Source organism: Leptopilina boulardi, unplaced genomic scaffold, assembly GCF_019393585.1.
Source record: "Leptopilina boulardi isolate dan_hultmark-lab unplaced genomic scaffold, ZJU_Lbou_2.1 LbouV2_213, whole genome shotgun sequence".
Taxonomy (NCBI): domain Eukaryota; kingdom Metazoa; phylum Arthropoda; class Insecta; order Hymenoptera; family Figitidae; genus Leptopilina; species Leptopilina boulardi.
This window is the reverse complement of record NW_026137767.1, coordinates 4,492,726-4,636,904: the sequence shown is the minus strand read 5'-3', so window position 1 is coordinate 4,636,904 and position 144,179 is coordinate 4,492,726. Positions and strand designations below refer to the sequence as shown.

The 144,179-nt window shown below is 28.7% G+C and overlaps 2 protein-coding genes across 3 annotated transcripts; both read left to right on the top strand.

Annotated features, from left to right (window-relative positions):
• Window positions 1-27,604: 27,604 nt before the first annotated feature.
• On the top strand, window positions 27,605-138,839 carry LOC127278908 (guanylate cyclase 32E-like). Its single transcript, XM_051300850.1, has 23 exons — window positions 27,605-27,807; window positions 85,057-85,266; window positions 88,543-88,740; window positions 88,873-88,995; window positions 89,940-90,135; window positions 95,162-95,239; window positions 105,352-105,596; window positions 107,714-107,859; window positions 109,671-109,809; window positions 112,085-112,175; window positions 114,223-114,425; window positions 114,708-114,884; window positions 116,360-116,464; window positions 118,830-118,901; window positions 119,282-119,447; window positions 120,500-120,707; window positions 120,977-121,111; window positions 121,350-121,462; window positions 121,718-121,869; window positions 122,236-122,334; window positions 131,791-131,935; window positions 132,651-132,749; window positions 133,023-138,839. Exons 2-23 carry the CDS (start codon window positions 85,072-85,074, stop codon window positions 133,802-133,804), a joined length of 3,867 nt encoding a protein of 1,288 aa, XP_051156807.1. The 5' UTR covers window positions 27,605-27,807; window positions 85,057-85,071; the 3' UTR covers window positions 133,805-138,839.
• LOC127278917 (putative uncharacterized protein DDB_G0286901) lies at window positions 49,640-57,660 on the top strand. Of its 2 annotated transcripts, none has more exons than XM_051300869.1 (5): window positions 49,640-50,068; window positions 51,096-51,326; window positions 51,484-52,055; window positions 52,839-53,112; window positions 57,300-57,660. In XM_051300869.1, the coding sequence occupies exons 1-5, from the start codon at window positions 49,930-49,932 to the stop codon at window positions 57,308-57,310; spliced, it is 1,227 nt and encodes a 408-aa protein (XP_051156826.1). In that variant the 5' UTR covers window positions 49,640-49,929; the 3' UTR covers window positions 57,311-57,660. The 2 variants fall into 2 exon arrangements, with proteins under 2 accessions (XP_051156826.1, XP_051156825.1); XM_051300868.1 differs by lacking the exon at window positions 57,300-57,660 and adding an exon at window positions 53,225-53,669.
• Window positions 138,840-144,179: the final 5,340 nt, after the last annotated feature.

Sequence of the window (144,179 nt, the reverse complement as noted above, 5' to 3'; positions counted from 1 at the left end):
AGATTTAAAAAATTTAAGGCATAAAAACATTTTAATTTAAAAAAATAGAAAGAGAAATAAAATATCTATGTAACAAGGCATATTTTTATTATTGAATTTTGACATTTTTTAAAAATAATTACTATTAAAATTATTGTTTATTGTTTTCTAAGTGAAAAACTCCACGAAAACAGTAATTTTTATTGTTTTTTAATATCATAGGATAGAATTTATAGGTTAGGTTTTCTAAATTACACATTTTTTTCAATATCAATTGAGAATAAACTTTCTTAATAAAAAAATATATGATATATAAATGGAACAATAAATAAAATGCCAATAATGATAATAGAATAATTTAATTTATAAAAAAGAAAAACGTACTAAATTACCATAAAACTTCAAATACTAATATATTCAGAAAACATGTGAATATAGATTTTATTTATTTATTATATTAAAATAATAAATTATGTTAATTTATATTTACCTGAATTAATTACAATTTTATTATTTAAGAAAATAATGAAATAATATAATAGTTACATGAACACAGATTTCTAGCACTTTTTTGTCTAGTTATTAGACATGTACTGCAGCGCTGCTGCCACGAAAGAAGACGAAAGTATAATTTCTGGAGACACTAGACAGTGCCATTCAAGCCACTGGACAAAAGTTGAATCTAGCCAATTTCAAGTTCAACTTGAAGGTTTTCTAAGACTGTTGGTCAAGTAACTTTACAGTAATTGTCTAGTTTGTCTAGAATCAGCGTCCACGAGAAAAACTGGCCAGTTACTAGAGTATTTTTAGTGCTTCCATGAAAAATTTCTACTAGGGTGGTTATAAAAATTACTTGCTGAAAAAAATCGATTGTCAGGAGCCTTATTTTAATTTCTACAAACAGAATTGGTTTTTCAGAGCAGTACTAAAAATTATTCAACAAAATATACAAAAACTAAACAAATCTTCAAAGTCAAGCCACGGAAAATCAATGGTCAGGGAGCTTTCTAACAATTTCTAATGCCATGTGCATTGCATATATGACAATTTATTTGAAAGATTAAACTACAGAGATGACCCTAACAAACCTAAAAAGATTTAATTAGTTCAGGTTATAATTAATTAATTTAAATAATTTAAATTTAAAGTTTAATGAAAATTTTTTAAATTTATTATTAAATTATGATAAATCATTGAAGTTTATTTTCTCTATATGTATAAGAATAGAAAAGTTAAAATAGAGTTAGGAAAAACTAACCCTTAAATTTTGGTAAGGTAAAATAAAATTTTGTAATATGTATTTATTGAAAATAATTTATTTTTAATCATTTTAGATTCAAAGTCCAAGTTAATTTTCCAGTATAATTGATAGTTTCGCAAGTGAAAATATCACAAAGTTAAGGTGTAATGTATTTTTATTTATTTATTTATTATTATAAACTCAGCTAGGAGTAAATTTCATTCTATTTATTTTAAAAACTAAAAAATATAATTCTTTTATTTCTTATTATTTTTTTAGCATCAAATTCTTGGAAACAATAAACAATCAATTTTTTTAAATAAGTAAAAGAATTTTGAAAAGTTAATAGCAAAAAAACTAAATAATTATTGGAAAGATTCCTCTAATTTAGTTTGAAAAGCGACAAATACTTTAAAAATAAGAATCGATGTGTCATAAGAATTTAATAAAGTAAAAGTATAGAAATATTATAATATAAGAGAAATCCCCGGACTAAGAGCTTCTCTATTGTAAATTCCTGTATGAGATCCCGTATAACATCACTTATGGTTTCTCACATGAGATACTACATGAGATCTTACGAGAATCCTATATGGAAACTCATGAGACAAATCTCATGAGTGTCTATATAGAATTCTATATGAGATCTCACATAGGATTCCACATGGGAATATGTAGTAGTAATTTAAAAAAAGAATATGAGACATATTTTAGGTTTTAAATACAAAATATTTTTCCTTTATATAAAATAAACTCAAAATTTTGTCCGATTTTACGTGTATCTCTTACCATTTTTGAGATATTCACAAATCTTATTTTTCAAATTTCGACCCCATATGGGATCCTATATGGAATCCTGTATGGACACTGATGAGATTCTTCTTACGAGATGTCTTTATAAGATTTCGTATAGAATATTATATAAGAAACCATAAGCGATCTTATAAAGGATCTCATATGAGAATTAACAGTAGGGTTATGAATGCTTCAATATCTAACTAACATTCATAAAAATTTGTTCATAAATTGAATTTGTTTTTATTTAAAATACTGTCCAACAGTTTTTAAATTTAAACCCTCATGGTTCAAATTGTATATTAAAATATAACAAAACACTCATTGTTCAAATCGCATCATAATATATAGTAGGGGAGACCGAGGAGGAAAGTAACAGAGGAGGAAAGTAACAAAGCTTATAACTTTTAAACAAATTATCGGATAGACATGGTTCAAACATATTTTTAGTCGGCACTGTTCCCCCTTCCTCCTCCATAGTGTGTCCGAGCCTGACAGGAAAGGTTAGGTCTGATTCCGGTGTGACGTGCAGAAAAAACGTCAAAAGTAAGTTTTCGTTCAAATTTTCAAATTCTCGTATTTCTTTAATTTTATTGTTTTTCAAAATGTGCCTTTCGTTATTTTGTAGCCTTATTATCTGTCTTTAAGTTGTGCTTAAACAAACAATTTAACAGTTGTGTAGTTTTAACTTTTTTGTTGACATACAAGAAAAAATCGACCGAGGAGGAAAGTAACACGCTACTTTTCTCCTGTTGTCGATATTGTCCATGTTTTAATTAATGATTGAAGCAAATCGTATTTAATTTTACGAATAACAGAGATTTATTTAAGAAAAACCTGTGATCTAGGTAATCATAAAATATCTTTAAGAAAAAAAATGAGCTAAATTCATAAAATGTTCGATATATGTGCTAAATATGTCCCATATATGTGCCAAATAAGTATAAAGTGTACTTAAACTTTTATGTGTTCCTAATAAAAATATTTCTAATTAATAATAGTCATTAGTCTAAAGAATTTTACATAATTTTATATTGTTACTTTCCTCCTAGGAGCTTGTTACTTTCCTCCTCGGGGGTGAGGAGGAAAGTAACAGATGAAGAGCTTGCGTAAAAGTTATACTGTGAACTGTCAATTTATTATAAATGTTTAATTCAAATTTTATTTAAAAGGTGAATGTCCAAGCTTTCATTTAATATATTGGACAAATTTATCCGACAAATATTTTTAATGCTAGCATAAAAAAACTGATTTTTGTTACTTTCCTCCTCGGTCTCCCCTATATATAGTAGGGTATATATAAAATGTCCTTTGAAAGTTTACCTGATTGAATAGGATTTTATCAGCTGCCTTTTCAATTTTCATGTCAATCTTTTCATTAAGGGAAATACAATTTTCTTTTTTAATTTTCCAAAAATAAGACTTTCCATTAATTGAAAATTTATATAAATGTTCAGTACTGCCGTGTTAAACAAAAACTTACGTAAGTGACATTGTCGCTTAGGCTGATTTTGGTGCATTTTACTACTGAAATACCGACCAAAACAACAATGTCACTTACGTAAGTGTTTGTTTAACACGGTAGAGTAGTTGTCTAGAAATATAAAAAAAAATTCAATGTAAACCAAAGTCCTACTATTGCACACTGAGAAAACTGTTTGGTATCATGTATCAAAGTTTGGTTGTCCCTACCAAATTTTTTATTTGATATATGTGCAACTAACCCGATTGGTTGGGAGTACTAAATTTTTTTGTCCAACCGTTAAATTTCGCTCAATTGAATTATTTAGTAGGTGTAACCAAATAATTTAGTCTACGTAATAAATACATTTATTAGAATGAAAAAAAATGTTCTGTTGACGTAAATAAAATTTAGTTATTTCAACTTACTGTTTTCGTTGATTAAAAAAAATTTTTTTGTAGAAATAACTAAATAATTTATTTTATATAAAATAGTTTATTTGGTCATTTTTACGATTTTGTATAAAAAATAAGGTATTTTAATTCAAGAGAGATGAGATTAATAATATAACTTTATTAAATTCATTATGCTTAGACATTACAAAAATAATTTATCTTCCCGTAAGTACACACTACGCGCGTTTCATGAAATATCTCAAAATGATATCGCATAAAATTGAGGAGCAAGTTTTCAAAAGTTGATACAGAATGCCACGAGGCATTCTAACCCCCATTCTCTTAGCAAACATTTGTCACTTCGTCAGCCATTCTTTCGAAATAAAAGAAACACTTTCAGTACACTTTTAAAAAATAAATATTTATAAAACTTTAATGACACTGCTACGATAATAGACCAGCCGAACAATAAAAACACATGACATAAATGATCGGATAAGCATAACGCGGAAGAGGTCCACGACTGACTAGGCCCTACGACCGACGCCACATTTTCGAGAACAGCGCGTGCGCAATTCTGCGTGCCAGCGATTTAGTACGGAGAACCAAACTGTTTAGTTCGTAGACATGAAACCTTCAAAAATATTTTTTGGTATAGAGCAAACTAAATTTTTCGATTGATTGCCACTTTCTTTTCTGTTGTGCCAACCATACATTAGTAAGGCCAACTAAAAATGCTTAACTAAATTATTTTCTTATTATTACGATATTATTTTTCTCAGTGCAAACATTCAACATTTTTTTTTTTAAATTGTTTTCTGAAAATTTATTTTATCTTTTCTTTTAAGTATAATAAATAAGAAAAGTAAAGTGTGTAATTAAAAAATTAAAAACTTCCACCTCCTCTCATTCCGCTAATTTTTCATATATAAAATTAAAAAATATTTGGCTGATAAATTACTAACGTATAAAGCATAAACAAAATTGAAAATGAATTGGACCAAATTTGTTTGTTTGTTGGACAATTGAAGTGAAATTCAATATATATACATAAAACATTGAAATTAAATTAAAAATCCTAAGTTGGTTTAATAAATGTGTTTTACCGCTATTTTTATCAATTGCTTCATTAAATAAATCAAATTAAAATTTTCAGTTAAATATAAAATATTTAAATTATTATCAAGAAAACAATTTTAAGAAATAAAAAAATTTTGAAGAGAGAAAAATCAAATTAAAATTGAATCTTTTTTATTCGTCATGTTTTCTTAATAAAATGTCGCATTCAGAGATAAATTTACTTCTCCCCCCCCCTCTCTCTCTTCATAAAATGAAAGCACGTAAACACGTAAAGCAATTAAATGGTATCCACGGTTCTTGTGTGTAAATATGCGTTTTGTGTATAATATACGTATTTCAATAAAAACAGTAAAACATGATTCTTTGGTTTGGTGGCAATTAACGAGGTTTTCAAAATTCAATTCCAGTCGTGTAGAATATCATCATTATTAGTATATGTTACGTACTTCAATATATTTATGGGACGTTCCACGTCAAACGAAACAGAGCTCTAGCCAAAAATTGGCTTGATAAAAAAAATCGTTTAAGGGCTGAAAAAACTTGTACACTCTTATACTTTCGAAAGCAGATGGGCGATTTCAGAAATTCAATATGGCGGCGCCTGTAGATGTGATATAAGTCATCAATGTCACGATTAGACAAATACAAACATGAATAAAATTTCCCAAATTAATTAAATTGAATCAAAAAATACACTTTCAAGCATTTTTGGGGTCGCTGAATACGAATCTGAAGTCAGATTTTAAAAATTCAACATGGCGGATCCAAAATGGTGGTCGATTTTTAAAAATTTAATATTTTTCCTCGAAATTTGCTACTTGGGGGTTTTCGGGGTCGTAGAATACGAATCTGAAGTCAGATTTTAAAAATTCAAAATGGCGGATCCCAAATGGTGGTCCATTTTTGTTAAAACTCAATTTTTTTCTCAAAACTGGTTACTCGGGGGTTTTTTGGGTCGTAGAATACGAATCTGAAGTCAGATTTAAAAAATTTAAAATGGAGGATCCAAAATGGTGGTAGTAACCAGTTTTGAAAAAAACGGAGTTTTAACAAAAATGGACCACCATTTGGGATCCGCCATTTTGAATTTTTTAAATCTGACTTCAGATTCGTATTCTACGACCCAAAAAACCCCCAAGTAGCAAGTTTTGAGAAAAAAAATTGAATTTTAACAAAAATCGACCACCATTTTGGATCCGCCATTTTGAATTTTTAAAATCTGACTTCAGATTCGTATTCTACGACCCCGAAAACCCCCAAGTAGCAAGTTTCGAGGAAAAATATTAAATTTTTAAAAATCGACCACCATTTTGGATCCGCCATTTTGAATTTTTAAAATCTGACTTCAGATTCGTGTTCAGCGACCCCAAAAATGCTTAAAAGTGTATTTTTTGATTCAATTTAATTAATTTTGGAAATTTCATTCATGTTTGTATTTGTCGAATCGTGACATTGATGACTTATATCACATCTACAGGCGCCGCCATATTGAATTTCTAAAATCGCCCAACTGCTTTCGAAAGTACAAGAGTGTACAAGTTTTTTCAGCCCTTAAACAATTTTTTTTATCAAGCCAATTTTTGGCTAGAGCTCTGTTCCGTTTGACGTGGAACGTCCCTTATATACAATAGTTAAAGTGTTTTATTTAAAAAACAAACATTTATAACAGCAAAAAAAATTATTTTTTATTTTTTAAATTTAAAAATACGGTAATTTGTTAATTAAATAAATCCAAATAATGTAAAAACGAAATGCGTAATAACGTGTAATGTTAAATAACGTGTCTAATGTTTACATTTATTCGCCATTTATAATCAGCAGTTCCTAGTTTAAAGAAGTTAGTTTTATGGAAATTGATATTGGCATCAATAAAGCATTCAATAATTTTATAATACACTTATTAAAATAACAATTATAATATAATAAATAATAATATAGTAATAACAATTACTAATCTTGGTACACATTTTTATACGTATGTAATATGAAACACTTTGTTTCTTTAATACTGCATAAGAGGCATTTTACGTGTAATGTCCTAAGTTAAAAAAATTGATTTCTCGAAAAAAAGTGAAACTTGGGGAAATTGTTGTCCTACCTGATAGTAAAATATCCCTAAAAAAAATTAGAGTCATAAGTATAAATAATAGGTATTCCATTGTACAGTTTTTCGACCAGTAAATTTCCCCTCGGGTATATGTAATAAGTTGTTTTTTGTATAATAATTCATAAAAATTGTATTCACTGTAAACTGATTTTATACTCATTTCAATTATCTCTAATAACTATAAATTTAAATGATAATTATTAATTATTTACTATTCGGCGTTATTTATTATTTTGTTATTTACATTATTTCATTATAGCATTAATTTTATTGCAATAATATTATGAAACCCCTTTTTTAAAATTTTGAACATTAAACGAAAAATTTTACATATTCTAAATATTCTACTGGATGAATATTTTATTTCAACTGAATTTAATTTTTGTCAATTTAATTAATCGGTAATATGACACAAAGTTCAAAATGAAATTTTTTCATTTTACTACATTATCGACGAAAAGTTGAGTCTGGTGCCATCTTACAGATTCTTTTATATTCTCTTGAATACTTTTCATTCTATATTCTTTCAAACGAAATATTTTTATCATAATCAGGAAATAGAAGAAAAGAAATATTCATTTTTCTTTTTTAAAATAAAAGTATACTTTTTGCTTTGTTATATTTAAATTTCATTAAGTAATAACTTAATTATTTTATGTACTTATTAAAAAGAAAATTTGCTTTCTTAATTATTAATAAAATAGTTTTACTATTTTTAAGAGATGTGTGGCATTCGTACAGAATTATTGCGGTTAAAATGTGAACTATAAGTTTTTTAAAGATAATCAATATATTGATTTAAAATTTTTTAAAGAAATATTAACTAACATAATTATTATAACTTATCCAAACTTTTAGAAAACTTTCTACAAAAAGTAGTTATAAAAAACAAGTTTAGTATTAAAGAAATTAAATGTCTTTAAAAAAAGACTTAAAATTAAATTTAACTCAATAAAAAAACCGAATAAAATTCACTCTCGAAGAAACAATAAATAATAAAATTAATTTCCTTGTTTTATCTCTATAGAAAAAAATAAAATAATAACAAATTAGTTTAAAAACCAATATTTGTTTATTGAATTTTGCGAATAATTACAAAACACTCAATTTGGAACTTTGTAACTACATGTAGGCAATCAAATCTTATATAAAGTATTTTAAATATATTTTTTATATGTATACATATATAAAGACATTATTTAAAATAAGACCTTAATGAAGAAAACTGGTTAATCTTTGTTAAAATTATAGGGTTTTTTGTATATTGAGCTCAATTAGAAATCGGTTTTGAACTTTTTGATATTTCAGGTAATATTTCCAAAACCTTTATATTTCTTTTAAATATATTTGTTATATTTTAATACTTTTTGTACAAAAAATTAATTTACATGATTCAGAAAGAACGAAACAATAAAATTTTTTATTACAACTGGTACAAAATAATATTCGGAAAATAAGAAGTTGAATAATTTTCAAACTAAGCAATCCCTAATAACACAAGATATCTTGGGATATATTGATAATATCCCGCAGATATCCTAGGGATGTCCTATGGATATCAAAAGGATCTCTTAAGGATATCCAAAAAATCGGCGGTTTGGATATCCTTTGAATATCCCATGGATATCTGAGGATATCCACAGGATATCTTCTGGATATCTCTATAGACTTTCATAAATGTCCTCCAGATATCCCATAGATATCGTCAGGATATCCCACAGATTTCATCAGGATATCCCATAGATATCGTCAGGATATCCCACACATATTTTCAGGATATTTTCAGTATCCTGACATCTTCTGGATGTCAAGAAGATATTCTCAGGATACTGTTTTTAAAGTCATTATGAGACTACGAGTGAGAATATTCTGTGAATTAAATTTTATATAAAATGCAACTTGTTTTTCGAGAAATTTGTTTAATTTGAAACATTATTAACTAATTTTTTTCTCATTCGTGATTCATTTCTTTATTCATATGCTTAATATTGTCAGAAAATAAATTGGCTTTAAACAATATAAATTCTTCCCCGCAAATAACGAATAACTATTAATATTAATTATACATTAAGTGCATGAGTTTATTTAAAAACTTTTAAAAAATGCGTTTCAAATCTTCATTTAAAATAAATTAGAAGCTCATAAGATTTTTGTTTTTATTATATTATTATTCATTATATTAGTTTAACAATTTTAACCTTTAAAAATATATGTTGAGATATTAAATATCCCGTGAATATCCTAAGAATATCCCACGGACATCCTGAGGATATCCCATAGACATCCTGCGATATAATATCCAATAGATATTTTGTGGATGTCTTAGGGATATCCTGTGGATATCCTATGGATGTCCTGTTGATGTCCCACAGACCGGCAGTTTGGATATCCTAGGGATATCCCAAGATATCCTGGGGACCATTCTGGGATATCGACCATTGATATGGATATCCTAGGGATATCCTTTTGTTATGAGGGTTGATTTTCCGTGGCTTGACTTTGAAGATTTGTTTAGTTTTTGTATATTTTGTTGAATAATTTTTATTACTGCTCTGAAAAACCAATTCTGTTTGTAGAAATCAAAATAAGGCTCCTGACAATCGATTTTTTTCAGCAAGTAATGTTTATTACCAATTTTGAAAAACCAATTGTGTTGGTATAGGAATTATCAGGAAACTCCTGGCTTTTACAAAATAAAGTAATTCTTAAATTATTTTTTTACGATTCAATCTTTTTTATCTTTTTTGCCAGAAAAAACTGATCGTGTTGGAAGAAATAGTTAGAAAGTTCCTGACAATTAGTAATTCCAAGTTCGAAAGACTTGACTTTGTAGAGTTTCATTATACTGAAAATTTCTTTATATTTACACGGAGAGAAATTTCTTCCTAATTTCGTATGAAAACTGCTTACTTATTTAGTAAAACAACTATTGCGACTTTAATAGCACAAAATTTATACCAATATCACTCTTGGACATACTAAAATAGTTTGGGTAAGAAACTTTAAATTAATTGAGCGAGGATCCGCGATTTTCCCTCACTACTTTTCGCGGGGCGATTATTCCATGTATTTCTTACCTCCAATTTCTTTCTCTAGTTAGGGCGCACTCTCATCTATTGGTGAGAAAAAAAACATGACAACATAATTGAGATTAATCGGATTTTTCAATTTTCTTTTTCATTTAATTTAAGCTTACATTTTATTTACTTTTTTAAAAAAGAAAATTTTTATTAAACAATTCAATTACAATATTATTAAAAATAATTCTTCTAACTTATTTTATAGAGAAAACTAAAATTATTCAATAGAAAATGCTGGTCATCTGTCTGACCGCTTCTAGCGTTACACTTTTGGCCAGCCGCTGGCTAAACTTTCTGGGCAGCTGCTAGTCTGGAAACTAGGCGGTCTGGCTAAAATCAGGCCAGCCCCAAAAGATTGTAAGATTGTACACAGAAAAAACCTGAATTCAAATTGAGTATAGATTCTATACTCAATTTGATTCGCAACAAAAATGAAACTGGTTGTTTCATTTCGAGTTCTAAGGTAAAAGTATCAAAATGAAACAGGCAAGTTTCATTTTGAGAAAAAGAAAAATGGAAAAATATTGTGAAATAACGAATAATTTTGCACAAAAACATGAAATATAATAATTACAAAGAAGTAAATAACACGCTAGACTTAATATATTTGATTAAAAATTGCTTGTAATCGCGTAATAAAATAATAAAGGAAATATGTTTTTAGGTTAGAAAAATGAAAACATGTGTTTTGACAACAGGAACGGTACTGCCAACTTAAATAATAGCGGTAAATTTAAAAACTTATGAAATTAATTACACTGTAAAAAGACTTAATGGAATTTTACCACTTTGAAAGTGGGAAAGATTATTACCCACTATCAGAACGGCACTTTTACTGTCGATGGGAATAAAATTTTTAGGTTATGTAATTTTCCAGACGAGATGGGAAAATTGCCACGAACTGTACAGTTACACTTTCTGGTATTTTAAACGCAGGAGAAAGTAAATATACAGACATCAGTAATGTTACCGACTGAAATAAAATTGCTTTGAAAAAAGAGTACTTTTCCGAAATTTTATAAAATATTAAATTTTTATGTTTATAAAAATATAGGAATAATTTATACTTTTTATGCGATTACGATGAAGGTATTTACTTTTAAGTTATTAATATTCGCTAAAGTATTTTATAAAATAAAAAGAAAAAATAATTATAAACACAATTAGACTCTATATTTTATTCCTATATTTTTGCACAAGAAACATTAACATTTTTATTTTTCATATTCAAGTTTAATTTAAATTATGAACAAAAACTTTTATGAATTGTCCTATGTAAGGATAAAATAACTCGTGTCGTAAAATTTTACCATTTTTACAATCAAAAAGACAATTGTCGATGAATGCCGACTGCTGCCGGGCATTAATGATTGCACACGACGCATAAATCGTAAATGTATGCGTATATTATGAATTTCAATATTTGGGAATTTTCCAAAAATTGTTAATATTACTTTTAAAAAATGGTAATTTTACACGCTAATGTATTTTTCTAAAGAAACGGGAATATTACCAACACTTGTGATTATACTACATTAAAAACAGGAAAAATACTACAGTGTGGAATTGTCATTTTTGCTTTAGTAAGGTTACGTTCGCCAATGGTAATTTTCCCATCTAGTGCAGTTTCACAGCCTTCAGTCATTTCGTCCTTTTGAAAGTGGGTAACATTATTACCCACTTTAAAAGTAGGAATTTCGCCGAGGAATGGAAAATCCCAATATTCGAAATAGTAAAATTACCAAATATTGTATTTTCCATTTTGGACCCTGTATTATTTCTGCATTTAATATAGTATTTGTGCCATGGATTCTTAAAAGTAAAATTCCTATCTTTGGGAAAATTCTGTTTGGACTTTTTACAGTGTATTATCTACGTAAATAATAATAAATAATTTTTATTTAAAAACTTCTAAATATTCGTACTGGTCAAAATAATCTTTCTGGTGTTGTTGAAATATTAGAAACAATAATTGAAATACAAAATTACTCTGCTTATGATACCAACTTAGAAATCTGAAATTCCAGCCAATATCATTTTGAATAACATGAAGTTTGTCCCATACTCATTTCGATACCCAAAAGAAAATGAGTTGCAACAAAAATGAGTCCAAGTTTTTTCTGTGTAATTGTAAAATTTAATTGTCGGGTTATTTAAATATTTTTTTTTGGATTTAGTTATTTTAGATAAAATAACTTGGCGTCTTGGCAAAATTAATAATTAAAAAGTGTAGATAACGTAGTTTGTCTTGAAAAAATAATAATAAATAATTCAAATTTAAAATAAAATCAATAATAAATTATAATTTACGTTATAATGTATATACATATAAAAAAAATATATTTAAAATACTTTTTGTATAAGATTTGTTTGCCTATACAAAGTTCCAAACTGAGTGTTTTTTAAATATTCGCAAAATTCAATAAACGAAAATACCTATATCTCGAAAAAGGAGCAGCTAGCATTTTGATCTCAACGGATTTTTACTTCTGATATGATGCAGAATTATCCCAAACAACCCGATTTTGGATCCATTTTAGTCAAATTTTTTTTATTCAGGCACATTGTGCGCGAGGGCATAGTTAAACTAGAACTGCATAGAAATCAAAATTTCATTAATTTTGAATATAAAAAGATGTACAAATTCTTGTAATTTTTTTTAAATAAAAATGTTATGTACGTCAATTATATTGAGGTGTAGCAATAACAATAGTTAACAAAATTTCAATTAACATGATTGAAAGTGTCTATAATATATTTATAGAACTTATTATTGTTGAACTCTCATTAGTGAGTGAATTTGTTATTCTTGAAATGAGTTAAATTACTGAGATCATGAATTGACAGAGCCCCTAAAGCAATAATATCCTTTGAATAGGAGTATATAAAGGCTTCCAGCTCGAGGACATTGACATACATATATCGAGAACCAAACTGTCGAATGAACTATACACTATATAACGTTTGTCACGTAAATGCAACTAGTATTCACAGTACATTTACTGTATACGTGAACAATATGTTTTATATATACCTAGTTCATGTTCAGTATTCACAGAAACTTATTCGCAATTTAATGTTTGTGCACAGCTATATATATATATATATTCTGAATTTCATTCACCAAGAAACCTCAATAAAATTAATTGTTCTTCTTAAAAGCACTTCACAAGTTAATCAAGAATTGTTTAAATAATAATTGATAGTCAATCACTTTAACACTATTTAAGTAAAAGAATTAATCGAGATTCTTTAGCATACCTAGAATCGAGAAAAACTTGACCCAAAATCGTAGCTGTTTATTTGTGAGAGAATCGACCCTTTTAGGGTTCCGTACTCGTTTCGGAACCCTATTAATATTGGTTTTTTTGAAATCGTGTCAAGGAAAAACCATGAATTTTTACGAAAAATGACTATGTACCCCCCCCCCCCCTAGTGGCCACATTTTTTACATAAAGAGCTCAAATTTGGCACACTTACGTATTTTTACATGAAAATTAGAGAAAAAATATAGCGAACTTGATTCGAATCAATTTACATAGCGTTGGCAAGGAAAAATAAAAAATTTCAAAAAAATGGTTTAATCTTCCTAGCATACACAATACTCAACCCAGACTGTTCATATTTGCTGTATAAATGTATTTTTGTGTGAAAATTACAGGGAAAAAATGTAAGCACGATTGAAGTTGATGATCAATTTTTATCAAATTTTTAAAGAAAAATGATAATTTTAAGGAAAAAATGAAAAAAGTTTATCTAAAGTGATTCAAATTTATACATTTTAACGTATTTTTACGTGTATATTATAAAAAAATATATCAAGGATGGAGTTGATTTTTCTGGTGCTATCAAGAAAAAACTGATACTTTTAGAAAAAATCATGAATTAAAATTTTATCTAAAGGGCTTCAATTTTATTATTTTTATTATTTTCGCTCATTCAAAATGGTGGATCGAATATGGCGGACGAATTTTTAAAAATCGTTTTGATTCGTCTGAAATTTTTTACTCTGGGTTTTTTGGGGTCGCTGATTACGTATCCGATGTTAGCTTTCAAAAATTCAAAATGGCAGATCCAACAAGGCGGATAAGTTTTTTTAAAAACCATTAATTTTCGCTTGAAAAGATAGTTGTGATTTATTATTATTATTAACTTTTTCATGAATATTATGGTGGTGGTGGTGGTGTGGAAGACTGTAACAAATTTCAGATGTATCAGAACGATTTTAAAAAATTCGTCCACCATATTGGATCCATCTTTGAATTTTTAGAAATTTTAAAAATCTGACTTCAGATTCGTAATTAGTAACCCCCAAAAACCCTCGAGAAGCGAGTTTGAAACGAATTGGGTCAATTTTTTAAATTTTATCCGCCATGTTGAATCCGCCATTTTAAATTAAGAAAATTTTAAAAATCTGACTTCAGATTCGTAATCAGCGACCCCAAAAACCCCTGAGTAACAAGTTTTAAGCGAATTGCATTAGATTTTCAGAACGTCGTCCGCCATATTGAATCCACCAATTTGAATTTTTGAAAACTCACACCGGATTCGTAATCAGCGACCCCAAAAACCCCCGAGTAACGAGTTTCAAGCGAATTGCATTAGATTTTCTAAAAGTCGTCCGCCATATTGGATCCGCCATTTTGAATTTTCAAAAACTAACATCGGATTCGTAATCAGCGACCCCAAAAACACCCGAGTAAATAATTTCAAGCAAATTTGAGCCTTTTTTAAAAAGTCGTCCGCCATATTGGATCCGCCATTTTGAATTTTGAAAAACTAACATCGGATTCGTAATCAGCCACCCCAAAAACCGCCCGAATAACAAATTTCAAGCACATTTGAGCATTTTTTAAAATTTCGTCCACTAGGTTATGATTTTGTAAAAAATTTTGAATTTGGACGCCATTTTTGGTACGCCATCTTGAATTTAAAAAAAACCTTTTGCACCATTTTCATGTCTGAACATTTAGGACACGATATTTTAGGGTTTTATGCATCTCCTAAGGCGAATAGCTTCGAAAAATAATTTACAATAAAAAATTTTCAAAAAACCGTGTTTTTTTTCAAAAACATGGCCGTAACTTTTTGAATTTTGATTTTTTCAAAATTTTGAATATGGATTCTGAAAGAGCGATATCAAATACATAAGACACACTTCCTCTCAAATTTTTAAAACTCTTAGTCGCAGAGAAATATGTCATTGAAAATTGCTCTAAAAAAGTGTCCTTCCCGTCCTTAAAGGGTTAAACAATTATTAATTTAACTAGCAACTTTGTCGTCCGCAAGCGGCCGAGTACGTTGCTAGTGTGCATTAACCATATTTCCGCGCCGCAATAGAAAATTAAGGTATTAGTTTTAATTTCTCATATTTGTTCAAATAATCTATTTTTATAGAGTTAAACATTCTTTATAACATCTAAATAACATAACCTTTTATTTTATTAAGTCTTAAGTTGACTTTATACAATAGAAATGTCGAATTTTCTATTTTAAAGGTGTTTTGACTTGAATCGCGCCGCAATTAGTGCATTTACCCTATATGTTCAAGAATAAAATATATTTAACATAATAAAATACTTAATGAACAATGTTATTACCATTGGCAGTCATGATCACATAATTTTTTAAATGTGCTTAGACGATAAGTCCACTACAGTTTGTTCCTTCAATTTTACAGGATAATTGAGATCTAGAATATTATTTAAATTTCTCCGGTTCCAAAACTTTAAAAACTTGCGATGTATTGATTCTCCAGTTTGTTCCGACCAAATGCCTAATCCTTCCTCTCGTTCTAAAAACTCTAAACATTCCTTAAGATGGTTTAGGCAAACGTGAATCTTTAATGTTTCACTTACATTTGTGGCCGCGAGAGATTTTTTGAAGTTAGTTAATTAAATACTCAAATTATCCTTAAGCCTCTTATTTGAGAAACAATCATGTACTATTTTATCGAGTGTTTTAAAAGCTGACACATATATGGAACCAAGGCTATAGTGGACTACTAGGAACATGACTGCCTATTTTATGATTCATTAAAAAAACTAGTGGTGCATAACGATACGAGATGATCGTATGTTTTATAAGATTTTGTTCGTAATTGCGAGAAGTTAACAATACGAGATTTTTGCGAATTCTTTTGTTTTCTGTATTTTTCGTGCTGCAAAATAGCGATCAACTTCTCGTTATAAATTTTTTTCAATGTCATTGTTCTGTCAAATTTATAAATTTAATTGTTAACCTGGAATGGAAAATGGAAAGTTCAAGGAAAAGACCTTTGGAAGACGAGCCGAACAATATTAATGAGAATACTGAGTATATTGAATATTATGAATTTAAATAAAAATGAATTCAATTATTTAGAAAATTATTAAAACAAATTTTTCACATATCCAGTGGTAATTCACAAAAGCCAATCAAAAATGGGGGAAAATGTAAGATTTGCCTGCGTGAAAATCCTGAAAACATCAAAACGATTAAAATGACGGGAAATAATACGACAGGCCTCAAACGGCATCTGAAAAAGTTTCATCCGAAAGATTTTAAGGAAACATATCCTTTTGACAATGAAATGGTATTTGGGGCCATTCATTAATTACGTAAGGACGATTTTGGCTAATTTTGACCCCCCCTACCCCCATGTAAGGATACATAAGATTTTTCGGACCCCCCCTCCCACTTCTTACGTAAATTTTTTAACAATATTAATGTAATTAAAAAATTAATTACATCATAATACAAATGGAAAATACTTGGCAAAATCTTACGTAAGATTAGCTTCTACCCCCCACCCCCCCCCCCCACATAAGACCATGTAGAGATTTTATAAACCCCCCCTCCCCCTAAGGACCCTTACGTAATTAATGAATGGCCCCTTTTTATATATTTTATTAATTTACCATAATAATCATCTTACATTAAAATTATTTATTAAAATTATTTTAATAAATATTTTTTTTTCAACAAAATTTATGAATCCTATTTGTACAATTTTTTAATTTTTTTATTCCTTATCAATTTTTGTTTTATCAATAAAAATATTGCCTGAATGTAAATTTTTATTTGGTATAAGAAATGGTGAACATACCGCACGGTGGGTTTTAAGCGATTATTATGAAAAGTCAAAATAACCAAGATTTTTCTTTTGGGATGTTTTCTACAACAAAAAAGAAGATGTTTGCAACAAAAATGAAAATCATCTATCGGTCCCTTTTTGAGAAAATTGATTTTTTCTACAAAATCGCATGATTCCTCGCTTTTGAATAGTTTCATGCAAATAATGTTTAAAATTGCATATAATATATAATATTAATAATATATAATATTAATAATATATATAATATATAATATATATACACTGTTCCAGGAGAGATCGATATTTTTTTGCGCTTCTTGTTGTAAAAGGGTGTATTTTTAAATGAAAAAGGCGTTTTCTAGATTTTTTTTTGAAAAACATAGCCAATGATATGAAAAGGATTGCAACATGTGTTGCTTTTCCTAAAACTAAAATCAAGCAAACATATTTAAAATTTTTGTGACCTGCGAGCGTTTTCTCCAAAAGGCAGTCGGAAGGATCTTTTATGGTTTTATGGCTTTTCATTGCAAAATTAAAAAATGTTGGAATTTAAAAAAATAATTATATAAATATTATATTTGCAATGTACAGGTTAAAACAATTACAACGGTATAAATTTTTTTGCAAATACTATAAGATTAGAGTTTGTACATATGTAAATCATGAAATTGTATAACTTTTCCAAAAGCAAATTTTAATATTTAGACGTAAAAATTTATATCGTTGGAATCGTCAAAATCTGCAAATGGTAAATTTAATATTTAAAAAATTATTTCTTTGGATTTAAATATTTTTTATTTTGCACCAAAATGCCATAAAATCTAAACGACCCTAAAATGGATAAAAAAAATTTAGTTGTCAATAAACATGTTTCTTGAAATTTAAAAGAAATTGAAAGAAAAAGCTTATTTTCTGAAACGGAAAATAATATACGCATCCTTTTATAGTTTTCTGCGCGTAAAGGGCCCAAATTCGTCCTGAAAAATATCGATCTCTCCTGGAACAGAGTATATATATATGCAATTTTAAACATTATTTGCATGAAACTATTCAAAAGCGAGGAATCATGCGATTTTGTAGAAAAAATCAATTTTCTCAAAAAGGGACCGATGGATGATTTTCATTTTTGTTGCAAACATCTTCTTTTTTGTTGTAGACAACATCCCAAAAGAAAAATCTTGGTTATTTTGACTTTTCATAATAATCGCTTAAAACCCACCGTGACCGGTGAAAATATTGCCAATTTCTTCTTCAAAGCGATTGATAATTACAAAATAACAGGAAAAATGCTTGGAATAACTGTCGATAATGCGGCTGCCAATACAACATTCATGATAAAATTATCTCGACTAACAATTTTTGATTACAAATGTCAACACTTCCGTTGTTATGCTCACATCCTCAACATTGCAGTTCAATCAATGTTACAAGTATTAGGACTTGACACTATCTCAAATGAAAGTGAAGAAAATGATTTTGAACAGGATGTAGAAAACGATGAATACGATCACGAAAGCAACGAAGAAGATGATCTTGATGAAACTTTGAACGATAAAGATTCTAATCAATCTCCATTGGCAAAACTTCGAAAGATTTTTATAATTGTGAGGAGATCAGAGCAATGGACCAATAAATTGAAGAATTGTTGCGAAGTCTGCGGTATCAAAATGATGTCCCCGAAAATAGATGTGTCTACAAGGTGGAACTCTACCTGCGACATGATAGAACGTGGAATCGAATTGGAAAAAGCGATTGATTTGTTGTGTAAAAGTAATGAGGTTTTAAGTAGCCTGGTAATTTCTAGCCACGAATGGGTTCTCTTGAAAGGAATCTATCAACATTTGCGTCACTTCAAAACATTATCGGCTATCTTCTGTGGAGAGAAGTATCCAACACTGAATTTGGTTATTGTAGGTTTTAATATGATCTTGGATAAAATGGAACAGTCCATCAAAATGTTACAGAAAGAAGTGAGAAATCCTGTAGAAGATAACATTTTGATAGCTTTGCAAACTGGACTAGCGAAACTTGATAAACATTACAGTAAAAGTAATTGGATTTATTGCGCAGTTTTATTATTAGATCCTCGATTTAAATTAGAGACATTCGACATGACGAAATGGGGATTAGAAATGAAAAATACGTCTCTAAAAACTTTCAAATCTATTTTCAAGTCTCAATATTTCACGCCTCGAGAAAAGGTAAAAACTTAAATAACATTAGTAAACAATAAAATTGTATTTATAAAATAAAAGTGAACCAAATTTTAAAGGTTAATATTGAATTAAATTAATAAATAAATAAAATACAAAAACAAATAAATTATAAATTAAAATATTAATATTAAAATCAAAAAGAAAATAAAATTAAAACAAAATTTTAATAATGTATTAAGTTTCGAGTCTTATCACAATTTTTATGTAATTTTCTATTTTTCAAATTAAATTCGGTTTTAATAAAGGAAATCAGAGACGATGAAACTAGCCAAGACCAAGATTCTTTGATGAGCTTAGATGCAGATTTAGACATCTTTTCACTCTACAGAAAGGACAAGTCGGAAAGGACTGCTTCTTCTGCTGCTTCTTCAGCACCTGATTGGGAAGACGAATTAAATGCCTATCTTAATGAAGAAAGAGCATTAGCAACAGTGAATGTCCTACAATGGTGGAAAGATCACCAAAAACAGTTCCCAAATCTTGCGAAAATGGCGAGAGATTATCTTGCAATACCAGCAACATCTGTTTCCGTAGAGAGACTGTTTTCCAGAAGCTCCTTGATCGTTCGAAAGCACCGGAATAAATTAAACAATCAATCTATAAGGTGCTTAATGGCCCTGAATTCTTGGGTGTCTTGTTCACTAACGAGCAAAATAAAGGAGCAAATGGAAAAATGAATTATGTTTATCTTTAGCGCTTAAAATGTAAATCATTTTATAAATTATATTGTTACAAATATTGAAATAAATAGTTGAAATTAGTTTCTTATAATAATTGAATCTCTTAATTTTTAAAATATATCATTTGAAATAATATTTAAAAATTTATATTTTTTCCATATTTAGATTCAACTTTATACATAGTAATTAACTAATAAAAATTTAAAAAAAATTTTAATGAAAATATCAATTTAAAATAATAAAATTTTTTTTGAAAATATTAAAATTTTATATTTATAAAAATTAATAATAATAAAAATACAAAATAAAATTTATAAAATGTGCCTAGGAGGATCAAAATACCATATAACCATCAACAACCTTACATCTTTAATATATAAAATATATAAAATACTATATATTTTGTTTAATTGTTAATACTAGAAGTTAAGCACAATTTGCTCGATCAATTTTCGAAAATAACAGACTCTCGTTAAAACGATATAAAACAATACGAGCATTCGTATAACAAAAAACGAGCGCCTTTCCTGTCAAAGTAAATTTCTCGTAATTTTGATCGTAATGCATCACTAAAAAAAACGATGAATATTGACTTCTGATGTACCCATTAATTGGATAATTAAGAGATGCCAAGTATTTTTACGTTTTATGCAAATATCACCCTGATAATATCATTGACTTCGTTTCCTGGCAAAACACTCAAAATTATTATGATTTTTGAAAGGCTTCTCTCTAAATTTGAATTAGCTAAAATTTCACTGTTTGAATCAGCGAATAAAGTTTTCACTGCAAATCAGCGGATACAGCTAATAAAATATCAAAACACGAATCGGCGAACGTCGGTCATTTTCGTCGGAAGATAAATTTATTTTTAAAATGGAGTATTCCGTTGATTGAAATAGTTGTTAGTCGCTGATTCGCAGCTGCATACTTATAGCTTTTTCAATCAGCGACTATTCGCTGCCAATCAGCGGATTTTAGCTAATTCAAATTTAGAGAGTTCTTTATATTTTTAAATTACTATTTAAAACTTCTATTGCTGCGGGTAGCCAAAGCCCATATGATATATTTGATGTTTTGGATTTATGTCAATTTGAAGTTTGAAGATTTTTACTTGAGTGTGGCATTATCTTTGTAAATTTCAATATTAATTCCGAATTCATTAATATTCATATTGGAGAAGAATTTAGAATTTATCATCTTGCGTCGGTTTAACGTATTAAAATCGTTAATCAAGAAGAAGTAATATTATTTTATTCAAGAAAACAAAATTAATTTTATGAAGATTCGTTTTTATCAAATTTGAATTTTTGCACCTTTTTAATGTGGACCAATCGGCATCAAGTATCACGAGAAAATCTTTTTACCGATCGTCGAATTAATTTTTTTTGTTTCGATCTTTTTATATTTTTAAGATATTCATTTTTTTGGTTGTCAACGAAAAATTTCCTAGAAGAAAACAAACGTCTTTTTTTTATCATTCATTAATGTGATTTCGTGTAAGCTAGACGCTTTTTATTTGTTTCATTTAATTTTATTTAATTTTGGAATCTAAATATAATAATTAGAGAAAATATATAATAAATCTTTTAAAAAGGAAATATAATATAATAAATAAAGAAGGAAATTAATTTAATAAAAACAAGGAATTGTTTGGAAATCTCTATTGGAAATTCGTTGCCAACGGACATTTTGATTCTATTAATTTTGAAATTCTCTGGTAAAATTTTATTTATCGTTTATGAATGATATCTCAAAATTATTTATTTGTTTAAATTTTTCCAATAATGAATTTTCGTTAGATCTGAATTTAATTTAATTTAGAATACGCAAAAAAAAAAATTTTATCGTCTTTTTTGGCTATAAAATTTTGTGATTTTTTAAATTGAAGTTTATATATGAAATAATTGTATTCCTTACGTCAAGACAAATCGATCCATATACTGAAAATATCCTGAAAATATTTGTGGGATATCCTGACGATATCTATGGGATATCTGGAGGACATTTATGAAAGTCTATAGAGATATCCAAAAGATATCTTGTGGATATCCTCAGATATCCATGGGATATCCAAAGGATATCCAAACCGCCGATTTTTTGGATATCCTTAAGAGATCCTTTTGATATCCATAGGACATCCCTAGGATATCTGCGGGATATTATCAATATATCCCAAGATATTTTGTGTTATTAGGGATAAGTAATTATTTTTCTTGAATTATATCGAGTCTGAACTCAAATTTTTATAATGTTTGAAGTTTAAATAAAGAAATTTGTTAACCGTTTGTCTATAAAATATCATGTTTTATTTAATTTAAAAATAAAATCTTTTCGAATATGGCTTTTGAGAACCGCCCTCTCTACTGTTAACCAAGAATTGGGACTGCGGCAGACCGAGTAAAAGGAAGACTATTTTAATTTAATGTGAATTTTGAATCATTTCTTTGCTTTGAGTTTCCCTTGATTATTGAATTTGACAGTCTTTGAGTAAAAGCCTGATGGCCGTGTGTACTCTTCACTCTCTAAATTTGAATTAGCTAAAATTTCACTGTTTGAATCAGCGAATAAAGTTTTCACTGCAAATCAGCGGATACAGCTAATAAAATAGCGAAACACGAATCGGCGAACATCGGTCATTTTCGTCTGAAGATAAATTTATTTTTAAAATGGAGTATTCCGCTGATTGAAATAGTTGTTAGTCGCTGATTCACAGCTGCATACTTATAGCTTTTTCAAACAGCGACTATTCGCTGCCAATCAGCGGATTTTAGCTGATTCAAATTTAGAATGCAGACTAATTTGACAATCAAGAATAATTTTGATTTAATTGTCCCAAGAAAGGACTGGCGCCCAACAAACAATTTATTCGAGTCTTCCCTTTGTAACTTTGTTTTAATTAATTGATTTTGTTTCAACATTCAGCATCATTAAAAATCATTGGTTACAAAGTTTAATTTTTTATTTTGTAATTCACTAACATTAACATAAAAAACTTAAATAATTATTAACGAGCATGCAAACAGAAAACTTAATTCTTTTAATTTCAGACTTAAGATTAGAACAAACTAAATTTAATTTTTTAACTATTTGTATGCAATATTGAATCAGTTATTTTGTATATTTAAAAACTGACCTAAGATTTGTAATCAGTGGCACCAAAAACCCTGATTTATATATTATGTCAAAAAATGTAATGGTCTAAGTTCTTGAGATTAAAAAATTAATTTTTCCATTGTTTCCAGGATTTTAACAATGGTCCAAAATCAGTAAAATTAAAAAATTAATTTTCCCGTGGTTTACAAGATTGGAATGGTCAAAAATAAAATTTTTTTTTTAAATGTCCCATGGTTTTCAATATTTTAGCAATGGTCTATAAGTACGAATAATGGTAATTGTACCATGGAGAACGGACATAAGTAATGGTTCTTGAGATTTATCCCATAGTTTAAACCATAAGTCGAAGCGTTCTTAGCTTAGCAATCAATTTCGCCCATGGTTTTCATAATATTTTACCCATAGTTCGATTATCACGCGGGTATTGTTTTGCTCGTTATAAAATTTAATTTATAAAATTCAGCTAAATAATAATTCTATAATTTTTAATTTGATACTACAAAAATCCCGACAGGTCTAATGAAGGGAATATAAATGCGTTTCAAATATGTCAAGTCTTATTAATAAGAATAAATTTTTAAAAAATAGATATTTCTCTACTTCTTTCTATAAAATAAATAAAATATAAACAATAATGGAATTTAATACTGAAAATGTAGCAAACATTTTACGGATATTTATTCTCCTAATGTTGACTGTAATTACTATAATTCTCCTGATAATTACAGTTAAGGAAGCAACAATTAAAAAGTAAGAATGAAGTACTAAAGGTTGAACATAAAAATTCGTTAAAAAAAATTAAAATGTAAAAGTTAAAAAAATACATAATACCTAAATGAATCAAAATTTTTTTTTTTTAGATTTTTTTACATTAAGGAAGAATAAATGTGAAGCTGAAGCGTGATCAATATAAGTAGTAAAAAATCAATTGTATTTACATTATCACTTCGAATAGATCACATGTACAAGCAAAAAATGTTTGGTTAGTTTATTTGGAAGTACGATTTATTCAAACAAACTATCTTGCTAAAATAGATTTCCGTTTCTGGTAACCAAATAAGTTTGGTTGCTGTGTACAAATAAGAAATGAATTAAATTATTTGATTATAAAAGTAAAAATATTAAAGTAAAGGATATGCCATAACGAGAATCAAGCCTTCAGTAGTGGGATTACGAATAACGCTAGTCGCTATATAGCGCTTTTCGCTATTTAGAGTTAAAAAAATTACATATTTTTAGTGAAATTTGTTCTAAATGATGTCAAAAATAAGACCTTTGACATATAGAATTCATGTCAATTTCCTAAAATATTTTATCTACGTAGCAAACCAATATTACACGAAGGTGGAAACAATTCTCTAACTTCATGTTTGCCAACTATTACTTTACAATAAAATAATTTTAAAAAAATTATTTGATTAAACATTTTGATTATTCGAATAAATTTAACCTGAATCCATAATTTTTAACTTTATACTTTCCGCTTCAAAAAGTATTCGCAATGTTATTTCTATCTTTGAATTTTACCAGCGAAACAGTTGTGCTAACCTAAATCTGTGAAAGTGATACAATTTTTTTGAGTCACCCAGTAACTAAAATTTTTTTTTAAGTGAATGTAGCTTTAAATCGCTACGTAGCGAAATCTTCGTAGCGCTGTTGCTATTCGTAATCCCACTCCAGCTTATCCAATTCTTTTTATTTGATTTTATTTAATTTTTTTATAAACTTGCGGTCAAAACCACTAATTTGTCAGATCATCGACAACAAATTCATTTGATTTATAAGTTCTATAACTATACTGTTACCGACAATCAAATAATTTATTCATGTAATTTTAATGAAATTATTGATTTTAATTGATATGAGACTCACCGTAAAGAGAGGTAGCTGATAAGCGATTACGATTCCAAAAATTTGACACGAGTTATAATAAATTAATTAAATGAATAAAATTTTAAACTGATTTTAGTGATTTTCCTGACCCTCACCTCTCCGCTTTTTTCTTACTAAATTGAGCTAGCATAAAATTTTGGAGTCACATATGGTCACATATTATGACTTCATGTTGTTGTTAAACGACAACATGGCGCCCAGCAAAAATATTAAATTTGTTTAGAAGTGATTTTTAATTTAATTAAAATTATAATCTAAATTTCCTATTAATGAATCATTCAAAATAAAAGTTGATGTAGGTTATTCCATATAAAGTGAAAACAGACTAAAAACTAATTTTTCCATAAAGTCAAAATCGGAATAGAGAATAAAATTTAATTCCAGTTTTAACATTTTTTATTTCTAACGGACTGCGGATTCGAATTCAGCGTCAAAATTTATTTCAGAAACACATTTTCGTTGAATAGGTCCGAAATTGTGTATTTCTAATATGATATTGGTTGTGATATAAAATTTCTTCCTTCTATCATGTAAAGAATTATAGTATTAATAAGAGTAAACGTAAACATTTTCTTAATATTTATATATTATATAAAAAGATAAATAATGAATATTTTTATAATTTTTGTCTTGATCTTGGTAATATCAAATGGTGTTTCGGCACTCGTAACATTTCTATTATATAATAGAATAATAACTTTCTCTCAAAATTATCTTCCTTCTTTTCTACTTAAAATTATGGGAATAGAAACGAAAGAGGAAAAAGAACAAAGAATTAAAAAGGAAAAGGAAGATGCAGAAAAGGCAGCGAGAGAGAGGATTGAGGCTGAAAAGCCGAAAACTATTGCTGGTAAGAAATAAAGGTTGAAAAAGGAATCATTTCAAAGTTTACAAATAAATAAAAAAAAACAAATTTTTTTTGCCCTGATTATAGTGGTCTACAAAAAACTTATTTTGTATAACATCTGGAAGCAAAACGATTCTTTACTTTAATATGAGTGCAGCACAAAGTGACTGATTTCTGCTTAGTATAACCAAGCAGCCTATTGCACATGCGCATCTACTTTTCTGTACACTTTTTATTACTTTGCTGCACACTATACAGAAAAGACACAATCTTCACTGCAAAAAGAAGTATCTTATTTTAAGATGTTTTGGTCGCCTTTTTAAGATGTTTTTTATAACTTAAAATGCATTAGTTTCTTAAGATATTAGATGGATAGGAAGATACTTTTGGTAACTTGCTTCCAATGTATATCTTATAATAAGATACTTCTTTTTGCAGTGTTGGAAGGATTAAACTTTATTGTTTTTTTTTCATAAAAAGAATTGACCTTCAGCAAATTGTTATTGTGAGGGAAGTGGTGAAAAAAAAATACAGCACTAACTTTGAAGATTATAATTTAATTTTTGTTAAATTGTAAAAAAATGAATAACAGCAATAACTAAAATGTATGCTACGCAGAAAATCATCCATTTACGAAAGAAATTTTTAAAAATTCAATTTCTATTTGTGTATACGATATGTATAGAATGACAAATCTGTAATCTTTTTTGACTATTCCTTTCTTTTCCATTTATCTCTTTTCGCATCGTATGTTCCTTTCTCCAAAGCCAGTCACGTGCGATTATGCAGACTTACGCAATATTCAATCGTCTCATTGGCGAAAAGAAATGTGTACTACATATATATATATATATATATATAAAGCATAAATGCGGGAGACATAATACATAGGTTATCGCCTTCTAAATATTTCATCAATAAGATTTTAATCTAGACAAATTACCTACTTTTTCTTGCATACTAAATAAAATTTTAATTTCCTCTACTTTCTTTTAATAATTTTTTTTTAATTAAAAAAAGAATAATTATTTTAGAACTTTTATAAAGTATCGTTCTTTATTTAAAAAAAAAGTACTCTTAATTTGAGAGGATTCATTTCATTTTAATTCCATACTTTTTCTTTACAATATATTTTATTATTAAAAGGTATAAAGCGCACAATCAATTTTAGAGAACTTTCTTCTTTAAAAAATTATTTCTCTCAAATGAAGAGTATTTTTTACTTCTATTGTGTAACGTCTATAAAGAATAATTTTTTACGGTTTTCTCGTCACGTTGTGTGAAAATTTATATATTCAGACGAAACTGTTGAATTATCGTCGACATAATTTCACGAGGCATTTGGGTGAGAATTTAAGGAATGTTTTGGGATATAAATCAGTACGAGTGTATATATATATATAAGTACACACAGCAGCACAATATTTTCGGAGTTAAAAACTATTATTTCAGAAAGCGCGGAAATTGATAGTTATGGTATTTTGGAATATAAAATACCTTTAGTTGACAATAAAATTGAGGTCAAAGAACTTCAAAAAATAAATAAACAAAAATGACAAAAAACCGATCATGCGCCTTTGCTATGATTATATATCCAGAAGCGGTTCACGTTCTCCGTTTGAGAATCAAAATGAAAGCGTTGTCAGTCTGGCCGCGCACGCCTTCGATCTCTGTTGTAGAATTTCCAAGTTACTCGCGCGGATATTAGACGTTAATTTTATTGAAGCGCACGCGACAAATAATTTTTTTGACAAGTGACATTTGAAATAAAAAAAGAAAAAATTGAATTTCTCATAAACAGGACCAATTAATTCAATTCTTTATCAAAAGTCTTCCGCGAGGTATGAACATTTTTATTCACTATTATCGATTATTAATCTTTATAATTATACATGTACTTTTTTTGTTTAATTTTTTTTTTTAATTCTTTTAATACTACAATAAAAATTTTTTTTATGCCTCTCCACATAAAAACAGAAAAGTTTCAAATGAAATTTTTCATTTTACAAAATAAATAAAAAATAATAAAATCTTTATTTTATAAAAAAATAGCTCTTGTGACAAAATATATTTATTTTTATTTAATTCAAAAAAACTTTATATATATTTCACTCTCGCAAGAACAAGCCAATGTTCCCGATGACATCTTTTCTGCTTTGCATGCAATTGATAATTTTATAAACAGAGAATCATTGAAAAGAAAAAAATCAAATAACTTTGACTGTTTATTTCTCTAAAAATGTTTAATAATGAAAATTTATTTTAACACTTAAATTTAAAATGTTGTTTATAACGCATTTTAGAGTTACTTTTTTTTATACTATAGTATAAAATCATCAATATTTGATAACTCAAAGTTTTCTTTGATCTCCCTTCGACTATGACTTATCGAGAGTTGACTGTACAAAGTAAAGCTTATTCTTAAAATTAAAAATACATACTTCAGATATAAAAAATGCTTAATTATTTAAGCAAATATTTATTTATTTTTTTAATGAAAAATTAAAATTATTTTTTAATATCATAATTATTTTTCATATTATTATTATAAATTATTAATAAATTCTATTTATTTAATAAAAAATTTCTCAGAATATTAGATCACAAAAATGAAAAGAAATTTTTTAATAAAATAGAGCAGTGATGAAAATGGAAAATTTCAAAAGAGGAATGATAATAATAGAGAGCGAAAAAGACTTAAAATATTTTTTTTTTTTAAATTTAATCTTTGCCTTTATTATCGTCACTTTTCATTAATAATAATAAATCAAAAATATCAAATGAACCATTGAAAAGTAACTTTATCTCAATCGAAAGTCCAAAGCAGGAAAATTATATTTTTCTTCTACTTTACATATATTCATGATTGCTCTCATCATATTATCTTTATTGTAATTTTTCTTAATATTTACTAATTTAATTTTATTACTTTTATTTTCATCGTTACAATGATAATAAATTTGTGAAAATAAAATTAAAATTTTTTTTTAAGTAATTGTTCAAATAATAACATAAATAAAATAATAACAAATATTTACAAACAATAACATAAAAAAATGTTCTTACATGGAAATGAAACCATGTTTACTAGATATGTTTTTGGAATCGCTAAAATCAAATTCCAGATTCATTTCACCCCATTATAAGCTTTTTGAGGTACACTAAAAAAATCGTAATAAACATAGTCTGACTCTTAGGTGGTAATTTTTTTTTAGCTGTGAAATTTTTTTGAGGTTATGTCAAAAATTTGACACAATGGAGTAATGCCAATGCTAAACGACATAGACAGTGGCGCCGCCAACCTGGTTTATTTTTGTTGCATATCAAAATGAGTCGCCTACACGGCTCATTCTTAGTTCAGTTTTTTTGTGTGTATGCGGTCACGGCATTAGATGAACTGTTATTAAAAAACTATGAAGAGAGCACTACTTTTTATCATCAACTTATCAGGAAATTAAAGAAAACCGGATGCCATAGCACACGTGACAATTTTAGTATTTTAACATACGAGCAGCTGTCTAAAATCCATAAAAACTTAAAGATAAGCAGGACAAAACTTACTGACAAGTATTTTTTTTTATTTCTAACTTACGTAGCAAGAGATTTTGTAAAATTTTCGTATGTCATAACCTAGAGACACTTGCTTTTCACCGAACGGTCAATACGTAGAACTGACAAAATGTCGGAAAGCCAATACATCGAACAGACAAAATGTCGAAAAGCCATAACCTCGAAAAGCCAATACGTCGAACAGTCAATACATCGAACGGAAAAAATATCGATAAGCCAAAATATCGAAAAGCCAAAACATCGAACAGCCAATAAGTCGAACGGACAAAATGTCGAAAAATTCTATTGACTTAACTATAATTATACTTGAGTCAATAAAATTTTTCGACATTTTGTCCGTTAGACGTATTGGCTGTTCGATGTTTTGGCTTTTCGATATTTTAGCTTATCGATATTTTTTCCGTTCGATGTATTGACTGTTCGACGTATTGGCTTTTCGAGGTTATGGCTTTTCGAGGTTATGGCTGTTCGACGTCTTGGCTTTTCGAGGTTATAGCTTTTCGACATTTTGTCTGTTCGATGTATTGGCCTTTCGGCATTTTGTCAGTTCGACGTATTGGCTTTTCGACATTTTGTCTGTTCGACGTATTCACCGTTCAGTGAAAAGCAAGCGTCTCCATAACCTATAATTGCCACCAGCAGACATTTTACAAAGCAGGTGCGAAGCAAAAAAATAGTGTGTGTCTTTCGTGCCTTTAAATTTCTTTAAAATAAATAATAAACGTGATATTTTTTACACTTTATGTAATTATTTATATATAATTCAAAAATACGATAAAAATAATGCAAATAATGTAAAATATAATACATATTAGAAGGAGATACATAATTATTTTAGTACCCTGTGGATATATGCCTCTGAATATCTAATTGAGGTTAGTTTCCCGTTTTACTTTGCCGGCTGAAAATACTTTATCAGTAAAAGTTTTCCTATAAAATAATTTTTTTGGCATGATCACTTAAAGTATTTATTTGAAGCCAATTAAGAGCATTTGAACCTTCGTGACGTCACAAATCATGGCGCATGACACGCAAACTTCTCAGGTATGTGAAAAGCACAATTTTGAATATTTTTTAAAAAAACCTTTTGGAAAATGTTCAGAATAACATAGACTCTGTCTGTTATGTGCGGAAAATTCAAAATTTTGCGTTTAAAACTTTTTTTAAACAATGTTAAGGTCACAAATCATGGCGCATGACACGCAAACTTCTCAGGTATGTGAAAAACACAATTTTGAATATTTTTTAAAAAAACCTTTTGGAAAATGTTCAGAGAAACATAGACTATGTCTGTTATGTGCGAAAAATTCAAAATTTTGCGTTTAAAACGTTTTTTAAACAATGTTTAAGTTGGTTGTCACAAGTAAGGAAAAATACACGAATTGCTTATATGTAGGCCATTTTTGGAAAGACCAGGATAAAAATTAGAAAATTCTTATGTAATTTATCAAATATTTAAATGAATTTTATTATAAATAATAATTAAAATTGTTTATTACTAATTAAACAATAAATTGTTGTTGTTTATTTACTTTTTTCAAAAAAAAACATACAAAAAAGCATTTTTTTGACAGCTTTCTAAATTATTCATCTCAATTTTGTAAAAAATAAAGGCCAAAAAACCAATTTATTTTTCAATTTTTCAACTAAATAATTATTGTTTTTTATTTAAAAAATTGAAAAATGATTGAATTTTCAACCATTTTTACAACATTGAGATGAGTAATTTTAAAAATTCTAAAAAACATGCTATTTTATATGTCCTCCTTTGAAAAAAAGATAAAAAACAATAATTCATTATTTGAAAAATTGAAATACAATTTAAAATTTAATCTCTTTTTTTTACAATATTGAGAATAGCAATTTAAAAAATTGTCAAAAAATTGCTTTTTTATATGTACTTTTTGAAAAAATTATATGAAGAACAATAATTATTTATTTAAAAAATTGAAGAATAATCTGCTTTTTAGCCATTATTTTTTACAACATTGAGATAAGTGATTTGAAAAATTCTCCAAAAACTGCTTTTTTAAAAGTGCTTTATGAAAAATGCAATTTATATGTGTTTTTTTAATAAAAAAGAATAATTATTGCGATTTAAAAAATTGAAAACTAATTCAATTTTTAAATATTACGTTTCACAATTTTTAAATTGGTAAATTTCAAAGTTAAGAAAAAACTGTTTTTTGCAGGGTTTTTTTTGAAAAAAACATAAGAAGTATTAAATAATTATTTATTTAAAAAATTGAAGAATAATTCAATTTTTAAACAAGTATTTTTCACAACTTTGAAATTTGCAAATAGCGAAATTATGAAAAAACTGCATTTTTGTATGTTTTTTTTTTTGAAAAAAGTAAATAAACAACAACAATTTATTGTTTAATTAGTAATAAACAATTTTAATTATTATTTATAATAAAATTAATTTAAATATTTGATAAATTACATAAGAATTTTCCAATTTTTATCCTGGTCTTTCCAAAAATGGCCTACATATAAGCAATTCGTGTATTTTTCCTTACTTGTGACAACCAACTTAAACATTGTTTAAAAAACGTTTTATACGCAAAATTTTGAATTTTTCGCACATAACAGACATAGTCTATGTTTCTCTGAACATTTTCCAAAAGGTTTTTTTAAAAAATATTCAAAATTGTGTTTTTCACATACCTGAGAAGTTTGCGTGTCATGCGCCATGATTTGTGACCTTAACCTTGTTTAAAAAACGTTTTAAACGCAAAATTTTGAATTTTCCGCACATAACAGACAGAGTCTATGTTATTCTGAACATTTTCCAAAAGGTTTTTTTAAAAAATATTCAAAATTGTGCTTGTCACATACCTGAGAAGTTTGCGTGTCATGCGCCATGATTTGTGACGTCACGAAGGTTCAAATGCTCTTAATAGAAATTGATAAAAGAAATCAAATTTCTAATTACAAAAAAAAATTTCTCTAAAATGACCACTTTCTGGTATATCATCCATATGATAAACATAGTCTGACACGTAGGCTAGAAAAAAAATATTTTTTTTTGTGACTATGTAATTAAATACACATTTTGGAAACAATCCAAGAAAACCGAGGTAACCGTAGAATTATTAAAATAAAAATGTAGAATAATAAAAATAAAATTTTCTTCTATTTTATGCTTTACAAAAAAAGAATCAGAATGTTAACCAAAACAAAAAAAAATTTTTACTTTTTCGAACAATATTTCAAAATTGTAGTTAAGAATAAAATAAATATAAAATTCAATTGAATTGTCAATTGGAAAAAAAAATTATATTACAATTTTGATAATTTTGTAAATTAGATTTTTTTTAAATTCAATTTTGTATAGAAAAAAAAAATCTGTTCATGTCTTTATTTTTATATGGACACGTCGCTCGAGTAACTTTTAAATTAAGAAAAATTGGATTTCAAAAGAAGAATCGTCGCCAAATAAAAGTTTCTTGAAGCACTATAAAGAAACTTTTTTTTGCAATAGCCGCCTTATGTTGGGGGTTTTCGCGATGAACGGGAATCTCGTGGATAGAATTGCCAATGTGCGCTTTGAAATTCGCAAAGTAAAACGTGCACATTCCTTTGCAACTGGGCGATATGTTGAGCGTAAGGAGCGATTTAATTAGAGTAAAGCGACGAGTCTTTTATAAACGTATAATATATATATAGTGCATTTTTAAATAAAGCCAAATGACTCTCACAATTACTTAAACTTGCTGTTCAATTATTATTATTATTATTATTATTATATGCTCTACATAATTGTAATATTTAGAAGAATCATACAAATATAAAATGATTAATTTCTTATTTAGACTGATAACATAATTAAAGACTAACAATTAATAATTCTATCAAGTTTTATTATTTGATAAATAATATTTTTAATATTAATAATTTTTAATATTTAATAATTATTTTAGATTTAGAATACTGCCGTCCTGATATAAAAAGGCACTATCTACATTTATGGAAAATAAGTTTTTTATACCGTGGGATTCGTAAAAAAAGATGCATTTTTCTGTGCTAATTAGAATTATTAATCTTCATTAATTTTTGAGTTAATTAGGCGCTAATTTTAATAAAAAGGACTAACTACATCAATTCCCGACAAATCCTGAATCCACAAGTGAGAGATTCTTTTTCAATCGCCCCAGCCCAAAAAGTCAATGTTCTGGGATTGGCTTCATACTTTGGTAAATTGTTGTCCTATATGATAGTAATAAATCCCTAAAATATAAACTCATTAAAAAAATATTTGTAGAAAGTAGAGGGGGTTGAAGTTTTGACGTTAAGGCCAGGTCCAAGTGAGGCAGCTCCATCTACATTGAAACTAATATTTTGGAAAATTTTCAACAGCCTTTTCTTGAAAACAAGAAGGCTTTTTCCTTTATGGATAATTGATTATTGGCAAGATATACACCAGCTAAAACTTTTTTTGAGTTAAAATAATAAAAAAAATTTCATGTCAATAAATTAAATATGAGCACTTTTTTCAGAAAAACTGTAACAGTACTTTCTCAGAAATTACAATCAAAAATGCAATTTCCATTTGGAAAATTAATAAACGCTAAAAGATACACGATCTAAGATTTACCAATCACGAAAATAACAAAAAAAAAGTATTTTAACATAACATATTTTACTCATTATGACAGCCGTTTGGCAGGTTATATATGTCACCAGACGTTTCGCAGTTTTGCCGAAAGGAGGAGATTGGCGCTGTTGCTAACCACCTGAAATACATAATCTACCAAAGGGCTTTTTTTTTTTTTTTTACGAGGGAAGTGGAAAATCTTTTTTTTTGTTATTTTCGTGATTGGTAAATCTTAGGTCGTGTATTTTTTAGCGTTTATTAATTTTCCAAATGGAAATTGCATTTTTGATTGTAATTTCTGAGAAAGTACTGTTACAGTTTTTCTGAAAAAAGTGCTCATATTTAATTTATTGACATGAAATTTTTTTTATTATTTTAACTCAAAAAAAGTTTTAGCTGGTGTATATCTTGCCAATAATCAATTACCCATAAAGGAAAAAGCATTTTACCATCTTGTTTTCAAGAAAAGGCTGTTGAAAATTTTCCAAAATTTTAGTATCAATATAGATGGTGCTGCCTCACATGGACCTGGCCTTAAGGGTAACATTGTCATTTTCAAATCCGTTTAACTATGACAAAAGTTAATGGATTTTAATTTATCTATAATGAATTTTATTGCATTTTTCACGTACTTTTCAAAAATGTATACGAAATTTAAAAAAAAAATTTTTTAACCCCTTTTTTTTCAAAAACAACCCTTATTTTTCGATTTTCACCCCTTCGGGTATTTTTTTTTTTTTTTTTTTTTATTTTCATTGGAAAGCTGAGGTTTTTTCCGATGAGCTATGTAAATATGAAAATGGGACAACAATAATTTTGTGAGTAACAGAATATTAAAGTAGGCGGTGCCGATAAGGGGTGTACCTGGAGATCATCTTTGAGGATTTAGATAGGCACCGCCTAATTTAAAATTATGTTTCTCACAAAATTATTGTTGTCCCATTTTCATATTTACATAGCTCATGGGAAAAAACCTCATCTTTCCAATGAAAATAAAAAAAAAACAAAAAAAAATTCCCGAAGGGGTGAAAATCGAAAAATAAGGGTTGATTTTGAAAAAAAAGGGGTCAAAAATTTTTTTTTAAAATTTTGTATACATTTTTGAAAAGTACGTGAAAAATGCAATAAAATTCATTATAGATAAATTAAAATCCATTAACTTTTGTCATAGTTATACGGATTTGAAAATGACAATGTTACCCTTAACGTCAAAACTTCAACCCCCTCTACTTTCTACAAATATTTTTTTAATGAGTTTATATTTTAGGGATTTATTACTATCATATAGGACAACAATTTACCAAAGTATGAAGCCAATCCCAGAACATTGACTTTTTGGGCTGGGGCGATTGAAAAAGAATCTCTCAAGTACATAGTGTCTTTTGGTATCAAGATTTTGACCGAACTCAACCTGACTTTCCTTAAAAAAATAAAAAACATATCTACATTTACTTTATTGAAGCATGAATTTTTTCAAATTTAATATATTTTTTCTTTATTAATAAAAATAATTATGTTTTTTATCAATAAGAAACAAGAAAAAAAGAACCGTTTCTTGAAGCATTGTTGTAATAATTTCAATAAACCTATTTTTGACGATAAAAGTAGCAAATAAAAATACTCGAAATCCTATTCCCTTTAATTCCAACTACTCAATATTTAAGCATAATTCTTTTTTATATTGTTTAAATAATTTATATTTTATACTTTAATATTATACATATTTTTTATGATCTAAATATGTATTTTTTATAAACTTTGCTTCTGAAATAAAAAATTAGGACTTTTTTACAAAACAATTATTTTTTTTTAAATTGTAATTTTTTAATGATATTTTTTAAAAATTAATTATTTTATACTATAAAAATTTTTATCAAAATTATGTTTAGAGGTGAATTAAAAATGTCAAATTTGCTGTAGAAGCTAGTTTTGACAGATTTTACGGAAAACATTTGTTACCTTTTGTAGGCTTTTTTGTTAGACATTAAAAAGCGCATTTTAATGACTTTTAATCAAAAATGTATACTGTAATGCAATTTTTTTTAAAAATTGAAGAAGTAAACTTATTAGAGTGTCCGTAGATAGTGTTTCTTGCATCAGGAAAGTCGACCGTTCTTCCATTCGCCAAAACAGTGCAGAAAAAAGCTAAAACACAAGATATAATTACAAAACCTTAGTATTAAGATGAATGAATTTACAAAAATTTTCGAATTATAAAATTTGCTACTTACTGACGATTATTATTAATTTTGTCACTTTTTGAATTTAATCTCACTTATTCCTTTACTTTTTGAACTTCGCCGATATTTATTTAGGAAGATTGCTTTGTTTACTTTTCGTCGTAAATACTCGTATCACACGAAATGTCCTAATGTTGTCAAGTACTGCTGGAGTCATGAAGCGACTATTGAAGTAGATTCCACAACAACTTGCTTTTGCTTTGCATTTGACTTGCTTTGTTAAGTGAAAACAGCGCGCGCGCAACAGTTTCTAGTTGCCGAAAATAAATAAACTGCTAATTAATTAAAGACTATTAAATTTGGTTTTATTAATTAAATTTAATTAATTAGTAATTCTACAACTGCATAAAGGTTTAGTAAAAAAATGATATTTTCTTTTCTAAAGAAAATAGCATAGCTGTGAAAACAAAGAATTGTATTTTAATTTCCTTGAATCGAAATCATTGTTATAGTATCAAAATATTAAATAGTACAAATTTTAAAAAGAATTCTTAATTATTTTAAGATGAATAGAAACAAATCTGTTAAGAATTTTTTCCCGACTTGAAATTAGAGGAAATACTCTAATAAAAGGAGTTATGTATATATAAAAAATAGAGTATACTCTTGCCTTTTTGTAGCGTGCATTACGTGACCAACTTTTGCTTGGCAGGAAGGACCTCAGCGTTTGTATTTTATCGCGATAACGACGAAAGGAAGGAAAAAGCTTAAAACTGAGGAAATGAGATAATCTTAACTTTAAGCTTGACAAAATATTTGATTAAAAGTTGCATAAATGCATAAGCAGGTTATTTCTTACAAATCACCACCAACCAACTAATCAATCTTCTGTTTAAATATTTTATTATTTTTTCTTTATTATTATTTTAATCATTATTATTATTATTACCGTAAAATGGGGTAAAGTCGGCGTTTGCGGGTAAAGTCGGCGGGCGCTTTAAACACTTAAATAATGTATTTCATTTATTAATTTACATTAATTCTAACTACATTTTTAATAAAACTCGGATTTCTTCTGGAAAAAAGTAATAGTTAAACTTTAAAATGATTTAAAGCGCCGGCCGACTTTACCCCATTTTACGGTACCAAAAGTTATTATTATTATTCTTATTTAATTTAAGAGATTAGGTCTTCAAATTTATGCTAAAAAAATTAATTGAAATCAAATTTTTAAAAACATATTAAAATTTAGAAAATTAGTATTTTCAAGTGTGCGAAGAACATGAATTAAATTGAAAACGCAAACCCTTGAGGGAAATTGTTTAACAAGGTGTCGTAATTCATAAAAAACCGTCACGTAAATAATCAAGAAGATCGCGAGTTCGTATCATATGACGTCACATGTATCTTATATATATACATATATATTAACTCTACTTAATTTTTAAAGATACTTTTAAAAAAATGTACGATAACATCATTTTTAAACAATTTAACAGACATTTTGCAATAAAATGAGTAAGAGATATACAAACGAAAATAGATTATAAAATATTTTATAGTGTTTCATTATATTTATATATATTGTATAACACGTCATTTTGTCGCGTACAAATGATTTAAAAATAATAAATTAAAATAAATTTTGTAAATAAACGACATCAGGGTGGAAATTTCATCCATAATGGCTGTAAAATGTTATAAATTATAAAAATTGTTTTCTTATGATAGTCACTTTATTTTCTTTAAATAATCAAATTCACGTATTAACAAACCAACTTGACAAAGTCGTCATATTAATAGTCGACCTATAATAAATAAATTCGATTCTGATTTGTCCTTTCGTTCTGTTATGAAAACTCTCGCGATGTATTGAGAATTCTCACCGGGTCACAAAGATGTTAAAGACATCACTATCTATTATTGAAATTAGAAGTCATCAAGGGAAGAGTTTCCTGGTGTACATACATATTTGGATGAAAGTCCCAAATATTCAAGAACACCAGGAAGATGAAATTGTTGTTTTGTTAACGATCTGTCAAATTATTATTGGCGGTCAATTTCCTATGGACTTCTCGCATCAATTGATTTAACATTGAATAGTGCATGGATCTGCGTTACCGACAACTGCGTATCGATTATCGGTAGCGGGTATTATATTATTGAATATTAATTGATCTCAATGACACTGAGATGAGAGGCCGCTGTTTAGTGACGCTTTTGAGTTTGACTTGTCAGCCATTTTACTCTCATTCTCATTCTGGTATCAGTACAGTATAGATTGTGTTTTCCTCTATTCTTTTCATGTGAAACTAAATTAAAAATGTAAGTAAATTCTAATTGTGAGACGAGGCGTCATCGTCGTCGTCAAATGGGCGGTGAGTCCCCAATGATATATTATGAGTCATTTTCCTTCTGAATCGATTTCATTATTATTTAAAAATAAATAAATTAATCAATAAATTTTTGCTGTAAAGTAACAATGGAATTCCTGAGCTGGTTTTAGTTTTTCCTAAGTAGAATTATCAAATTTCACTTGTCGGGTTATTTAACTAATTGTTCTTAGTTTAGTTATTTTCCATAAAATAACTTAGCGTCTTGGCAAATAAATAATTAAAAGTGTAGATAACGTGGATTATCTTTAAAAAAATAATAAATAATTTAAATTTAAAATAAATTCCATAATAAATTAAAATCTGCGTTATAATATATATATGAGAGATTCTTTTTCAATCGCCCCAGCCCAAAAAGTCAATGTTCTGGGATTGGCTTCATACTTTGGTAAATTGTTGTCCTATATGATAGTAATAAATCCCTAAAATATAAACTCATTAAAAACATATTTGTAGAAAGTAGAGGGGGTTGAAGTTTTGACGTTAAGGGTAACATTGTCATTTTCAAATCCGTTTAACTATGACAAAAGTTAATGGATTTTAATTTATCTATAATGAATTTTATTGCATTTTTCACGTACTTTTCAAAAATGTATACGAAATTTAAAAAAAAAAATTTTTAACCCCTTTTTTTTCAAAATCAACCCTTATTTTTCGATTTTCACCCCTTCGGGTATTTTTTTTTTTTTTTTTTTTATTTTCATTGGAAAGCTGAGGTTTTTTCCGATGATCTATGTAAATATGAAAATGGGACAACAATAATTTTGTGAGAAACAGAATATTAAAGTAGGCGGTGCCGATAAGGGTGCCGTTAAGGGTAACATTGTCATTTTCAAATCTGTATAACTATGACAAAAGTTAATGGATTTTAATTTATCTATAATGAATTTTATTGCATTTTTCACGTACTTTTCAAAAATGTATACAAAATTTAAAAAAAAAATTTTTTGACCCCTTTTTTTTCAAAATCAACCCTTATTTTTCGATTTTCACCCCTTCGGGAATTTTTTTTTGTTTTTTTTTTATTTTCATTGGAAAGCTGAGGTTTTTTCCCATGAGTTATGTAAATATGAAAATGGGACAACAATAATTTTGTGAGAAACATAATATTAAATTAGGCGGTGCCTATCTAAATCCTCAAAGATGATCTCCAGGTACACCCCTTATCGGCACCGCCTACTTTAATATTCTGTTACTCACAAAATTATTGTTGTCCCATTTTTATATTTACATAGCTCATGGGAAAAAACCTCAGCTTTCCAATGAAAATAAAAAAAAAAAAAAAAAAAATACCCGAAGGGGTGAAAATCGAAAAATAAGGGTTGATTTTGAAAAAAAAGGGGTTAAAATTTTTTTTTTTTAAATTTCGTATACATTTTTGAAAAGTACGTGAAAAATGCAATAAAATTCATTATAGATAAATTAAAATCCATTAACTTTTGTCATAGTTAAACGGATTTGAAAATGACAATGTTACCCTTAACGTCAAAACTTCAACCCCCTCTACTTTCTACAAATATTTTTTTAATTAGTTTATATTTTAGGGATTTATTACTATCATATAGGAGAACAATTTACCAAAGTATGAAGCCAATCCCAGAACATTGACTTTTTGGGCTGGGGCGATTGAAAAAGAATCTCTCATATATATAGCATAAGTCGAAAAAAAAGATTCCAAAAGTGAATTTCGTGTTATTTTTGTTATCAATTACATTTTATGACTTTTGCAAAGTTTCTTTTTTAAAAAAAAGAACAAGGCACCATTGGGAAACAATTCATTTATCAATATATGTGTGGAACTTTATGTAATAATTTTTGTTTAAGTTTTATTTATATTTTTTTCAATATATTTCAATGTTGTTATTTGTTAATTCTCAATTGAATACGTAAAATTTTCTTTTTATCGAATATTTTTCTTCAGTGTCACTAATTGAATTTCTAATTTTTTTTTTGCAGTATTCTGTTATCTTCACAGTAAATATTCAGATTTATTTCTTAATTTAAATAATCATACACAGACGAACTGATTTATATTTATTTTAAATGATTGATTTATTATTTTTACCATATTACTAGTTTTAGACGAGAAACATAACCTCTAAATATATAAATTTGATGAAGCTAATAGCGAACACAAAAAAATTTTTGGAACTGAATAATATTGTTACATAATAATGTAAATACAATTGTTTTTTTACTATACATATTAATCACGCGTCAGCTTCACACCACATTTCTTCCTTAATGGACAAGTGATATAGATGAAATGAGGTCGCGCGCGAAATGAAACATATATTTATAATTTATACTACATCGAAGTGGGGATGACTATAGGTAATAAACGCTAATAGAGTGGGGTAAATGTGATTGAGAGAAAACAACTAAAATTTATCCCTCACAATAATGCATACAAATTATAAATTTTTAATAATTTTAAATTAAATTCACTTACGAAAAAAAAATTTTTTAATTTGTTTATTCTGTATTTTTTTAACTTTAACATTTTATCTTTATTTAATTGACTTTTTATGTTCAACCTTTAATATTTCATTCTTTCTGCAAAGAAGAAGTACTACATATCTGCTCTTTGAGCTGTAATTATCAGGTTCATTATAGTAATTATAGTCAATAGAAACATGATAAATATATTAAAAAAGCTGATTATACTTTCAAAATAAATATGCATTATTGTTTATATTTTATGTATTTTTTAGAAAGATATAGAGCGATATTTATTTTTCTATACTTTATTCTTATTAATGAGTTAAACCACTCTAGAACGTCAAAAAAAGGCCTAATTTTAATCATTTTTTTCAAGAAAAGTTTAAATGAAATATATTTATATATCTTTATTGGGTACACTTTAAATAGAAAAAAATACTTTATAAATTTCATTTTTTTTAAATATCAGGTTTACAGGCACATGTCATTTTGTGTGAATCTGAATTTTATTGTTCTTTTGTTAATTAATAATGGAAAATAATGAGAGGAAAAAAAAGCAATCGCGAATGCTTAGCAAACAATATCGTGAGGTGAAATCCGTACGCGCTGAATTAAATAGAATGCAATATGTTCAAGAGCAAATTATGGATATTGACAATTTAGATGACTCAAATCTATCAGAAGGTAAATATTAACATAATACTATCAATTTAAGAATATTTAATATTAAGGCAACAAACATGAAATATGTACTTAGAATATTAAAAGTAAAAAATATATTGATTGGTTTTCTAACCTCAAATTTTGTTTTTATGTTAATATCATTATTGCAAATTTTTAATTTTGATTATTCCAATTTCTTCAGGTAATATTATGATTTCTAACTTTTTTATTTATAATTCTGGTTAAAATTTGTGTTAGTACTGTTTGGAGGTTAGGAAGTTCAATTAAACTTCACGGCTATAATAAATAGCATAACGGGCGTTTTTAACTCTACAATTTCAAAAACACACACGGAAGAAAGGACGTTGGATCTTTATATAAATATGTTTTTTGGATTTATTAAATATTTATTAATTTTTATTTAATAATAATCGATTAAAGGAAGCTAATAGGGTTCTAGCGAGAACCCTTTACTTCTGGTAGGGAAATCTCAGGGATATCCCTGCTAGATCCCTACCAACATTCCTCGCTGGCGTCGATCGTGACGAAAAATGCCGGGTCCCGCCTAGAGTTTCCCCTCCGGAACCCATCTAGCAAAAGGGACGCACAGCTAACTCAAATTTCTGCACGAAGACGTAGGGGATTTTTTATGGATTTTTGAGAAAATGGTGAACATTTTAAGAAAAAACTAGAGTTTTTTCCTAAAAAAACACAGGCACTAAATTGTTTATAACTTAAAAAATATCCGTACGTCTTTCTTTAAATAATGTTATTAAGAAGCTATAAATAAATTTTTAGGCAAATCGGTTGAGATTTGTGAAAGTTGTGTTTCTGGTAATTTCAAAAAAAATAGTTTTGAGAAAAACGCATTTAAAGTTTTACTTATATGTTGTACCTTTCCGTTATTAATTATCTATAATTATCAATTTACCAATGAAAAATCAATTATTGCAACAATAATCACAGCCAACGTTGAACCAGTACTACATCAGTACTGGCAGGCAGTAATTTGCCTGTTTCATTTACTATTATCATATTGTACAACAATTTATCAAAATATCAAGCAGTTTCAAGAACTTTTAATTTCTGACTAGAACGTTATTAAAGAATTATTCCCCACATGACTACAAAAAAATCTTATATTCACTAGTGATTTCAACATTAATTTAAGATCAATATTTAAAAAAAAATTCTTTTGTTTTATTTACATATTTTTTATTTTTGAACTTTAAGATTTCTCTTATTTCGTAAACGCTATTGAGTAATCAAATTAAAGTTTGTGATGTATACATAGATTATAGCATATAGTTGTTGATGCGTTTTGTAAATTTCCATTTGCGATTCTTGCCATGGGTCAGCGTGGTTAAAATTATTTGTACTTATAGATAATTTTAATTATTCAAAAAAGATTTCTTTAAGTTTAAGAAACTTTTTTTTCGCTGTAAACATTCTAAAGATATAAAAAATTTCCGTGCGTTTGAAATATTTCATAAGATATCCATTGAATTTGTCTGTGATGTCCAAGATATTTCTAATGGATCTTAAAAAGATTTAATCGTTTTTATAATCTTGATTTGAAATCAATAAAAAAAATATTTTTTTTTGTTTTATTTACATATTGTGTATTGTTGAACTTTCAGATTTGTTTGTCTTCAGTGTTGGATGTTGGTGCAGTTGGTTCGTTCGTTTGTTCGTCATCTTCATCGGACGAAATCGATGTTTTTATTTTGTCATAAAAAATAACTAGTAGAGCAATTACAGTACCAACAACCACTATTATAATAACTAAAATAATAAAGTACCAGAAATTTTCTCCTAATTCCATTATTTATTGTAATATTGCTGTACGTATTTGACAAAAAACGATAGAGGAATTTTTATGTTTCTACTTTTTCCCTTATTAACAAGCCTTGAAAAATCGTAATACACTGTAAAAAAATAAAAAAAAATTACATTTTGAAATAGTAAAATTACATTTTAGAATTTATGTAATTTTACTATTTTCAGTGAGATATTTATACACTTTTTAAATTTAGAAATACAATCGAACTTGTAACTTTACAATTTTCGTAGTAGTAAAAGAAAAAAACGTAATAGTACAAGATTCAATTGCTGTTGTATGAGTTTCCAACTAGGTAAGAAAATGGACCCTTTTTGAAAGCGACAACAGTACTCTATAATGTTCAAGTACACAAAATTGTGATGTTATATTTTTTTGTGCAAATTTACCTTTTTTTTAAATTAAATAAACGCACTCATAATAGTAAATTTAAAAAACACAGTAATTTTTCAACTTTGATAATGAAACAAATACAATTTTTCTTACTTTTGCATATAAAATTAAATAGACCTTATTTGTCACTTTAAAAGTAATAGTTATGATAATACTTAGGTGTTGTGAATAACTTTTCGATTTTTAATAATATTATAAATATAATGTATCACTCGATATGAAACGCAATGTAACCTAAAATTTTTTGCTCAATATATTCCTTTTTATTCATATCTCGTCACACTCATATTAAATTATTTTTATATATTTGTAACTCAAATAATAATAATTTGTTTCAAATAAATGTTTATATAAATTAGATTATTTGTATCACATATTTTCCATTGCAACGAAGAAAAGTAATAATTTTAAAATATAAAAATAAATTTCAATTAAAATATTTTTAATACGATTGAACACAAAAAATAGCATTGTTAAAAATGACTGAAAATGTGTAGTTAAAAGTACCATATTCAGAACCATTTAAACTAAACTCAGACAGTTGGTGGTACTAAATTTTGGTAGTCAATTTCACCTAGTTAAAATTACTAATATTTTTTATTGAAATAACTCATTGCACTCCCCTCCGTGACGTCAGAAGGGGAAATCATTAGGTAGATGGCGCAGTGGGGTTACGCGGCTCGCAACAACTCTGCGATTTCGTATACATGTGGAACCGCTGTTATATGGTACGTTAAGTTGTCGGCTTGCAAATGTTAGGGTCGTGCATTCAATCCTCAGCGTTTAGCGATTTTTTTCTGTTAGGTATATAATAATTAAATATTATAAGGTATATATAAACGAAAGTAGTATGAGAGAGGATGAAAAAATGGATCTCAATACTAATATTAATAATAATAATTTTATTACTTTTAATAGTTCTTTTTTACTAAATTTGAAAGTTGATTTAACCGTTTTTACATAGTTGTCTCAACTACTTTTTGTTAATAGGCGCCTCCTGGAACTAGGAGAAATAGTTGAAATTTATAGTTAAATTTACCATGAATTTTTTGAGTGTATAATCTTTGAAATTATGTAGGAAATTATATGGGAAATTCCAATATAGATATAGATCATCATAGTTCCACTCTTACGCCTACAGATGGTGATATTTTTTTTTCTCACAGTTGAGATCAGTCTTAAATGCTATAAAAGCTGAGACTCTTAACTGAGAAGGTGTATTGCAAAGCACAAGTTTTTTTCTTTTCAGATGAACTGCAGTAATATTATTTGATTTTTAATTTAAAAAAACTGAAAATTCCTAGATGAAAACCTATATTGTTTCCTTTATATAATTCTATGTGAAATCTTAGATAGATATTTCAGAATCTACATGAAATCCTATATGATTTCTTATGTTCAAATCAATCATATATATATGATCCCACGTGATGATTTTTAATATGATTTCATGTCAGATTTTCTGTAATAAGTTTTTATTCAAGAATTAAAAAAAGATTTGATGTCTGATTTAATATAGTTTCTTACATGACACATAGGATTTTATGTGGATTTTAATATATGAATTTATATGAGATCCTATATAAGATCCTACATGAGAATTTTCAGTAGGACAAAACAGATTTCTTTAAAGTTAAGAAACTATTTTTTTGGTATAAACATTCTAAGGATGAAAAAAATTTCCATGTTTGAAATCTAAATTAATAACATCAAACTTCTGTTTGTACATTGCCCCAAACTTGGAAATTTTCGTATAGTTATGAAAGTATTTTTTATAATTCTAATTTAAATTTTTTTTCAAAAATAGTGAAATTACGATCTTTTAATCTAAATTAATAAATTAAAATTTTTTAATTTATATTAATAAAATCATACTTTTGTCTGTACATTGCTCAGAATCCAAAATTTTTGACATAGTTTGTCGTTATGAACAACAAGGAGTCCAAAAATGTCCATAAAAAATTTGTGTCTGTATGTATATATGTGTGTATGTATTTATGTCCGCAATATTTTGTTCCAGCATCACGTAAGAACGGTTTGACCGATTGAAATAAAACTTGGCAGTCGCTTAAGTATTAGCCTAACTTAAAGTCTTTGCCATACGCGATTAAAAAATATTAATTTATATGGAAGATATGCTACTTTTTTAAAAATTCGAAAATTCAAAAATTTTCAAATTATTTATTTCACAGAAAATTATAAAATATTAAAATAAGCTGCAATGCTTATTATTTTAATCAAATGTTGCTTATTTTAATACCAAAATGGATTAAAATAAGCAAAATTGGATTAAAATAATAAGCGTTGCAGCTTATTTTAATGCCTTTTAATTTTCTGTGTTCTTAATAGATTGTTTCTAAACTTTCTATACTTGGGTATTAAATGTTATTTACTCACATTTTAGCAAAATTTTATAAAAATTACAAGGTAAAATTGAACTATATATAAAAATGTTTTTGGGGTTAAAAAATCGAAACAACTATTATTGTAACCAATTGCTTTCAAACTTAATTCAGGGGTATTTTTAGGATCTCTGATTAATATTTTCACGTCAAGATAATAAAAATGCAAATTTAAAGTATCTGGTTCAAAAATTTGAGAATCAAAAAATCGAATAATAAATAATTGTAATAATTAAATTTATGCGTCCCTAATTATTTTGTTTAAACAAATCTGTAATTATAAATTACAGATTTGTAATCACACACTAGCAAAAATTCGACGAATATATTATAGAAGAGCCATAGAAAATTTAATATATTATCGATTATAATCATAGTATTCTTTTGAGTAGATGTAATTTTGTGATGGAATATTCGATAAGTTTTTGGTGCTGTGTGGGTGAGATGTATGACTGGTTACCTCTGCGTAGTGTGTATTTTGGAAACAATATCATTGAAATGTTTAAATTTAATAAAAAAAAGTTTAATTAGGTAAAATTAAGTTCAAATCATAATTTAAGTTTAAGGAAGATATAAGTTTTCATTGACATTGGTTAAATAACAATAAAATATTTACATAATTTTTAAGCAACGAAAATAAATTCTGAGCAATTTACAGACGATCCTGATGAAAATACTAAGTAAATACTAATACTTTTTGTACGAAAATACTGTCTGTCACGCACCAGTAGATGTTAAAACCCGCCGAAGGCGGGGTCGTCAGCTAGTATTTTATTGAATTTGTTTGTGATGTCCAAGATATTTCTAATGGATCTTAAAAAGATTTAATGATTTTATAATCTTGATTTGAAATCAATAAAAAAAAATATTTTTTTTTTGTTTTATTTACATATTGTGTATTGTTGAACTTTCAGATTTGTTTGTCTTCAGTTTTGGATGTTGGTGCAGTTGGTTCGTTCGTTTGTTCGTCATCTTTTTTGGACGAAATCCATGTTTTTAGTTTGTCATAAAAAATAACTAGTATAGTAATTACAGTACCAACAACCACTACCGCAATAATAAAAATAATCAAGTACAATGTATTTCCTTCTAATTCCATTATTTATCTTAATAGTGCTGTATGTATTTGACAAAAAACGTTAGAGGAATTTTTATGTTTCTACGTTTTCCCTTATTATGAAGACATGAAGAATCGTAATAGTTGATATAACTTTAGTATACATTAAACTTCAAATTATAAAATATCAATAATTATAAAATTTTTATTAAATAAAAATTTTGTTAAAAACAATTTTTGTTAAATGTAAATTTAATTAATGAAAATAATGTTAAGTAAATATTCGGATAAATAAAAATTCGATAAAAAAAAATCCTTAAATATTACGATAAGCGTTTTCTTATGACAGTTTTCAATACCCGTTCGCGAGGTAAGTGTAAATTTTTACGTTTAATATAAAATTGAAAAAATAATTGTAATGAGAATTAAATGTATGTGGGCAAAGAACGTTTCTTTGTAGTTTAAAACTTTCTCTAAAATAAAAAAATGATATTGTTGTTCTACTCATTTACTATAACTTAACACAAAAATAATAAAAATAAAACAATAAATAGTAAAATAATGTATTTTATCATAGTTTCTTCAGTGACCACTATCTCGAATTGGCGCTGCCACCTGAAGTACTGCGATGCACTCCCTAGTGGGCAAAAAACCATGTTCCTTTTAAAAACGTTTTAAGAACGTTTTTAGAACGTTTCATGTCTGCCAAATAATGTTCTGAAACATTTTAACAACATGGATGTTCAAATAATGTTCTACAACAATATTTGGCAAACGTGAAACGTTCCAAAAATGTTCTTAGAAACGTTTTTAAAACCAACATGGTTTTTTGTCCATTGGGTAATAAATAGTTCGCCTTTATGATCTGTCATAAGTTGAACGTTTTCCCAAGTGTTCAATTAATTTTTTTTTTTTTTTTTTTTTTTATTATTATTATTAAATAAATGACAGATTATAATAGATTGTTTAGAATTAAACAAAGCTTAATTTATTTTATATATATGTTTCCCATTGAATATGTGATTCATTTGATCGTCATTAAAAAACTCTTTAGATAATTTATAACTATAGTCTATAGAGTCTAATTTACATGACTTTAATTATATTTTCTATATTGTTTCTTCATTGAAAAAGTATTTATCATTTTATTGCGAATCAATTATAAAATTAAAGATGGCTCAAGGTAGTATCATTTTCATGTATCAGATTATTGTATTTCTTTAAATCAAGTTGGTTGCTTAATTTCATCGTCGAATCAGTCAACTGTTGCAGTTGTTCCAATTGTTTTTTACAATGAAACCAATTGTTATATAAGTGACGAGAGTATTCGCTCATTTGTTTATATTTCTCCAAAAGAAGAATGTAATCGTCGAGTAAATGAAGAAAATTAGAATCATCTAACATGATTCACTTTTTTCTTATTATTTATCAGTTTAGTCGCAAGTTGAAAATAGTAAAAATGTAGTTTGAGAAAAAAATTAGACTTTAAGGTAGAATAGAGATAATTTCACTTTTGTTAATATCAGAAATGTTTAAATTACTTTCTATTTTGCAAAATTTAACTTTTTTTATTGCTTATTGTTAATGCTTCCATATAGTTTTTCTGTAGCTGCGGGTTCATAATTTTTTTCGTTTCATTATAACTGAAACTTTATTATGTCTACAATTATTTTGACATCAGAGCACAGTGGCCTAGAGAGTATTTAAAAAAATTACTAGAAAAAAACGGAATCAATATTTGGAAAGCTTAGAATCTCACAAGCTTGTATACTTCAGGCCGTTTCTCCAAAAAAATTTTTCTTTCTGACAGACGCAAAAATAGATCAAAATGCACCCTATATTTTGTTACTTTAGAAATTACCTGACTTTGCATGACACTTATATATGAAAATCTTCATTGAAAAAATTTAAAAAAAGTATCATTTATTCATTAAATCCTTCGGAATAAAGCAATTTTTGAATTTTTAACAAATATTAATTATTATTGTTTTTATTGTAAAAAAAATGTTGGATTTGTATCCTTCGCGGTATATGCTCTATTGACTCTAGCGGTTACGAGTCTACGTCATGTCCGTATGCGCACGCACTCCCTCATACTCTTGCTTAGTAGCTTCGATCGTGTGTTCTTTCATCGATAGTCTCTCTTAATAAACGACCGTTTCTGTGAATTATATCTGTGCTTCTTTTACTGAAACCTATCCCAAAATAAGCGCATGCCGATAGGTTATGGGCCCGGCAACAATTCTGCTGCGCTGGGATTAGTAAAAGAAACTTTTTTCGAGAATTAATCATCGTCGCGTTCGGCGTGCTCGCGGCGTGTACAGACTTGCCTCGCGCGTCCATTGTGATCAAGTGCCCAGGATTGTAACGAGTGAACTACGAGTTTTTACGAACAGTTAAAAGGATTTAAACGACCGTTTGCAATGACTGCGACAATTAAAAAGGTGATAGATAGATGCAGAAAGGCCCTGGAATTAGAAAGTGAAATTATAGAAGTCCGGATAGGGATAGACGATTCCTTTTTCAAGGCAACTTTTGCTGAAGGAGAAACGATCAGTTTGAGTAAGTAGAGTGATTTACTAAACAACGACCAGTACTTGATTTTTCTCTTAAATCAATTAATAAAAGAAATATTAACGAGTGTGTAATAATTTATATATTGCAATATAATAATTAAACGATTTGTGAACGAAACAGCAATTATAAGAAACGACAGTCGGTCAATACTTTTCCTACCTTATCTGTTATGGATAAGTAAATAAATTGACCGATAGATGACACTTGACTACTATTTACAAATAGAGTCTGTGCTTTTCACAGCTGAAACAAAATTAAAAACAAGTTCGAACTAAATAAAATTACGAGTGTTTAACGAATTTTTAATAATTATTTATATCTAAATAATTTATTTTAACGAGTGTTTTATTTAACGATTAGAATCAGTGCACTTAATCTATTTCATGAATTATTTACAGCAAAATATCATTTGATATAAAACATATAAATTCTCAGTATATACTTGAGTTTATATTAATTTTCGACGTCGTTAAAATAAAATGCATTTTACTAAAATGAAGGACCAAGTATTTCCACGAAAAGTTTTATTTTACGAAAAGTGTTATAGAGTGAGAATTTTTTTTGAAAAATTTTTAATGACAGTTGCCTATATAACGAAAGTTTCTTTTTTTTTTTTTTACTGAATATATTAGTAACGACAAGGGCATTTATGTGCAAGAATAAAATAATTAATTTTATTTCTAAATCTAATTATTGACGATAGTTTTAATTAATTGACTAGTAATTTATAATTTTTCAAATCTCACTTCTTTTAATCAAAAGACACATGAAACCGTTCTTCTGGTTTGTTTTTATTTCTGAGGGAATTGTGTTCATTCCTGAAGACTGATAACAACTAAATCTGTTTATGTTGCGTTTGTTGGTAACAAGCGTAACTTGACTGATTCTTTCTGATTCATTCTGACATGTGTTCTGTTTTTATGTTTCAAGAAAAGACTTTTAGTTTCTCGAGATTTTCGATTTAATTAACGACTGTGTATTTTGACAATTTATTTCAAAATTTTATTTTAAGGCAAGAATTCACTGAAAAACGATTGGGACAATTTGGTGAAAGAAATCCGAGAACTTGAGAGGTTAGCTCCACCAAACGGCGACGTCAAATGCATAAGAGATGCTAGTCCAAGTGATTTGAAGGCCAAAGATCCAAGTGACACTTCTCTAACAAGACCGGACCAAATGTTGACAGATAAAGAAGTCATGAAAGACATCAATGATTTTATTAATGGCATTGAACAAAATTCAGGTGATTATTTGAAAACGAATGGTTTACGACTGTTTACGATTATATTTCTGTATATTTTTAACGAATTGTTTAACGATATGTAATGACAGTACGATGGTGTTGTCGACAACAAATTTAAATTAATGACAGTTTTATAAACTAAAATTTTATCTGGCAGGTGTGTCGCCAGGAACTACAACGAGCGGTCCTGGAAACGACGAAATTGATCCAGTTAATCTCGATATGGAGAATAACATTCCTCCAATTGGTCCAAATCATCCTGACATGACTTCCGACAACAAAAATCAAAACGATGACAGTAAAGACGGTAGTAAAGACGATAGTAAAGACGGTACTGACAATTTGTTAACAAATGACAGTAATAAAAACCACAGTTCTGACAATGAAATTAATTCAATAAATAAAAACGAAGTGACTTCTGAAAACGACAGTACTCAAAAGGACAGTAATAAGAAAGACAGTAAAATAAATAACAACGACAGTATTGATAATAAAAATTTAACGAATAATAATGATAAAGGGGCAGTTGGCCCTATTCAAAGCACAAAACGACAGTTCAATAGTGACGAAAATTCCGATCCAAGCAACGGCAAAATGGAGAGACGAATAAATGTTTTGGATTCGAGAATGGGTCAACTAGAACACATGATGGATTTAACCCTTAATATGACAACGAAAATGCATGAAACCATGCAAACATGGCTTGACCGTTGTAAACCGGAAAATAAGGTAAAAAAACCTAGAATTATTGAAAATACAATAATGCCTCAAAATTTCAAAATGACGACAGTTACCAATGAAAATTCTAGTTTTTCCAGTCCGAATTTACAATTTATTAATAAAAATAATCCGACAGTCACACAAAGTACCGCGACAGTTAATAATACGAATAATTCAAATACGATCGCGAATCAATTAAAGGAGACAATTAAAATTGAATTAATTGGTAAAGACAGTGGAATTAAACATGATTACAAATTAAATTCTCAAACAAAATTTGAACATTTTTACGAGTTTTTAACATCCGAATTACGTACGATTGATTTGCTTTATATTATAGATACGACAGTTGCTCCACCGGAAGGACTAAACGAAAAATTAAAAGAAAAACATAAATTCAAAGTTCGGGATATTCTTATAAATCGAGTCGATAAAATTTATCATACACGTGTTTTGCACATTAAAGATCCAATTGAAATTATTAATAAATTACGAGAGTTTAAACGATGTGAAATAAATTTAACGAGTGTTACCTTACGAAAACAACTTTATTCAATTCAATATGATATAAAACGAGAATCGGCCGCAAAATTTTTAGAACGTTTTGAAGAAATTATCTTAAATTACGAAAATATCCCGGGTTCAACTGTATTATCGGACGAAGAGAAACGCGATGCACTTTTCAGTTCAATTTCAACTCAACTACCCGAAGTTCAATCCGTTGAATTTATGACTAAAAATCAGACCGGTAAAAGTCTAAAATATGAAGCCCTCAAATTATTTATTATACAGGCGGAAGCAAATCAAGCACAAGCAGCAACCAAGAACCATCCTGGTTCAAAAACGACTGCTATGGCCTCCGTACAATTCGCAAATTCGGGTCAACGACAGTGGGTAAACGAACGATGTTACGAGTGTGACGATTATGGCCATATGAAGAACGAATGTCCCTTGAAAGGTCAAGGTTTACGAAAATGCTACGAGTGTCAAAAATTCACAACTCATAAAGCTTATGAGTGTGAAAAACGACTGGCTAGAAACAGAGGCAGAGGCAGAGGAATCGCATGTAAGTTTTCCAATAATAATTTAAATAATAGATCAAATTTTCCTCACGCTAATTCAAAACGACAGTTTAAATCACATTCAAATCGAGGCAAAAAATATTTTAAATCATTCAGGTCTAATTACGATAAAAATAAATATACTTACAAAAAGAACAATGATAAAAATAAAAAACGATCAGTTGACAATAAAACAAATTCACAATCACAACAAAGACAGCCACGAACGGGTACGAGTGAAACGCCAAAGGTTGGTTTCATGGAAATCAAGAAAAATAATACAGGTATGTTAAATAAAATTACAACACAAAATACATCATTGTCAATGTCTAGCACTGTTTCCGCCTTAAAAACAGAAACGATTTCGCCCGTTTACTTATATAGTCTTTCAAAGGCAAATAAATTTGAAAATAAAAGTCACAAATATATTTCATTTATTGTAGACACAGGTGCGACAGAACATATTACGAATTCGAAAAATATTTTTGATAGGCTGAATAAAGTCGATTCTAATATTATTAAATGCGCGAATAAAGACAGTAATGCTGATCTGTTAGCCGAAGGTAAAGGAAATGTTAATTTAATCTCTAATTGCAACAAATCCTTGAAATTAACGAACGTGATTTATACCGATTCGGTTTCGGAAAATTTGCTTTCACTTAGACGACTGACAGAAGCAGGTTTTTCCACTCATTTAGACGATAAGCGCGTTAATATTTTTCATTCCGACTCAAAAAATCTACTCGCGACGGGGGTATATGAGAAACCATATTGGTTTCTTGAATTTAAAATTGATAGGAAGAGTTTAAATGAAAATTCAATGACAACTATTTTTGACACGACTGTATTTGACGAAAGTACTAAACAACATAATGAATTGACTGATAAAAATATCAAAACTAACAATGAAACGAATGATTTAATTAATACGACTAAAAATGAAGTGACGAATGAAATCGAAGTTTTAAATAAAATCTCTGAAAAAGAATTTAACGATAAAGTTCAAGAAAATACCGAAACGATTAATAATAAAGTAATATCCGATTTTGACAACTCCATAATAAAAAGAAAAATAACTAATGTTGACGAGTTGCCCGAAGTTGATGTTTTAGACGAATTTACCCCATTTAACAACAATAGATATAACGAGTTTTTGAAAAAGAACAAAGCCATGCTCTGGCATGTACGAATGGGCCATGCGTCATGTGGTTATTTAAGAAAATTACAATCATTGTGGAAAGATAATAAAGACCTTCAGTCTGTAGTTTTTGACGACAGTATTCTCGATTGTGAAATATGCGCTCTTACGAAACTTAATAAATTACCCTTTCATAATAAAAGAAATCGAGCTTCACGACCGTTACAAATCATTCACTCCGATGTAATGGGTAAAATATCTCCGCCCACACATCCACATAGTTATCAATATATCGTTGTTTTTATTGATGATTTTTCGCGACTGGCTTTATCTTACCCTATGAAAACGAAAGATGAGACGGGTCTATGTTTAGAAAAATTCATTAAAAGTACTCGAAATTTGCTAGGAACTAACGAAAAGGTTTGCTATTTGCGTTCAGACCAAGGAACCGAATTTATGGGAGGTTATACAAACGAAGTTTTATTACGTGAAGGTATAGAACGACAGTGTGCGAATCCAGACACTCCTCAACACAACGGAGTTTCTGAACGATTTAATCAAACGATCCAAAAGAAAATTCGATCGATCATGTTTGATTCGAAACTTCCACCAAACATGTGGGATTTGGCATTGGGAACGGCGGTTTATGTTTATAATAGAACTCCACACAAATCAATTGACTTTGAAACTCCTTTGAATAAATTTGCGCCTAATTTTCACTTCGACTTGAATCAAATAAAACGATTTGGTTGTTTAGCCTACTGGTCCGTTACGAGAAAACCAGATTCTAAATTTTCGGCACGAGCGGTACGAGGTATACTTGTAGGGTACACGACATCCGGTTACGTTTTTCTCAATCCTGAATCCGGAAAATTCTTTGAATCTCGAAATGTTCGTTTCAACGAGAAACTTGTTTTCGGTGACAAATATAATAAAGACTCGATACAAAATTGGCCTCTTCCAGAAACGACTTTCTCCATAAACGACTGGTTTATTAAATTTGAAGACAGTAACGAAAAAGATGTACAAAATCAAAACGCGTTGTCAGAAACGGAGGGAGCTCAAACGAAGAAACGCGGCAGACCACGAAAAAGACTGTTAGAAACGGAGGGAGAGAATTCGAATGAAATTTCAGTAAAAACCAAAAGGATTAAAGTCACAAGAGAACCTTACGAGACGCGTAGTCGGAAAATAGCTGATATAAGTTTTGCCGAAATTTCCAAAAGTACGAATGTTTCAAATAGTTATACTTTTCCGAGTATTGAAGACGAGTTTAAACTAACAGAAAATAAAACAGACGACGAAATTTTATTTTGTTTTCACTCTGAAATCAATAACGATCCGTCAACTTTCAAACAAGCGATAGAATCTAAAGACAAAAACGAGTGGTTAAAAGCGATCGACGACGAATTAAAATCATTAAACAAAAACCAAGTATGGACAATAGTAGATCGACCGAAAATTGGCAAAGACGGTAAAAAGCCCAACATTATCGATTCGAGATGGGTTTTTAAACGAAAGTACGACAGTCTCAGTAAAATAAAATTTAAAGCTAGATTAGTAATTCGAGGATTTAAAGACACAAACTCATACGACTTGAAAGAAACTTATGCTCCGGTTTCCAGACTTACTCTAGTACGAACAGTTCTCGCGATAATTAACTATTACGACTTGGACGCGTGTCAATTAGACGTTAAATCTGCCTTTTTAAACGGAATTTTAGAAGACGAGATTTACATGGAAATTCCAGACGGTGTAGAAATTCCTCAAAATTCACGACAGAACAAAGTTTGCAAGCTTCACAAAGCAATTTATGGTTTACGAGTCAGTCCAAAACAGTGGAACAAAAAGTTCTCTGAAGTTGCACTTTCATTAGGTTTGATTAACGACGATTACGAGCCTTGTTTATTCACTTGGCATTCTGGCAATTCGATAGTTATATTACTAATTTATGTTGATGATATTTTATTAGCTAGTAACGACAGTAAGAAAATGTTAGAAATCAAAAACGAACTAATGACTTCTTTCGAAATGACAGATTTAGGCGAACCTAAACATTACCTAGGTATGGACATTCGAAGACAAAGAAACTTAAAAACGACGACAGTCACTCAAGAAAATTACATTGAGAAAATCTTAACGAAATTTGGTTTTGAAAATGAATTCCCCAAAAATACACCAATGACGACACGACAGGTTGCTAATCGCGAACGTAGGGAACGAGAAGAAAATGACAGTTACGAAATTTGCGAAAAACCCCTTGACATTCCGTACCGTGAAACGATTGGTAGTCTTTTGTACTTATCTGGAGCTACTCGCCCAGATATAGCCTACTCTGTAAATGTCTTGAGTAGACATCAAATTGATCCGACCGAAAACGAGTGGAAAATGGTCAAAAGAGTTTTTCAGTATCTGAAGGGGACGAAAAGTTTAGGCCTTAAATTTTTAGGTAGACGAGACGATTTGTTAGCTTATTCGGATGCGAGTTTTGCGGACTGTAAAGATTCTATTTCGACATGTGGTTTTCTGATACGACTGTTTGGAGACACTATTGCTTGGCGAGCAAATAAACAAACTTATGTTGCGTTATCAACTTGCGAAGCTGAATTTGTCGCTATGAGTCAAGCTTGTCAAGAAATAATTGCATCTAATAAATCTCTAATGAGAATTTTTAAAGACAGTTTTCTTCCCGCGACTTTAAAATGTGATAACAAAGCTTCAACAATTTGTGCAAAGACTAACGGTGGAAATAGGCTAAGACATATGACAGATGTTCATCAAGATTACGTTAAAGAGTGCGTTAAATACGATCGTGTTAATATTGAATGGGTTTCGACTAAGAAACAATTGGCTGATATAATGACGAAGCCTCTTAGTTTTGAAGTACATACCAATCTACGAGATAAAATTCTTAATAACGACTGTTCTTAATTCAATAAAAATTTTATCGTATATGACAGTATTTTAAAACAAAAAAAAAGGGACAATAAAAAAAATTCTTTTACGACTGGTTTATGATAATATATGTATGTTTCTGTATTATATTTGCTTCAGATAGCGATTAGCCATGAGCTTTTTGACTGACAATGGAAGACTGGATTCTAATTGATCTCAATGACGGTGCCATAAAAGATGATTCCAAAGACTGTTTTGATGGAAAATAATCAGTATTTAACCAGAAAAAGTGATTTTACGAAATACTTCGTTTCTAATTATAGTATTTTTGTATTGTTCGATTTATATTTTTATATCAAGTTAACTTTAATAATTTTAAGTACTTTAATAATATTTTATAATACGACGAGTCAATCTCGGGAGGGAGTGTTGGATTTGTATCCTTCGCGGTATATGCTCTATTGACTCTAGCGGTTACGAGTCTACGTCATGTCCGTATGCGCACGCACTCCCTCACACTCTTGCTTAGTAGCTTCGATCGTGTGTTCTTTCATCGATAGTCTCTCTTAATAAACGACCGTTTCTGTGAATTATATCTGTGCTTCTTTTACTGAAACCTATCCCAAAATAAGCGCATGCCGATAAAAAAGAAGACAGTGTTATCTGTCGATCTACTGGGCCGATTTTAATGAATCAAATTTCTGTGCATAAATATTAAACCCAACAATTAATTCAATTTGTTGGAAAAAGTGTAATTATCGTTCTTTTCGCGATTTTGGTCATTTCTGTAGACAGTTTTTTTTCTAGGAACAGGTGAAAAAGGGTAGCGGTAGGCAAAATTTTCTTGAATAGAACTACATATTAAGCCTGCCATAAAAAAGATCCCGTCCAACTCCTTTGCCTGGACTCAGAATTTTTTTCACGAAATATTATCAGTGCTGTATATATGTTGTGACTAAGGGCCCAAAAATTGGTAGTCTAATAAACTTAAAGTATTAATTGTTATAAAAAAATTTATTGACAATAATTATTGTTTGTATTTATTATAATAATTATTATTAAGAAATAAATGTCATTTATAATTTTTTTAAGCGAAGACTGTTTTGAATTTTCTTTATTCTTTTTTACTTAACTTTTGGACATTTTTAAATACTCTCTAGGCCACTGTGCTCTGATGACAAAATAATTGTAGACATAATAAAGTTTCAGTTATAATGAAACGAAAAAAATTACGAACTCGCAGCTACAGAAAAACTGTATGGAAGCATTAACAATAAGCAATAAAAAAAGTTAAATTTTGCAAAATAGAAAGTAATTTAAACATTTCTGATATTAACAAAAGTGAAATTATCTCCATTCTACCTTAAGACAACTAAGTAAAAAGTCTAATTTTTTTCTCAAACTACATTTTTACTACTTTCAACTTGCGACTAAACTGATAAATAAAAAGAAAAAAGTGAATCATGTCAGATGATTCTAATTTTCTTCATTTACTCGACGATTACATTCTTCTTTTGGAGAAATATAAACAAATGAGCGAATATTCTCGCCACTTATATAACAATTGGTTTCATTGTAAAAAACAATTGGAACAACTGCAACAGTTGATTGATTCGACGATGAAATTAAGCAACCAAATTGATTTAAAGAAATACAATAATCTGATACATGAAAATAATACTACCTTGAGCCATCTTTAATTTTTATAATTGATTCGCAATAAAATGATAAATACTTTTTCAATGAAGAAACAATATAGAAAATATAATTAAAGTCATGTAAATTAGACTCAAAAGTAGTTATAAATTATCTAAAGAGTTTTTTAATGACGATCAAATGAATCACATATTAAATGGGAAACATATATATAAAATAAATTAAGCTTTGTTTAATTCTAAACAATCTATTATAATCTGTCATTTATTTAATAAAAAAAAAAAAAATTAATTGAACACTTGGGAAAACGTTCAACTTATGACAGATCATAAAGGCGAACTATTTATTACCCAATGGACAAAAAACCATGTTGGTTTTAAAAACGTTTCTAAGAACATTTTTGGAACGTTTCACGTTTGCCAAATATTGTTGTAGAACATTATTTGAACATCCATGTTGTTAAAATGTTTCAGAACATTATTTGGCAGACATGAAACGTTCTAAAAACGTTCTTAAAACGTTTTTAAAAGGAACATGGTTTTTTGCCCACTAGGGAGTGCATCGCAGTACTTCAGGTGGCAGCGCCAATTCGAGATAGTGGTCACTGAAGAAACTATGATAAAATACATTATTTTACTATTTATTGTTTTATTTTTATTATTTTTGTGTTAAGTTATAGTAAATGAGTAGAACAACAATATCATTTTTTTATTTTAGAGAAAGTTTTAAACTACAAAGAAACGTTCTTTGCCCACATACATTTAATTCTCATTACAATTATTTTTTCAATTTTATATTAAACGTAAAAATTTACACTTACCTCGCGAACGGGTATTGAAAACTGTCATAAGAAAACGCTTATCGTAATATTTAAGGATTTTTTTTTATCGAATTTTTATTTATCCGAATATTTACTTAACATTATTTTCATTAATTAAATTTACATTTAACAAAAATTGTTTTTAACAAAATTTTTATTTAATAAAAATTTTATAATTATTGATATTTTATAATTTGAAGTTTAATGTATACTAAAGTTATATCAACTATTACGATTCTTCATGTCTTCATAATAAGGGAAAACGTAGAAACATAAAAATTCCTCTAACGTTTTTTGTCAAATACATACAGCACTATTAAGATAAATAATGGAATTAGAAGGAAATACATTGTACTTGATTATTTTTATTATTGCGGTAGTGGTTGTTGGTACTGTAATTACTATACTAGTTATTTTTTATGACAAACTAAAAACATGGATTTCGTCCAAAAAAGATGACGAACAAACGAACGAACCAACTGCACCAACATCCAAAACTGAAGACAAACAAATCTGAAAGTTCAACAATACACAATATGTAAATAAAACAAAAAAAAAATATTTTTTTTTATTGATTTCAAATCAAGATTATAAAATCATTAGATCTTTTTAAGATCCATTTGAAATATCTTGGACATCACAAACAAATTCAATAAAATACTAGCTGACGACCCCGCCTTCGGCGGGTTTTAACATCTACTGGTGCGTGACAGACAGTATTTTCGTACAAAAAGTATTAGTATTTACTTAGTATTTTCATCAGGATCGTCTGTAAATTGCTCAGAATTTATTTTCGTTGCTTAAAAATTATGTAAATATTTTATTGTTATTTAACCAATGTCAATGAAAACTTATATCTTCCTTAAACTTAAATTATGATTTGAACTTAATTTTACCTAATTAAACTTTTTTTTATTAAATTTAAACATTTCAATGATATTGTTTCCAAAATACACACTGCACAGAGGTAACCAGTCATACATCTCACCCACACAGCACCAAAAACTTATCGAATACATATTCCATCACAAAATTACATCTACTTAAAAGAATACTATGATTATAAACGATAATATATTAAATTTTCTATGGCTCTTCTATAATATATTCGTCGAATTTTTGCTAGTGTGTGGTTACAAATCTGTAATTTATAATTACAGATTTGTTTAAACAAAATAATTAGGGACGCATAAATTTAATTATTACAATTATTTATTATTCGATTTTTTGATTCTCAAATTTTTTAACCAGATACTTTAAATTTGCATTTTTATTATTTTGTCGTGAAAATATTAATCAGAGATCCTAAAAATACCCCTGAATTAAGTTTGAAAGCAATTGGTTACAATAATAGTTGTTTCGATTTTTTAACCCCAAAAACATTTTTATATATAGTTCAATTTTACCTTGTAATTTTTATAAAATTTTGCTAAAATGTGAGTAAATAACATTTAATACCCAAGTATAGAAACATGGTACCCTGGAACCAATCTCAACCCTCAACATTCTCCCTTTCAAAAATTCCTGTTGCAACTTATTCGGGGTACCTCACTGAATATTTTCCAACAAGAAAAATCAAAATCCGTCGGGCGCTTTTTTTTTAATTTCAATTTTTGTGATTTTAGCGCCAAATTAAAAAAAAACTGGTTTTTATAATTATTTAAAGTAAAATTCAACTTCACATGGTCAAATTTTGTTCAAGAAATTATACAAAATCATAATTACGGTAAAAAATTTTCTGTAGAATCGAAATCTGACATTGGCTTTCGAATTTAAAGCAGAGGAATCCCAGAAAATCCGGAAAACTGTAAATATTCTAAAAACAATCTCATCGTAGCGTCGTTTTTTCCAAATTGTCTGTCAAATTTTATAAAAATTTTCAAATTTACAAAACAAAATATTATCGAATGAACATTTTTTTGTCAGTGATTAAAATTTTAAATTTAAAAGTTAACAAAATCTAGGGTATGTGTTTAATACAGAAAAAAAATTTAGACACAGAAAACTTGAAAAAAACGACAGTGAAATTGCGTTTAGAATATTTACAGTTTTCCGGATTTTTTGGGATTCCTCTGCTTTAAATTCGAAAGCCAATGTCAGATTTCGATTCTACAGAAAAATTTCTACCGGAATTATGATTTTGTATAATTTCTTGAACAAAATTTGACCATGTGAAGTTGAATTTTACTTTAAATAATTATAAAAAACAGTTTTTTTTAATTTGGCGCTAAAATAACAAAAATTGAAATTAAAAAAAAAGCGCCCGACGGATTTTGATTTTTCTTGTTGGAAAATATTCAGTGAGGTACCCCGAACAAGTTGCAACAGGAATTTTTGAAAGGGAGAATGTTGAGGGTTGAGATTGGTTCCAGGGTACCGTGGAAAGTTTAGAAACAATCTATTAAGAACACAGAAAATTAAAAGGCATTAAAATAAGCTGCAACGCTTATTATTTTAATCCAATTTTGCTTATTTTAATCCATTTTGGTATTAAAATAAGCAACATCTGATTAAAATAATAAGCATTGCAACTTGTTTTAATACTTTATAATTTTCTGTGAAATAAATAATTTGAAAAATTTTGATTTTTCGAATTTTTAAAAAAGTAGCATATCTTCCATATAAATTAATATTCTTTAATCGCGTATGGCAAAGACTTTAAGTTAGGCTAATACTTAAGAGACTGCCAAGTTTCATTTCAATCGGTCCATCCGTTCTTACGTGATGCTGGAACAAAATATTGCGGACATAAATACATACACACATATATACATACAGACACAAATTTTTTATGGACATTTTTGGACTCCTTGTTGTTCATAACGACAAACTATGTCAAAAATTTTGGATTCTGAGCAATGTACAGACAAAAGTATGATTTTATTAATATAAATTAAAAAATTTTAATTTATTAATTTAGATTAAAAGATCGTAATTTCACTATTTTTGCAAAAAAATTTAAATTAGAATTATAAAAAATACTTTCATATACGTTTTGAATGCAACAAAGTACGAAAATACTATATTTTCCATTTTCTGAAATCAACTTTTAAAATTTGTCATTTTGTGATTTTTCAATTTATAATTTCACTTCTCTGATGACAAATTGTAAGTAAGAGAACCTGAAAATATTTCTGCACCAAGTTTAGGAGCAATTGATTGCAATTATTGATTTTTCGATTTTTTAACCTCCAGAAAAACGCATTTTCAGCTATATCTTTGATTCAACTAAATATTTTTAAATTCTGTGAATTGATGATTTTAAGTTAGCTGTTTCTCTAATGAAAAAACCTAACTGAAAATTCTCATGTAAGATCTTATATAGGATCTCACATAAATTCATATATTAAAATCCACATAAAATCCTATGTGTCATGTAAGAAACTTTATAGGATCTTATGAAAAATCATATAGGAAATTGAGACATGATTTGAAGTAGGATTCGATGTAAATTCTTATAAACGTATTCTTAGGTAATAAAATATATAAATTCCTATGTGAAATCCTACAATTTTTTCTGGTCACTTTTTTTCCTTCAATTTCTTATGTCAATTTCCTTCCTGTTTTCTTATTAAAAAACATACCAAAATTCACTGCTCAATCCTTAACCAGAAATTTTTCCTATATCAAATCAGACATCAAATCTTTTTTTAATTCTTGAATAAAAACTTATTACAGAAAATTTGACATGAAATCATATTAAAAATCATCACGTGGGATCATATATATATGATTGATTTGAACATAAGAAATCATATAGGATTTCATGTAGATTCTGAAATATCTATCTAAGATTTCACCTAGAATTATATAAAGGAAACAATATAGGATTTCATATAGGAATTTTCAGTTGGCAGATGGCAGTTTATAAAAAATAAAAATTATTTAATTAAAAATCAAATAATATTACTGCAATTCATCTGAAAAGAAAAAAACTTGTGCTTTGCAATACACCTTCTCAGTTAAGAGTCTCAGCTTTTATAGCATTTAAGACTGATCTCAACTGTGAGAAAAAAAGTTATCACCATCTGTAGACGTAAGAGTGGAACTATGATGATCTACATCTATATTGGAATTTCCCATATAATTTCCTACATAATTTCTCATATAATTTCCGACATGGTATCTTAGATGGACAATTAAAACAGTGAAATCCACACATGACATCCCACTTAAATTCCTATATGATGAATTCTTACATGAGATCCTATATAGGAAACAATATAGGATTTTATGTAGGATCCTATATAAGATCCTACATAAGATTTTACATGGATTTTTATATAGGATCTTATGTAAGAATTCATCATACAGGAATATATATATATATATATATATATAAATCCATGTAGAATCTTATGTAGGATCTTATAAAGGATCCTACATAAAATCCTATATTTTTTCCTATATAGGATCTCATGTAAGAATTAATCATATAGGAATTTATGTGGGATGTCATGTGTGGATTTCACTGTATCATAGTTCCACTCTTACGCCGCCAGATGGTGATAATTTTTTTTCTCACAGTTGAGATCAGTCTTGAATACTATAAAAGCTGAGACTCTTAATTGAGAAAGTGTATTGCAAAGCACAAATTTCTTACATGACACATAGGATTTTATGTGGATTTTAATATATGAATTTATGTTAGATCCTATATGAGATCCTACATGAAAATTTTTAGTAGGGTGAGTAACTAAAATTATTTATAAGTATTAAATTCAAATTTTTTGAAAAAGATTGTTATTGGTGCTTATTAATATGTAAATTTCATATATAATTCAACTTCATTTAATCATTTTATTAATATTTAATATTAATATTTAATGAAATTTTCAGATAACCGCGCCACCTAACTCCGAAAATACTTTTGATTTATTTACTTATTTTCGTATAAAAATTATTAATATATATCAAAAATTTTTTTTTCATAATAACAAATGTATAAAGCTTAAAACTTGATATTTGATTTCTTCTAAAAATAATTTTTCAAAGAGATTTCACAAAAAAATGAAGATGTTAAAAAATTTCTTTGGAGTACCAATATCAGTTATTTTAATCTATACTCCACAATAATTAATGAATATTAATGAAATTTTGTTCAAAGTTACAGTTCATCAAGTACTTTAACTTGAATGAAGAGAAAAATTAATAATTTAACTAATCACTTTTCAATAAACTCAAGTGCGCCAAGGAACCCCTGCGCCAAGCAGCCTCGGTCTCCCCTACTCATAGATGTTAATCTTTGGTAAAAATATTTTTTCATTTAGTCCAATATTTTCCGAGGGGGAGGGGGTGAAATATTTTTTAGTTTTACAGTACATCGGATGTTTTAATAATTTTTTTTTCTCTTTTTATGTCGCAATAAATGGAAATTAGCTTAAATTCATACAGAAACAACAGTCAGTCTCTGGATGATATTCTTCTTAAATTTTTCTTGTCGACAATAATATCTTAGTTATTATTACTTTCATTTGCAATGCGGAAAAAAAATGGTTTACCAACGTCACAACAATGTTCACCGACTGTTAACATTCCACTAAATGTGTATATGTCTTGTTTTATAAATCTCAAAATTATAATAAGTAAAATATAAAAATAAAGACATCATTAAAAATAAAATTTACGTAAATATATATATATATATATATATATATATATATATAAATGTTTTGCATACATTGCAAAGCTTCTACCTTCCTTTCGCTGCTTTCGAAACGTGAAACTTTTTAATATATCTCGCGATGACAGAATGACAGTTATTCGCTCTCCAAAAAGCAAAATCTGACGCACGTCTTCTATAGTTTTATAATATTAGTTTCGCCAACATACCAGTTCATGGTGAAACTTTTGCTTATTCTCATCACCCGACACAAAAAATTATTGAGGGACAAAGTATTGTCAAGAAAGAAGAAAATAGGCATTTCACAGCGTCGTATTATTAATTTAATGTTGCTTAAGGTATTTCTCCGGCAAATCGATTTTCGCTAGAATTATTTTAAACTCTGAGAAAATGTTTCTTTTTATGTACTTTATAAGTGGTGAAAAACCCAGTACTCCTTGCCATGCTAAAAACTGAGAAATTTGGGTTCAAAGTTGCACCAGTTAACATAGGATTCCTATCTGAACATGCAAAACTTAAATATATTTTATTGAATTATTTAAAAAGTTATCGATATATTTTTTTTAAAAACGAGTATATTGTAGAATGGAATTAATAGAATAATATAAAAAAAAATTTTAGTGGGGGTATCCATGCTAATTTTTGAATTACAACGTTTTGAAGTACAAAAGTTAGGTTATTTATTGATTTTTCAAGAGAATCAAGTATATTACTCGCTTGAGAAAGAGCGAGAAATCACGACAGTGAAGTGTGTCGCAAGGAACTGAGCACCACTGGAGCCGGAGATATACCTTAACAATATATTGACGCACATGAAAGTAATTTTTTTTGAAACAACAAGGGGCCGTCCATATACGACGTGGACAATTTTTTACAGATTTTTGACCCCCCCCCCACGCCCCCCATTGTGGACACATAAATGCATTGTATCGTGGACATTTTCAAACTTTTTTAAACCCCCCCCTCCCCCCTAAAGTGTCCACGTAGTATATGGATGGCCCCCGATTATATTGACTCAAGTAAAATACACTAGGAAACTATTTTTTCTGAATTATTCACACAAGAAATAAAAGTATCAAAATATATTTTAAAAAAATTAATTTTATAGAAATCTTTTACTTCATTCACTCAAGACAAGAATACAATAATATAATACTTTACGGAAAAAATTATTTCAGTACATTTTACAGAACTAGTTCCGCAATAGCGGATATGGATAAGACTTTAGTAGAAATTAAAGTACTATCGTTCTCAATAAATAAAGAATGTTTTTACAAAAATATAAAGAAAACTTCTGTAAAATTCAAAAATATTGTCAATCTAAATTTTGCTATTAACAGTCGTATGTTTTCTAACAGGAGTTTCTGTAAAACGTTACTCAAAACGACCTGCGCAATTAAATTTACTCTGGCTTTACCTAGGACTCCATCTCTGCTGAAAAAAGAGAACTACTAATTTAGGGAATTTTTATCATTATAGATGTAGCCACTAAACCGTGTTTTTTGTAAAAAAAAATTTAATTCTAATCACAATATTGTACAACTTCTGTTATTATTTCTGTTACTTCTTAAACTTAAAGTCACTGTTTCCTAATTCTTCACACTTAATTATACATTTTTGTACACCTGGAACGCATTTAAAATTATTGACACTGTGGGGATTCGAACTTGACTATCATTTTTACACGAACTATCTAACCGTACTTCTAACTCTCACGACTACATAAGGTTATATTGCCCTTCACAAAAATGTCAGTCAACCAGAACATCACCATAATGGATGCGCAAAATTATAAATTCAAATTATTACATGTTTTTTTTTTTTAAATGACATAAATTTTTAATTAGAGATATGTCAAAAAATTTTGAAAATTTTGAAAAATTGTTTGTGGGCTTTCATTCTGTACAAATAAAGGAACATATTCACAAGGTTTCAATAAAATTCCTCCAATCATCAAAAATTCTTGTGATCACATCCCATGGAATTGCTCATATATATATACATATATATTTGTGTGTAATCAGAACGCGTTACATGTATACCTGTGCAATATGGAGTACGTCAAAAGATCGCACATGCGCGATTATTTAAAAAATACGCAACTTTTTTACAACAGTGTCCATTATAAAAATTACAGTACCCACTGTTTACAGTTACTCCTGAAATTTTGTGCTTTATATACTGAAAGTTTCTAAGATTTTAAAAAACTTTGTTAAGGAATCGTGTGTATCCGCTACTTCTTCTGAAAAATATATTATTTAAGATGGCAGAACCGTTCCTGCAGCCCGCAAAGTATGTTTTCATTTTTCTAACCTAAAAACTATTTCATTTTATTACGCGATTACAAGCTGTTTTCAATCAAATACATTAAGTCTAACATGCTTTATTCACCCTTTTTCTTATTCTTAAAATGAATCTTACCTGTTATATTATATTAATAAAATTTAATTTAATTCGACAATATAAAATTTAATTAAAACGAACAATTCCAAAATTTTAGAGTACAATTTTTTCATCTCGAATTTAAAATGGCTCAACTTTGTTTCTTTTTCTCACTTTGCGTAGACCGACATAAATGAACAAAAATTGTAAATTCTAAAGAAACCGACAAATTACGTAGACTTCTCTTAGTCCTCAAAATATTTAATTGAAAGCAGTAAACAAAATTAAAGTGGCCGCCCCAATAAAAATAAATTACATCCAATAAATCTTATACTAGACGTTAATTAAAATAGCGAAGAAGCTTCATGTTGCTTTCACAAGCTTAAATCTAAGGAGAGAGAGAGAGAGAGGATAATTAATCTTCCAAGATTGACTGAAAAATTTTTTTAATACATAATCGATTGATTAAAATATGCAAATTATCACTTACAATATTATTCTGCAGTTAGTTAGTAATTACTTATAGTTAAAGTTAAAGTGATCACACAAAGTTATTTAAAAAAAAAAAAAACATTTACTGATAAAGTACTTATAGTCATATCGACTGTCAAAATAAAAGGGGAAACTAACATCAATTGGTAATTCAGACACGAAACATCAAAGGGGTTGAAGGTAATTTTATTTAAATTCTTACAAGTTAAAAAAAAAATTTTTAAAAGGAAGAAAGTATGACTGCTCACGGTGCGCCAGAAGGAGGTTTAAATAAAAATGAATTGGCACTTAAAAATTCTTTTTGATTATGGTTCTAAGATGAATAAAAAACTTCTCTCAATAGGTTTTAAAATCAGCTTACGTGCCCAATTTAAAACAAATTGAGTTTTAAATATTTAAAAATAGTGTTTTATGAGAAACCAGAATTTATTTAATGTATACTTATATGCGTTTAGATAATAGATGTTTTAGATTTGGGTTCATATAAATTTATTAACAATGAAGTTATTTTCTTCTTTCGTTTTTATATTTATGCATTAAGATTGTCGAACGGAATCTGAAATTCTTTGGCAAGAAGAGAGCTTTAATTATCGCTCTGAACGTGAAATAGTATTGATTTTAAAATCCTTTTTTCTCGAAACACGAACACTTTTAACAAAATCAGCCAAAATCCTCATCTTATAAATTCCCTAAATCCAAAAGACTGTACGAATCCATAGAAAAACATGGTTGCAAAACAAAAAGTAGAAAAGTAATCTAATAACAGCTGCGACTTTGTGCGCCCTGCATGCTGCTGCCATCTGACGGCGGCAGGAGGTAATGTACCTGTCATTATATTACTTTTCGTTTTGCAATCGTGTTTTTGTATAGATTCGTATAATCTTTAGGATTTAGGAAATTTATATAAGATAAGGATCTCTAGCTGCTTTTGTAAAAAGTGTTCGTCTTTCGAGAAGAAAGTGTTTTAAAATCAATGTTTATCATTTTCACGTTTAGTGCCGTTTTTATAGAGCGATAATTAAAGGTCTCTTCTTGCCAAAAAATTTCAGAGATCATTCGACTCTCTTAAATAAATTTTGTCACTCTTAAAATCGTTCTTTTAACATTATAATTTAATTTTTTAAAATTGGACACAAACACTACAGCAATATAATTATTTATATGTAAAATTGAAAATAAGTAATTATTTTATCATTTATTACAGTATTTATTAGATTAAATAAATTCTGATTCCCCATAAAACACTGTTTTTATATAAAAACTCAATTTTATTTAAATCGGGCACGTAAACTGATTTTAAAAACTATTGATAAATGTTTGTTATTCATCTAAGAATCATAATCAAAAAGAATTTTTAAGTGCCAATTTATTTTTATATAAACCACCTTCTGGCGCACCGTGTGCTACCCTGTTGAAAATTCCTATGTGAGAACACATATGGGATCCCATCCAGGATCTCTTGTGAGTTCTTATGTGGGTTCCCATACAGGTTCACACATAAGATCCTGTATGAAAAGGTTCCTGGGATGAACTTGCGTGAGATCAAGCGCACGATCTTATGTCTCTGTAAAAGCAATAACACAGGATCCCATGAGGTTTCCTGTGTAGGTTCCTATATGAACAACACGATAAATAGGAACACACATGGGATTTATGTAAAGAAAATGACATATTTACTTTTCCAAAAGATGAGAAGCGTCGAATTTTGTAGGAAAATGCAATACGTGTAAATTTTTGATCGACAAAATTTTTTAGGTTATGTACAAGTCATTTCGAAGAGAATGAAATAATTAAAAACAATGAAAGTAATTATACACAGGTATAATTACATTTTTACAGTAATTTTAATTATGTCCAACATTAGAAGTCACGAATTAAATTTGTTTATTATAAATCTAAAGAATTATCCACATGATGAAATTTATTTCACTATATTTGCACATGTTATTTGTTGGATTAGTATAAATGTAATGTTAACACTGAAAAAAAAATTTATTTCATTCAAATACTCGATTATTTGAGTATTATCAAATAAATATTTATTTGAACCAAATAATTTTTATTTGAATTAAATAAATTGTATTTGATTCAATAATTTCTGTACTTGAAACAAATACCATTTAATTGACTCAAATAATAATTATTTAATACAAATAAATATTTATTTGATAATAGTCAAGTAATCGAGTATTTGAATCAAATAAATTTTTTTTAGTGTATGTAATAATAAAATAAATATAGGTACTGTTTTTTCTATTTCCTATTGTGGATTCGAGAAGTAAAATATTTCTTCTTTAATTTACTAATAAGTTGCAGAAATTCCGTTAAATGTAAATTTTGTTTAAAAGAAATTCGTTAAATATAAATTAAATAAATTTTTATTAGCGAAAAAAGATTTTTTAATTAAATCTGATTTTTTTATCCATCTTTTAGAAAGAAACAGAAAGGCAAACAAAAATTGTACTAATTAAGAATAATATATCCTAATTTCGTAAGACTATATAAGATATAGCATATAAGAGTAAAATAAATCGAATGAGGATTTTTTAATTGATGCAATCAGTATTCTTGAAAAAAAATTTTTTTTTTTTCTCTTACAAGAAACATAAAGGTATTACGTATGTATATACATATCTATAACGCTGAGAACCTGCTGTCTTCCTTGACCGGTCTTTTATTCTTCTGAACAGAAGCCATTCGAGATTTATCGAGGCCTACTTGAAAATTTATCGATGCTGTACACGAACTTCAAGATTCTCACGTTCATCGTTATATTCTCCAGAGAAAAAAGCCCTTTATTATACGTGGTATGTCTCACGTAAGAGAAAAATAAGGAGAAAGGTGACGAATTTGCGTGTCCAACTATATGTTAACAACTAAATTGGAGACAATTTAATCATTGAAATCTCTGCGATTTCAATCATTATTTATACATAAACTTTCTAAAAATTTTAGTTAAAAATAACTAAATATAGCTAAAGATATTCCAATAATATTATTTCATCTAAATAAAATTGTTTTTCGGTTGTAATTAACGAAAAAAAATGTTGCAAAAAAAACTATCATTTTATCTAATTTAATATGATTAATATAAACCAAGAGAGGTTGGAATAAAAGAGAGAAAAGTATATTACAAGCCTCTCAACAGGAGATAGATTATGTTTATTGATGTCCCACGGTGTTTACCGGTTTTCTTCATTACATTTAAGTTGTCTATAGAATAAAACAACTTTAGGCTTTCCGGAAAAATCTGTTGTGAAAAAAGATTGCCTTTTATGACTCACTGCAATAATTACTTATTCTGAGTGATTTAACGACACACTCTAGATGGTAACGCTCTAATTCCACTTTATCTTTTTTTGGATTTCATTCTCATTTTCTCAAGTAAATTACTAAAACTATATATATATATATAATATACTCTCCCATAATTCTTTCTTAACAAATTTTGCTGATTTGGTGGAAAAATATTTATTATTTCAAATTAATATAAAATAATTATAATTTTACACATTTAGAAAATTTTTTTTTGGAATCAAATATAAATATATACTTTGAATTAAATAAAAATATAAAATATTTTGTCTTAGTACTAAATAAATATGATTTGATCCAAATAAATATTTATTTAGAAAACTAATTTTAGTTATATGGCTAATTTGACAACATTTGAATTTAAAATATTAAAATTTTATACTTTATTCTCAGTTGGAACAATGTTTTGAATTGAAATTTATTGTCACGTGAATGGACAACATACCAAAAGCCATTACCTATTGCTTTGAAAATGGATATTACGTCAAAGCCAACTGCACTTAAACATTATCGATGTAACAAGGCTCGAATATACCAAACACGTCTCTAAAATTTAACAAACCATTTTGCGTGACTAGAACAACTTTTTACTTTTCAAAACTAATAATCAAAGAACTTTTACCATACTTCCATGTATAAAATTAAAACACGGTATTATGTCATTTTTATGAAAAGTGTTCTAAATTTTCAAAAATCGCGAAATCACCTACGTTGTAGCTACTTTGACTCTACATTGAAACTACTTTAACACTACATTGGACATTTGCGACAATACATTGACTTTTCTAACAAATTCTTTATTTTCAAAAAATACTAAATGAGGTGGAAAACATTTATGACCTCATAAATCATCCTTGTTTTCTCTCACGCCATTCTAATGAGGTAATATATTTATATCGGCCCTATGATTTTCTTTGAATTCAGATAATAAAAACTATAAGATCGGTTTTGTATAAATAGACTACATTGTTCTATCGAGAGAGTTTACCTTTGAACTTCTCTTATCATCACGATTTCTTGTCACTTCGAAAGGGAAATCACCCTAATTTATGACGTTCAGGTGGTCACTCTTTTTTGAGAGGGTGGAAAAGGTGCAACTCACATCTGAGAATCTTTCTTCCTCTTTTGTCAAAATCCTGTATAAAAAGGACCATATACATATGCCAAGAGAAGTCAGTTCAGAATTTGGTACCAGTGAATCCTAATCACATACGAATTTTCTAAGTTTCCAAGTACTGTTACTCTGCCCAAATTGATATTCGTTTGGACTCAGAAGAATATCTATTACGACGTAAAAGAAGAAGTTCTCCATCAACAGTTTGGAATAAAACCATTTAATCGAATATTCAAAATCAATTTACACAAGTACTTGACTATTTTCGAGTACTTGATTATTTCAAGTACTCGTATTCACTCGAGTACTCAAAATTTTCAAGTACTCGAAATCACTCGAGTGATCGAAGTTACTCGAGTACTCGAAATAATCGGGTACTCGAAAATTTTCGAATTTTTTATACAGCTTGGCTCGACTCGAGCTCGAATTAACAATACTCGGCTCGACTCGAAAAATCTCGATCGAGCTTTTTCGACACCACTAATTTGTAACCATGTTCTAAATCTGTTACAGAATCTTACATACCCGCTGAGTACGACATTTTGCATAACCAGTGACTCACAGGTTCTTAACCAGTTACAGAACATGTTCTCAAAAAATTTACAACAGTTCTATAACTGACCTGTAACAGTGTTTGCTGGGAAACTCCATTAAACCTACACTAAACTTATTTTAAAATTATATTTGTCTTACATTAAATGTACATTAAACCTACATTAAACTTAAATTTATCTTACTTTGAACAATATTTTTTAACAAACAAAGATTTAAAATTTCAAGTTTACTCTATGTGTTATATTACAAAATAAAAAATCATGGGAAAATTAATTGAGAGTGATTTTTACTCTTTAAATTGAAGTGTTTTAAGGCTCTCGATCATTTTCAGTTGAACGAACTAACAAGATAAAACACGTTTAAAGCGCCTGTCTATCGAGAAATTATGTACACTCTATAAATCATAGAATCGAGAAGGGTGTTGGAGTATATAGGTTGATGCGTTGACGGTGTGTCAAACGCGTCGGTGGCAAACGTGGTTTCATCCATCAAACACGTATCTATATATATATATATATATATATATATAGAGAGAGAGAGAGAGAGAGAGAGAGTCGCTTAACATCCAAGGCTTTCGCTTCATCTCAAATACATTCAGAATCGTTGTCCCGTGACAGCATGCTGTCCACCAAATCACATGTACCTTTTTTGTGGTACACATGTCTCACGTATATTTGTATAAAATTTCCCCTAAAAACATTTGCATGAATAATCTTTCAATCTCCAAAAGATTGCTTGTCCTTAAATACGGTTGATTCTACTATATATTATAACATTGATTTTTGGTGCTTAATAATACTTATATTTTAATTATTTTATTATTATATTTTCCCTTTAAACTACGTTATCTACACTTTTTTAATTATTTATTTGCAAAGACGCCAAGTTATTTTATGGAAAATAACTAAACCAAAAAATAGATAAATAACCCGACAAAGTAAAGTTCATAATTTTACCTATGAAAAATCAACTCAGGAGTTTTATTGTTAACTTACAGCAACAATAGACTGCGGAGAGAGGTGGATAAGGATAAACATCATTAATTAGACAACATTTATAACAATTACACTGGTCACAAATCTTGACTAAAATTAAAAATCAAAATTTTTACCTTTAAAATAGGCAAATACGCTTTGCATGACGAAGAGAAAACTAAAAAAAAATTTTTTTTGAAAATTTGGGACTATTTTTTTGAAAAAAAAACCACTTTTTATAAACAATGTTCAAAAACAATTGTTAAATTTTTTTTTTAAAAAAGGAGCTCGTCATGCAATAGCCAGTAAGATAAAGAAGATTTGTGATAAGATTGATTAAAATCGGTTAAAAATTGGCTAAGTTACATTGCACGGCGCGCGAAAAAACACGTTTCGAGAAAAACGCGTATTAAGTTTTCGATACATAAAAGTAATGTTTTAACTATTGCCTTGAAGACGTTATGTATTCGAAAATAACTATTGCACTAAAACAATGATTTACTATCACTTGCTTATGGTGCTTGCTAATGACAATTAATAAAATTATATTGACAAGAAACTAAAACAATAGAGGCATCTCGTGCTCATAGTTAACTGCATTTGGTTGCATCTGAAGTGCTAAACTTATGATTGCCATAGACATTCATACATCTAATTATAAATAAGTAATGTAGGATCATATTCTACAGATAGTAAACTAATTTTTAAAGCAAAAAAAAAATGTAAAAAAATTTTGTTTTACACAAGTTTCCCCTCTTAAGAAATTGTCAAAAGGACAATTAACAAGATTCAAATTTTATTTATTTAATATTATTTTTAAATAATAGGTAATGAGATTGATTCAGAAGGAGAACGACCCTTAAATTAAAGTGATTGGGACTCACCGCTCAGTTGACGACGACGCCTCGTCCTACAATTATTATTTTTTTTAATTTTAATTAATTCAAAAAAGAATAGAGAATGACACCAACTACTTTCTACGAACACAAGGATGAGAGTGAGTTTAAAAATGTCCGATACACGGCCGTCGGTAACGCAGATTCCTGAACTATCCGATGTTGAATTGATTGATGTGAGAAGTCCATAGGAAAATGGCTGCCAGTAGTATTTTGACAAATCGTCAACAAAACAGCATTTTCGTCTTCCTGGTGTTCTTGAATATTCAAGACTTATATCCGAATATACATATACAGGGTGTTCCAAAAGTATGGAAACTTGCAAATATCTCGAAAAGTACGAATTTTCGTGAAAAATGTTCAATACAAAAGTTGTTCCAAACAAAAAGATCTACATTGTTGAAACCAAAAAATTGGGCCCCGGGCCCAATGTTGGGCCCTACAATGAAAAAAGTAGTTTTCTTAAATGAGACCACTAATTTTGAATATCAAATTCGTAATCCCCATGAAATTCTGCGTTCAGACATGTGGTATAAGTGCCCAAAATATTGGGCCCAATCCAAGATATGGGGCCCAACATTTTTCAACAAAAAAAAAAAATTTTTTTAAATCGTATCTTTGGGGGTTTTTGGGGTCACAGGATTACAAAATTCAAAGCTACTTTTCAAATTGGGCACAGGGCCCAATGTAGGATTCCGCGGCCCAATGTAAGGCCCACATTAAAAAAATTAGTTGTCTAAAATAAAACCCACCAATTTTTAGTATCCATTTCGTAATCGTCATGAAATTCTGGATTTAGTTTTGTAGTACAAATGCCAAAAATATTGGGCCCAATGTCTGGGATTGGGCCCAAAATTTGTTGACAAAGAAATAAATTAAAAAAATTGTATCTTTTGGGGGTTTTTGGGGTCACAGGATTACAAAATTCAAAGTTACTTTTCAAATTGGGCACAGAGCCCAATGTAGGATTCCGCGGCCCAATGTAAGGCCCACAGTAAAAAAATTAGTTGTCTAAAATAAAACCCACTAATTTCTAGTATCCATTTCGTAATCGTCATGAAATGGATACTAAAAATTAGTGGTCTCATTTAAGAAAACTACTTTTTTCATTGTAGGGCCCAACATTGGGCCGCGGAATTCTACATTGGGCTCTGTGCCCAATTTGAAAAGTAGCTTTGAATTTTGTAATCCTGTGACCCCAAAAACCCCCAAAGATACGATTTAAAAAATTTTTTTTGTTTGTCGAAAAATGTTGGGCCCGATATCTTGGATTGGGCCCAATATTTTGGGCACTTATACCACATGTCTGAACGCAGAATTTCATGGGGATTACGAATTTGATATTCAAAATTAGTGGTCTCATTTAAGAAAACTACTTTTTTCATTGTAGGGCTCAACATTGGGCCCGGGGCCCAATTTTTTGGTTTCAACAATGTAGATCTTTTTGTTTGGAACAACTTTTGTATTGAACATTTTTCACGAAAATTCGTACTTTTCGAGATATTTGCAAGTTTCCATACTTTTGGAACACCCTGTACATCAGGAAGCTCTTCCCTTGATGACTATTCCAATCTCAATGTTCAATAGTGGCGTCCTTAATGTTTTTGTAATCCAACGATAATCCTCAATGCCTCGCAAGAGTTTTTCATAACAAAACAAAAGGTCAAATCATAACACTGAGAAAACATTTTGTTAACGTAAACTTAATTTGACAATGAATCTACATTAAACTACATCTACTCTTTTTACACTTATGAACGTGAAGCATGAGAGAAAAAAGGACACAAATATATATATATATATATATCTTTTTCTCTTTTTTGCTTTGCGTATTCATAAACAAGTGTCGTAGAGATTAATTCAAATAAGAATTAGCTGTTATACTTATGTCCTAAATGATGTAATAAATTTATAATGATATTTGAAATTTACCTATTCTATGAAATTATAATATTCTCTAATCTAATCTTTGATTTAACTTAGTTAATTAAAAGTATATGTGTCTCAAATAATCCTTCAATGTAATTAGTTTTCAAATTTACCTTGGAAAATCTTCTCTATTGCCTTTTTAAAATCCTTAACTTATATCCCTTGGGTATCCTTTTGACTTTTCTCCAGTGAGGAATTTTATTGTTGCATCCAAATTCTTTACTATGGTGGAACAGATGTCTATTGTATTCGATGCACTTTACTGCGTTGTATATGTTAGGCTCAAAAGCCGAAAACGGCCAATAGTCGAAAAAAACAGCCAAACCTAGTTTTGGTCGGTGCATTTTTGCCAAAACTATGTTGTGGCAGATTTACTTCGACAATTGGCCGTTTAAAATTGGCAAAACTAGTTTTGGCAAACCGTTATTTGCCAAAAGCAGTTTTGGCATCGTTAAAAATGACAAAAGCCGTTGAATAAAAAAAAGTGTTAAAAAATTAATTTTTTGCAGACAGTAATTAATTGATTCATTAACAACGAGTATTTTTATTTTCTAAAATCATTGAAATAATTGAAATCAGAAAATGTGTTTACATACATTATGCATGTCATCTCTCTTTTCTTTGTCTTCCAGTATTAAAATTATGATTTATTATCAACAATTATTTTTATTTTATAAAAAAAATCTAAGATCTAAAGTTATTTTTACAAGCACTGTTTTAATGACATTTGGAATTACAATCCACATTTTTTGCCCGACACTTGCATTTGTTTGTTTTGCAATATTGCGCGCAGTTGCAGAAAACAAATCCTTGCGTTGCACCAGAGTTGAGAGCCGAAGCTTTTCGTAAAGTTAAGGTTGTGGGTGGTACATCCTGTGCGGTTATAAATCTTGAATCAGCAGGGGTAAATTCATTCCGCGCGTACTGCCTATCCAGTGTACCATCTTTGGTTCCTAAACGATGAAGACCATCAGGTGTGACTGCTTCAACAACTAAATACTAAGCAATATTGAGTTTTCGATTTTATACACAAAGGCTATCAATCGTTCAATTAAATACTGAGAGAGAAAGAAAAGAGAGAGATGACGCATGCACAATATGTAAACACATATTCTGATTTAACGGAATTTGTCACTTTCAATTATTTCAATGATTTTAGAAAATAAAAATACTCGTTGTTAATAAATCAATTAATTACTGTCTGCAAAAAATTAATTTTTTAACACTTTTTTTTATTCAACGGCTTTTGTCATTTTTAACAATGCCAAAACTGCTTTTGGCAAATAACGGTTTGCCAAAACTAGTTTTGCCAATTTTAAACGGCCAATTGTCGAAGTAAATCTGCCACAACTAGTTTTGGCAAAAGTGCACCGACCAAAACTAGGTTTGGCTGTTTTTTTCGACCATTGGCCGTTTTCGGCTTTTGAGCCTAACGTATACACTCTGTGTATGTGTCCCTCTGTGTTATCACTATTCGCGTTCCGTTATATACTCTTGATAGTGTTAAACTAGTATAAGAACTAGTCCATATAAAAATTAAGGGAAACCGTATATTAGGACGCTGATTTTCTTAATTTTTTTGGAAAGGGATAAAATTATTCAAATGAAATGCATTTTTATTAAAAATATTTAAAGTTAGCAGCTATTGATCCTGGAGCTCCGCCGTCTGAGTTTATAATTCCTGTGCAGTGTGGTAACCAAAAATTTTAAATGACAATTTAAAAAAATTGCCAAAAGTTTGAAATGAATGTTAATGTTGTTACATAACTCAGAGGTTATGTGGGAATAACCATTCTTGTTCTAGTCCTTGCCGTTTCTGATCTTTCTTGCCTATTTATTCTTCGTAAATGCGAGAGTCTTCTTGAAATCCTCAAGGGCCGTCCTGAAGACTCCGCATCCTCCGCTGCCTGCGATATGGCTAATGTTCACATTATCGCCATATTTTTTTCTACATAAGAAGCAGCTTGAGCTTCTACTGCAGTTTGCCAATCTTTATGCGTACCACTTTCTGCAGCCTGTCCGCCTCCTCTGGGTCAGTGATTACAACCGCGAGCTTCATTCCTCGTACGTTGGGTCATAGTACCGTCACTTTCTTGCTTCCTGTCATCTGGAGTACTTCTGCCAACGCCTGTTAGACCTCTTCTTCCTGGGTAAGCCAATCCAGGTCGTGGATCTCTAGGGTGACCTGTTGGTCCACCGTCTGCACCTTCCCCATGCTACCAACCTCTTTGGTGACCTTAGCGGTGAATGTCTCCTTATTGGATTCTCCTCTCATTTTAATCAGGAGATCTCCCTGTCTAATAGGCCTTGCGCCCACAACCTGTGTGTGGTTGACGTCTAGATTTACTTCCCTTCAAAGTTCGCTCAATACGTCGGCATAAATTGTTCCTAATCCGACTCGGATCACCACTGTAGACCCACTCGTCGCTTTCTTCTTACTGGTTTGCTTAGGATTCGGTGTTACCGTCACCTTCGCAATCTTTTTGACTAGAGGCGCCTCCTCTTGCTTTTTCTTCTTCGCCTTGGCGTCAGTCCTCTCCGGACTGCCAGAGCGTTTTTTCGTTTCTGCAGCTCTATATCTGCGCTGAAGCCGCTTCTCATGGATACGCTCTCTTTTCCTGTTTCGCTCTTCTTGGTTCACCTCAGCATTGCCTACAGCCCCACCAAGGTTTCTATTTCCAATATCTGATAGTCCGTGCTTTGTCTTCACTTCACTGAGAAGATACTGAAGAGTCTTAAGTCCGTCATTAATAGTCATGTTTACATTCTTCTGGACTTCGCAAGAGTTTACCATCTTGGCGATCTCCTCTTTGATCCTCTGAAGACATTCTGCTTTCTCCTGTTTAAACTTTAAACCCTTTTTGCGCCCCCATAGTCCATCTTTCTTATGGCATTGAATGCTGCAGTACTCAAAGTGTCCAATACTGCAGCACTATTGTGCTGGATTTCAACGCTGAGAAGCCAACTTGCTCGCTTTCAGCAGCGCCGGCACTGGGTTTCCTTCCAGTGCACCGTAAACGTCTTTATTTAATCCTTTGCTTTCCATCTTGGTCTTAGAATGTCCTTTGGGGAGAAGCTCCATCACCACAAGGAGGTTTACCAAGAATTTACATGACTCTTGGTAGCGGACAACCATCGGCTGGGTTATTTATCATATTACATAATGTATAATTAATGACTTATTAACATTTTTTAAATGTGAAGACTGTTATATGAGCAAACAGTCTTCCGCAATTGCACCCTATATAGTTTGGGTGATTGAATTTAATAGTGTATTTACTGTCCCAAGTTTTTGTTTACCCCTTCGCAGTCCAGTTAAAAATCGCTGGTGGGCCTAAAACGGTCCGAAAAAAAAGTTTCCAAAAAAATATGACTTCATCATATTTAAGGTTTTTGTGGTCGCTGAATTCGAATTTGAGGTCAGTTTTCCAAAATTCAAAATGGCGGATCCAATATGGCGGACAAATTTTTAAAAAATCAATCCAATTTGCCTGAAATTTGTTACTCGGGGGTTTTTGGGGTCGCTAAATTCAAATTTGAAGTCAGTTTTTCAAAATTCAAAATGGCGGATCCAATATGGCGGACAAATTTTTAAAAAATCAAACCGATTTGCCTGAAATTTGTTACTCAGGGATTTTTGTGGTCGCTGAATTCGAATTTGAGGTCAGTTTTTTAAAATTCAAAATGGCGGATCCAATATGGCGGACAAATTTTTAAAAAATCAAACCGATTTGCCTGAAATTTGTTACTCAGGGGTTTTTGTGGTCGCTGAATTCGAATTTGGAGTTAGTAAATTTAATCATTTTTAAAAATAAGTTTTAGGAAAGTCCGCCATATTGAATCCGCCATTTTGAATTTAAAAAAACCGACCTCAAATTCGAATTCAGCGATCCCAAAAACCCCCGAGTAACAAATTTCAGACAAATCGGATTGATTTTTTAAAATTTTGTCCGCCATATTGGATCCGCCATTTTGAATTTTGAAAAACTGACCTCAAATTCGAATTCAGCGACTACGAAAACCCCCGAGTAACAATTTGTGGTCAAAACGCATTAATTTTTAAATTATCCGCCATATTGGGTTGCCATATTGGATCCGCCATTTTGAATTTTGAAAAACCGACCTCAGATTCGTAATCAGAGACCCCGAAAACCCCTGAGCAACGAGTTTCATGTAAATCTGATAAATTTTAAGTTTTCATGGTCGCCATTTTGGGTCCGCCATTTTGTTTTTTTGAAATCTGACTTCAAATTTGGATTCAGCGACCCCAAAAACCCCCGAGTAACAAATTTCAGGCGAATCAAATTAAATTTAGTATTATTTTTTTGCGATGGCCATATATGGCCACTTGCACAAAGGTGGCACGACTTTTTCTGGCCACATATGGGCCCTGGACTGTCAAGGGGTTAAAATCATAGTGGACTGCTTCCATTGCTAGTTATGAGTAGTAGCCTTAACCCACTTCTTGCCTTAAACAAAAATCTTCGATATAAAAAAACAGCGTGGACTTTCTCAGTTTTTTCACTGTATTTTTTTTAAATCGAAAATTTTGTATTCATGGCAAGAAGTGGGTTAAGGCTTCTACTCATAACAAGCAATAGAAACAGTCCACTATGATTTAAAAAAAACTTGGGACAATAAATACACTATTAAATCCAATCACCCAAACTATATATGGTGCAATGGCGGAAGACTATTTGCCGATATAACATTCTTCACATTTTAAAAAAAATGTTAAGTCATTAATTATATAATATGATATATAAATTAATAAAAGTTTAAACAAAAATTTTAATCTTTTGCTTCCTCGTGGAGGAAGCTTTGTAGTCCTTTTGTTTATAAAACTTTTTAAAGTGGCGGAAACAAATTTTTTTCTTTATAGAAACATGTTATATGAGATCCTGATCAATTGTCCGGATGTATGTATGTGTGTGTGTATGTGTGGATCCCTTTTTTGTTTAGAAGATAATTTTAACAAGTTTTAATGGATTTAGATAAAATTTGGTAGGCTCATTTATCATATTAATATCTCAAATCTGACCAAAGGATTTTAATAAATACCCCAAAAAAAATTTTTATCGTCTTTTTTCCAAAAATTTTTTTTTAATCGAAAAAATTTTTAAATAGAAAAATTTAAGGTTATATATAATAAAATCGCATTCCTTACGTCAAGACGAATCGATCGATATATATAAAGTATTCATTTGAGGTAAATTTAAAGAATTAATGAAAGTTAAAAAATCAAAAATTCACATTTTGTCAATAAAATGTTGCTTTCTCCACGAGGAAGCAAATTTTTTTGCTGATCGTAAAGAGGAAGCAAAATGTTCATGTAATGAACATCTGAATTTACAACTTGTTTTGATGCTTCTCATGAAGTGTAAAATTAAAAAAAATTATTTATTTTTGTATTATTTATAGTCCGGATCTAGTTTATTTTCATTAGTATAAATGGTGCAATGAGCAAAATTAATCAAATGGAGGAAAGGTGAGAATTAAAAACCGCATATTAACATTGGTAAACTCAGAAACATGAAACTATCAGCTTAAATAGAGAGGGTTAATATTATTACCTCTTTAATTGAAACTCTGTTAGCAGCACAATTTTCGTAAGCTGCTTACTTTGCAAACCAATGCATATATATAATACCTATACAAACACTTAGTTCATATACACAACATCTATGGAGTTTAGATTGCATACATAATGACGTGTATTTTACATAACTAAAACTTATTCATTACGCGCATTGAATTTAAAAACAATAAATGCGGCATTATTATAAAGACTTATAAATATTTATATATATTTAGAAAATTGGTACTTATTGTTAGAAAGAATTCTTCTCTTACCGAATTTGCATTGGTTCGAATTTAGAAAATTGTTGAAACGTTGAATTTTCATTTTACAGAACTTTCATTTGTTCGCATAAATATCTATCAGAAAAATTTAATAGAGATATGTTATTTATATATATATATATATATATATATATATTTATAGATTATGTTATTTATTAATGTATCATTTGCGGTTTAAATTAGAGTTGTCAAGTCAATTCAGACGAATCGAAACTGTTACCAATTTTTTTTTATTTTTCTTATTTCTTTCAATCGGTTTTCCCCAGGTAGAAAAATTAACGTTACTGACGTTACTAATATTACTAACGTTAGTACCTATAAAAATATTAAGAAAGTGTTTCTAAATTATATTTTTGAAGAAACTTGTCGAAAATCGACCACCAGGAACTATTTAATGTTCTTACCCGAACTTTTTATAATTTTCATTCCCATTTTTACTTCCACTTTTTTATTTTCATTACCGTTTCTACTTCCACTTTTTCTAATTCTCATTCCCATTTTCACGTCCACCTTTTTATTTACATTACTACTTCCACTTCCACTTTTTCTAATTCTCAATTCCACTTTCACTTCTACATTCACTTTTTCTAATTTTCATTCCCATTTTCACTTTTTTATTTTCATTACCACTTCCACTTTTTCTAATTTTCATTCCCACTTCTACTCCCATTTTTTTCCACTTCTAATTTTTATTAGCTGTTGCCATTTCGACTAAAACTCTTTCTAATTTCCATTTACACAACCATTTCCACTTTTTTTAATTACAATGGATGGAAATTAGAAAAAGTGAAAGTGGTAATGGAAATTTAAAAAATAGGAGTGGAAGTGAAAATATAAAAAAGTTGTAATGAAAATAAAAAAGTGGAAGTGAAAGTGGGAATGAGAATTAGAAAAAGTTGTAGTGGCAATGAATATAAAAAAACTGGAAGTGGAAATAGGAATGGGAATGAAAATTAAAAAAAGTGGAAATGGGAATGAAAATTAGAAAAAGTGGAAATGGGAATGAAAATTAGAAAAAGTGAAGTGAGAATTAGAAAGAGTGGAAGTGAGAATGGAAGTGCGAATGAGAATTAGAAAAAGTAGAAGTGGAAATGGGGATGATGTGTTACAAATATATAAATACTTATAAAAATATTCAATTATTTGGAAGTGCGAGAGGCGAGCTAATCTCGCGCGTCAGCGAGTCAACAAGTTCGCCGCTGCCTGCGCGGCGTCAGAAAAATATTCATAACTTTTTAAATTTTGGAGGTTACTCATTTTTCTTTTTTTTAATTTACTCGTTAGAGTTTTGCGCATCAAATCAGCCTAGTCTTATTTTTGTCTGACATTGAGAACACATTCTAAATTGCAATTGTTTAAAAAAATTGTTAATAACAATTGAAAATTTTAATTTTACAACAAGCGCTTTGATTAGACATGAAAATATAGACTTTAAGCTTTAATTTAAAACAAATTTCACTCAATTATCTTTTATCGTTTCCGAGTAATAGCAAAAAGAAAATTTCATTACCCAAAACATTCACACCCCCCCCCCTCATTTCCAAAATAAATAATATTTTTGAAAAATATTTTAGGGGGTAAAAGTATATGCATATACCTATTAAAAAATGTGAATAACTTAAAAATCGGAGACAAAAATTTTGCAATTGGCTGTTTTCACTTATTTTCGCTCTATAATATGAAGTTAATAGCGATATTAAAAAACTATTAAAATTATTTTTAATATTTCAATTTATATTTTTTATTTTGTGATATCATCAATTAATTAATTTTAACACATTAATAAATTCTCCAATTTAAACGAACGCACACTTGTCACATACAAAAAAATATTATATTAATATTAATATATTTATAAATTAATATATTATTTTAATTATAGTGTAAGAATTTTCTCTTCCGGAATGTTTAATAAAAAGTTAAGAAAAATTCGATACTTGGAAGGAATAAAATAACATAAAAAATGTATGTTATTAATGTTGTTTATTGTCACAAAACAAAAAACGACGTTTCGATGACTTGGTTCGTCATCATCTTCAAGTTAAATCTAATGAAAATATTTATTTTGTTTTGTGGCAATAAACAACATTAATAAAATACATTTTTTATGTTATTTTATTCCTTCCAAGAATCGAATTTTTCTCAACTTTTTATTATATTTTAATTGTTAAAAAAAATGCGGTTACATTACTTTTTAATTGATTTTAAACATAAAAAGTTTTGTAATTTAAATTATTAGATGAGAAAAGAATACTGGACAATTGTGTGAGAAAATTTATGATTATGTTTGTGTTGTAGGTTTTATAGTTGGGCATGCCACTGGTACACTTGGAATGGTCTAGTCTCTTCGTGACGACGTTGTTAGCTGTTACATTACTACAGGTGGGTGTAAAGGGTGAAACTTTCACCTTGGGATACATTACAGGCTCAAAGAGACGACCAAACGACTTTGAGTATCAACGTCCTGGCTTTCGGATTTCCGGCGCAATCACCTTGGCAGTAGAGGAGGTATATATATATAGATGTACATAAATGCGATTAGTATTATACTCATGCACCCACATTACTGTTTACCTGCTCCTAAACCACATAATCTTCACTATGTTCCTCGCAAATCTCCTCAGGCTTTAGCTTTAAACCAAATCGTTCTAATCTTAAGGGAATAATACACAAACGTATATGTATACTGCATTTATTAATTTGCAATATTACACAAATAGAGTGAAACAAAAAATTTATATATATATATGGGTGATTTTCTCAAAAAGGACAAATTACACTTTTAAGATATTTTGTTAAAAAATATGAAAATTAATTGAAATTATTTAAAATTCTGTCAGCCATACGTTAGGATTTAACAATTTTCAATCGGACCACTAAAGAAAATTTTAAAAAAAGGTAAAATAACTGAAATATTGAATAAAAACTGATGTTACGGAATGGAGTTTTAACACTAGTTTTCATTCAATAATTCAGTTGTTTGCCATTTTTTTGAAATTTTCTTTAGTGATCCCATAAAAATTTGTTGAATTTTATCGTATGGCTGGGAGAATGTTTATTAATTGAAATTAATGTTATTACTTTTTAACAAAAACCTCGTCCAAAATTGTGCACAAATAATTTGTTCTTTTTGAGAGAATCACCCATATATCACGGTGCTCTTGAACGAAATCAAATAAAAAATTCCAATATCTGGAACTTTTTTCCAGATTCTTTCAATATATTGCTACTAGATCATATAAAACAAAAAATTAAAATTTTCTATCCAGGGATTTTTAAGAAAAATGATTTTTTAAACTGTAGTACTAAAATCATTTATTTATTTTTTGAATAAAATATAATTTTACTAAACAGGCATTATTGTAATATGTATTTTATATTCATAGCAATTCCCTAACAGGGGGTCGATTACGTAACTTTCCCACTTCCCACATCCCACATCTCACTTCCCACATTTTACATCCCACATATCACTTCCTACATTTTACATCCCACTTCTCACTTCCCACATTTTACATACCACTTCCCACATCCAACATCTCACTTCCTACATCTCACTTCCCACATTTTACATCCCACTTCTCACTGCCCACATTTTACATCCAACATCTCACATTGCACTTCCTACATCTCACTTCCCACATTTCACATCCCACATCTCACTTCCCATATTTCACATCCCACTTCCCATATCCCACTTGCCATAAATCACATGCCACTTTCCACATTTTACATCCCACTTCTCACATCTCACTACGCATCTTTCACATACCACAAATGTGGGAAGTGAGATGTGGAATGTGAAATATGGGAAGTGGGATGTGGTATGTGAAATATGGGAAGTGGGATGTGGTATGTGAAAGATGGGAAGTAGGATGTGGGAAGTGGGATATGAAAAATGGGAAGTGAGAAGTGAGATGTGAAATATGGAAAGTGGGATATGAAATATGGGAAGTGAGATGTAAAATATGGGATGTGGGATGTGAAATATGGGATGTGGGATGTGGGAACTGGGGTGTGAAATATGGGAAGTGGGATGTGGGAAGTCGGAAGTAGGGTGTGAAATATGGGAAGTGGGATGTGAAAGATGGGATGTGGGATGTGGGAAAGTTACGTAATCGACCCCCAGAGCGGGTTGTTTATAGACATGAGTGTTCTTTAATGGAAGCTTGTAGGTCAAAATCAGGCATTTCATAATTTGCAGTTAGTTGTTCATGTTGTTTTTGAAGGAGCAATGATGTAGCTTGTTATGTCTTTCCTTTTGCGTGATCTCTAACGTCTTTCATAGTATAAAATACCACACAATGTGTGTTTTTTGTGTTTTCGAAAACAAAAGGTAATGATTACACATGTTTATAGTGAAATTGTCACTCGAACAAAACATTTTTTTTTTCGATTAATATGTGTTTTTTGAGTAAGAAAATCATATTTTAAATTTTTTTCCCTCGTGCAATTTTTTTGTAACAGCAAATTATGCATTTTCGAGGTGTGACGTCACATAAAGTCACCGGTAGAGAAAGCAGTTAATCCAAATGTAAAAAATAAATCACCATTTGAAAGATAATTTAATTACCTTTCAAACCATTGGGCAACCAATTACGAATTCAAGGTCAGTTTTTCAAAATTCAAAATGGCGGATCCAATATGGCGGACAAAATTTTAATAATTAGAAATGAATTTTGAAAAACTGCACTCAGATTCGTAATTAGCGACCAGGAAAACCCCCAAGTACTCATTTTGGTGTACTTAGCTCCAATTACTAAAATTTTGTCCGCCATATTGGATCCGCCATTTTGAATTTTGAAAAACTGACCTCGAATTCGTAATCAGCGACCCCGAAAACCTCTCGAGTACTCATTTTGGTGAGCTTCGCTTAACTTAGTTTTATACAAAACTGATATAGATCGAAATCACTTGAAAATATACTAAAAGTGAAAAGTACTTTGTTCAATAAATCTAGTGTAGAATTGTCATTTTTTATCCGATCGAGGTCTATAAAGGCTTAAAAGTTTCGTAATTAAATATATTGTTATTAAAAAAATTAAAATTTACCTTTTTTTGATTGTTTGACTTTGAAAAAATTAGCGAAAGTTAGACGAATGTCTAAAAATCATTAAAATTTGCTTGAAATTTAAACTTTGATCGACTGTAACTCTGACAATTTTGAATGGATTTTATTGGTTGACCAATGGTTTGAAAGGTAATTAAATTATCTTTCAAATGGTGATTTATTTTTTACATTTGGATTAACTGCTTTCTCTACCGGTGACTTTATGTGACGTCACACCTCGAAAATGCATAATTTGCTGTTACAAAAAAATTGCACGAGGGAAAAAAATTTAAAATATGATTTGCTTACTCAAAAAACACATATTAATCGAAAAAAGTAATATGACTAGTGTTATTATGTACTAGTTACGTCGACGGAGATAATTTTTTCTAATTTTATCCACTTTTTTATTTTCTGAAATTTGGTATACATCTTTTAATCCTGTTCCTTCTTCTCGAAATCCATAAAATTCAACATGCAAAATAAGCTTGCATTAATACGTATACACAAATAATATTTTCAGTCTTAATCATAAATATTAATAAGAAACTTGTAGCGAAATTTAAACAAGCAATTAGATTTTAAGTTTAAAAATAAATTAATAATAAGATTAAAATTTAATTTGCTCGGCTTCAAAAGCTTTTCCTAAAAAATTATCTTCTACGGCATTAGGTTCTTTTCAGTATGAAGCGCGTGCCATATATATTGATTTTTCAATTTTGAAAAATTGACAGGTAAATGCAGGCGAGTTAGGGAGACGTGGTCATAAACTGGAATTTTTGATAGCTGAGACATACGGAGAGGAAGAGACAAGCATTTTGATGACAGCCGATCTTTGGACGAAAAACGTTAGTGCTTATATTGGCCCACAAGAAACTTGTGTTCACGAGGGACGAATGGCAGCTGCCTTTAATAAACCAATGATATCATATGTAAGGATCTTTTTTTTATTCAAATAAAATTCAATTCAACAAAAAAAAAGTTCATTTTACTTGTTATGTCTAAATTGTTTAAAATTATATAATATATAAATAAATGAGTATATCAATATTTACATTTTTCAGTTTTGTACACATCATGAAACATCTGATAAATTAGAATTTCCAACATTCGCTAGAACACGACCTCCTGATACACAAATATCAAAGTCTATTGTTTCGGTACTTACTGCATTTAATTGGACAAAAGTATGTTTATATCATTTTTTAAGATTTTATAATACCCTCAAATACCAGTGAGTGATTCTATGTTGAGAATTACCAATAATACCGTCCGACACAATTTTTAAGCCACCAAAAAAAATTTAACATTTTCAGAAACTCGGACCCAAAAAAAAATACCCGTATCTGGCCGTTTTGCTAGATCAAGTCGTTTGTGGTTTTTAGGGGTGAAAACAACCCCTAAATGAAAAGTGACAAGATATCTTTTAAAAATTATTAATATTTTATAAAACTTGGTATCTTTGGGTTTTCGGGGTCGCTGATTATTAATCTGATGTCAGATTTTCAAAATTCAAAATGGCGGATCCAATATGGCGATCAAATTTTTAAAAAGTTATTAATTTTTTATTTTATATCCGCCATTTTGAATTTTGACAATTTAACATCAGATTCGTCATCAGCGACCCAAAAAAAACCCTAGATATCAAGGTTTAAAAAAAATTTAATAACTTTTTAAAATTTTGACCGCCTTATTGAATCCGCCATTTTGAATTTTGAAAATCTGACATCAGATTAATAATCAGCGACCCCGAAAACCCCCAGATACCAAGTTTTATAAAATATTAATAATTTTTAAAAGATATCTTGTCACTTTTTATTTAGGGGCTGTTTTCACCCCTAAAAACCACAAATGACTTGATCTAGCAAAACGGTCAGACACGGGTATTTTTTTTTGGGTCCTAGTTTCCAAAAATGTTGGATTTTTTTGTGGGTCAAAAATTGTGTCGAACGGTGTAATATTATCTGTCTGTAGTTTAATAATTTATGTTATATTTTACTGAAATTCCGGGTAGTTTGAAAGTTAACTTTTACAAATCTATAAAATATATTTATTAATTTTGGTACCTCTTAACAAAGATTCATCATAATATCTAATAAAGAATTTTAATTCTCAATAACTAACATTATAGGTATCGTTTATGTATATGAATTCAAGTTTATTTGAGTTCAATAAAATGTCAACTGTCGCGAGCACAATTTTGTCATCATTTGCAGTCGCTGGAATTACTGTCAACTATTTGAAATGTTGGGAGGAACCCTATCACGTGACACACATGAAAAATCCATTCCACAAGCTTGTCAGTGAAACGTACAGTGAAACGCGAAGTAAGTACCAGCTCCATATACAGGGTGTTCCAAAAGTATGGAAACTTGCAAATATCTCGAAAAGTACGAATTTTCGTGAAAAATGTTCAATACAAAAGTTGTTCCAAACAAAAAGATCTACATTGTTGAAACCAAAAAATTGGGCCCCGGGCCCAATGTTGGGCCCTACAATGAAAAAAGTAGTTTTCTTAAATGAGACCACTAATTTTGAATATCAAATTCGTAATCCCCATGAAATTCTGCGTTCAGACATGTGGTATAAGTGCCCAAAATATTGGGCCCAATCCAAGATATGGGGCCCAACATTTTTCAACAAAAAAAAAAAATTTTTTTAAATCGTATCTTTGGGGGTTTTTGGGGTCACAGGATTACAAAATTCAAAGCTACTTTTCAAATTGGGCACAGGGCCCAATGTAGGATTCCGCGGCCCAATGTAAGGCCCACATTAAAAAAATTAGTTGTCTAAAATAAAACCCACCAATTTTTAGTATCCATTTCGTAATCGTCATGAAATTCTGGATTTAGTTTTGTAGTACAAATGCCAAAAATATTGGGCCCAATGTCTGGGATTGGGCCCAAAATTTGTTGACAAAGAAATAAATTAAAAAAATTGTATCTTTTGGGGGTTTTTGGGGTCACAGGATTACAAAATTCAAAGTTACTTTTCAAATTGGGCACAGAGCCCAATGTAGGATTCCGCGGCCCAATGTAAGGCCCACAGTAAAAAAATTAGTTGTCTAAAATAAAACCCACTAATTTCTAGTATCCATTTCGTAATCGTCATGAAATGGATACTAAAAATTAGTGGTCTCATTTAAGAAAACTACTTTTTTCATTGTAGGGCCCAACATTGGGCCGCGGAATTCTACATTGGGCTCTGTGCCCAATTTGAAAAGTAGCTTTGAATTTTGTAATCCTGTGACCCCAAAAACCCCCAAAGATACGATTTAAAAAATTTTTTTTGTTTGTCGAAAAATGTTGGGCCCGATATCTTGGATTGGGCCCAATATTTTGGGCACTTATACCACATGTCTGAACGCAGAATTTCATGGGGATTACGAATTTGATATTCAAAATTAGTGGTCTCATTTAAGAAAACTACTTTTTTCATTGTAGGGCTCAACATTGGGCCCGGGGCCCAATTTTTTGGTTTCAACAATGTAGATCTTTTTGTTTGGAACAACTTTTGTATTGAACATTTTTCACGAAAATTCGTACTTTTCGAGATATTTGCAAGTTTCCATACTTTTGGAACACCCTGTATATACATATATACAGAGAGTACAAAGCTCCATAACCAAAACTAAAGTTTCTGTTGAACTTGTGCGTATATACATACACGGTATATATGAACGTTAGAATATGGTGTGTTAAACGTGAAGTCCAGATTGGAGGACAGAGTTTAGAGTTTGGGAGTTTACACAGAAAAAACCTGAATTCAAATTGAGTATAGATTCTATACTCAATTTGATTCGCAACAAAAATGAAACTGGTTGTCTCATTTCGAGTTCTAAGGTAAAAGTATCAAAATGAAACAGGCAAGTTTCACTTTGAGAAAAAGAAAAATGGAAAAATATTGTGAAATAACGAATAATTTTGCACAAAAACATGAAATATAATAATTACAAAGAAGTAAATAACACGCTAGACTTAATATATTTGATTAAAAATTGCTTGTAATCGCGTAATAAAATAATAAAGGAAATATGTTTTTAGGTTAGAAAAATGAAAACATGTGTTTTGACAACAGGAACGGTACTGCCAACTTAAATAATAGCGGTAAATTTAAAAACTTATGAAATTAATTATTATCTACGTAAATAATAATAAATAATTTTTATTTAAAAACTTCTAAATATTCGTACTGGTCAAAATAATCTTTCTGGTGTTGTTGAAATATTAGAAACAATAATTGAAATACAAAATTACTCTGCTTATGATGCCAACTTAGAAATCTGAAATTCCAGCCAATATCATTTTGAATAACATGAAGTTTGTCCCATATTCATTTCGATACCCAAAAGAAAATGAGTTGCAACAAAAATGAGTCCAAGTTTTTTCTGTGTAGTTTACTATGCAACTAGGTACTATAAACATATCTTATTTGTAATACATGTACATTTTGTGTTAAAATAAATATAAACAATGAGGAGAATTATAATAAATTAAAATACATATAATAATACATAAAAATAAAAAAAAAATTATCAAGATTATATCATTGTTTAGGATAATGATAAAATTGTTAATGTTTTCTTATTTATAGTAACCCGCATTTAGTATGCGTGATTTAAAATTACATTTTGTTTTATTTCGCATGAAAAATCACCCGCATCATGTATTTTTAAAAGTCCATATTAGACACACGTAGCAAATCATGGCAGTTAACGTGCCTTTGAGTGTTGCGTACCTAATTAGTTTGGTTAGAATATTGTTTTTTTTATAGACAAAAAAATAATAAGTTTAATATTTTGTAAAAAATTCATTCTTTTTCGGAAACAGATAAGAAGTATACAAATTTAAAAAAATATAATATGTGATCTGGCCATTTATTTTTATATATTTTTTTCAGTCATTGACAATTAAATATTTATATGACGTATTTTTTTTAAGATTAAAAATCAGCTAAACTAAATGGGATTTAGGTAAAATATTCCTATATAAAAATTGTTGGAAATGGATATGAAAGAGAAAAATTTTTCAAAATTAATAACAAATAAAACCAATAATTTAGCTGCTTTTTATCTTGAAAAAAGTGTCATCAATATTCTATTGTTAATAACATGAAAATTATTAAACTTTTTGAAAAATTTTTTTACCACCACAATCGAATCACCAAAATACTACATTTTTACCCATTGTAAATACAATGTAAACGAAATAAATACACACAAATGTTGTTATAAATATTTTCGTTTAAATAATATGTTAGTTCGTTACTATTGGAATGAATTAAGGTTTATATTTTATTATTTCTTAATCATAATATATAACTTTTTAGAAAAATTATGTTTATTTTTAAACCTAATTTTTACTTGAAACAAAATAAAAATATAACAGTTTAGAATTAGAAATATTTATAGATATTGACGCCCACGTGAATGGGTTCCCGGGAAATTTTGCGGAATGACTTCAGGAGTAGTTCCCGGAACTTTCCTGGAAAAATCCTGTAATAATTCCCAGAAAAACAAATTTATTTATTTCAAAGTTTATACGGGTTTATTAAGAAAACCCTTTTGTACATAGGTAATAAATACAAGTGGCTAAATGCCAAAATAAACTTATGTAGACTGTATAAAGATGACAAATTTACAATTTGTTTATTAGTATATTCCCAAGTGTCAAAATATATTTAAGGTTATCCCAGGTGGAAAAGTTCCCGGCAGTGACTACAGGTAGTAACTACCGGTACCGCCACCTGTACAGACACTACCGGTAGTTATTACCGGTAATTTTTTCCGAGAATCGCAACCAAAATTTGTTGTAATTCTCGGAAGAATTCCCGGTAGCGGTAGCAGACAGCACGGAAACTTGCAGCAAGCTTGCGGCAAGCTTACCATGCGAGCTTGCTGCAAGCTTGTCTCAGCTAGCGAAATGTCCCATCCAGGGCTAGCTTTCCGTGAAAGCTTGCTGTAACCATTCCAGGAAAGGTTGCTACAATCTTGCCATGAAAGATTGCTACAAGATTGCTGCAAGCATACTAAAAATGATTGCTGCAAGCTTGCCGTGAAAGATTGCTGTAAGCTTGCTACGTAAGGTTGCAGGAGAATTTCAACAAGTTTCTGGAAAGGTTGCTGCAAGCATGGTGCAATTTTTAAAAAATACATTTTAAATTAAAAAAAAATTTATTTGTTTTTTAAATTTGAAAATCCTTGTGACGTTTATTATTATTAATTATGTCCTATTTATTTTCATTTGGAAACTTAACGAGAAAATTTTCGAAACAATTTTGAGAGGACTGGGAATTGAACCCGGGTTCGACAGACACTAACCAAAGACCCTAACCGAAAACCTACTCGACCAACTATCAGAGAATAAAAAAATCTTGCTCTTAACCCTCGACTGTTTTTATAAGTTGAAAAACAGTTGAAAAACGGCGAGCTTTTTCAAAAGGCTTTTAAATAGAAATTTTGTGTTTTCTATTTTATTTGTTAATCAATCAATGTTATTATTGTTATATTTTATGAAATTTATTTAAAATATGAAAATACTTATTGAAAAGATGAATAAAATTTTTTAAATGTATTTAAACATTTGTTAATTTAATAATAATATTTATATATCTTATTATATACTTGCTTTATTTATTATTTTAATTTATAGTATTAATTGCCGTTATTTTTTCAATATACCATAATTTTTAACTAATTAAATTAATTTTTTATATTTTTTTAAATATTTTTAATTTTTTTTTGTAATTAATTTTTAAATTTTATTTTTTTGGTTTTTTTATTTTATTTATTATTAGGTTTTAATGAGGATATTAATTAAATATTACAAGTTTCATATACCATAACACGCTTAATAGATTTTATATTAAAAATTTTTAAAAACCCTTAATAATTACTTTCCTTTCTAGCATATTAGGATAAAACATAATCTATCATGTTATTAAAATTTTTTGCGGAGAGAATAAAAAGCATATTTATGCTGTGAAAATTTAAAATGGATTGAAAATCACAAGATTTGAAAAGAAATGGAAAATTCAATTTGTTGGAGCGTCATTTGCGTTTTATTGACAAAGTCGTAAACAGCTGTAGGTATAGACATAAAGACATACACAGTATATATGTATATATATATATTCATACTGATGTCAATAAGAAAATCAAATTTAATCTGAAAAGAAGTTATGATTCTATATAAAAGCGTTTTCAATTTTATATTTTAGTGTCTAGAAGTACAGCATCTCTATATTTTTATATTAAAGTTCGTGAAAGCCACGCATAAAAAGGCACCAATATTTTCCTGCTCTCTGTGAACAATCATCATATATATAATTTAAATTTGTTTTGATTTTTTGCAGTATACGTCATACTTGGAAATTATTACGAGCACATGGGATTATTAATGGCTCTAGACGAGAGAAAACTCCTGGAAAAAGGTATAATCTGCTGTAAGACGTTCAGGTACATATTAGAACGCAACAATGCTTCTTTTTTATAATCGTAATGTTAATGATGATGATGATGATGATGATGATGATAATTGAAAGAGGCTCGGCAAGCCCCATGCAAAAAGTGCCCCTTTTTCGTACCTCGAATTTTGAAACTTTTTTTTATGCCAAATGGTTACATGTGATGACCCAATAATCCCTGCAAAATTTCAAGATGAGCATGTGCCCCCTTTCCGAAATACAGGGGGTCAAAGGGGGCCATGTCCAAAATTAGAATATGCAATATAATCGAATAATAATGTTAAAAAAATCAGACCAAATGGTTCCCTTAAGATTTTCGTCTGCTGATTACGAATCTAAAGTTCGTTTTTAAAAATTCAAAATGGCGGATCTAATATGGCGGACGACATTTTTAAAAATCGATCCAATTGACGTGAAAATCGTTACTCGGGGGTTTTTGGGATCGCTGATTACGAATATGATGTCCGTTTTTAAAAATTCAAAATGGCGGATCCAATATGGCGGACGACATTTTTGAAAATCGATCCAATTGACTTAAAACTTGTTACTCGGGGGTTTTTGGGGTCGCTGATTACGAATATGATGTCCGTTTTTAAAAATTCAAAATGTCGGATCTAATATAACGAATAAAGGCAAGATTTAAGGCTAAATTCAGCTTGCAAAGGCCAGATGTAATAATTACAAAACCATCTAAAGTAAGATGTAATATTCCAATCAACAAAGATAAGAAGTAGTATCCCAACCAATGAAGGCAAGATGTAATCGACAACCCGATCAGCAAAGATAAGAGATAATAATCCAACCAACAAAGGTAAGATGAATGTCGTCCGCCATATTAGATCCGATATTTTGAATTTGTGAAAACGGACATCATATTCGTAATCAGCGACCTCAAAAACCCCCGAGTAACAAGTTTTAAGTCAATTGGATCGATTTTCAAAAATGTCGTCCGCCATATTGGATCCGCCATTTTGAATTTTTAAAAACGGACATCATATTCGTAATCAGAGACCCCAAAAACCCCCGAGTAACGATTTTCACGTCAATTGAATCGATTTTTAAAAATGTCGTCCGCCATATTGGATCCGCCATTTTGAATTTTTAAAAACGAACTTTAGATTCGTAATCAGCAGACGAAAATCTTAAGGGAACCATTTGGTCTGATTTTTTTTAACATTATTATTCGATTATATTGCATATTCTAATTTTGGACATGGCCCCTTTTAACCCCCTGTATTTCGGAAAGGGGGCACATGCTCATCTTGAAATTTTGCAGGGATTATTGGGTCATCATATGTAACCATTTGGCATAAAAAAAAGTTTCAAAATTCGAGGTACGAAAAAGGGGCACTTTTTGCCGAGGCTCTTTGAATTTATATTTATAAAAATACTTCTTTTTAAAAAATAAAGACAGTTCCTATAAACACTGAAAAAACCTGGGTTCAATTTAAATAGTTGACGGTACTCAATTTAAAATGCATAAAAAATTAACCTTTTAGATGGACCCATATTCTATAACTTTCATTCTAAGTTGATAAATTTTTCTGAATGGTTAAAAATTTAATGAATTAAAGTCTCAATCAATTGTCAATTTATTATCGCGATTATTATGCGAAATTAAGATTTGTGCGATTATCGATAAAATAAAATTGACATATGACATGATGATTTATAAACAAACGTGTACATATTGCATAAACACTTTAAAAACGCATGTTTCCCCATGTTCAACATGATTGTCTTTGTACGGTATGTCGTATGAATTATAACGTAGATTTTAATTTATTATTGAATTTATTTTAAATTTAAATTATTTATTATTATTTTTTTAAGACAATCTACGTTATCTACACTTTTTAATCATTAATTTTGCCAAGACACCAAGTTATTTTATGGAACAATTAAATTTTATAATTCTACTTAGGAAAAACTAGAACCATGCAGCTCAGGAATTCCATTGTTACTTTACAGCAACAATAGATCGCGGAGAGAGGGGGATAAGGAAAAACACAAATAATTAAACAAAATTTATAACAGTTATACTATTTATTAATAATCACTTTAATTTTGACATTTAAAAAAGGTGCAGAAAACCGACTAACAAGATTCAATTTGATTTTAATCATTATCCCAGACAGCACAAAAACTTGCAACAACCTTGCAGCATTATAAAAATTCCAGGTTCCCAAGCTTACGCAGCAAGATTGCCTCAAGTAACAAAATGTCCCATATTAGTAAGCTTTCAAAAAAATGTTGCCGCAATTTTGCAATGACAGATTGTTGCAACCTTGCAGTGAAAGCTTAAAGTAAGCTTGCAATAAAAGGTTCATATGTGCTTAACACAAGCTTACAATATGTTTGCTGCAATCTTACAAAAGACTTGTGCTTGAAATCACAAAAGAAAAAAATTTAAGTTTTTTATTTATTAATTTTTTTTCTTTGCATTATATTATTTTATGTTAACTTAATATTACACGAAAAAATCTTGGGGGGTATGGGGATTCGAAATCTGATTTTACACGCACGCAAGTCGAGAACGCTAACCGATCTACTACCATGGACACGTATAATAGAATAAAATTTTCTCTCTCTTATTCTCTTATGTTACGATTGCATAAGAGAGAAAAAATTGTATTGTATTATACGTGTCCATGGTAGTAGATCGGTTAGCGTTCTCGTCTTGCGTGCGTAAAATCAGATTTTTTTCTTTTGTGATTTCAAGCACAAGTCTTTTGTAAGTTTGCAGCAAGCATATTGTAAGCTTATGTTAAGCACATATGAATCTTTTATTGCAAGCTTACATTAAGCTTTCACTGCAAGGTTGCAATAATCTGTCATTGCAAAATTGCGGCAACATTTTTTTGAAAGCTTGCAGCAACCTTTGATTGCAAGCTTGCTAATGTGGGACAATTTGTTACTTGAGGCAATTTTGCTGGAAGCTTGCAGCGCAAGCTTGGGAACCTGGCATTTTTATAATGCTGCAAGGTTGTTGCAAGTTTTTGTGTTCTCTGGGATTATTATTTTTAAATAATAATGAGATCGATTCAGAAGGAAAATGACTCATAATATATGGGCATATCTCTAGAACTTTTAAACTTTGAGATATTAGAAAAATTAATTTTTTTTCTGGGCACATTCGTGAAACAAATTTTATTGTCTTCAGTATTGATCAAATACTATAAAAAAATTTGCGTAACTCATTTTTACACATTGTTACGCAGCACAGTGGGCCTTATTGCAAAAAACCTGCCCAAAATCTCTAGATGTGTTTAAAACTGACTGAAATTTGTTACTCGCGGATTTTTTTGGTCGCTGATTACAAATCCGACGTTAGTTTTTCAAAATTCAAAATGGCGGATCCAATATGGCGGACGACTTTTAAAAAAATTGATCGAATTTATCTGAAATTTGTTACTCGGGGGTTTTTTGGGTCGCTGATTACGAATCTGAACTTAGTTTTTCAAAATTCAAAATGGCGGATCCAATATGGCGGACAACTTTTAAAAAAATTGATATAATTGGCCTGAAATTTGTAACTTGGGGGTTTTCGTAGCTTAGTTTTTGTAACCATGTACATAAAATTTAAAGTTTCATTACTAATATTTAAAATGGTGTATCAAATATGTCAGAAAGATATTTTTCAATTATTCAATTTTTTAAAAAATTTTGTTTGCAATTTTGGATCCACCATTTTGAATTTTGAAAAATTAAGTTCAGATTCGTAATCAGCGACCCCATAAACCCCCGAGTAACGAATTTTAGGCCAATTGGATCAATTTTTTTTAAAGTCATCCGCCATATTGGATCCGCCATTTTGAATTTTGAAAAACAAAGTTTAGATTCATAATCAGCGACCCTAAAAACCCCCGAGTAACAAATTTGAGGCCAATGGGATCACTTTTTTAAAAACCCGTGTAGAAAAATTTCGGGGCGCTTGTAGGACGCTGGACAGACTGTCTAACGTCTCTATAGACCCAAGCCAGACGGTCTTGTCGAGCCCCCGATCAGAAATGGAACGAAAGTTCCATGCTACGGTCTAGAGTTAGACAAGCTGGCCAGGTCTTGATACTCGCGTTCAATAATTCTTAATAATAATAGTAATAATAATAATAATAATCCTATTAATATTACGTATTATTATATTTATAGATAAAATTAAAACAACATTAGTATTCATTAATAATATTATTTTAATTTATTAATAATAAGAAGATAAGTTGTATTGGAATCTTATAAGTCAAGACAACTTATCTCCTCATTTAATTATTATTAGTAATTTCAAAAAAAATTTATTATTATTTAATTAATTTAATCCGAAGTTTTTTACTATTTTTATATTATCACTTAAGATTAATTAACAACACCTGTGGAAATAACACCTAATCTAATTTGAAAAATCTCGCTCGCACTGGGCACCGAACCCACGACCTAACACTCGCAAACCTACTACGCTAACCACGGGGCCACGCTGGCTACTTGGCGACAATCTGTTAATACCGGTGATGTTTTTGGCGCGCCTTTATGCTAAATTCAAAATGTTTTTATCCTTAAATTACATATATATTTTTAATATAATTATAAAATTATTTCTATTTATATAAAAGCCATATCCATTGCCTTTATTGTTAATAATATTATAATATAATATATATATATATTAATAATAATATTGTTTTTTACGTTATATTTATGATTTATCATCTCTATAATGTATCAAATAATAATTCTTTAATTATTACAATATTATAGGTATAATTATAATGAATAATATTGAAATAATCCATAATAAAGATGTTTCAATAGACGTAATCGAGTTCGTCTTATCTAGACCGTTCTTAAAGACTCAGGCCAGCGACTTTACAGCGCTACTTGACAAACGTATAGGTTATGGTCGTTTGCGGTTGTCAGTGTACTTTTGTTGTTGCACTTTTGTAAAATACTTTTGTGAAATACTTTTGTGAAATACTTTTGCGAATTACTTTTGTAGTTGTGTACAAATATTTTTAAATAATATATTTTTTACAATTTTTACTAATAACAATTTAATATATTTTATAATTAGTAATTAATATATATTGTACAATTGGATATGTCGAATTTGGGTGTAATAAATTTTAAATATATTTTTAGTTTTGTTAAAAACTACTTTTTAGTTTGAGGTTATGTTAATGGATATATAATATAAAAATAAATAAATTCGTGACAAAGTTTTTTCTTCGATTAAAAAAATAAATTTCAAAAATCTATAAAAAAAACAAAAGAATATTTTTATTGAAATTAACAGCAATATATAAATATAATTTAAATAATATTAATTACTAATTATAAAATATATTAAATTGTAATTAGTAAAAATTGTAAAAATATTTGTACACAATTACAAAAGTAATTCGCAAAAGTATTTCACAAAAGTATTTTACAAAAGTGTTTTACAAAAGTATTTTACAAAAGTATTTTACAAAAGTATTTTACAAAAGCATTTTACAAAAGTATTTTACAAAAAAAAGAATTTCACAAAAGTGCAACAACTATAAAAGTACACTGTCAACCGCAAACGACCATAACCTATACGTTTGTCAAGTAGCGCTGTAAAGTCGCTGGCCTGAGTCTTGAAAAACGGTCTAGATAAGACGAACTCGACTACGTCCATTGAAACGCTTCTTAGCGAATAGCAAGACCGACTAGTTTAGACGGGCTTGCCTATGACTGGAAAGACTATTTCTAGACGCTAGACTTCCACAAGATTTTTCCACACGGGAAGTCGTCCGCCGTATTGGATTCGCCATTTTGAATTTTGGAAAATTTAAAATTCAGATTAGTAGTCGCAGCGACCCCAAAAACCTTCGAGTGAGAAATATCAGCCAGATTTAAACACATCTATTAGTTAATACTTACTTTTCTTCACAAACTATGCGTCGGACAGTTTAGGTTTATATTCATTATTAATTATAAAGTTTTAATGAAGTGTGCAAAGGTTAACGATTTTTCTGTAGACTTTTATAATGCATGAGAAGAGATTACAATGAGTTGGGAGCATTTAGAAGCAAAATTCAACATGTGCTTTTCAAATATGTGGTTTTTTGATATGAGTTACGTTTTAAAATTTAATGTTTGAAGTCATTGCATTCTTTGTGTAAAGGAGGCACACATTCCTGTATGGGTTCAAATTACTTCTTATTAAGCAGATAATATAATCCCGTTGTGCCGTTACTCAAAAACCTTCGTTAAAAAAGTTATATCAGTTTAACTGCTAACTTGTAGAAATTTTGAAAAAGTTGTCTCGCAAGTTTGAAGCTACATAGTTTTTATTCAATTTAAGGCACATCATTGTTTCATGGATTTTTTAGTTCTTTACACTCCCACCTACTTCTATTGCAAGCCACAAAACACACAATGTTTCGTTAAAAAAGTTACAGTCTATAAACTAAAAAAAACAGTCAATATCACACACTAGAAACTGTCGATTTCACCACTTTAACTTACGTTCGTCATTTCCTACAGAATTAAAAAAATTATATAACGCATGATTCATTTAAAAAGCCCTATAATTGGTCAAATTATGGTATTGAAAAATTATTAAAAAAATTCTTAAGGTATCATAATGAGCGATAACATAAAGTTTAAAAGTTCTAGAGATATGCCCATATAACTGGGGACTCACCACCTATTTGACGAGGACGCCTCGTCTCACAATTCAAGATTTATTACATTTTAAAGTTTGATTTCACAAAAAAAGAAATAGATTAAAACTCCAACTACACTCTACGGACACCATAATGAGAGTAAGAGTAAAATGGCTGACGAGTCAAACTTGAAAGCGTCGCTAAACATCGGCCTCTCTTTTCGGTGTCATTGAGATCAATTAATATTTAATAATATATAATAATCGCGACCGATAATAATCGATACGCAGCCGTTGGTAATATAGATCCCTGCACTATTCGATGTTAAATTGATTGATGCTACACGGAAAAAACAAACTAACTATTTTAGCACCAAACTGCTTTATCCTTTATTAGTATGCAATTTCGTTTACCTATTAAAGTATGAAATAATGGTTTTTTAGTTTAAAGTAATTCCATACTAAATAAGTATAATGGTTATACTCTTTTAGTAATAGTGACGTACTTTAAAAGCATAAAGTTGATGCCCGCGAAGTACGACATATAGTCTACCTAAAATAGCAAGAGCTTCTTCCTTTTTGGTGTATAAATTCTTGCAACCTGCGTTTTGGCCACGCCTCCCTCTCTTTCCAACCATTGATATATCGATATAGGCCAAAACGCAGGTTGCAAGAATTTATACACCAAAAAGGAAGAAGCTCTTGCTATTTCAGGTAGACTATATGTCGTACTTCGCGGGCATCAACTTTATGCTTTTAAAGTACGTCACTATTACTAAAAGAGTATAACCATTATACTTATTTAGTATGGAATTACTTTAAACTAAAAAACCATTATTTCATACTTTAATAGGTAAACGAAATTGCATACTAATAAAGGATAAAGCAGTTTGGTGCTAAAATAGTTAGTTTGTTTTTTCCGTGTAGAAGTCCATAGGAAATTGGCTGCCAGTAATACTTTGACAGATCGTTAACAAAACATCAATTTCGTCTTGCTACTGTTCTTAAATATTCGGGGCTCTCATCCAAATATATAAACCAGAAAGCTCTTTCCTTGATGACTTTTATTTTTAATAATAGATAGTAATGTCCTCAACGTCTTTGTGACCCGGCGAGAATCCTCAATGCCTCGCGAGAGTTTTTATAACAGAACGAAAGGACAAATTAGAATCGAATTTATTTATTACAGGTCGACTATTAATCTGACGACAAGACAAAATTAAGAGAGAGAGAGAGAGAAAGAGAATCAATTTATCGTCTTACCGACCCAGGTCAAATGATTCTACGGAAATTCCATACGGAATTGAAAGTATTTCTTTCGTAATTTTGCGAATTTTTTTGGAAGAATTTCATACAGAATTGCACAAAATTTTCAATAAAATTCCACAACTTTATTTTTTGCTGATTTTTTATGATTTTAAAATAACTGCTGCTACTATAACGAAAACTAGTCGACGATGATGTTCCTGGTGGATATAATATAGAATTTATGATAGATTAATTAATATCTAGTCGAACTTATTTGAGAGGTCAATAAAACGTTTTCCAAAAGAAATTTACTATTTTTCAGTCAACTAACTAACGGTAGTTGAATTTCTCGACTAATTTTTTTCAGTGTGTCCACCAGTCAGTTATTTTAAAATTACAAAAAAATCAGTAAAAAATACACTCAATAAAAAAAACTAGTAGATTTGACTACTTTTTAACTACCCTGCATAGTTCAATAGGTCCTTAACTGAATTTAAAAAGTTGTATGTACTATTAAAAAGTAGTTAAAAGAACTAAGAATTTAGTTGGGTCAAGGAGATTTTGTAATTGTTTTAATTTTTGAAGTTGATTTAACTACTTTTGTTAAGTACAATTAACTACTAATTCTTAACTCCATAAAAAATAGTTAAATTGACTACACGCACATTATTAAAATAACCAAAAAAGTAGTTACTTTTACTACTTTCAAGTCAGTTAACTAAAGGTAGTTGAGGATTTCGGCTAAATTTTTTTCAGTGTACAGTTGTGAAATTCTAACAAAAATTTTGTGCAATTCCAATAAAAATTTTGTGCAATTCTGTATAGAGATTATGTGTGTAATTCTTACAAAAAATTCGCAAAATTACAAAAGAACTTCTTTCAAAAATTTTGCGGAAATTTTTGCGGAATTCCGTATATAATTTTTACGGAATTCCGTGTGAAATTTCCGTGAAGTAGTTTCCGTAGAATCGTTTCACCTGGGGAGATAATTTTCGATATAATTAATTTACTGCTATTGAACACTATAAGCTACTAAAACCGCCACGCTAATGTGCCTCGTGTTTTAATAGACGCCGGTTACCTCGAGCCAAACTAACCTACACTGGAACTATTGAGCACGGGTGCTCCGTCTTCTGCTATGATATGGCGCGAAGCTTATTCAAATTCAAATTTCTAAAATATGTCTAATAAAGAAAATTAAAAAACAAATCAAACAATGCAATAATACATAATTATAAATTCAAAATATAGAATAATATATTTTTTGACGTGACATTTTGATTCTTCACTAAAATTAGTAGTACTAATATTAATAAAAGTAAATTAATTAAGTTAAGATTATTGATTTTGAACAGAAAAAAATTAGCCCAGATTTTTTCTGTGTAACACCGAAGACAAATATTTTTCTTACTTAGAAAAATTATCTTATAAAATTTAATTAATATACAGTTTAAAAAGAACCATAAGAAGTACTGTGGTTGCTTCAGGAAGCAACGGAGAGATGACAAGTTTTTAAAAAAATTTGAGATTCATTTGTAAGTATATGTTATCTGACCTGTAACTTTAAATTTAAAAAAATTTCGTTTTATATGAAATTCTTAAAACTAGTCCAAAAATTAACCTTCTAAAATGGATTCCACCTTAATGGGACCTTAGTATTAAATTTTATTATATCAGTACCTATTATACTTAGTTTAAAGCTTTTAAAAAATCTGGAGATTTATGTCGCGAAAGTGTTTTAAACCTTTATTAACCTTCAAGTTTCAAGTAATATTTAAGCTTTAAATGAACTTCTACTTTTTAGAGAATCATGAAACTTGATTGAGCTTGTAGCTCTAAGCTTTTATTGAGCCTTTAGGATCATTTCAACTTAAACCTTTGGAAAGTCTTCAACGAGTTTTAAGTTTTAATTAAGAACACATAGGTAGAAAATTGTATTTTGTTAAACTAAAATAAAAAGTAGATAAATTTAAAAAATTTTTAATAATATAAATTTTTCTTTATAATGAAAATTATTTTTTTCGGTGTATAAGACATAATCTACGTAACAGTTGATTTTTGCTAAAAATATATATAATTTTCTTTGCAGAAGTAATTAAAATAGCAAAGTTTGCCTTTGATAATAATAATAATGATAATTATTACAATTGCGGGTAATTTATCGAGCATATTTTAATTTACAATTCAGTTTAAAGATTTATTATTACAGGAGAATATTGGGTGGTTGGAGTGGATATTGAACAATATGATCAGCATGAACCTGATAAATATTTACGTGGCTTGTGGCAAAAGCAGACTGATTTAAAAATGTTTAAAGCATTTCGAAACTATTTCAGTATTGTTGCCTCGCCGCCCGTTAGTTTCGATAATTTCACAACTTTAATTAATGAATATAGACGTAAACCACCTTTCAACTTTAGCAATCCAGTGGACAATCTTGGCGGAGTTGTTCAGGTGGCTAACTAATTTTTCTTTAAAGAAATAATATTTATTTTTATTTATTTATAAAGATATATTAAATTGGCACTATTATTTTCCACACATTACCATAGTTGAGTGCACTCGAATATATTTTAGATTCAAAATGAACTATTAATTGGTTCTAAAATAAATTTAAATCATAGAGGCAAGAACTGATACGGTTAAATATTTTTTTAATTTATAACATAACTTTCAAAATGGAGGATTAAAATATAAAATGGACAAAACAAACGACAAACAAGACGCTTGTGCTCTTACATACAAATAATTTTTTCTTTTTACTGAATTCAAAAAAAAAAAATCTTACCGAACAAGATGTTCAAAAACACAATTAAAAGAAAATCTTTAATTAAAACTTTAATGATGATATTAATCCTTTGGAAATTTGCGACAAAAGAGGACGATTCAAGAATTTTATTTATGATGGTTGCCATGTGGTTACCATGTACCGGTTTTAATTTGTCTTCTGCTACTAAACATGATTTTATCGTGTGATGATCCAGGTACGTGTTTTAAGGGTAATTTAGGGAGCCTTTTTTATTTCTTGCTAATAATTAATTATTATTTAATCCAGATGTTATGAAAATGAAATTAATAATCTGATAGTCTCTCCTCTATTATTCTCGAATATTATTTTGTCAAAACTATGTCACAAAACACAATGGGACAATATTATAATACTCGCTATTATTTTACTAAACACAAAAAATTAACAATTTTAACCTCTGTGACAGTAAAGATTATTAATTATTATTTGATTGTTGCTATGGAAAAAGACAAAAAAGAACTATTTCAAACAGATTTATGAAAGTATTTTATATGATATTTAAAAAGCAATAAATGTGAGCTTTTAATCCATGTTTTGCAAATAATGTTGAACAAACACAAGATGGACAAAAATGACAACAGACATTTTTTTAGGTCTTTTAACGAGGAACAACTTTTATCTGAGACATTTTTTTATATCTAGTGTATTTTTTGAGAAAAATGATGTTTTTCTTTTAAAAAATATTAAAAAAATTTTTTCTCTTGTGCCAGAATCGGGCACAAGTTAAATTCTTGTGGGCAATATTCCTCCCTATGAACACAATTCCCAAAAAAATTTTGAGCAAAAAAAAAAGGTGGGGTTTTTGAGTAATTTCAAATGAAAGTTTTTTAGTAAAATGGCCGCCATTTTGTTATTTTTAAATATTTTTAAATTTTCCAATGGATTTCGAAAGAAGAATAAATGTCCTTTCAGACATAAAAAGGAAAAAGTGAATTATCTTAATTACTCAAAAAGATACATTACTTTTAAAATTTTTTCTCTTCATTTAAAAAAAAACGAAGTTCTCGACTTATATATTTGAACTCCTTATAACTTAAAGAAAAAATTTTTTTCAGCAAAATAAAAAAATACGTGTCGTCTAAAATTCATTGAAGAACAACATTTTGAAGGTGAAAATTATTTTCAGCTCCGACCAAGTCAAGCCTGTCTGATTTGAAATGAATTCGTATAAAAACCGAATAAATAAAATTTATTTAATTAATTTTTTTTAAATAAAATAAAATTTGTGAAGTGTAAAATTAATAAAAATTTTACGTCACACCTTGGAGTAATGTCCTTGAAGGACTGAACTCTTAAATCCGTTTATTAAATCTTTCTACTTCCGTTTCTACTTCCCTTGCTTTTTTATCTTTACGTTTCTTTGTAATAATAATGAGCAGTAACTTTGGGTTTTTGACATTAAATTAGCACTTAATTATGGTCTGTGTGAAAAATAATTTTGTCAATGTGGTTACCAATTTCGCTTATCCAGTTTGAAATGTACAACAGATTTTTATTTATTTATTTTTGTTTATAAAATTACAACTTAATTATTTTGATTTTAAGAAATTTATTTTAAAAGTAATTCCACAATAAATAATTACGATTATGACTTATTTATGTTACGTACGTATGTGATGTAAATATATAGTCGCATATTTTCGAAATTCTTCTACTTTAAAATAAAAAATTATGATACATTTTATCGTCGTGGAATCATCTATTTGAAAACTTTTTAATGAGTGCATAAATATTGATTCTGTCACATTGTGTTACAAGGCAGATTGTACCGGAAACGGCATATTTGTACGACGCAGTTCATCTGTACGAAAAAACATTACTTCGAGCGTTAGAGGAAAACAGAGACCCTTTAAATGGCAGAGAAATGATATCCGCATTGCACGGTGTTCATTATGAGAGTGCTATGGGGTATGTTAAATTTAGGTTTAATAAATATATGTTATTAAAAATTATTCATTACTATTTGAATTAATTGCCCAGTGGGAAAAGCATGATTGGCTGAATATTGGTCCAATATTGGGAGCACTTTTGCCAATCTTGGCCCATTATTTTAGCCAATATTGGACCAAGTCTGGGAGTGTTTAATGCAATAGTATGCATTCTTAAGTAAATACATTTTTAAGTAAATGTTTATACTTACAGTTTTTCCTTCACGCAATTTGAATTTCGCGCTACGTTAACTTTCCAACTATTCATCAGATGGCAGTGTTTTTCTCTCTCACAAACAACATAAATCGGTTAGGGTATAAGTATCCGCGATATGTACAGAATCTTCACAATATCTCTTCACAGTAAACTTGGTTGTCTCTTTTTCTATTGCAACGTTTTGATGCACATAAGTTATATCAAAAAGAGATCGTTTTGTGTATCATTTTTAGAAATGATACACGAAACGGTCTCATTTTTTGATGCAAAAAATTTAATCAATTTATATCAATCATGGCCGAATTGAATCGACTCAAAATTGAACGAATTTTTTTCAGATATTTTGGTAATAGTACAATTGCGGAGACCATTTCACTATTTAATTTGAAAATGAAAATAACAGAAAATCAAAGACAATGTGCAATTCGATAATTAAAAAGTGACAGCTTATAAACATAACCTAAAATGCATGAGAAAAAATTTGTCGATAAAATCAATGTAGCCGAGCTTTTTAGAAGGTAGATGGCAGCACTCATCTATTTTCTTTCTTTAAATTTTTTCTGAATCGTTTTTATAAAAAGCAAAACTGCCATCTACCTTCTAAAAAGCTCGGCTACATTGATTTTATCGACAAATTTTTTCTCATGCATTTTAGGTTACGTTTATAAGCTGTCACTTTTTAATTATCAAAATTATTTTATTGTCATTGATTTTCTTTTTTTCATATTCAAATTAAATAGTGCAATGGTCTCCGCAATTGTACTATTACCAAAATATCTGAAAAAAATTCGTTCAATTTTGAGTCGATTCAATTCGGCCATGATTGATATAAATTGATTAAATTTTTTGCATCAAAAAATGAGACCGTTTCGTGTATCATTTCTAAAAATGATACACAAAACGATCTCTTTTTGATATAACTTATGTGCATCAAAACGTTGCAAAGATTTGATGCAATTTTTGGTCTCAATTTGAGACTTTTAAGAAAACTGTGTTTTATTTAGCTGATAATAATTGTTAATGCCTAGAAGGATGTTCGAAAATATTTTTTTCTTTTTCTCCATTTATTGCGGAAATAAGGGAAGGGAAATAAGAATGTTATTATATATAATAAAATATAATATATAAATATAACAAAAAATTTTATTATATTTCAGTTTTCATAATTAATTTTTTTAATTGATTGGTCTCTACACTCCCAGTCTTGGATCAATATTGGTAAAAATAACTGGTCCAATATTTATAGCCAATATTCAGCCTTGGCAATTTATATTTTGTAAAAAAGAATTGTTAAAGAATAAATTTAAAATAGCATTAAAAAATTATTAGAATTTAAAAATTATTTAATAAATATTTTTTGAATATTTAATATAAGTATATTTATAAAATGAATTTTCGACAAAGTTGATAAATATTTTTTTTTCATTTCGAAGTATATGTAACACTTCATTAGAATGATTAATTTACATGAAACTGTTATCAGATTACATGATACTATATTTTATATTAAGTGCTGGTCATACACACAGCAACAGGTAGATTGTTAAATTGGTAGCTTTGATGTCTATGTGCAGGTACATGGTGTACATGGATGAAAATGGCGACGCAGAGGGCAATTATACTCTAATCGCTTTAGATAATCGATCCCCAAAGGGACATGGGCTTTACCCGATTGCACACTTTATCGGTAAAGAGGAAAAGACAAATCTGCCGGTAAGTTTTACGCATTCATTATTAAATCTATTTTATGTCCCAGAAGTTCTGAACGTTCAAATGAACGAAATCATTTTTTTTTTAAATTACTACACTACAATGAAAAATAAACAAATACCTTAAACATTTTTTTATGTTATTAATTTTTTTTAAAAACCAATATTTTATAATAAAATTTGAACTTGCAGAAAGAGAAAACAAATTCGTTAATTTTAACGTTAAAAACTTGCAGAATATTCTATTACTTTAAATAAAATTTTATTTTTTATAAAAAATTATTTATAAAAATTATTTTATAAAAATTATTTTATAAAAAATAATTTTCATTTTACAATTTAATGAAATGGAAAATATCTATTAACAAAAATTTTTCTAACGATTAAATAATTTTTTATTTCGGTAAACTTAAACTTTAAATAAAGAAAATTAGAAAATTATTTGTTCCTATTTAATGAATAATAAGTTACAAATTAAAATTGATTAATATTTCGTCTTTTTAAGAAATACATAAAATAATAATAAAAGTAATAGTAATAATAATAATAAAGGTGATGTAAAATAAAAGTAATAGATGTAAGTAGAAAAGTACAGTTTTGGTCAGACAACGGAAATATGTATTTTATTTAACAGTCAAATTTTGCATGTAAAATTAAAAAAATATATACTCACGTTATTTATGTCTAAAACAGGTCAATACACAAATTGCAACTAATTTAATTACTATTAATAATTATTCAATTATTATTATAATTAAATAATTTTTATTAAATAACTTTTTTTCAATTGACGCTCATTCTTTTTCTCAATGGTTTTTTAGTAATAAATATGTGAGGAATTTAATTTAACTTAGTTACTTAAGGCCAGGTCCATGTGAGGCAGCACCATCTATATTGATACTAAAATTTTTGAAAATTTTCAACAGCCTTTTCTTGAAAACAAGATGGTAAAATGCTTTTTCCTTTATGGATAATTGATTATTGGCAAGATATACACCAGCTAAAACTTTTTTTGAGTTAAAATAATAAAAAAAATTTCATGTCAATAAATTAAATATGAGCACTTTTTTCAGAAAAACTGTAACAGTACTTTCTCAGAAATTACAATCAAAAATGCAATTTCCATTTGGAAAATTAATAAACGCTAAAAAATACACGACCTAAGATTTACCAATCACGAAAATAACAAAAAAAAAGATTTTCCACTTCCCTCGTAAAAAAAAAAAAAAAAGCCCTTTGGTAGATTATGTATTTCAGGTGGTTAGCAACAGCGCCAATCTCCTCCTTTCGGCAAAACTGCGAAACGTCTGGTGACATATAACCTGCCAAACGGCTGTCATAATGAGTAAAATATGTTATGTTAAAATACTTTTTTTTTGTTATTTTCGTGATTGGTAAATCTTAGATCGTGTATCTTTTAGCGTTTATTAATTTTCCAAATGGAAATTGCATTTTTGATTGTAATTTCTGAGAAAGTACTGTTACAGTTTTTCTGAAAAAAGTGCTCATATTTAATTTATTGACATGAAATTTTTTTTATTATTTTAACTCAAAAAAAGTTTTAGCTGGTGTATATCTTGCCAATAATCAATTATCCATAAAGGAAAAAGCCTTCTTGTTTTCAAGAAAAGGCTGTTGAAAATTTTCCAAAATATTAGTTTCAATGTAGATGGAGCTGCCTCACTTGGACCTGGCCTTAAAACTAAGTTGGGAAATGGTAGTAAAAATGAATGAAAAAAATATAAAATTTAATTTATTTATTAATTTAAATATTGAATAATAATATTTTTAAATTATTTTTACAAAAAGATGTTTTCACATACATGTGTTTGAAATAATCCTTCAATGTAAATAGTTTTAAAGTATCTTTTCTATATTGGCTTTTTAAAATCCTTTATTTATATCCCTTGGGTATCCGTTTGACTTTCCTGCAGTAAGGATTTTATTGTTTTTTTTGTGACATTGATTTTATGTCTTCTAGAAAGGCTGAGTTACATGGATGATTTTTTTTTATAAACATTTCATTATATTTTATTTGTATTAACATTTTGATTGTTACTAATTGCATTATTGTTTTAACATTTAAAATTAAAATTTTTACATACAGGGTGTCGATTATGTAATTTGATTTCAAAATCAAATTTATTTTTACGAATTCATTTTTTTTATTGCAATTTTACGTCAAATTTAAATTAATTTTTTGATTGCAATTTAAAGATCCAAATTTTTTTTTTTTTGCGAATTTGCAAGAGCTTAATCTGTGCTTTCTTCGGTCGCAGAAATTACATTTTATCAGAGAAATAACTTGGCTGGGAAATGGACCACCAGTGGCGGAGCCCAACTGCGGATATCATGGAGAAAAATGCAACTGTAAGTTGTACATTGAAGTAAAAGTAAAGTCATGTTATATATTCAAGCCATTTTATCAAGTAATTCAAGTTTTCCTGGGATTTTTACAAACTGTAAGTTTAAGAAAATATCAGGCAATCCTGGGACATATTTATGCTAATACACGTATATATGTAACCCTCATTTTATATATATATATATATATATATATATCACGAGAGAGAGAAAGAGATAAAGGGGTGGGACTCTATTGTATTCTGCAGAGACTTGAGAGTTCAGAAATGTTGCCTTCCCTCTTCTCCTTGGAAAAGCAATTCTCGTGCTTCTTTGCATTTGCAAATGCTTTCGGCACTTTTAGTAAAGTGCATAGCGTAATCTCTGATATACAAAGTTTCTTGATAGATTCTATTGAACCCGTGTATTCACGAAGAATTTAAAAGGATTGTTCTCAAAACTTTTACCAACTTTATATATGGGCAAATCCACAGAACCGGCCGATTTCATGTTACTCATATATTTTTCTATTTTAGAAGTATTATATTAATTATTTTCATACTTCAACCATTTTGTAATATCTCTGAGAACCTATTGAAATAAGAAAATTGAATAAATGTGAACCTTCTAGTCTTTTATAAAAAATAAAATCGAATTAAGTAACTTAAAAAATGAAATTTACGGTGTTACTCCAGGTATAAATTTTAATTCTTATAGGTATAACTTGTTCGGCATAGATCCGAACAATTCCAAACTGTGGTGAATTATAGTTTACTTATTGAAGAATGTTTTGAAAGTAATAAAAAATATGTGCTCTTAAATAAAAAGAAATGATAGTCGTTGAAAGTAGCGTTACTCATTATTTTATAATAATGAAATGTCTATACATTTTTGTAAATATCTTTTGCGGCGATTATTCGATTTGAATTTTTCAAATTGGAGCTTATTGCTTGTGAACAGACGAACAAATGTATGTATCATAGAATAGAGTGCAATCAGAATTAAAGAAAATATTCCAATAATTATCACTCTATGTTTAAGCGTGAACCATTTTCAACTTAGCCTTTTTTCAGTAGCACAACTACAGGATAAAATATGATGAGTTGAAAACATGTGTGATTATATAAAGACATTATTATAATTCTTGTATGCAAACGCCAAATTATATTTTCAATTTATAACGTCTAAAAATTAAAAATAAAAAAAAATTTGTCGAAATTTAACTAGTTAATCGTGAAAAATGAATTATCCTTTCATTTGTTTTATTTTCAAAGTTATATCAAAATCGATGTCAATAATGTCAGTTTGTTGGTTAAAATAGTTAATATCAAAATTAGTAAGTAAACAATTTAATTTACAGAAATAAAAAATTAAATGCTAATAAATAAAATATATAATAAAATATGATAAAATATAAATAATTTATTTTTGATAATTAAAAAATTAATTATTTGTATTTTATCATATTTTATTATTCAAAATGTTTTGCACATATTTCAAATAATATATAAAAAAAAACAAAGAAATGCCATTTTTAATTATAATTTCCAGAAGAAAAATAATATTTTCGTTTTTGGCTTTTAACTCAAACGGCATTAAAATAAAATGAATCACGCAAGAAGATAATTGTTCTTGAATATATTTTAAAGAAAGTAAACCATAAATAAAAGGTGTGCTTGCTATTTGGAAAATTTTCATCTTGATAAGTAAAAATCGGCCGGTTCTGTGGATTTGCCCATATACTTTCAACTAAGATAACAGTTTTAAGAGAATTATTCCAAACGATTTTTAAATTGTTTTTATAATTAATAAAATCAAACAAGAAAATATTTATATTTTACCGAATTTCATTTATAAACAAAAAATTTCTATATAGGTATTATTGGGCTATAGGTTAAAATAAAAATTTTATTGAATAAAATTTGATTCACTGAAATTTTGAACTCAATAAATGAATTTTATGAAATAATTTTAAACGCCCTCAATTTAAATCAATTAGTCATAGTGATTAAAATTTTATTAATTTAACTCAATTGGTTTAATGTAAATTCATTTTGTTTCCAATTACGTATAGCTTATACTGGTGAAATAGTAGGAGGAACCGTAGGCGGATTGATGCTGGTTTTATTAGCAATATTGTTAATCCTATATAGAAACTGGAGATACGAACAGGAACTTGATTCACTTCTTTGGAAAGTCAATTATAAAGATATTCAATTAAAGGAATCTAAAGACGTCACATCGAATAACGATCAAATAGTTAAGGCAAATTCAAAGGTGAATTTTCATAAAATTAATTTTGTTTTACAATATTTGCATTATGAATTATATAATAATATTTTATAAAAATTTTGAACAAATTAAAAAATTTTCAAATTAATTTTAAAAAAATTAATTTTTCTAATTAGAAATTATTATAGATTACTATATATATTATGGTTTCAAAATTATTTTTCAAATTTATTTAATAGAAATTGAAGTATTGTCAAATGTTAAAATAAAATTCATTTCTTTTTCGGCAGAATTTAACCGTAAATTATTGAAGATATATATTTGCAGAGTCAGCCTTTCGTAAGAACAAGTCAAGTTTCGCTGAGTTCAAATCCGGATGCTGATTTTCGTTATTCGATGATTTACACGCAAGTAGGCGTTTATAAGGGTCGAATTTTTGCAGTGAAGAAAGTGAGGAAGAAATCAATAGAGATTACAAGAGAAATGAAAAAGGAGCTAAAAGTGGTTTGTATAAAAAACAAATACTTCAACACCCCTCGTAGAAAAATAATTTTCCAAATTATTTTTATATAGATTGTGACTTTCTAAAAAAATACTTATGAAAATTTATATTTCTGAAATAAAAAAAAAATTGTAATTAGTAAAACAACTGAATTTTTAAAAATTGATATTAAACTTATTTATTTGCATATATATATATTCCTCTTATATTTTACTTAGGGGAGAGTGGATAGCAGTGAAGCACTTTTTTCAAAACCGTAGTAATATTTGTAATGAAATTATATTCTCAGTTAATTTAGAATCAAAATAAAATATTATACAAATAAAATATTGATAACAAAATTCAATTAATCAATTTAATTTTTGTGAACTATAAATATTATATTATTTTAAAGCAAAATGGAAAATATTAATTAAATAATTTTTATAATATGAGTTATAGATTTAATCATAATTGAATATAAAAATTTGAAGTTATTAAAACTTGATACATTCATAGGGTCAGCCGGGGTAAATCCGAACGCTAATTATTTCAGCTTAATTAAAATTTTTAAAAATAAGTTAGACAGAAGAATTTTTACCTCAGATCCTCTTCATGAGATTCTAAGTATTATCCCATTTTTCGTTTGTTAATTAGCAACAGCATAAACAAAGATAATGAGTATTGCAAAAAATATTGAAAATCAAAGATGACACTCTTTCAGTATTTTGTCTCGTATTTGAAGAAAAAGAAACTAAAAATTCATTTTATTATTTATAATTGTTTGTTATGAATACTAGAACAGAAACTATTTTTGAAGTTTGCCTTCTGTAAAATTTTATTAATAATATCAGATCGTTCACCGTTTTAGGGTCGCTGATTACGAAATTGGAGTTAGCAAATTTGATCATTTTTAAAAATAAGTTTTAGGAAAGTCCGCCATATTGAATCCGCCATTTTGAATTTAAAAAATTTGACTTTTATTTTTTTATTTACATTCAATCACTCCAAAATACTTTCTGTACCAAGTTTTGCAAAAATCCGTTATGATTTGATAAAGTTATTGAAGGTTTTAATTGTGTAATGCATTTTAATTTTTAACCTGTTTGATTTTTGTATTTATATATGATGCATTATTACATAATAGGTTTATTATCGTATTTTTTTGAGTTTTTATATATGTTTAACAATTGCAATACTTTAAATTTATTTTCCCTAAGATTTTTCTGAAATACAGTGGCGTTCGTATTTACCCCGGTATTTTAGGAAAGTTGCAAAGTATCGAGGTAAATACGAACACTAAGTTTCCTACGATTGTAATTTATCAAAAATTTTTGCTACCCCATAAAATTGTTCTATGGAAGTAAAGTAACAACTTCATGCACCAGAATACCGGAAGTATTGTCTTTTAAAAGAAAAAACTTATGTTATTGATGAAACTTACTAAAAGCGTTCGGATTTACCCCGGCTGATCCTATATTATTTTTTATCATTTTAGATGAGAGACTTGCGACACGATAATTTAAATGCTTTCATCGGTGCTTGTACTGATCCTCCAAATATTTGCATTGTCGTTGAATATTGTGCACGTGGAAGCTTAAAGGTTGGTACGTATCAATGACGTGGCCAGAAAAATAAAATTCTTCAATACTTACTTAAATTAAATAACGCCAGATTTAAAAACTAATTTTATTTAAAGTTTAACGTTAGATTCATTTATTTAAATTGAATTTAAGAACTCCAGATAACCAAGCGTATTTAGCCTACTTATGAACTGGTCTAAAGACTCCGTATCCTCCATTGCCTGCGACATACTAACTTATCCGACGAACTTTTCTCTACATATGAAGCTCTTCTTATAGTCTGCGAACTTATGAACGGCTTCTCCAAACCTAAAGCACGCATCTGATCTGTCATCTAGTTTATAGTATCTACCTATACATCCGTAAGCAGAGCATTGATGACACCGCACGACCATAACTAGAGTTCAGTGCTTCGAGGACATAACTCCAAGGTTATGTGGGGATAATTGTTCTTGTTCTGATCGACTCACTAAAAACCACACCCTTTAGTTAGACTAATTCTTACACTATGGAACTGCCGCCAGGCTTTAAACTTCGTAGGTGAAGGTCCCTGAGAACTCGCTTTCGCGAACCTTGCAACCTTGCAAACTCCTGTTCCGACCATATGGTTATTATTCACCTGAACGCCATACTTCTCTTTGCATAAGAAGCAGCTTGGGCTTTTCTTGCAGTCTGTGAATTTGTGATCAGCTTCACCGCACTTAAAACACGCAGCTAAGCTGTCCGCCACCTTACAAGCTTTTCCTATGTGACAATAATAAATCCTTCCTCGCAATCTGATTTTACAGTTTTCATTCGCGAAGTCAAGATCAAACTTAAGCGATCGTCAACGTTCGCCGCCTCTTTATGCTTTTTTCTTGCCTCTTCTACAACGTCCTAAAGGATTTTCAACCCATCCTTAATTGTTTGGTTAACTTTCTTCTTAACGTCCCTGACAACACCGAAACTTCCCTGAACCTTGACTGAAGCTCCCTTGACGAGGTTCGGGAACTTGAGTCGCGAGGTCCAAACGAGGTTGAGTTAATGTTTAAATGTCCGCGCATAATAAAGGTCAGTCACAGAGGTTGGCTGAATATTGGATTTGAATTTCTGTTAAATATTAAAATTAAAGATTCTTGGCATATTGTGAGGGGGTATTTAAGGAAATTAAAAATTCAAGATTTGTTAAATGTAGCTTCGTTAAATATTCTGGAAATTTAGAAGGAGCATAAATACGGAAAAATAAAAAGAAAGCAAATGAATTTAAAAAACTATTGAAAATTGCATTTTCTATGACATGGTAAAGCGTAAATAAAACAGAAATTAATAGACAATCATAAATACAGTTATATTTATTAGTAGTTACATAAAAATTAAATTTTTAAAGGTTGTGACCAAATTTTAAAAAAATCTAGTTTTAATATATGTGAAACTCGATGATTCCCTGAGTTCATTAACCATAATATTATGGTAAAAATTTTATTCCCTTTGAAAATATTAAATATCAAAAGTATGAGGTTCACAATGTGATTTTGTAACCTTAAATTTTTCAATTTTTTTTTAAAAACGCTATTATTAAAAAACTATTAAAAATTAGATGTTGGAACTCACCAAAAACATAAATCACTTTATTCTGCACAGAGGAACGAAAGAATTATTGCAAAAATTTATTATTTTTGGATGATATACGATTTTATAAAAAATTTTATTTAAATATTCTCAAGATTTTTATTTACTTATAACTTTTTTGTCGGTGCTCCAAAAAAATTGAGGTTTTACACAAAGATTTTTTATAATATTCTTTACCTTCCTTTAAAATCTTACGAAGGCGTTTTGCTTCGTTTTGGAGATATTAATTTTCAAAATTTTTTATTTAAAAAGGTTAATTAAAAGACTTGAAGTTAACTTTTGGCCAGCTAAATCGTTGAAATACCCGACTTTGCCTAGGTAGGATAAATCTGTTATTTTGATTTTAACAGATCAGACTGTTTGGTGGAATCTGTCTTCAATAAAATATCTAATTCCTTGGATTGAAAATAGCTTGTAAATTAAGATATAAAGCTTTTTTTTTTGCTTAGGGACTTTTGGGAAATCTGTATACTGATACCTTGGCTTCCGCATGCCAAAGTTATGTGGGGGTTGGTAAAAAAAAAAGGAAAACAAAATAAGCTGGCGCACTGCTAACAGCCCCTTTTAATAAAAAAGAAGAACTGTTTCAATGGTTACGTCAATGATGAAAACACTATATAACTTTCCATAAAGAAAAATTTATAAACATTTTTAATAATAAATTTGGAAAAACTACACTATTCTTTGTAATGTTTTTTCTATTGTTTTAGTGTAAGACTCAAAATAATTTTTTGTATTGTTAGTTTAATAATATCTTAATAATTATTTCATGTGCAGGATATTTTAGAAAATGAAGACATTAAACTTGACAATATGTTTATGGCTTCTTTAGTAGGTGATATTGTTAGGGTAAGTTTAAAAAAAATTTTAAGATAAACTTTTAAATTTAAATAATAAAATTACTTAGAACAAGCTAACTATAAACTCAAATTATATATTTATAAATAATAATAATGATCATAATTATTTTTATTATTATTTGAAAGAAATTAAAAGTTCAATTGTAATTTTTTTCCTTTTTTTCATAAATGAAAAAATAAATTAAACTTTTAAATTAATTTAATTAACTTTGGTTTTAAATTAATTAAACTTTTAAAAAAATTCTTTAATTAAATTCTAATAATATGTTTATAATAATTGTTATATAAAAGAATTAAATTTAAATTTTTTTTCATTTGGATTAATTATATTACAAATATAATATTAAAGTATAATATTATTTCTTTAAGGGAATGATATATTTACACGAATCTGTCATGAAATATCATGGCTCTTTAAGTACATCAAATTGTTTAGTGGATTCACGTTGGGTGGTGAAATTAGCGGATTTTGGATTTCACGAGTTCAAACGCGACGCTGATTACGATTCAGAGGATATAATTAAGCGATATCAAGGTTTATATTATATTATAATTAATTTAATATTCTAAATATAGATATGTGAAGGGTAGAATGACAAAAGGGGTCAAGCGCCAATTCACTGTTTTTACAGGAAGTAAAAAAAACATTTTTAAAAATTTTGCAGGTCATTTAAAAAAAACTGAGAAAACCGTTTCGATATATTAGTATGTTTTAATAAATAAACAACAATTTGTTGAAATAAACCTACATATTAACGATAAAATTAAAAAAAACTGTGGTGCCTTGAGGTTATATCAACTGCGCACATTTTCTTTAAGCATTAATTATAAAAAAAATATACAGTTTAAAGAAAAACTGGAAAATTAGTTTCTTTCTATGGAATCGACGAAATGAATAGAAAAAAAAATTCCTTTAAAAAATTGTTTGTTTTCAAGAAAATTACGAATTAATTGCTTGCTTTGGAATTGAGCAATACTTTCATCTTTAAATTCAATTGTTCACTTAGTATAACCATAAAAATATTTAAAAATTAATAACAAAATGATTTTAAAATTGTTTAAAATTGAAAATACATTATTATTATTATTATTAATTTTATTAATTAAAATATTATTAAAATAAAATTAAAATAAAATATTAAAATAAAACCTAAAAAAATAATATTTTTTTTTTATTTTGATAATATTATTGACTCATCACTTTCTTTTGTTTTTCAATCAGGTTGCAATAAAGTAAATTTGAGGCTATTTTATTAATTTAATTTTTATTAAAAACTGATTTAAATACGCAATAAAAAAGGAAATCCTTCTACAGAAATGTGTAAATGAATTTTCTTGATTTTTTTATGCAAAAACCTCATTTTCGATAAATTGGCGCTTGACCCCTTTTGTCATTCTACCCTTCATGTATACATATAAATTTGTAAAGTTAAAATTTTACTTTCTATATATTAAATTAAGCAAGTTAAATATAGAATTTAAATAATATTGAAATATGGAATTTAACCACACTTTTGTATAGAAATAATAAAGAGGAAATAGTTTTCTAATTAATTTTTTTTTTATTTTGAAATTTGCCATTAACAGCATTATTATATCGAGCACCTGAATTAATTCGAGCAACAAAAATATGTGAACCAACAGCAAGAAATTATCAAAAAGGTGATATTTATTCATTTGCGATAGTTCTCTATGAATTACAAGGACGTCATGGACCTTTTGGTCTAACCGACATGACAGCACCGGAAATTCTCAAAAGAATCATAACTCGTGAAACAAATTTACCTCCTTATAGGTAAAATATTTTAAAATTATGCGATGAATATTATATCTATTATATATAGCCATTAATAATATGTTATTAATTATAATTATGTTATTAATAAATAATAATTATTATTGTTATTAATTGTAATATTATTCTTATTTTATTAATATATATATATTAATTTGTCAATAATAATTATTTATTTATCAATTAGTCTCGGTGATGTGGCAATTTTTCAAATTCAATTTCATCTAGTTCCAAATATATATATTAAAGAAAAGATGTAATTTTTTCAGACCACCTCTGGACCAGTTAGAAAACAATTTTGATTTCATTAGAGATTGTCTAATTGAATGTTGGTCGGAGGATCCAGAATTACGACCTGATTTCAAAATCATAAGAAATAAACTGCGTCCCTTGCGAAAAGGAATGTAAGTTTTGTTAAAAAAAAAACGTACATTAAAATATTTTTCAATATATGAAATATTTCCGTCTGTTTTCTATTTGCTAATTTAATTTTTTTTAATAATTAATAATTATTTATTCTGCGTATAAGAATTTTTTTTTTTCCACAAAGAAATTTGTTTAATAATACAATTATGTTTTTTCTTAAATTTAAATAGAAAATTAAATTTTCTTATTAATAATAGTAAAAAATGATTTTTTTAGGAAACCAAATATTTTTGACAATATGATGGCAATGATGGAGAAATATGCAAATAATCTCGAAGCTCTCGTTGATGAACGAACAGATCAGTTAACGGAGGAGAAAAAAAAGACAGGTGAGAGCAGAGTAATTACGCAATTTAGATTTTATAAAATGACCTCTTTTATAATAAAAAATGATAGTTAAAAAGAAAAAGATTTTGAATGTCTATTTATAAATACAAAATAAAATTCTTGAAAAGAAATAAATTGCATAAAGTTTCAAATAAATTGTTGAAAATTTTAAAATGATGTTATTTCTCATTTCACTAGTAGAAAGTGACATTCTTATTGACCTTATAATTATAACACTAATTGGAGCTTTCATTTAGATGCACTATTATTCGAGATGCTGCCAAGATACGTTGTCGAGCAATTAAAACGAGGCAATAAAGTTGAAGCTGAAAGTTTTGACTGTGTTACTATTTACTTTAGCGATATCGTCGGTTTTACTTCAATGTCAGCTGAAAGTACACCCTTACAGGTTTGAAATAATTTCCACTTCTGTAAATCTTGAATTTTCTATTTAAATTTTCAATTTATTTGCAAAACATGAAATTAATTCTGCTCTTGAAAAAACGATACAAAAATAATTTTTGATATAATTTGGTTCAATGAAAATTCAACATTTTGAAATTTGATCAATTATTGGATATTAACGTCAATGAATTTTAAAAGAATGTCTATGTGTTCCATTGAAAGAAAAAAAGAAAAAAACCCAATGTTTGTTTTCATCTCAAAGATAAATAAATTCGCAATGCAAATGTTGGAAATCCGAAAATAACTCTTGTACATAAATAAAATAACCAACATATGCAGTTAGTGAAAAGTTTAAATGCTTTACTTTTAGGTAGTTGACTTCCTGAATGATTTGTACACGTGCTTTGACTCGACGATTGAAAATTACGATGTTTATAAAGTAGAGACTATAGGCGACGCTTATATGGTGGTGAGTAATAAAATTTTACACGTAAAAATACTTTCAAAAAAAAAAAAAATTCTAATTATAGAAGAAACTGCCATACACAATGGATGATGGTTAAATAGTGAATATTATTTTAAATAACTTTCTAATAGATTATTTAGTTTCAATCATATAATAATTCTGAGATTATGTGGGTAAATGACATTTTTTTGGTCAAATTTTTGTCAAAATTGTGTCAGAGTTAAATAAAAATTTATTAAAGTTCAACAAAACTTTTTTTTTAAAAATAAATTAATATTTATGAATCTCTGAAACAAATATATTTCTATATTTAATTCAAATACTTTATAATTTGTTTAAATTAAACATTTTTCTATGTGAAAAGTTCAAGGTTTTTTCAATATTGTCATTTGTAACTTATACTTGGAAAGAATTATTCATATTTTATCAAATTTTAAGATCCGAAAGAAAAAAATTGTTTTAAGTGCATTTTCATCTATGGTTGGAAGAAAAAATATAAAGTAACTTCAATTAGTTACAACTAAAAAAAATTCGTGTACTCTATCGTACAGTGAGTTGCATTAAAGGAAAAAATCGCAATGTTAAAAACTTAGTTTTCGGAAAGAGTTCTTGAAAATCAAATTATTTATTTTGCGAAATAATATTCAAATTATTTCTAATTGTTTGCAAGAGATCAAAATGTTGATGAAATTAATTATTAGTATAGGATTAATAATTTTTAACACTTTGGCAATAGAAAGCAGATATTTCAAATGGATCGATGGCCTCAAGGAAACGTTTGAAAAAGATCCACACATTCATCAAGTAATATTTCTAATTGATCAGGAAACTATTATATACAATCAAATTGTCAACGAAATAATTAAGAAGTTATCGAATACTATTCCAATTCACGAAATCGATTTATCAAAATCTGATAAACTCACAAGTTTGGATTTCATTATGTACAATCCTCGAATTTCGCTATTCGTTGTTACAAATTCAGAAAATGATAAAGAATTTACTCGATCAATCGATTTTATAACACAACTCTCAGAATCGAAACGCCGACCAAAATGTTTACTTCTTCGTTCTGAAGAACTTCCAAATTATCGACAATTTTTTGAAAGACTATGGATCCACCAATTTTTGGATATTACTATTATCGAAATTGAAAAATTTAATTTTCAATCTGCTTTGAATGATGTCAAAAAAATTCACTACTTTGATTATAAGGTACTACATTACAATCCTTTTTGAAATTTGATTATTAATGATACAGCCTCTTTCAAAACAATTTGGTTTCCTAACAAACTGAAAAATTTACATGGTTATCCATTGATAGGAAGTTTCCTTCATGCTCCTCCAGATGTAATTGTCTCACAAACCTCATCAGGAGATGTTTCTGGTTTAGCTATCACAAAAATAGAAACATTAAGAAAAATTATTAATTTCACGCTTGTAAAATCATCAATTCCTAATTGGGGAATACTTACGTGTACAAAAGTCGGAAGTTCAGGAGCTGTTAAAGCTCTCTTCAGTATTGAAATTCAAATGGTTGGCATGGAATTGCCTGTAGTATTTTGTAATGGAAAAGGCATTGAATTTGGTAAAGGATTACAAAATACGGGAATCGTATTGGTTGTTCCTCTCATTAAAAATGAATTTGAATCTTTAAAATTCTATTGTCAAATAACAAAAGTTTTACTGGTAATAACTTTACCTCTCTTCCTTTGGACTGTTTCTAAAATTCTGAACTTTCAGAAACAAAAATGGAGATTCGAGTACTTGTTTCGAATTGTTTTTGGAACAGTTGCACCTCAAGAACCGGAAACAACAAAGGAGAGACTAATTTTCATAGCATTTGTTATTGGATGTTCAATGTTTTCATCGGAAATTCACTCATCGTTAACAGAAGTTCAATTGATAAAAACAAAATCATCATTTAAATTCGAAACTTTAGAAGATGTTGCATCCTCGAATTTGACGATCATGATCGATAAGAACTCCCTTTTCGCGATTCACAATTCTACAGATTCTGTTATGCAGAAAATTGTTAATAAATCTTACCCTTCAATTAACCCTCAAGATGAATGCGTAAAGCATTTATTGAAATACAAAAATGTTTCTTGTATTCTGGAAACAACAAGAGAAGTGTTTTTGCTGAGAAATAAAAAAGATAAATGTGGACAGTCACTCGTTAAAATCTTCAAAGATAAATTTCCATCAGGACCAGGAGCTACTGTACTTGGTGCAGGTACACCTTACGTTAAGCGTTTTGACGAAGTGATTCAGAGACTTATCGATTCTGGTATCACAAAAAAATGGATGGAAATATATACTGCGAAGAAAGTGTCGTTTTCTAAAATCGGCAAATCTTGCAATTCTAAACAAGCTGAATCAGTGATAATAACGCGTCAAATAGTTTGCCTTCTTATCACTGGATACGTCTGCTCAAGTTTCATTTTTATTTTGGAATTACTCATATATCGTGTAATGAAAAATTAAATAATGATACCAAAAAAGTACTTACAGACGAGTAATAATTAAATATCCCAGCGTAAAGTAAAAGTTTGCTGAGTATAATAATGTTAGTTGCAGTAGACTTATAAATTTCGATATATCGATTCAACGTAATGGAAAAATGTCAAAACCAGTAAATGTAACAAAAGGTGTCCTACAAGAAGAAGTAAGTAGCTCCTTATTTATAACACTCTTTTTGTCAGACTTTGAGGAATTTTTAAAATCTGAAGGAGTGAAAGAGGTCTCTATCGATCATCTTACAGAAACCATTCTTCTTGCATATGCGGATGACATTGTTTTATTTGTGGAATTAAAAAAAATGTTAAAAGCTTTGCAAAAATATTGTATAATTAATCAATTGGTAGTAAAGAATCAAAAAAAGGTTATTATATACAGAAAAGGTGGTCATGCACATAACAAAAAATTAAAATTTATGTATGGTAAAGAAAAAATTGATATGGTAAAAAACTACACATACTTATGTAATAAATAGGACGTGATTTTGGAGATAAAAGTAAAAATGTATGTCAGGTAACACAATAAAACACTTGCCGATTAATTAAAAAAGAACAAAAGCATATATCATTCATTAAGCAGATTTTATAAAATGTACATGTATATGTTAGGCTCCAAATGCGAAAACGGTCATTAAGCGAAAAAAGCGACCACAACGCGTTGTGGCTTATGAGATTTGTCCGCAACCCGAATTTCGTTTCGTGGTTTACAAAAAAACGGTCATAACGCGTTGTGGCAAAGTCAAAACGGTCAAAAAGCGAATTCGTTTTACGTATCTTCTTGTATTGCACCACAACGCGTTTTGGCAATAAGGAAATGCCACAACGCGTTGCGGATGGTTGTTTGAATTCAAACACTTGAGTAAAATATTAAACAACAATTTAATGAAATAAATGAAATGAACAATATTAAGTTTCTAATTTAAATAATTAAAAGTATGTTTAATTCAAATTAAATTTATTATTTATTTTTGCACGAACTGTTTTTGTGGCATTTAGAATTGCATTTTATGTTTGATGCACGACATGTGCATTTTTTATCAATGCAGTATCGTTTGCAATTACAACTTACAAAACCTTGTTTGCTACCAGATGACAACATCGATGCGGAACGAAGAGTTAAAGAACTTGAAGGAACATCTTTTACATCTATAAAACTATTATCTGCCAGTACAAACTCATTTCGTGCATAAAGACGATTAATAACACATTCTTTCGTTCCTAATTTATATAGCCCGGAAGAATTGACATCCATAACAGTCGCAAACACACTTCTTGGAGCAAGTCGTCCTCTGTCCACGTCAGACACCCTAACTGCAACGTTGGTACCAACTTCAGCTTCCGAAAATTTGGAGTTGGAGAAAGAAACCATTTTTGGTGCCTGTCTTTCTTGTCCACATTTAGCACCTTCCCTCTCAGCAATGATGTTTCTCCTCCGTAAACAAATCTTGCAAATAATTCTTTCGCCGAAGTCCTGATCGTTGTAAATATTTTCACAATTGACATGAACAAATTTATTTTATTCTAAGCACTTTGTAGATTCCATGGTTTCATTTTCGCAGATTACACAATAATTTCGGTATCCCTTCGTTATATGAAAGGTCTAGTCTCTTATACATGAGTCAGTGATATCATACAAACACACACCCACACTATATCATTCCAGTTCGGTATTTCCTGATATATCTCCGACCTCGGAGACGGCTGACAATAACAATTATCAATATAAAATAATTTTGTATATTCACTCTTTCGCTGACCACATACGCATATTTCGTAGCACCCATACGTCCTCATATTTTCTTTGTGTCAACTGGAAACCTTCGATATCTGCCACTACATATCTCTGGTTTCTTAGAACTTTCATTATGACGAATGGACCTTTGAAAAGCGGGACCAATTATGGAGAAATCCCCTTCGTCGATAACAATACACTCGGTAATTCATTCGTCTAAGCATGTACAGTATTATTAAACGCGTATTCTACATCTGCAACCACTTTAGACCATGACAATCCTGTCGAGAAATTACTTAATTTACTGAGTATTGGAGAAAGCGCTTTATTTACATTTTCAACTTGTCCATTTGCTTGCGGAGATGCAATAGGTTACAGTTTTAAAAACAATATCAAATTCCTTAAGAAAATCTTAAAACTCCTGAGAAGTTAACGCCGTACCTCTATCTGACACTAATATTTTAGGTTTGCTAAAATTTTCAAAATATTTTTTTAAACCATTTATCTCTTCCGCCAACGTTGTCGACTTTGTCGGATAAAATTTCACAAATTTAGTGAATGCATCTACGACGACCAATATGTGTTTCTTTGACTATACCATTGACCTTGAGTCAAAGAAATCAATGTGATCGACATGTACACATTCAAATGGCATATTATGGAAATCAATCTTTCAACTTTTTCAGACGTCGATGAAAACGCAATACATTTATAGTATTGCCCGATGCAATTAAATCATTTAAAACAGTGTTCACGAATTTTTGAAATCTAGATGGTGCAGTCTTGAGACCAAAAAGCATACATAAATATTCAAATTGTCCAAATAGAGTGACAAAAGAGATGTACTTTTGCGATTCTTCTGCTAATGATATGTGATAAAATGCATCTTTCAAATTTATCCGCGTAAATAACTTTTTACCACTCAATACGTCAAGCAAATCCTCCATTAGTGGCAATGGCTAATTTTCTCTGACGATATATTTATTTAACGTACGAAAATCTGTACACAACCTTATACCGTCCGAAATTGTGCGAACGCTTACACCGTGAGTCATTGAAAAACATACTCGCATAAAAATAGGGGTAAATCAGAAAAAAAATAAACGTAGAGACTTTTTCTTTATAGCGTTGGAAAGCTTATTAAATTTCGAAAAAAGTTATGCCTATTAGAAATAGATTGCTTAAATAGATTTCAATATAACATGTTACAAAGTTAAAAAAATAATTGTAATTTTTGCCTCATTTCCTACCATGACTTTAACCTCTTGCATGGACCAGGAAAATCGACGGAAACAATTGTCCTTTAAACATAATTATTCCTTGGAATCTAAGTTTTCCATTGATTCCAAGAACAATAAAAAAATGTTAAAGGGTTTACCTGTAATTGAAAAAAAAAGTTGACGATTTTTGACGATTAAAATGCCATTTCAGAACATTTTATAAGATTACTTATCTTTTTGTTAAAAATTAACCACAGTATTTATTACAAATACTACAGAATTTATAGCTTTAGTTCAAAAACTTTAGCTTTGAGAATAATAATTTCTGTTAATAACAAAATATCTCTATCTCAATCAAATACATTATGTTTGTTTCGAATAAAAAATGTATCTGGGTGAAAAGTTGAAGGTTTTTTCTATTCTCATTTGTAAATTATTCTTCGAAAGAAATATTGATATTTTATCATACTTTGAAATCAAAAAAATAAATATTATTTTGAACTAAATATTATAAATGTAAGGAAAAATACAAAGTGATATCGATTGGTAATCACTTTAGTAAAATCATATTCTGAAAAAGAACAGTTGAATGTGTTAAAGTGTAAAGTCGCAATGTTAGAAACAAGTTTTTAGAAAATAATTTTAAAAATTCTTTTTCTTTTTCTTGTGTAATAATAGTGAATTAATGTTAATAACTAATAAATTCTTCTCAATCTTTAATGAAAAATATTATACGGTCCATGATCCCAAGAACCACTTAGAGGTGGTCTTTTGTTAATGGGTTTGCAAAAGATGTGAAAATGTTGATACATATAATTATAAGTTTAGGATTAATACTTTTTAACAATTCAATAATTGTTGATAGTGATTCCAAATGGATCGAAGGTCTCAAAGAAAGTGTTAAAAACGATGGACACATTCAGCAAGCAATATTTCTGATTGATCAGACAACTATTACATACAATCCAATTGTCAACGAAATAATTAAGAAATTATCGAATACTATTCCAGTTCACGAAATCGACTTATCAAATTTTGATAAACTCACAAGTTTGGATTTCATTACGTACAATCCTCGAATTTCGCTATTCGTTGTTACAAATTCAGAAAATGATAACGAATTTACTCGATCAATCGATTTTATAACAAAACTCTCAGAATCGAAACGCCGACCAAAATGTTTACTTCTTCGTTCTGAAGAACTTCCAAATTATCGACAATTTTTTGAAAGACTATGGATCCACCAATTTTTGGATATTACTATTATCGAAATTGAAAAATTTAATTTTCAATCTGCTTTGAATGATGTCAAGAAAATTTACTACCTTGATTATAAGGTACTACATTACAATCCTTTTTTGAATTTGATTATTAATGATACAGCCTCTTTCGAAACAATTTGGTTTCCTGACAAACTTCAAAATCTACATGGTTATCCACTGATAGGAAGTTTGCTTCATGCTCCTCCAGATGTAATTGTTTCAAAATTCTCATCAGATTATGTTACCGGATTGGCAACTACAAAAATAGAAAACTTGAGAAAAATTATGAATTTTACCTTTGTAAAATCATCGATTTCAAATTGGGGAACACTTACGTGTACAAATATCGGAAGTTCAGGAGTTAGTAAAGCTATATTTAGTGGTCGAATTCAGATGGTTGGTGTTGAAATGGACATAGGATTTTGTAATGGAAAGGGTATTGAGATCAGTAAAGGATTACGAACAACGCAAATTGGATTGGTCGTGCCTCTCATCAAAAAGGATCTTGAGCCTTTTGACTTCAAATGGAAAATAATTAACGTCTTAACAGTCATGATTTTACCTCTCTTCCTCTGGATTTTTTCACGAATCATGGGATTTAATAAAAAGAAATGGAAATTCAACTACTTGATTCGAATTGTTTTTGGAGCAGTTGTTCCAGAAGAACCGAAAACAACAACAGAGAGAGTAATTTTCGTGTCATTTCTTATCGCATGCTTGATGTTCTCCTCGGAAATTTACATATCGATAACCAAAGTCCAACTAACAACCAAATCATCATTTAAATTCGAAACTTTGGAAGACGTTATCTCCTCAAATTTGACAATCATGATTGATAGAAACTACTTTTTCATGGTGAAGAATACAACCGATACTGTTGTGCAAAAACTTTTAATGAAATCCACCTCGACAATTTCCTCAGAAGATGAATGCGTAATGCAATTATTGAAAAATAAAAATTTATCTTGTATACTGGAAATACCAAGAGCGGAATTCTTGTTGCGAAATAAAAGAGATAAATGCGGACAGCCACTCGTTAAATTCTTCACTGATAGATTTCCATCAGGTCCAGGAGCAACTATACTTGGTGAAGGTTCACCTTACGTTAAGCGTATTGATAAACTGATTCAGAGACTTATCGATTCCGGTATCACAAAAAAATGGATGGAACCATATTTGGGAAAGAAATTTTCCCCTTTTTCAAAAATTGGCAAATCTTGTTATACCAGACAACACGAATCAGTGATAAAGATGCGTCAAATTGTTTGTGTGCCTATCACTGGATTCTTTTTCTCGACATGCATTTTCATTTTGGAATTATGCATGCATCATGTAGTGAAAAATTAATTAATCTCAACTTCCGGTTGTTCGAAAAAAAATTATTCACGAGTTCCACGCTTTGGACCTACGCTGTAATTTTTTAGCTGAAAGTAATCCGGCCTAGCTTGTGTTCCGAACTTTCCAATTCGTTCCGAGCATGATCTTTCCTCAGGAAGTGAGTCATGATATTTTAAGAGATATTCTTAAATTCTTGTATGTAAATTATAGTAGTTGCACTTAAAGAAACAGAATTACACACTTGAATTATTATTTGTCAATGAATTCACGGCTAGCCAATCTCATTGGAGTATGCGCACCTTAATTGGCGCCTAATGGATGACAACGGTATTCCCTGAGTGCAAGAGGAATTGACTAAATTCCATATATGTATTAGAAATTACTCTCAGATGTCTTCTTCCACTTCCGACCAATCACAACGTTACTTAACAGTTTCTAAATTATTAATAATTTACAGTAAATAGAGTTTTCACTGATAATTCAAAATTTATAAGATTTAGACAACATACATAAATCTCTTTTTCTCAAGCAAAGAATTGAATATAATACAATAATTCGTAATTCTCGAGGGGGGAAAAACTAAAAAATTTGATGTACACCTACTTCATACTTCCAAAAAATTTCATGATAATTCAGGATAATTCATATACTTCAAATTAATTCAAGATAATTCATGGATAGTAATTCTTGATAATTCAAGATAATTCACGTTACTTTAGATAATTTACGATAATTAGTAAACTTCAAGTTAATTCAAGATAATTCATAGTAATTCTAGATAATTCAAAGTAATTCAAGGTAATTCATGATAATGGGTGTATATGTAAATAAATAAATAAATAAAATTCACGTTACTTCAGATAATTCAGGATAATTTATAAAGTTTAAGTTAATTCAAGATAATTCATAGTAATTCAAGATAAATAATGATAATTCAAAGTAATTCATGATAATTCACGATAACTAAGATAATTCAGGATAATTCATATACTTCAACTTAATTCAAGATAATTCGAGATAAGTCAAAATAATTCAAAGTAATTCATGATAATTCACTTTACTTCAGATAATTCAGGATAATTCATAGTAATTCAAGATAATTAAAAAAATTCAAAGTAATTCAAGGTAATTCATGATAATTCACAATACTTCAAATAATTTTGGATAATTAATATACTTAGTAATAATAGCCTAGTTTGTTTAAATTTTCAACCATTTATTTTATTGCCAAATATATTTAAATAATTTCCAGTACATCTATTATTACAAAAATGTATATATTTATAAAAAATTTTTTGTAATAATATATAAATTTTATAGCAAAGTTATTTAAGGCAATCAATTAGTATTTTAAGTACCATAAATTTAAAAAAAACTTTGTATTTCAGGTGAGTGGGTTGCCAATTCGAAATGGAATTCAGCACGCGAGTGAAATAGCTAGTATGTCCTTGTGTCTTCTAAATGCAGTCAAACAATTCACGATTCGTCATAGACCGTTAGACAAATTGCAATTACGCATTGGAATACACTCAGGTGAGAGAAGTGCAATATGTACATTTATTAATTAATATACATTTTGCTTTGATATATATCACATTTTGAAAGCATTTCAAGTAGATAGAATTAATTTTTTTTTTAATTTCTTAATTTTAAAAATATTTATAATATAAAATCTATTTCCTTTAAAATCAATGTAAATTTTATTGATTTTCTGTGGTTTATTTATTTATATTTCAATGCATGTGAAAATCTCATGGGAATCAATATATGAACATTTACGTAAATGTTCGTTTGATTGAAAATAAATTCTATTTACCACCCTCGCAATCAGAGTATTTCTCTTCATTCAAATATCAAAAGTTTTGTGGTGTCGTGAGAAGGAAGAAGTAATAAATCTTTTAAATGCTATATGTGCAATTAAAATGTCATGATTCGTTGAAAAAATATATTAGTTTAAAATTTACTTAAAAAAATTTTTAATTCTGTTTATTAATAAGAGCAATTATTAAGCAATAAAAAATTGTTTTTTAATTTACTTTTTAGATATTTTAAAAGTAGAGGATATAAGCTTTAAAAAAAGTCATTATTTATTGTTTTATCTTTATTAGAAACAAAAATATATTCTCTCATATTAAAATATAATTTCACCAAGTTTTATTAAAGTCGGAGAACCACATGAAGATTGTGATATTTTTTACATGAACTGATCCATACTTATTTATTAAACTTATTAAAAACTAATTTTTAGGACCAGTTTGTGCAGGAGTTGTTGGTTTAAAAATGCCGCGATATTGTCTATTTGGAGATACTGTAAACACTGCAAGCAGAATGGAATCCACTGGATCACGTAAGAATATAAATTTTAAATTATAAAAATTTTGATATTATTTCAATGTAGAAAATTTCTTACAAAATGACAAGAAAAATTTTAATATTTTTTTTTTATTCAAACATTAAAACCGAATTCATCTAATTTTTTAATCTTAATTTTTAATCCACATTAGGAAGCTCATATTTATGGATTTGTTTTGTGGGAAGAATTAATTAAAATTTAAATTTTGATATTTAGAAAATTTAAAATAAAATAAAACAAACTTAATTATTGTAATTTTTTCTGCAGCATTAAAGATTCACTGCAGTCGTGAGACAAAGGTTCTTCTTGATCAGCAAGATGGTTTTAATTTAATAGAACGAGGGATCATTTCATTAAAGGGAAAAGGCGAAAGAATGACCTATTGGCTAATAGGTGAGGATCCAATTATGCGAGAAATTCGTTCAAAGGAACGATCATCCCGAAGAATTGGAAATTGTTCTATTACAAAGAAAGCAATAACAATGGATCCCTTAGTGCCAAGGAGTTCATTAAAAAATAAAGCACTCACAAGAACAACATTTCTACGATGTTCGAGTGAATCACCTAAACGATTGCGATTCGCCAGTTCTGATCAACTTGATAAAAAAAGTATTCGCAATGGAAGTCAACTTGAATCAATTGCCGATAATAGTCCATGCAAGGGAAATATCACATGTCCTGGAAGATTATCTCAAGTTGAAAGTATGATATCGAGTAATTCGTGTCCATGTGTGGAAAAACTTTGTGACGTTGATGCATTTCCAGTTAAAATCGAGGGACTATCGACAAATAATATTGTTAATGAAAATTTTATAAATAGTACTCCCATGTTAAGAAATAATCATGATTATCTAAATAATGAAGATTCAACAAGCACAAGTTTTGAGACAAAGGGATTTTGGTTAGGGGCCAGTGATTATCTTCGTATTGCTTGTAAATCAGCTCCAAGTAGTCCAAAGAATAGTTCTACTTTTTTAAATGCACAACAAACGAGAGAAACTCGATCAACCGATGAGATAGATAGTTGGGAAGTGGCTCCTCTTATTTAATTATGATAAGACATTTTTTTTCAGTGACGTAAAAATTTCCAGGGTCGAAGGGAAAATTTTCTGTTTTATACAGACAAAAAAAAGAGACGCAATCTATTCCCAAAAAGAGTTAATATAATTATAATTAAATATAAATTAATTAAGCTTTTCTATAATAATTATAAATTACTACAGTCGACTCTCGATAACTTGAATTTTAAGGGATATACCAAATAATATTTAAATTATCATCCAGAGTTTTATTTATCGAGAGGAAGTTTGGGAAAATTCAAATTAACGAGACGCTTGCTTTTCACCGAACGGTCAATACGTCGAACAGACAAAATATCGAACAGCCAATACGTCGAACAGCCAATACGTCGAACAGGCAAAATGTCGAAAAGCCATAATACGTCGAACTGAAAAAATGTCGAAAAGCCATAACCTCGAGAAGCCAATACATCGAACAGCCAATACGTCGAACGGTCAATACATCGAACGGACAAAATATCGATAAGCTAAAATAGCGAACAGCCAATACGTCGAACGGACAAAATGTCGAATTTTATTGACTCAAGTAAAATTATAGTTAAGTCAATAAAATTTTTCGACATTTTGTCCGTTCGACGTATTGGCTGTTCGATGTTTTCGTTTTTCGATATTTTGGCTTATCGATATTTTTTCTGTTCGACGTATTGGCTGTTCGACGTCTTGGCTTTTCGACATTTTGTCTGTTCGATGTATTAGGCATTTTACCTTGTGACGTCAGAGGCTGATGACGTCGAAGCCTGGAGGGACAACAAACGAAAAAAGCTATAAAGAACTGTCAAACAAGTGATTTTGAGGTTAAGTTTTTGAAGTTTTCAACGTTACCAACTGTAGATGGACTATAGTAAAATTATTTGTTGTCCCTCCAAGCTTCCAGCTGATCATGCAGCCATATTTAAAAGTGAAATACCTAATTGGCTTTTCGACATTTTGTCAGTTCGACAACTTGCCATTCGACATTTTGTCTGTTCGACGTATTGACCGTTCGGTGAAAAGCAAGCGTCTCAAATTAACGTGAGTTTCATTAGTTAAGGATATTAATTGTATTTTTTTTTATTATGTCTAAATGTAACCTGTAATTTTTTATTGTTTAATTGCACTTAAACGTACTTTATCTAGAAAATTTTCTATTGATACAAGGGCTGAAAAAACTTCATCTCCACTTTCTAAGCGAAGTTAATCTTTCCCTTCTGCACAAATTGAATTATCAACACTTGCACTTTCTCCACACAGTTTCTTGAAAACAAAGTTATGTCCTCTTTTAAAATTAGTTAGCCACTCATCACTAGCTGTAAAGCCTTTTAACCCGAGTGACGTAGCAAATGACTTCGCTTTTTTCTTTATCGTGTACTCTTTAATGAAAATGTTTTGATCTTGTAAACTGCGCCTGGGTACAATCTTTTCTTTTTTAATCCAACCTGTCAATTACACTGGAGCTTTTTTTGAGAGAAACAAATTTTTCTTCACAATTAGAGGCATTACAATTTAAAAATTTTAAAACGCTGGCGTGTTTAAACATTTGTGACATTGTGTCAAAAAAGCCTTGCGTTGTGAAAATTAAAAAAAATTAGTTCTTTAAATACATTCTGAGTGAACATGGTGAGCTGCTGCGCACACATATTCATACCTTGTGACTATTGCATTATGATACAAATTCAGAAAATTAGTTATTGAACCTTGTCGAAGTTGCGCTCACCTGTCATGATTTCGCCGTGGCACACCAAAACTTTGGATTTGAACATACACATAAACTTGTACACTTTTTTTTACAAATTTGTAAACAGAGGGATGTGAAAAAATAAAATGTTTCATTAAAATGACAGTTAAACGATTTATAAGCATTTGTCGTTCTGCTTATATCTGCAGTAACAACTGCCCATATTTCAAGAAAATAAGAATCCTACGAAATGTACGTATCTAAAAGATAGTCGGCGTAGATAGTAACTTCAAATGATCAAGAAATTCAAGTTATCAAATGTTCGATTATCAAGAGTCGACTGTGTATATATGCAATATATATTATTCACATATATCAAAATGTTTTCAAGAAACTGAAATAAATAAATAGATTTTATATATAAAATAATTAAATAAAGGAAATAAAATATGTATAAAGTTTTCAACAATATAAGTACTTTATAATATGTAAAAAACAAGACTAAAATTATAATAAGTATCAAAATAATATTTCAAATCTCTTGTCTACGTAACAGTATTTTTTATAATTAAATAGTATTCCTAGAAACACTGTAAAGACAATCAAGAAGGCTAGTGCTTTTAAGGGCATGTCACTGTGAGGTCATGTGATTTTACATGGAAATAATTTCCGCAGGTTTTCTTGTAAAATATTTTTTTAATTTTAAAAACCACTTATTCAAATAAGTGAAAGTACACTGGTTAAACAGTGTAATTTCATTTATTCAAATTAAAACAGTACTTGATGGAACTAAAAAATAAATTAAAATAATTACTTGCCCGTGTGGAAAAAGCCACGATCTTGCCCCCAAAACTTCGGAGCCCCCGGCGAGGGCGCATGAGGGCTGATCCATATGGCGAATCCATGAGGGCCAACGTAGAGGCCCCGCATGCATCGCCCTCATGAACGATTACCTAAATTTTCTGAGTGCAAAAAGTCAAATATTTTTTTATTACCAAAAAATTAATGTTTATAATGATTCAGAACAACGAAAAACGCGTTTTTAATAAAAATATATTTACACTTCTTTTGAAAATTCACCTGGGATGATTAATGATAATAATCATAAAGCATATAATTAATTATATTTTATAAATTGTATTTGATTGGAAAATATAATTTATTATGAGGCAAATGTATTCTGCCCTACGATATACTTTTTTAATGCTTCTTTAAGCGAATTAACTATAGCATTGCGAAACTTATTATTTGATTTTAACAACAATAATACCACCTAGCGCTTAGTTTTAGTTTTACTTTAAATTGAATTATGTTAATTTTTTAACAATTCCTTTATATATCTTAGTACTTAGTACGAAAGGGCATTTTTTCTTTTTTCTTTTGTAAGACCGTCTATTTTTGAAAATAAATAAAAAATAAATAATATCTTAACTTTAACTATATGATTTTAAGCACTAGCTTTTCTAAGTTAGGTATTTTGTAAGTTTAAATAGCGTCAAGAAGTTAGCATTCGTTTTCACGTAGCGTGCGTAGCGTAGATGGTAAAGAGTTAGGCTGGTTCAACAATGAGCTCGACGCAAGGTAAACGCAGCTTGACGTGAACGCGACGCGCTGACGTCACAATGTTAATCAAATGGGTTACGTCAGCACGTCGCGTTCACGTTCGCGTCGCGTACCATGGATTGTATGCTGACTCTACATTGGCTGCGCAAACGTGTACGTGAACGTGAACGTGCTGACGTCACAATGTTATTTAAATGGGTGACGTCAGCACGTTCACGTACACGTTTGCGCAGCCAATGTAGAGTCAGCAGTAGAGCCGACTTGATTAGCATTGGAATGCGTCCCGTCAACGCTGCGTTTACCTTGCGTCGATCCCATTGTGGAACCAGCCTTAGGTTTATAGTCTGTAGGTCTTCGATTCCCCCCATGTGTTAGATTTATTTATTTTTCAGGTTTGCGTTTAATCATTAATTCTATGTATGAATTAGTTAAAAAATTAAAATATCCAATCATAAAATATTTTTTAATTAATTAATTTATTATTACTTTTAATCTATATCCGACAGTTAATTAATTAGAACGTTCATTAATAAATTCAATTTGAGTAAGACTTTAATTTAAAAATGGAAGAATTAGTAAATAAATATGTTATTTATTCATAATTGAAGCTTATTTATTATTAATTAACTTTTATTATTAATATTGTTGATTAAAAAACATTAAGGCAAACGTGAGGGCTCATGAGGGCGCGCAGAGGGGCGCCATCATCGATGAGCATGTCGTTTCCATAAGGGGCCACCTATGGATCACCCATATGCGCCCCTGATGGCACGAGGGCGGTCTATAAGGGCCTCCAATGGGGGCCTACATCACTTTTCCACACGGGTATTTTTATTTTTTTTATTATTTAATAATTTTATTTTATTTAAAACAAAATATTATCTTTTTTAAATAAATAATAGCACAATTACCAATTTAAAATTAAACGCGTTACATTTTTACTTTAAATCTTATTTTGCACAGTCTAAGCTGGCAGGTCAGGTTTATAGACACGTATCGTCAATACTAAATACAAAAATTAAAACTCTAAATGAAATAGACGAGTCAATGAACTTCGATTTAAACAGCACGTGATAGTGAAATATTTCTAGAAAAATAAAAATCATGAGTCTAATTTGGAAATTAAATGTTATAATGCTACATTATAACATTTCTGAAATTGTCAATGAATAGTTATAACTTCTATTTTTTAAACACAAGGTCATCTTTAAGATAAAAAAAAAAATCCTGGTTTAACCCCTTAAATCTCTCAGAATCTAATGAAAAATTATTATCACATTTTAACTACTTCATAAAATTTCTGCCTAATTGATATGTCAAATAATAGAGAATATTTTAACGAGAAAACATAAAATAAAATATTTACACATGACATAACAATTTTATGTCCTTAATAAAAATATACGTAACATCTGCATGTAAACAATTAGAAAAAAGTTTTTGTGAAAAAACTTATTTTTGATTCATTTTGTTGATTAGATTTATAATTAATTAAACTATCACTTTTTTAGAAGAAATTATCATTAGAGAGCTTAAAAAACAAAATTCATTAATGTAGTATTAAGAAATTAAAAGCTGTTGATATTAACAACATTATTAAATTATATGACAACAAACTTTTAGCATACGACAGCTAACTGCTTTCATGCAAATTTACTAAAAGTTTTAAAAAAAATTTACTTTAAATCAACATAATTTTATTTTTAAAAATTCTTTTGAAAATTTGTTTCTTTGACAAAAACTTTTTTCTCACCATTACATAAACTGCATTTATATACAGTACATATACCTATGTAATAAACCCATTTTTAACATCTAATAAATATAATAATTATATAATGAATTAAATGAATTTGTCAAGAGTATTATTGTAATATACAGATATTTTACAACTCTTATGTGTATAATAAAGTTTTAGAATATACAAAAAATTACTAATAATGTATAACGTCACTGAAACCAATAAAAATAATTAAACATTTTTGATGTTTGCATATTACTTCCTCGATTCTTGTTGTAATACCGAAATTATTCGAACTTGATTTTTTGATGTATCTTTATGTTTTTCGACCTCAAGAACACTGTAAACATTTTCAAGAAATGGTCCAGAATATGGGATCATTTTTTGATACTTGAATTGGTATCAAAGTATAACTGTCATGGCTGGCATGCTCTTATTGACAAGTTTATTAATTAATTTATTCACTGCACTAAATATTCAGATATTAAAAATACTTTTATTATGAATTTTAAGAAAGAGAGAAGCGAAAACTTATAAATTGCGAAAAGTTAAATGAGAAAAAATTTATTTCGAAATAAAATGAAATACACTTACCTTTATTTATGTTTATCACATAAGATTTAAGTTAAGTTCACAATCACAACACTTGAAAATTTTTAATTACAAATTTTTGTGGTTCAAATAGTTGTCAATAATTTATTTATTATAAATGAACAAAATTTAAGTAATGCACGCTTGATAAATATTTCTAATGCGTTGTCAATTAATGCAATTAATAATTTCCTTCTACACAATATCATAATCGACATATAAAATTTGTAAACAAACAGGGTTGGGAAACAAGAGCCCAAAATATATTCGTCCAAAGCGAATTTCAATCCTACCCAACTCTGCTTTGGACGAACATATTTTGGGCTCTTGTTTCTCAACCCTGTTTGTTTACAAATGTCATATATGTCGATTATGATATGTGTATTGCTTTATAACTTTATAACTCATTTATAATAAATAAATTATTGATAATTATTTGAACCACAAAAATTTGTAATTAAAAATTTTCAAGTGTTGTGATTGTGAACTTAACTTAAATCTTATCTGATAAACATAAATAAAGGTTAGTGTATTTCATTTTATTTCGAAATAAATTTTTTCTCATTTAACTTTTCGCAATTTATAAGTTTTCGCTTCTTTCTTTCTTAAAATTCATAATAAAAGTATTTTTAATATCTGAATATTTAGTGCAGTGAATAAATTAATTAATAAACTTGTCAATAAGAGCATGCCAGCCATGACAGTTATACTTTGATACCAATTCAAGTATCAAAAAATGATCCCATATTCTGGACCATTTCTTGAAAATGATCCAAATATTTGGATCAATTTGATACCTTATATCGAATCAAAACGTTGCATGAGTTGATCTTAATTCTTGTATCAATTTGATACACACAAGAAAACTGTGAATTCAAAAATCACATTTTAAAAAAATTTCGTTCCGTGTGTGTGTATACACTGCATATTCATAAATATCTCGAATACTACAAAAGCTAAAAAAATACATTTTTTTTAAATTGTAGGTCTCACTGGCGGACAAATAATGAAAGTACTTTGAGGCTTATTAATAAAAATTAACTATTATTTTTAGCACTTTAAAATTAAATTAAAAAATTATGAAAAATTACATTAAACAATTTTTTAATAAAATGTGTAATTTAGTTAATATAGTTAAATATTAATATTCATAAAAAATCGTCAGTTTTTAACCTAAAAATTACCGTAAAAATGAAGTTTGAATAGAATTAAATTGTATTAAAAATGAATTTTAAATAATAAAAAATAAATTTCTTACATTTCTATATTTGTAATCTATATTTGTAATTTCTATTTTGTAATCTACCAAATATTATATACACGGATACTATTTAATGAAAGATTAATGAAATTGTGAATATATATACAAAATACTTAATACGTAATGGATATTTTTTTAATAATCAACTAATAATGATAATTTTTTATTATCAAGAAGAAAATCTTGTTTTAAGATTAGTCTTGAAATCAGCGCTAGCAGTTGTAATGGAAATTGCATTGCGTAAATTCAGCCTTAAAAATGTTGCATCTTAAGTGGGGCGTCTACTTTATAGAAAAGTCAAAAAATGTGTAAATTTCAGAAATTTTTTTCTCAAACGCATTGAAATAAATTGATACAATTTTTTTTGATGTTTTCTTATATATTTAAATCTTCGAAATATAATTTTTTTATTGAAAAAAAATAAAATTTTATAATCAAATAAACGTCATATACTCGCTGCTGAAAATTTCCCATTGCGTCCAATCTAGAGTCCACAATTCTTATCAAAAACAAAATTTTTTCTTCAATCGTACATTAGTGCCTTCTGTATAAAAATAAAAAAATTTTTGCTTTTGCTAAGAATTGTGGACCCTAGATTGGGAAGAATGAAATGGGAAAATTTCAGCAGCAAGGCGTTATATATATGACATTTATTTTATTATTAAATTAAATTTTTTTTTAATGAAAATATTATTACTTTTACAGTGTATTCGTATAATGTGATTGTGTCTTTCATTGAAACGTCCACTACACTTAAAGTTAATTGAACTGCTTATTTTAATACAAAATCTTCAATAAATAAAACTTAGGTACCCGGGTACCTCGTCCGCCCATAGAAGGTGTTTTTTTCCTCAGTCCCATAAAGGTTAATATTTTTGACAAATAGGGTGAAAAACATGTAATAATTTCACTTTATTCGAAAAAAAATAAATTCGAGGAAGTGTCTACTATCGGCCATTTTCTAAATATAAACCCTATGGGAGTACCTAATATAAAAAATCATTTTTCTTCGATCTAAGAGGTAATAATAATAAAATAAATTTATAGGTTATTTACATGAAACGATCAAATTATTCATTACATGTCTTTTTCGAATAATGTAAGTATTTCCGAAGAATCGGAAAAATTACACGAATCTGTGAGTGCAAAAGTTTTAAATTGTCTTGAAAATGTGATTGTAAATGATCCAAGCGATGAACCCGGAATAACAGGTAAGTTCTGCGGAGCTGTGTCCAAATATTCCTTAAAAAATAGACAGTACTTTTTAATCAATTCTACAACTTCAAGAAACATTCCTGTCTCAGCGTTGGTTTTTTTAAGTCGTGACCTCGAAATAAACGTCCTCCCTTACCCAAAGTTGTAACGATGTCGATTAATATGGCCATGTATTTTCTATTTTAAATTCTTTGCTGATCTTTCTTTCTTAACTCGATTGCATTGGTTTCATCCAAAACGGCGTCAATCGGCTTATTAGACATAAACTCCTTGTAAGATTACAAGCTGGTTTGATGTCACTGTGATTTTTTGTGAGTGCCAAATGCCCCTAGAGCTTTATTCCAACTAGAAAACCCGTTTACGAGGTAAGCATTTTCAGTAGATCCTTTCTTGTTACTTTCATTTGATGCAAATATACGATGAAGCGATCGTTATCTCTTTTTGTCATACACTAATGTATGTCCGGTTGCCGAGTGATGATTTTTGGTCTAACGCGCGAATTTTAATGTGACGTAATGTGCATTAGCCTAACAGTGTCTAAGGGCCATCGAGAGATGTAAAAAGTAGGGAGAAATACCGGGAAAAATGCTTCTGATTCTTGGAACGATGGCTTGGTGTCCTCACTTCGTCATCGTGACTAGTATCAGACAGCAGTACCCGTGCCACATTTTCACGTGCCAGCTGCGGACACTGATAGGTGGGCAATATATTTATTGAATTAATTATTTTCGAGTAAATTAATTATTCTTAAAATATTTTGTAATTTATGAGTCTTTTATATTTTCTTTTGTATATCATTACTGATAGTGTGGCGATTTTAAATGGTGGACGGGAAAAAGGAAACAACAATTTTAATACATATCATATATCTCTATATACAATCTAACCAAGGATCATCACTCCGAAACGAATAAAAAGGAAAAGTGGATGATTTGGGTAGCATAAATTATATTTCGATCATTTGATGAGATCTTGGGATCATCAATGAATGAATGTTTCCGCATCAATACGACTGCTGTCTGATAAGTATTAATAATTAATTTGGCGAAGGCTCATTATTATATATTTTTGAATTTCGTTTTGTTACATTTTCTTTTTATTAATTTTTTTTGATTCGTGTATGTGTATGTTTTCTTAGCAAGAGTGCGCATACCTATCTATCTATAAGGGATTCTTTTTCAATCGCCCCAGCCCAAAAAGTCAATGTTCTGGGATTGGCTTCATACATTGGTAAATTGTTGTCCTATATGATAGTAATAAATCCCTAAAATATAAACTCATTAAAAAAATATTTGTAGAAAGTAGAGGGGGTTGAAGTTTTGACGTTAAGGGTAACATTGTCATTTGCAAATCCGTTTAACTATGACAAAAGTTAATGGATTTTAATTTATCTATAATGAATTTTATTGCATTTTTCACGTACTTTTCAAAAATGTATACGAAATTAAAAAAAAAAAATTTTAACCCCTTTTTTTCAAAATCAACCCTTATTTTTCGATTTTCACCCCTTCGGGTATTTTTTCTTTTTTTTTTTTATTTTCATTGGAAAGCTGAGGTTTTTTCCGATGAGCTATGTAAATATGAAAATGGGACAACAATAATTTTGTGAGTAACAGAATATTAAAGTAGGCGTCGCAGAAAACATCATTTCAATAATCGAAGCAATTGAAAAAATTATTGAAGCAACCGATGATGCCAGGATTCGAGCTACCACAAAAGGGTTAAATAATTCAAATAAAAACATTCAATTTTATTATGAGTTTGCTCATGCGAGAAAGCTTTTTCAAAATTAAACCTAATGTTTTCTAAAATGCGAAATAAGATGACGCGAGAAAGATTGTTTCATACTCTGCTTCCATTTGTAGAACAAGAGATTGCCAATCAATTGGATGATAAAGATATTATCGACGAGTTTTTAAATATGGTTGATTTTAACAGGAGAATGCTCCTATAATCACTTCATTAAATTCTGTTTATCAAGTTTCAGAGATGTATGTCAAAAATGTTGCATATTTTAATATTTGTATTCAATAAATTATTTATTTAATAAATAAAACATGTCACTACCTATAAAAAGTTAAATATTTATTTCTGTCATTAATTTTCTATGCACGCAATTTTGTTTATAATTATTCGACAAAACAATTTTTGATGGCCTTTTTTTGCACATTGGGCCGCGACCATCGCGATTAGAGGGATAAAAGTAAATAAATTGAATTGAAATTAAATATAAAAGTAATTCTATTGAAAACAAATCTGCTAAAATAATAATCCCAAAGTGACTTGCTCATAGTGTACATTGATAATTTAGTACAAATAA

Bases quoted from the DNA above. Each gene is read 5' to 3' on its own strand.
- LOC127278917 (XM_051300868.1), top strand. From the start codon at position 49,930: ATGACTGCGACAATTAAAAAGGTGATAGATAGATGCAGAAAGGCCCTG. The intron at 51,327-51,483 runs GTGATTATTTGA...TTTATCTGGCAG, and splicing joins TGGCATTGAACAAAATTCAG to GTGTGTCGCCAGGAACTACA. The intron at 53,113-53,224 runs GTAAGTTTTCCA...TAAATCATTCAG, and splicing joins CAGAGGCAGAGGAATCGCAT to GTCTAATTACGATAAAAATA.
- LOC127278908 (XM_051300850.1), top strand. From the start codon at position 85,072: ATGCCACTGGTACACTTGGAATGGTCTAGTCTCTTCGTGACGACGTTG. The intron at 114,426-114,707 runs GTGAATTTTCAT...ATATATTTGCAG, and splicing joins TAGTTAAGGCAAATTCAAAG to AGTCAGCCTTTCGTAAGAAC. The intron at 122,335-131,790 runs GTGAGTAATAAA...TTTGTATTTCAG, and splicing joins TAGGCGACGCTTATATGGTG to GTGAGTGGGTTGCCAATTCG.